At 43.2% G+C, this 144179-nt stretch overlaps 3 protein-coding genes across 3 annotated transcripts in view; all 3 read left to right on the top strand.

Moving 5' to 3' along the window:
* trpm4a (transient receptor potential cation channel, subfamily M, member 4a) overlaps window positions 1-21824 on the top strand; it is a 94749-nt gene extending 72925 nt beyond the window's left edge. Inside the window, 15 exon segments of the mRNA XM_046305487.1 lie at window positions 1-13; window positions 1602-1731; window positions 2079-2224; window positions 4284-4396; window positions 4789-4896; window positions 5140-5413; window positions 5507-5622; window positions 6742-6874; window positions 7366-7540; window positions 8456-8624; window positions 9841-10022; window positions 10222-10354; window positions 12706-12778; window positions 13207-13300; window positions 21450-21824. The exon segment at window positions 1-13 is cut by the window's left edge and continues 116 nt beyond it. Coding sequence (XP_046161443.1) covers window positions 1-13; window positions 1602-1731; window positions 2079-2224; window positions 4284-4396; window positions 4789-4896; window positions 5140-5413; window positions 5507-5622; window positions 6742-6874; window positions 7366-7540; window positions 8456-8624; window positions 9841-10022; window positions 10222-10354; window positions 12706-12778; window positions 13207-13300; window positions 21450-21499 — 1909 coding nt within the window. The 3' untranslated portion in view covers window positions 21500-21824.
* A 5935-nt stretch (window positions 21825-27759) lies between these two features.
* LOC124000766 (transient receptor potential cation channel subfamily M member 4-like) lies at window positions 27760-109704 on the top strand. Its single transcript, XM_046307357.1, has 27 exons — window positions 27760-28337; window positions 37754-37815; window positions 38169-38346; window positions 48957-49131; window positions 57867-58036; window positions 61662-61839; window positions 62668-62732; window positions 62946-63185; window positions 63789-63891; window positions 64615-64733; window positions 64995-65294; window positions 67526-67627; window positions 69540-69668; window positions 76126-76255; window positions 76608-76753; window positions 77091-77203; window positions 86397-86507; window positions 86607-86886; window positions 101329-101444; window positions 102270-102402; window positions 103351-103525; window positions 103949-104117; window positions 104941-105122; window positions 106017-106149; window positions 106395-106467; window positions 106728-106821; window positions 108557-109704. The coding sequence occupies exons 1-27, from the start codon at window positions 28266-28268 to the stop codon at window positions 108583-108585; spliced, it is 3777 nt and encodes a 1258-aa protein (XP_046163313.1). The 5' UTR covers window positions 27760-28265; the 3' UTR covers window positions 108586-109704.
* Window positions 109705-133756: 24052 nt separating this feature from the next.
* LOC124000784 (acidic repeat-containing protein) lies at window positions 133757-140509 on the top strand. Its single transcript, XM_046307388.1, has 6 exons — window positions 133757-134904; window positions 137098-137246; window positions 137458-137526; window positions 137916-137967; window positions 138099-138135; window positions 140111-140509. The coding sequence occupies exons 1-6, from the start codon at window positions 134280-134282 to the stop codon at window positions 140142-140144; spliced, it is 966 nt and encodes a 321-aa protein (XP_046163344.1). The 5' UTR covers window positions 133757-134279; the 3' UTR covers window positions 140145-140509.
* Window positions 140510-144179: the final 3670 nt, after the last annotated feature.

Here is a 144179-nt window from a genome sequence, read left to right as displayed (position 1 = left end):
CTTCTGGGAGATGGTAATTTATTAAATAACTATTTAATTTAACCTCAGTTAAGAACAAATTCTTATTTACAATGACGGCCTACCCCGGCCAAACCCAGACGACGCTGGGCCAATTGTGCACCGCCCTATGGGACTCCCAATCACGGCCGGTTGTGATACAGCCTGGAATCGAACCAGGGTCTGTGGTGACGCCTCTAGCACTGAGATGCAGTGCCTTAGGCCACTCTGGAGTGGTCTGACCAGGTGAGTCAGTTAAGAATATATGGGACCAGGCAGCTGTAATGACAGTGTTAAACAATGTGCGCACTCAACAATCTAATCTTTCATCTCTCATCTCTGGCAGACATATCAGTGTGGATGACGGATCACCACCTCAAGCTGAACTTCGGCAAGACGGAGCTGCTCTTCCTCCCGGGGAAGGACTGCCCGTTCCATGATCTCGCCATCACGGTTGACAACTCCATTGTGTCCTCCTCCCAGAGCGCTAAGAACCTTGGCGTGATCCTGGACAACAAACTGTCGTTCTCAACTAATATCAAGGCGGTGGCCCGTTCCTGTAGGTTCATGCTCTACAACATCCGCAGAGTACGACCCTGCCTCACACAGGAAGCGGCGCAGGTCCTAATCCAGGCACTTGTCATCTCCCGTCTGGATTACTGCAACTCGCTGTTGGCTGGGCTCCCTGCCTGTGCCATTAAACCCCTACAACTCATCCAGAACGCCGCAGCCCGTCTAGTGTTCAACCTTCCCAAGTTCTCTCACGTCACCCCGCTCCTCCGCTCTCTCCACTGGCTTCCAGTTGAAGCTCGCATCCGCTACAAGACCATGGTGCTTGCCTACGGAGCTGTGAGGGGAACGGCACCTCAGTACCTCCAGGCTCTGATCAGGCCCTACACCCAAATAAGGGCACTGCGTTCATCCACCTCTGGCCTGCTCGCCTCCCTACCACTGAGGAAGTACAGTTCCCGCTCAGCTCAGTCAAAACTGTTCGCTGCTCTGGCTCCCCAATGGTGGAACAAACTCCCTCACGACGCCAGGACAGCGGAGTCAATCACCACCTTCCGGAGACACCTGAAACCCCACCTCTTTAAGGAATACCTAGGATAGGATAAAGTAATCCTTCTCACCCCCCCCTTAAAATATTTAGATGCACTATTGTAAAGTGGTTGTTCCACTGGATGTCATAAGGTGAATGCACCAATTTGTAAGTCGCTCTGGATAAGAGCGTCTGCTAAATGACTTAAATGTAATGTAAATAATCTGTAGAAAATGACATGGACTCCAAAGGCTATTCATTAAAGATAGACTCAGTGAAATGACGTTGCCATGAGCAGCACCGCAGATATTCTGATGAGCATAATGCAAAACTCCTCACACAGAGTATCTGTGCATGTGCAGGGGTTCGTTTCATGCTGCTACAACGTGGTAGCTACCAGACCCAAACAGTGGAGTGGTTTAGCCTCGCGCTTCTTAGTTGTTGTGGAAATTGACCCACTTCTGCTATTTACTTTGTGCATCTGCATCATCTTGCTGAGTCTATCTTTAATTTACCAATGTACAACGCTTCTCTTTCTCTCTCTCTCTTCCCCACTCCCCTCCAGGCAGGGGAGTCTGTCCTCAGTGCTCTGGCAGGCTGTAAGATTCTGAGGGAGCTGTCTAAGCTGGAGAGTGAGACGGAGACCAAGCTCTCTATGAAGGAGCTGGCCCAGAAGTTTGAGAACTTGGCCCTTGGTGGGTTAGCCCTATCCTGGCTGTGTGTTTGTACTGTGAGGATGTCAATGTAGTGGTTATCAACTCTGTTATGCATACATGTGAGCAGCTTGTATTTTCTGAGTGAAGGTTACCCCATAATGCTTTGTAGCAGTTCCGCATCGGACTGCAAGGGACCACCTGTTCTGAAAGTCTGCGGCATCCCAGTCTGAGACCATTTGCAATACTTTCACACCTTTAAGATTAGGACTGAAGCAAACATATCCAGACTTCTAATGGGAAACTTAATTTTTAAAACCTGTGACCCATTTCCTCTCTCTCTAGAAGTCTTCAGTGAGTGAGTGTTAACCCTTTAATCATCTCTCTAGATGTGTTCAGTGAGTGCTACCAGAGCAGTGAAAGACGCTCCTTCACCCTCCTTATAAGGAAGTCTCCTGTGTGGGGCGGAGCTACCTGTCTGCAGATGGCCACTGCAGCTGACGCCCGCCTCTTCTTCAGCCATGACGGCGTGCAGGTCCGTACTAAACCCAGGGTTCAGGGGTCAAGGTGTGTGTGTGTGTGTAGCTGAATCCCCTTCCCTTCGCCCCTCCATCTTCCATTTGCGCATTCACACAAGTCTCCTCCGTATGCATACAGCAAATTCTCTAGGTAAAAAAGGCTTGGTTGTTGCATTCATTCATTTTCAGTTCTATGGACTTCACCAAGTGAAATCCTACTCGAATATGTTATCATAAAGTAGGCCTTATTTTGAGGGCCTAGTTTTACACTAATATAGGGGCCTGAAACTCATACACATCGCTTTGAACCAAAACCACACCTATCATTATCACATTTCCCAGCATCCTCTGTGCAGGTTGATTTTTTTAGAATTGTTTGTTTCAATATGTTAAACTACCGTTCAAAAGTTTGGGGTCACTTAGACATTTCCTATTTTTTGAAAGAAAATACAATTTTGGGTCCATTAAAATAACATCAAATTGATCAGAAATACAGTGTCGACATTGTTAATGTTGTAAATGACTATTGTAGCTGGAAACGGCTGATTTAAAAAAAAAAATGAAATATCTACATAGGTGTACCAAGGCCCATTATCAGCAATCATCACTCCTATGTTCCAATGGCATGATGTGTCAGCTAATCCAAGTTTAGAATTTTAAAAGGCTAATTGATCATTAGAAAACCCTTTTGCAATTATGTTAGCACAGTTGAAAACTGTTGTCCTGATTAAAGAAGCAATAAACTGGCCTTCTTTAGACGAGTTGAGTATCTGGAGCATCATCATTTGTGGGTTTGATTACAGGCTCATAATGGCTCCAAACAAAGAACTTCTGAAACTCGTCAGTCTATTCTTGTTCTGAGAAATGAAGGCTATTCCATGCGAGACATTGCCAAGAAACTGAATATATGGTACAAGGCTGTGTACTACTCCCTTCACAGAACAGCGCAAACTGGCTCTAACCAGATTAGAAAGAGGTGTGGAAGGCCCCGGTGCACAACCCAGCAAGTGGACAAGTACATTAGTGTCTAGTTTGAGAAATAAACGCTTCACAAGTCCTCAGCTTCATTAAATTGTACCCGCAAATCACCTCACGTCTCAACGTCAACAGTGAAGAGATGACTCCGGGATGCTGGCCTTCAAGGCAGAGTTGCAAAGAAAAAGCCATATATATGCCATTTAGCAGACGCTTTTCTCAGACTGGCCAATAAAAAGAAAAGATTAAGATGGGCAAAAGAACCCTAGACACTGGACAGAGGAAGTCTGCCTAGAAGGCCAGCATCCTGGAGTCGCCTCTTCAAGGAAATTTCTAAGTGACCCCAAACTTTTGAACGGTAGTGTATGTTTGTGCTTGTACAGTGACTTATTGAGTAAATAATTAATCTTATACTACTGAAATATAAATTACAACATTTTCTAAATTAATCCCATATCTTACTTGGATTTATTGCACCCATTACTGAAATGGTTGCTCCAATATAGATGCTTTAGGCTGTCTCATAGCTTAGTCTTCCTTACCTTTGCAGTCATTCTGAATACAGGTTGCGGGGGATTAAAAATGCCAGATATTGGCTATCCCCACATTGGCTGGATTCCAATAGAAATGTTACATCACCTTGCAAGATAATCTTGTTTCTCATGGTCTGAGAGTCCTTTGGATGCCTTTTGGCAAACTCCAAGTGGGCTGTCATGTGCCTTTTACTGAGGAGTGGTTTCCGTCTGGCCACTCTACCATAGAGGCCTAATTGGTGGAGTGCTGCAGAGATGGTTGCCCTTCTTGAAGGTTCTCCCATCTCCACAGAGGAACTCAGAGTAACTATCGGGTTCTTAATGACAGATTTCTTGATTTTATCTGAGAGGAAGTGTATTTTAGGAAGTGGCAACGCTGTTGCTATGGCGTCTCAAGAGGGACAAACAGTAATATTGCCTATTTATTTTCTAATTTTTCAAGCGAATGTCTTTTATTAAGGGAGTATGTGAAGCACAGACGTTCGCTTCGCCTAGCCAAGTTCTGCTAAGAGGAAACTGAACCTAGTGGGCAGAGCCTTACCTTTTCTTCTACCTCTTCCTCTGACAGTCTCTGCTGTCTCAGATCTGGTGGGGAGACATGGAGAGGAGCACAAAAGTCTGGAAACTGGTCCTCACTTTCTTCTTACCCCCCCTCATCTACACCAACCTCATCACTTTCAGGTTAGTGGCTACCTGTCTGTCTGTCTGACAATTTTCAATCCATTAAGCTTTCCTTATGTTCCCCATGCAGTGCGCACATAGAAATTGGAATAATACAGAAAAGATTGACCGGCGCTGAAGAGAAAAAAGTTGATTCAGGAAAATGTCCAATACGTGATGCGCCACTTTTCTTCTTCTCTCGTACCGAGAGTATCATTCCAAATTTCTCCTTTTTCACTATCAGCCAATCTTCTCTTGTATCAATCCAATTTTCAATATGTGGAATGTTTAGAGAAATTGGAAGGATACAGAGAAGATGGTGATGAAGGAAAGTTTCCTCACTCTGCGCCTGTCTGTCTGTCTGTCAGTCAGTCAGTCAGTCAGTCGGGTCTCTCTCTCTCTCTCTCTTTCAGGGAACAGGAGGAGGAGGGGAAGTCTGAGGAGGTGACTCATGGTCGGGACACAGACAGTCTGGATGGAGGAGATGCCACCGTGTTTTCCCTTGCCGACATCATGCAAACGTAAGCAGACAGACAGACAGAGAGACAGAGAGACAGACAGACAGACAGACAGACAGACAGACAGACAGACAGACAGACAGACAGACAGACAGACAGACAGACAGACAGACAGACAGACAGACAGACAGACAGACAGACAGACAGACAGACAGACAGACAGACAGACAGACAGACAGACAGACAGACAGACAGACAGACAGACAGACAGACAGACAATAATTATTCTCATTATTTTCCTCACAGGGAAGAGGATGCTGAGGAATATGCTGCTTTAAGGGCCAAACTGAAAGGTGCCTCCAATCCCAAGAGGCCCTTCATATTGCAGCGCTGGAGGGAGTTCTGGTTTGCGCCCGTCACCTCGTTCCTGGGCAACGTGCTGATGTACTTCCTGTTCCTCTCCCTGTTTGCTTACATCCTATTGGTGGACTTCAAGCCCCCGCCGCCTCAAGGCCCGTCCACCTTAGAGTTTGTTCTCTACTTCTGGGTCTTCACCATGGTCTGTGAGGAGATTCGACAGGTAGGACGCATCACACGAACACACACACACACACACACACATTTGACAGGTAAGAACATGTAAATTCATATTAATGACCATCCTCTCTCGCAGACGTTCTTCGTGGGCAGCAACACTATATATCAGAGGATGAGTCTCTACATCCAGGACATGTGGAATAAGTGTGACATCTTGGCCATCTCACTCTTTGCCCTGGGCATGTGCTGCAGGTGTGTATATTTCATATTTAGATGTGTATATGTGGCCAGTTTATTAGGTTACACCCATCTAGCATCGGGTCGCACCCCCTTTTGCCTCAGACGGCCTGAATTATTCGGGGCATGGCGTTCAATCATTGCTCAGTTGGTATCAAGGGATGTAACGTGTGCCAGAAAAACAATCGCCACACCAGTACACCGCCGCCACCAGGCAAGATGGGGCCATGAACTAATGCTACTTACTCCAAACCCTGGCTCTGCCATCAGCAAGACGCAACAGGAAACAGGATTTGTCAGATCAGGCAATGTTTTTCCAATCCTCAATTGTCCAGTGTTGGTGATTGTGTGCCCACTCCAGCCGTTTCTTCTTGTTTTTAGCTGATAGGACCGAAACCCGGTGTGGTCGTCTGCTTCAATAGTCCCTCTGTGACAAGTATTGACGAGTTGTGCATTCCGAGATGCCATTCTGCACAACACTGTTGTTCTGCCCCGTTATTTGTCTGTTTGTGGCCTACCTGTTAGCTTGCACGATTCTCCTTCGATCTCTCTCATCAATGAGCTGTTGTCACCCACAAGACTGCCGCTAACTGGATTTTTTTGGTTTGTCTCACCATTCTCAGTAAACAGTGAAAAGCCCAGGAGGCCGCTGTTTCTGAGATACTGGATGATGCACACCTGGCACCGGCAATCATGCCCAGCTCATAGTCGCTTAGGTCACTCGTTTTCCTCATTCTAATGTTCAATCGAACAGTAACTGAATGCCTCAATGCTTGTCTGCCTGCTTTATTTTATTTTTTAAATGATTTTTTACACCTTTATTTAACTAGTTAAGTCAGTGAAGAACAAATTCTTGTTTTCAATGACGGCCTAGGAACAGTGGGTTAACTGCCTGTTCAGGGGCAGAACGACAGATTTGTACCTTGTCAGCTCGGGGGTTTGAACTTGCAGCCTTCCGGTTACTAGTCCAACGCTCTAACCACTAGGCTACCCTGCCTTTATATAGTAAGCCACGGCCACGTGACTTGCTGTCTGTAGGAGTGATCCATTTTTGTGTACCTAATAAACGGGCCACTGACTGTATATGAGTGTGTGACCCTGTGACTATAACCAGGTGTTTGTTGTGTGTTCTAGAATGTTCCCGTGGTCCTATGAGTTTGGCCGTGCTGTGTTTGCTGTGGACTACATGGTGTTTACCCTTCGTCTCATCCACATCTTCGCCATCCACAAACAACTGGGACCCAAGATCATCATCGTCGGCAACATGGTAAGTGATTCTTTTAAGTATTTGTGATGATGATGGTCTTTGTCGACTGAAACATGATCTTGTGATGAAGACTGTGTAAACATTTCAAATGCTGGCCATAATGAGTGTACAAAACATTAAGAATACCTGCCTAATATCGAGTTGCACCCTCAAGGCTCAAAAATCCTTCTTTAACCTGCCTCCTCCCCTTCATCTACACTGATTGAAGTGGATTTAACAGGTGACATCAATGAGGGATCATAGCTTTCACCTGGTCAGTGTATGTCATGGAAAGAGCAGGTGTTCATAATGTTTTGTACACTGTGTGTATAAACACACTCATGTGGTGTGGTAAGGTAAGCTAACCACTGACGATATCTACTCCTGTTGAAGTATTTTAAAAGGAGTCTATATTAAAGTCTGAGTCGACATCATTTAAGTCTGTGCAACGTCCTTTAGTGTTATTTCAATGTTGCCAATACTTTTCCTAATCCTCTGTTCCTGATTGGTAGATGAAAGACATCTTCTTCTTCCTCTTCTTCCTGGCGGTGTGGCTCCTGGCCTACGGCGTAGCCAATCAGGCGCTGCTCTACTCCTATGACCCCCGTCCCAATTGGATCTTTCGCAGAGTGTTCTACAGGCCATACCTCCACATATTTGGACAGATCCCCATACACGAAATGGATGGTGCGTCAATGTTTGTGTATATGAATGTGTTTTTTCATGTGAAGGTGTCTGTGTTGACTTTTCTCTTCACATCCCTCCCTCTGGTTTATCCCATCTGTACTGAACAAAACAATAAACACAACATGTAAAATATTAGTCCTGAGCTGAATTAGAAGATCCCCAAAATGTTTACGTGCCTGTTAGTGAGCATTTCTCCTTTGCCAAGATAATCCATCCACCTAAGCTGATTAATCAGCATGATCATTACACAGGTGCACCTTGTGATGGGGACAATAAAAGGCCACTCTAAAATGTGCAGTTTTGTCACACAACACAATGCCACCGATGTCTCAAGTTTTGAGGGAGTGTGCAATTGGCATGCTGACTGCAGGAATGTCTACCAGAGCTGCCAGAGAATGTAATGTTAATTTGTCTACCATAAGCCGCCTCCAACGTCTTTTTAGAGAATTTGGCATTACATCCAACCGGCCTCACAACCGTAGACCACATGTAACCACACCACCCCAGGAACTCCACATATGGCTTCTTCACCTGCGGAATTGTCTGAGACCAGCCACCCAGACAGCTGGTGAAACCGAGGGGTATTTCTGTCTGTAATAAAGCCATTTTGTGGATCATTCTGATTGGCTAGGCATTGCTCCCTAGTGGATGGGCCAGTCTCCAAAATTGGTGGGCCTATGCTGCCCGAGGCCCACTCATGGCTGCGCCCCTGCCCAGTCATCTGAAATCCATAGATTAGGGCCTAATGAATTCATTTCAATTGCCTGATTTCCTTATATGAACTGTAACTCAGTAAAATCATTGAAATTGTTGCATGTTACCTTTTATATTTTTGTTCAGTATATTTCAAACACTCAATCTCTCCCCCCTTCTCTCCCTCCATCCCCCCTTTTCTCACTGTCTCTCTGTCCTTAGCTGATAAACTAGAGGAGGGGATACAGTGCACCAATAACGCAACCCTGATCGAGGCGGGGGCAGAGCCCTGCATGAGTACCTACGCCAACTGGCTGGTGGTCATCCTACTGGTCATCTACCTGTTGGTCACCAACATCCTCCTGGTCAATCTGCTCATTGCCATGTTCAGGTAACGTACCTTCTCGCTCTGTCCTTCTTTCACCCTCTCTGTCCTTCTTTCACCCTCTCTGTCCTTCTTTCACCCTCTCTGTTTTTCTTTTTCTCTCTGTCTCTCTTTTACTCGCTCTCTGTCCCGGTTTCACTTTCTGTCCCTCTTTCCCATCTAGCACCCCCTCCATATCCCTGTTTCACTCTCTTGTGTTCCCCTCAACAGATCATCACTTATTCAATAGGCCCCTCCAATCAATCCGTGGGCTGATTTCCTCTTATCTAGTTCCTCACTGGGTCTTGGCTAGTGTTGTTTATTCTCTCAGAACCACTGATTTGATCAATTATAGCTAATTCGATTTTATTTTAATTCAATCAACTTGATTGACATTTTAAGTGTCTTATTTGACACTATCATTATGTGTTATCAAAATGCCAAGTGTTTTTCTGACTCTGCATTTATTTCTGCCCAAAACGTCAATAACCAAAAAATATAATAAAACCAATACAGTGCCTTTGGAAAGTATTCAGACCCTTTGACTTTTTCAAAATGTTGTTACGTTACAGCCTTATTCTAAAATGGATTAAATAGATTTTTTTAATGAATCAGCAATCTACACACAATACCCCATAATGACAAAGCGAAAAGAGGTTTTTAGAAATGTTTGCAAATGTATAAAATATAAAACACGTACCTTATTTACACAAGTATTGAGACCCTTTGCTATTAGACTCAAAATTGAACTCCAGCTGCATCCAGTTTCCATTGATCATCCTTGAGATGTTTTGACAACTTGATTGGAGTCCATCGGTAGTAAATTCATTTTTTGTTGTTGTTGTCATTCTTAAATTTTACCCCCCTTTTTCCTCCCCAATTTCGTGGTATCCAATTGTTAGTAGTTACTATTTTGTCTCATCGCTACAACTCCAGTACGGACTCTGTGCCACCAGAGTCTCTGGTGGCACAGCTAGCGCTGCAGTGCCCTAGACCACCCGGGAGGCCCCCCCGATTTTCAGTTTAAAAAAAAAACCCTTCTTCTAAAAACCCGTTTTTACATTGTCATTATGGGTTATTGTGTGTAGATTGAGGACATTTAGAAAATATATATTTTGCATTAAAGCTGTAATGTAACAATGTCAAGGGGTCAGAATGCTTTCCGAATGCAATGTATTCGCTGATATTCTGGCTGGTAACATTTCACTGTGGCTGGCTCTCTCTCTCTCTCTCGTCACTGCAGTCATACGTTCTCAAAAGTGCAGGAGAACAGCGACACCTACTGGAAGTTTCAGCGCTACAAGCTTATCTTGGAGTACCATTCCAGACCCTGCCTGGCACCACCCTTCATCATCATCTCCCACCTCCACCTCTTCATCAAGAGGCGCATCCGCAGGATCCCCTCCGTCAAGATCAAACACTTTGGTGAGAAGAGATGGGGAGGGAGGGAGGGGAGCCATTAGATGTGATGAATTGTGAAATGAAAATGCTCATAGTTGTATATTGCTAAATTACTAGCATTTTAGAAGTCCACTCCCATTGGTCGTCCAAGATTATAGCTGAATATTAAAAAATATATATATATTCTTCCAAATCCCCCTCTTTTCCTCTATCATTCCTTCAGTTCTGGAGATCCATGGTAGGCAGGCCAGTAAACTAAACATGTGGGAGGCCATCCAGAAGGAGAATATACTGTCTGCCCAGAACAAACGAGAGAGAGAGAGCGACTCGGAGAGACTCAAACGCACCTCCGTCAAGTGAGACATCTCTCCCCCCTCAGTCACTTATGTCATATACTGAATACCAGATTCATTTAACAGCTTTAGTTTGTTTTGCTTTGGTGCTATTTTCAAAAGTACGTGGTGAATTTTCAAAACTCTTAGTACAACTCTCCAAACTGGTAACACTTGTAATGCAGCAAGTCTTATATTTAAAACCTTGATTTGTGCATTAATTTTGTTTGGACAGACCTTTCACCACACTACCATTGATCCAAAATATACGTTAACTGTGATATTCCATGAGAATATTGATTTAAACACAAACACTACATAATGATATCTAACCAGTTTATCCAATGTTTCAAAATTGCCTTTTGAATGTAGTATGATTCAGTACTGTAAATTACAGTACATTATACTGTTCTCACATTACACAATACACTTGCACTACCCATCAAAACTGAATTTCCATCATTTCTATCCCATGTGTGGTCAAAGGTGTGATCATCGAAGACCTATTTCACAATCATTGATACAAAAAAAATGTATGTATTGTTCATATATAATTACACTATAGGTGTACGTTAATCATATTAAATGAATGAAAGAAACAACATTTACCAGGCACTAGTTTTCATCAAGCCTGTCTTGAGCATGTGGCCATAGGTTCTTATTGTCCTCGTCGTTCATGCACCCTGACATAGATCTGGATTGATGTCATTGGATGCCTCATCCAATGGCTTCATCATGAGGATGGCAGTCATACACCCTCCTCCACCTGTATTGTAATGATGTATTGTATTTACAATATTGTGTCATACTTATGTATTGTAGTGGTCCTGTATGACTCGGTCAGTAAGAGCATGTGTGGACTTAACTGTTGTCACTTTCAGCCTCACATCATCAAGAGGCCCTGTAATCTTAAAAAAAAAAAAAAAGAATTTATCCGCTTGAGGCCCCCCAACCCCTCCGAAAAACAAACTGCTGTTGTGGGATGCTTAGCTCATCGCTCTCATTCTGTCTTACTTTAGCAGGTTGGTTCAGCAGCAGCGAAATCTGCTGGAAGCTTCAAAGTTGCAAAGGAAATGGGGAGGAAGGTTTTTTTTTCCTGGCCACTTGTACCCAGGTTAATGAGGCCACATTGTTTACAAAAAAAGTACATGAATCCATACAGCCAAATAATTAATAATATATCAATAATTTATTTCCATACATACACTACCATTTCAAAGTTTGAGGTCACTTAGAAATGTCCTTGATTTTTAAAGAAAAGCACATTTTATGTCCATTAAAATAACATCAAATTGATCAGAAATACAGTGTAGACATTGTTAATGTTGTAAATGACTATTGTAGCTAGAAATGGCTGATTTAAAAAAAAAATGAATATCTATGTAGGAATACAGAGGCCCATTATCAGCAACAGTCACTTCTGTGTTCCAGTGGCACGTTGTGTTAGCTAATCCAAGTTTATCATTTTAAAAGACTAATTGATCATTAGAAAACCCTTTTGCAATTATATTAGCACAGCTGAAAACTGTTGTCCTTTATTAAAAAAAGCAATAAAACTGGCCTTGTATCTGGAGCATCAGCATTTGTGGGTTCGATTACAGGCTCAAAATTGCCAGAAACAAAGAACTTTCTTCTGAAACTTGTCTGCCTATTCTTGTTCTGAGAAATGAAGGCTATTCCATGCGAGAAGTTGCCAAGAAACTGAAGATCTCGTACTACGCTGTGCACTACTCCCTTCACAGAACAGTGCAAACTGTCTCTAACCACAAGAGAAAGAGTAGTGGGAGGCCCCGGTGCACAACTGAGCAAGAGGACAAGCACATTAGTGTCTAGTTTGAGAAACCGATGCCTCACAAGTCCTCCACTGGCAGCTTCATTAAATAGTACCCGCAAAACACCAGTCTCAACGTCAACAGTGAAGAGGCGACTCCGGGATGCTGACCTTCTAGTCAGAGTTCCTCTGTCCTGTGTCTGTGTTCTTTTGCCCATCTTAATCTTTTATTTTTATTGGCCAGTCTGAGATATAGCTTTTTCTTTGCAACTCTGCCTAGAAGGCCAGCAATTACTTTATAAGAACTGTATTGCAATGTGTACTTTTAGATGAAACACTGACTAAGTTTGGTGAAAAAGTGACTGATTTTGAGTGTACTTAGTAATTGAAAATGTGCTTAATTTTGAAACCAATGCCTTTTTGATGATCTGTTTTGAGTTTTGTACTAAGTGTTGTGAAAGTGTATGACATTCTTCTGAATTGCACCAAAGAGATTGGTACTCCTGTGTTAGGGATTGGTTCAATTCAGTTATTTTTTCATGAATAGGACTTCAGTTCAATTCTTGAATTGACCCCTAACCTGTCTTGTGGTCCTATGTTGAAGGGTGGACAGTGTCCTAAAGCAGATGGTAAAGATCCAGGACCACAACCGCAGGCTGAGAATGCTAGAGACCGAGGTCAGTGTCAGCCTGGGCTGCTGCCACTGGTCACAGCATACACACACAGCCTTATATGCCCAGTGGTAACAAGTTTCAGTGGTCCTTATAGGGGGGGATGGCTTTGTGTGTGTGGCGGAGCTATTGAGTCCTTACCCCGTGACGCCTGTGCCTCTAGGTCCGCCACCTCGGTCAAATCCCCGGTTACCATCCGTTTTGGTGATCTTTCCTTGTGGGTACCAGAAGTCCTCACAAGGATAGTAAAACAAGGAAAATTCGGACAAGTGTGGAAATTTGCCTGTCCCCACGAGGAGAAATACTATTTTAGGCTTAGGGGTAAGTTTTGGGGTTAGAATTAAGGTTAGGGTTAGGCATAGTTTTAGATTTAGGGGTTAGGGAAAATAACCTCTCTCTCCTTCTCGCCCCCATCCCCTCTCTCTTGTTCCCAGTTGGAGTATTGTTCTAGTGCCCTCTCCTGGATGGTGGATGCTCTCTCTCAGAGTAACTTGATAAAACCCACACGTCCTCCGCCCATTCTCAGAGGTAAGGTTGCATACAGACATACACTGAGTGTACAAAACATTAGGAACAAATTCCTAATATTGAGTTGCACCCCCTTTTGCCCTCAGAACAGCCTCAATTTGTCGGGGCATGGACTCTACAAGGTGTCTAAAGAGTACCACAGGCATGCTGGCCCATGTTGACTCAAATGCTTCCCACAGTTGTGTCAATTTGGCTGGATGTCCTTTAGGTGGTGGACCATTCTTGATAAGCACTGGAAACTATTGAGCTTGAAAAACCCAGCAGCGTTGCAGTTCTTGACACACTCAAACCGGTGCAACTGGCACCTACTACCATACCCCGTTCAAAGGCACTTACATAGTTTGTCTTTCTTCTGAATGGCACACACGCACAATATGTCTCAATTTTCTCAAGAGTTAAAAAATCCTTCTTTAACCTGTCTCTTTCCCTTCGTTCTACACTGACTCAAGTGTAGGTGACATCAATAAGGGATTAACTTGGTCAGCTTTCACCTGTACCGTCTATGTTCCTAATGTTTTGTACCCTCAGTGATTCTTCAATCAAAAGTTGCTTCACGGTATTGTTTGTTATGGTGTGTTACAGTGATTGCCGTTAATGCTTATCCAAACCACCAGTGGGCATGTTTGAGCAAATATACTCTAATTACTAATGAGGGCATTTAAAGCTGAGCAGAGGTCATCATAATTTAAATGTAATTTTATATTATTATTATTAGGCTATCAAATACTATAATCTTCCAATTGTGAATTAAGAACTGGGCAGGAGTAGGCTACATACAGTACAATGACTATACCCGGGAAAGAAAGCGACATACTTCCTACTGTACAAATGTAACTCTTTCAGTCACATGCAGACCAGATGTTATGATTTTGTTGATGTCAAGGTTTGTAATAATATGCAATTTGCCAATCAAATATACTCCATTCTCCAGCTTGTTGGTGCTTGCTTCACTGCACAAATCGTTTGACTTCTGCAGTTTGAGATGATGTAAAGTGGGGCAAAAAAGTATTTAGTCAGCCACCAATTGTGCATGTTCTCCCACTTGAAAAGATGAGAGAGGCTTGTAACTTTCATCATAGGTACACTTTAACTATGACAGACAAAATGAGAAAAAAAATCACATTGTAGGATTTTTAATGAATTTATTTGCAAACTTGCACAATTGGTGGCTGAGTAAATACTTTTTTGCCCCACTGTATTCCCTTTTCTTTATGAAAAGAAGTTGATACTGGCCTTTATTATTTACCATTTTATTTCTAATATTAGCTTGATTAAATTGATTGTAGATGTCACTACAACTTGATTGGAGTCCATCTGTGGCCAATTCAATTGTTTGGACATGATTTATAAAGAAACTTACAGTGCATGTCAGGGCAGAAACTATACCATGAAGTCCAAGGAACTGTCCCTACATCTCCGAGATTTGTGATGAGGCATATAGCGCATTCGGAAAGTATTCAGACCCCTTGACTTTTTCCACATTGTTACATTACAGCCTTATTCTAAAATGGAAAACGATGCATAAAAAATTCCATAAATGTACAATTCTTGTGCAATTTATATCTATAGGCTACACTGAGGTTTTCTTTCATCATGTGTATTTGCCATTTCTGCATAAGCCTGAGCTTTAGGCCCGAACTGATCGCCCTCCAAGTAGGCCTACATGTCAATCGCCAAATGCTTTTGGGAAAAAGTTAGTCGATCCACCACATATAATATTAATTCCTGCAGAATTAAGCATTTCTTACTGTACACCCTCACAGAAAAAGCACGATTTCGTGGTTTTGGAACACTTCACGTGAGATTTTACGTGAAAACAAAAATTTGTCGTTATGATTCTCACAGTGACTTTAGTGCTTTTAGCTTACATTGTGTGTGTTTGTTTTTATACTGGAATTATTGAACTTGTCCTCACCTGGGATTTGAACACTCAAACTCTTTTTTTTCACAGCATTCCGATCTTTCTGCTACGCCACCACAACTGTGTTAATAACTGAATTCATCTGTATTCCTACACCTGTATTCCTATTCTTAAAATAAACAATAAAAAATATGATATTTATCCTAGTTATTCAGGAGTAACATTAAAACAGAATAATATGCCTCATCAACATTAGACAACTACACAGAAAACCCTCAAATGACTGAAATAATTCAATTAAATCAATGACGAGAGAATAGTCAGATAAACTGATAACTAAAACAGCAGCACAGATGGAACTATTTTGCTACGTGCAGAGATGTATTATAGGTCATGAATATGTATAGGAATGTTACAGACTTTGTGGAGCTGCAGAAAGATCAGTGCATCTCAAATCCAAAGGTTATGTGTTCAAATGCCAGGTGGGGTCACACTTTAGCTGAACAGTGTACCACTAACTGTAAAACCACCATTCATTACTTTACTTCAAATGGTGTAAGAACAACTGTGACCATTGTGACGTCCTGACTACTGGTAAAACAAACTCTTACAACATCCAAAACCATGTTTTTACATTTTAAGTGTTCCAAAACCATGTTTTGGGGGAAATTATACACCAATTTGACCTGAGAACAGGAGTGGAGAAATTATTTCTTTCTTTCAGCATCTTGAGAGAATGTGAATGTGTGGTTAGCGACCGAGTGTGAAGGTGCTGATTTGTAAAGCTGATTATACGTGAAAGAAGCAGAAATGACAAGAAACTATACCGATGTCAACCAGATTGAAGCATTCATTCTGTTGAGCAAGTGTTTGTTTGGTCTTCTAAAGCAACACATAAGGACAGAAGAGTAGCTGCATGTGTCTCTAATTTTAGACAAGTTGACAAACAAATAGCCTACCAATATGTGAGTTGTTGTGTGTGTGTGTGTGGGAAAGAGGAATTCAATCGCCCTCTATCCTCTTCCAGTCGTTCTCCTCATCATTTAGTTAACTCAAGTTAAAAGTTGAAGTCACGTTATCTAACAGCCATTCATCCATTGACATTTATTTCAATTACAAAATCAAAACAGCAGTGGGAACACTTTCAGAAACCACCGGCAAAGTTATTAGCTAAATACTCATAGCTTTCAGCTGTTGGGATACCAGAAGGCAAAAATTATGTTTCTATGTTACACTTTTACATAACTTATTTGTTTATATGGAAATGTTGTATATTATAATCTACATCTACACTGAAACCAAAAAATAGCCCTTTCTATATAATTCTTATTCGAGCTTATAAATTTACCATGTTAAATTTGACTGCACTATTTAATTTGTTCCAAGTTAGCTCACTGATTTGAGGGTTTGTTTAGAAGAGAGAGAACAGGGAAAAAATTGGTTGAGATTGAGATGTTTGGACACTGGCCTACGCACAATACCACAATGTCAAAGTCATATTATGTTTTTAGAAATTTGTACAAATTCATTCAAAATAAGAATTCAACCCCTTTGTTATGGCAAAGTCTAAATAAGTTCAGGAGTAAAAATGGACATAACAAATCACATAAGTTCCATAGACTCACTCTTTTTGCAATAAGTGTTTAACATGATTTTTGAATGGCGACCTCATCTCTGTACCCCACACATCTGTAAGGTCCCTCAGTCGAGCAGTGAATTTCAAATACAGATACAACCACAAAGACAAGGGGGGTTTTCCAATTCCTTGCAAAGAAGGGCACTAGTAACGTGTACGCTGGGAGTCGGGAAACAAGTACAGGGAGTGCAAATGTAATAATAAATAGAACAGTACAAAACAAGAAACACGAAAAGCACACAGACACGAAACAAAAACAGAGTCAATAACGCCTGAGGAGAGAACCAAAGGAAGTGACAGATATAGGGGAGGTAATCAGGAAGGTGATGAGTCCAGGTAAGTCTCATGAGGCACAGGTGTGCGTAATAATGAGTAAACTGGCAACAATAGCGCCAGAGTGGAGGACCCCATCCCTGACACGCAGCTCCAGCCGCAGGACGCCGACCAGAGGGATGGTCCTGAGGGACCAGGAGCAGGCCAATCGCTTCTGCTGATGCTCGGGAACCTGTAGAGCCAGCTGAGGCTCGGGAACCTGTAGAGCCAGCTGAGGCTCGGGAACCTGTAGAGCCAGCTGAGGCTCGGGAACCTGTAGAGCCAGCTGAGGCTCGGGAACCTGTAGAGCCAGCTGAGGCTCGGGAACCTGTAGAGCCAGCTGAGGCTCTGAACCTGTAGGCCAGCTGAGGCTCGGGAACCTGTAGAGCCAGCTGAGGCTCGGGAACCTGTAGCGCCAGCTGAGGCTCGGGAACCTGTAGCGCCAGCTGAGGCTCGGGAACCTGTAGCGCCAGCGGAGGCTCGGGAACCTGTAGCGCCAGCGGAGGCTCGGGAACCTGTAGCGCCAGCGGAGGCTCGGGAACCTGAGGCTCGGGAGCGCCAGCTGAGGCTCGGGAACCTGTAGCGCCAGCTGAGGCTCGGGAACCTGTAGCGCCAGCTGAGGCTCGGGAACCTGTAGCGCCAGCTGAGGCTCGGGAACCTGTAGCGCCAGCTGAGGCTCGGGAACCTGTAGCGCCAGCTGAGGCTCGGGAACCTGTAGCGCCAGCTGAGGCTCGGGAACCTGTAGCGCCAGCTGAGGCTCGGGAACCTGTAGCGCCAGCTGAGGCTCGGGAACCTGTAGCGCCAGCTGAGGCTCGGGAACCTGTAGCGCCAGCTGAGGCTCGGGAACCTGTAGCGCCAGCTGAGGCTCGGGAACCTGTCGAGCCAGCTGAGGCTCGGGAACCTGTAGAGGCATGGAAGCCCGTCGAGCCAACCGAGGCATGGAAGCCCGTCGAGCCAACCGAGGCTTGTGAACCTGTCGAGCCAGCTGATGCATGGAAGCCTGACAAGCCAGGTGTGGCATCCCGGTTGCTTCAGGAGCTGCTCTTGGACCCCACGTCACCAGTAAAAGATTCCTGTTGCTTCCCTTTGGTGAGGCGTTATTCTGTAACGTGTACACTGGGGGCAGGAAGCAAGTACAGGGAGTGCAAATATAATAATAAGTAGCTGGCTTATCAGGATCCCATGCCTCAGCCGACACGTCGTTACCTGCACCTGTGCTTCATGAGACTCACCTGGACTCCATCACCTTCCTGATTTCCTCCTCTATATACAGTATGTCACTCCCTTTAGTTCTTTCCCCAGGCATTATTGATTCTGTTTTATGTCTGTACGCTACTTGTTTTTCTTGTTTTCGATCCATGTTTGCTTATTAATTAAATTCACTCCCTGTAATTGCGTCCCAATTTATTAGTGCACATGTTACAGGACCTATTGGTAGATGGGTAAAAAAAGAAGACATGGAATATCTCTTTGAGCATTGTGAAGTTATTAGTTACACTTTGGATGGCGTCTCTTAACTCAGTTGCCGGAGAGGAAGGAAACCGCTCAGCGATTTCACCATGAGGCCAATGGTGACTTTAAAACAGCTACAAAGTTGAATGGCTGTGATGGGAGAAAACTGAGGATGGATCAACAACATTGTAGTTACTCCACAATACTAACCTAATTGACAGAGTAAAAAGAAGGAAGCCTACAGTATACAGAATTTAAAAAATAAAAAACATATTATATTCCTGTTTGCAACAAGGCACTAAAGTCATACTGCAAAAAAATGTATGGCAATACCTGAAAATGGTTGTCTAGCAATGATCAACAACCAATTTGACAGAGCTTGAAGAACTCTCAAAGAATAATAGGCAAATGTAAAACAATTAAAGGGGTGTGATACTTTCTGAAGGCACTGTTACATGCAGTTGAAGTCAGAAGTTTACATACACTTAGGCTGGAGTCATTAAAACTCGTTTTTCAACCACTTCACAAATTTCTTGTTAACAAACTATAGTTTTGGCAAGGCAGTTAAGACATCTACTTTGTGCATGACACAATCAATTTTTCCAACAATTGTTTACAGACAGATTATTTGACTAATAATTTAGTGAATCACAAGGATAGGTTAAGTAATCCCTCTCACCCCACCCCCCCTAAGTTTTAGATGCACTATTGTTAAGTGACTGTCCCACTGGATGTCATAAGGTGAATGCACCAATTTGTAAGTCGCTCTGGATAAGAGCGTCTGCTAAATGACTTAAATGTAATGTAAATGTAAATGTAAGTCCAGTGGGACAGAAGTTTACATACACTAAGTTGACTGTGCCTTTCAACAGCTCGGGAAATTACAGATAATGATGTCTTGACAGCGTCCTGGGTGGCACAGTGGTTAAGGGCTGTGCCACCAGAGACTCTGGGTTCGCACCCAGGCTCTGTCGTAACCGGCCGCGACCGGGAGGTCCGAGGGGCGACGAACATTTGGCATAGCATCGTCCGGGTTAGGGAGGGATTGGCCGGAAGGGATATCCTTGTCTCATCGCGCACCAGCGAGCCCCTGTGGCGGGCCGGGCGCAGTGCACGCTAACCAAGGTTGCCAGGTGCACGGTGTTTCCTCCGACACATTGGTGCAGCTGGCTTCCAGGTTGGATGCGCTGTGTTAAGGAGCAGTGCGGCTTGGTTGGGGTGTGTATCGGAGGAAGCATGGCTTTCAACCTTCGTCTCTCCCGAGCCCGTATGGGAGTTGTAGCGATGAGACAAGATAGTAGCTACTAACAATTGGATACCACTAAATTGGGGAGAACAAAGGGGGTAAAATTACATTTTAAAAAATAAATACAAAATGTAATGACTTTAGAAGCTTCTGATAGGCTAATTGACATCATTTGAATTGGAGGTGTACCTGTGGATGTATTTCAAGGCCTACCTTCAAACTCAGTGCCTCTTTGCTTGACATCATGGGAAAATATAAAGAAATCAGCCAGACCTCAGAAAAATAATTATAGACCTCCGCAAGTGTGGTTCATCCTTGGGAGCAATTTCCAAATGCCTGAAGGTACCACATTCATCTGTACAAACAATAGTACGCAAGTATTAACACCATGGGACCACACAGCCGTCATACCGCTCAGGAAGGAGATGCGTTCTGTCTCCTAAAGATGAACGTACTTTGGTGCAAGAAGTGCAAATCAATCCCAGAACAACAGCAAAGGAAGTTGTGAAAATGCCGGAGGAAACAGGTACAAAAGTATCTATATCCACAGTAAACGTGTCCTATATCGACATAACCTGAAAGTCCGCTCAGCAAGAAAGAAGCCACTGTTACAAAACCGCCATAAAAAAAGTCGTACTACAGTTTGCAACTGCACATGGGGACAAAGATCGTATTTTTTTGAGAAATGTCCTCTGGTCTGATGAAATGAAAATATAACTGTTTGAACATAATGACCATCGTTGTGTTTGGAGGAAAAAGGGGGAGGCTTGCAAGCCAAAGAACACCATCCCAACCGTGAAGCACGGGGCTGGTAGCATCATTGTTGTGGGAGTGCTTTGCTGCAGGAGGGACTGGTGCACATCACAAAATAGATGGCGTCATGAGGTAGGAAAATTATGTGGCTATATTGAAGCAACAGCTCAAGACATCAGTCAGGAAGTTGAAGCTTGGTCGCAAATGGGTCTTACAAATGGACAATGACACCAAGCATACTTCCAAAGTTGTGGCAAAATGGCTTTAGGACAACAAAGTCTAGGTATTGGAGTAGCCATCACAAAGCCCTGACCTCAATCCTATAGACAATTTGTGGGCAGAACTAAAAAAGTGTGCGCGAGCAAGGAGGCCTACAAACCTGACTCAGTTACACCAGCTCTGTCAGGAGGAATGGGCCAAAATTCACCCAAATTATTGTGGGAAGCTTGTAGAATGCTACCAAAATGTTTAGACTCAAGTTAAACAATTTAAAGGCAATGCTACCAAATACTAATTAAGCGTATGTAATCTTCTGACCCACTGTGAATCTGATGAAAGAAATAAAAGCTGAAATAAATAATTCTCTCTACTATTATTCTGACATTTCACATTCTTAAAATAAAGTGGTGATCCTAACTGACCTAAAACAGGGAATTTTTATTAGGATTAAATGCCAGGAATGGGGAAAAACTGAGTTTAAATGTATTTGCCTAAGGTGTATGTAAACTTCCGACTTCAACTATATGTTCTATTTCTATGTAAGGTCCTTCTACATCAGAGACCTTTCCAGTCTTTTAATATAACAATTTTCAAATTAACTTTATTGATCCCAGTAAATGTTATTACTTGGTTTTATGTACTCCAGTTTCCGTTGTGTTTTCTCTTTCAGATCTGACCCCTCTTTCTCCAACTAACTGTCCCATGTCTGATGGAGAATAGTGAAATCTAGACACACGTGAACACACGCCTACAATCACTGTCACTCAGTGTCAAAGAACGTCAAGAAATGCCAAAGACAGACTCGATGCTCATTCATCAATCATTTCAATGTCGTTTTTAAACTTTGATCATTTCAACTGCTGCCATTTTGTATGTGTACCACTGTTACACTTTGTTGTTCCTTTGTTCAATAAATCATTTTCCTGTGGGTTATAGAATGGATGGACAATCTGTTCCTAATGTAATATGTAGAGTCATTGTAAAGGTAAAATCTTATAATTTGACATGACCAAGTACAAACACATTAAACTTTTTTTGTGTGTTGCTTTTTGGTTATTTTCATTGAATGCTCAATTTGGTTGTCAGTAAACACAGCACTAATCTGTATTGCCAAAGAGATCTCATTTTGTTTAATTGCTCCACAGAGCATTTCCCCAAGGATTAAGGCTTGTTTAGGTGGGTTTTTGAGGAGTCCCATCAGGCTTTCTTGTGTCTCCTTCAGCTATATTAACAGAGGGGCTAGTCTGTATGAAGGCGGGCATAGGGTTATCTGCAGTTATTGGTACTCTGTTTGTGGTCAACATTTGCGGACTCTTTGCCAAGGTCCCTGGCCAAACAGGTGAGAGCAGAACAGACTGAGCATAGTTAGACTTCCCCCAAGTCGCTGGACGCAGGGGCCAGGGGGAGAAGCAGTTTTTCCGAATTCTGGTGCATTTCCCCCTTTAGTTTGGTTAGCTTGGACTGGTATGAACACTATCTGAAAACAACGCCCCATGGTTCGCTCAAAAAGGGTAGTCTGATTCAATTTGTACCGTAGTGCGTTTCTCTGCAGGTGAGAATGCAGTCCAGACCAAACACAGGAAAATAACCAGACTATTATTGGTTGTTTGACTGCGAGCATTTGATGAAATTCAAGTAGCATCATAACTTGAGATCTCTGAAACATGTTCTGAGTAGCAGGGCATTTGAGTGCATCTGATGCAGATTAGGGGAGAAGGGGCTATACCGAGGATATAGGCTACTGGATACAGGCGATTCACGTCGCAGTTACTCGGCTTTCGTGCGGTTTCCCCCGCATGTTGTTGGAAGACCAAAGTGAAACTAATATGAAGATTGGGACACAAGTGATGCATGATGATAATCATAAATGGATTTAACTCAGGGGCTGACAAAAAAATATATAAAAATCGGCCCTAGCATTTCACCACATTTCTAGGAGCAGCAGTTCCAGTATCTCAGAAACGGCATACTCCTGGGATTTTCACGCACAACAGTGTCTAGGGTTTACCGAGAAGGGTGCGACAAACAGAAAACTAAGTCAGCGGCAGTCCTGTGGGCCCCAAAAAAAGCTTGTTGGTGAGAGAGGTCGAAGGAGAATGGAAATAATTGTGCAACCTAACAGGAAGACCACAAACAGGCAAATAATGGTGCAGTACAATAGTGTTGTGCAGAATTGCATCTCGGAACACACAACTAGTCGGTCCTTGTCACGGATGGGCTATTGCAGAAGACCACGACCACACAGGGTTCCACTCCTATCAGCTACAAACAAGAAGCGGCTCCAGATGGGTAGCGATCACCAACACTGGACAACTGAGGAGTAGAGAAACATTGCTTGGTCCGATGAATACTTGTGCCTTTTGCATCATGCTGATGGCAGAGTCAGGATTTGGTGTAAACTGCATGAGTCAATGGCCCCATCTTTCCTGGTGTCAACGGTACAGGCTGATGGTGGTGTATAATATCGAGCCAAAATGGCAGTACATGTATCAGTGTGTCCCCTGATGCCCACTACACATGGCATCACTGGGACCAGAAGACCAGGGGACTACACTGCCTGTGCTGGGCCAAGCAACTCCTTTCCCCTTAGGGTAACACTTTATTTTAAGGGTCCTTACTAGGGCTGTGGCGGTTATTACATTTTGTCAGTCGGTGATAGTCAAGCAAATAACTGCCGGTCTCACGGTAATTTAGTGTTAATTAACATAAACACATTTAGCATCTCCTGGCTTCCACAAAAGCCTACAAGCCACTGATGCAGACCTTTAGAACATCTATATTTTAAAAAGTCTTAATAAATCCATTTAATATAGCCTACACCATCATGATAAATCCATTCTTCATTTTAGACCGATCTAAAAAAACATGATATGAAGAAAATGTAGTCTATTAGTCTAGAAGAACAGAATAGCAGTTGTCCTTGTGGCCGTGATCTGGCTATGCAATTATTATTTTTTTATTTGACCTTTATTTAACTACGCAAGTCAGTTAATTAAGAACAAATTCTTATTTTCAATGACGGCCTATGTATGCCAGTTAGGCTCTACACCGGTTGTAAAGCAGATGTATGTGCTTCATTTTAAGAAGTTATTTGGCCACTATAGTTGTGATACAAACCTTATCAAAACATGTGCGCTATACCACGCTAGGCTACATGAGGTGTGCGACTATGATTTGAAAAAGTCGCAAAAAAAGGCATGCACTGTTTCTTGCCTTATTGCATACAAGCGGGCATCAATCACAAATTATAATATATGTGATAGGCTAATATTGTCACCCATCAGACAATTATTGATTTAATCCTGCCTTTACATATACTAATGTATGTGTCAAATTTGTTTTGATTCAGAATGAACCATTATCATGCACCTGTCTCGAGACAGGGGCAGGGGGGGGGGGATACATGTAATCTATGCATTTAAATAGCAAATGGCTTTTCCCGTGGTTCATTTTCATGCCAGCCAGGTAGGCTATACTCCTGTTGTAAAGTGAACCATTGTGCTTAATATTAGGAAAGTTGATAGATAAATAAAGAAATATATATAGTAGGCCTAGCCTATAGAAAGCTTATGGAGCCTCCTCTTTTTAATAGAGGACATCACTATTTTCTCTCACAATTGCATAGCCTATAGAAATGTTGTGCAACTTAAGCTCATTGGCTCTCATTAAGTGTTTGATTCGATTTTTGATTACATTTGCATTGACGTCAAAGTGATTAGAGACAGTTAGCAAGTTTGGTAGGCTACTAATGACTATTAGCAGAATCAGAACTTGGAGAAGCCTAGTTACCATGAGTAAACGGTCACGTGGAATTTGACTGTGGTCATGACTCATTAACGCCGGTGTGAAGGTAATACGTGAAGGTAAATAATTTATTAAGCATCCTTACTAAACCATTTATAAAACATTTATAAGGCATTTACACATGGTTTGTTCACCATTTATTAATCATTACTCCCACATTTGTAAATGTTTGTAAACTAGTTATTCACACATGTCTATACAGTGCATTCAGAAAGCATCCATACCCCTTTACTTTTTCCACATTTTGTTACGTTACTGCCTTGTTCTAAAATGTATGAAAATAATTGTTTTCCTCATCAATCTCCACGCAATACCCCATAATATTTTGCAAATATATGAACAATAAAAAACAAACACCTTATTTACATAAGTATTCAGACCCTTTGCTATGAGACTCGAAATTGAGCTCAGGTGGATCCTGTTTCCATTGATCATCCTTGAGATGTTTCTACAACTTGATTGGAGTCCACCTGTGGTAAATTCAATTGTTTGGACATGATTTTGAAAGACACACACCTGTCTATATAAGGTCCCACAGTTGACAGTGCATGTCAGAGCAGAAACAATGCCATGAGGTCGAAAGAATAGTCCATAGAGCTCCAAAACAGGATTGTGTTGAGGCACAAATCTGAGGAAGGGTGCCAAAAAAATGTCTGCAGCATTGAAGGTCCCCAAGAACATTCTTAAATTGAAGAAGTTTGAAGCCATCCTGCCAATCTGAGCAATTGGAGGAAAGGGCCTTGTTCAGGGACCAAGAACCAGATGGTCACTCTGACGGAGCTCCAGAGTTATTTTGTAGCGATAGGAAAACTTTCCAGAAGGACAACCATCTCTATAGCACTCCACCAATCAAGCCTTTATGGTAGAGTGGCCAGGCGGAAGCCACTCCTCAGTAAAATGTACGACAGCCTGCTTGGAGTTTGCCAAAAGGCACCTAAAGGACTTTCAGACCATGAGAAACAAGATTCTCTGGTCTGATGAAACCAAGACTGAACTCTTTGGCCTGAATGCCAAGTGTCACGTCTGGAGGAAACCTGGCACCATCCCTACGGTGAAGCATGGTGGTGGCAGCATCATGCTGTGGGGATGTTTTTCAGCGGCAGGGACCGGGAGACTAGTGACGATCGAGGGAAAGATGAACGGAGCAAAGTACAGAGGGATCCTTGATGAAAAGCTGCTCCAGAGTGCTCGGGACCTCAGACTGGGGTGAAGGTTCACTTTCCAACAGGACAACAACCCTAAGCACACAGCGAAGACAAAGCCGGAGTGGCTTTGGGACAAGTCTCTGAGTGTCCTCGAGTGGCCCAGCCAGGGCCCAGACTTAAACCCGATCTAACATCTCTGGAGAGACCTGACAATAGCTGTGCAGCAACGCTCCCCATCGAACCTGAGAGAGCTTGAGAGGATCTGCAGAGAAGAATGGGAGGAACTCCCCAAATAAATGTGTGCAAAGCTTGTTGCGTCATACCCAAGAAGACTTGAGGCTGTAAGGTGCTTCAACAAAGTAACAGAGTGAAGGGAATACTTACGTAAATGTGATATTTTCTGTTTTTGTTATACATTTGCAAACATTTCTAAACACATATATTTGCTTTGTAATTATAGGGTATTGTGTGTAGATGAATGAGGGGAAAAAACGATTTAATCAATTTTAGAATAAGGCTGTAAAGTAACAACTCCTGGAAGAAGTCAAGGGGTCTGAATACATTCCGAATGCACTGTATATTTCCTTAAACATCCTATGTTGTGTGCTTGTTCTTTTACCAGGTAGAGCAGGAAAGTCTACCAATGCCATGCCCATCTTTTTGTGAGAAATGACACTGGTCACTCAAAACATTTATTTAGTATTTATACAATATAAATTATAAATAGCTGCAAAAATACTTTACTAATGATTAGTAAATGGTTAATTGATTAGTAAATGGTGACCACACAATTTATAGATGCCTTATAAATGGTTTATTTCGGACCTTTAAAATAAAGTGTTCTCCTGATTTCTTCTATTGAATTACATGTACCTAATATTTAAATACTCTAAAGTGGGCCGGGGGGAACATTTGAAATACACCAATTTGAAATATCTAGTTAGGCTGTTATAACGTATAATATGAGCCAATGGTCATCTATAAGGCATTTATTCAGTGATTTTTCTCATTTGTCTAATATGTGTTTATTCATTCCCAACTACTTTAACACTTTGAGTAACACGTTAAGGGCCCGTAATAAACCTTTTACCGATAAAAAAAAACTAGTTCCTTGATGTTTGGGCTGCCAGACTTCCAGTTCCTCAATGTTTTGGCTGTATCTTTCTCTCTTCATCTCCTTTCTTCTATTTAATTTATTTATTGTGTTTGTCAAAGAAAGATGCCGGAACTAGTTTATGTGGATGCGGATAGATTTCCAGCGTTGTGTGCTTCGCCTATGTGTACATTTCTGTCAAGTTGTGACAGGCCTTTCAACAAATGAAATAAACGGGAGATAGGTGGGACATTCCAGCTTTCAGTGCTTTGACTATGTAATGTAATCCGACACCAGAGTCACTTGCTTCTCCAGCTCACAAACTCACTTGCTGGGCTGAAGAGAAAAATTCAGAAGCGAATAAACTGATTAAACAATTAAAATACACAGACAGTCCACGAATGGATCTTTATTGTAAAACATTTACGTTTAAAAGCACTCTATAAATGTGTAGAAGATGGCCATTGCCTTACTCATGTGCTATAAAAGCCAATCTAACGACTCGTTAGGCTACATTGCAAGTAGACTAGTGTGCAAATGTTCCTCCGAATCCAACTTCCATAATTAGCCTACTATAGTAGGTATGAAATATATTTCATACAATATACAGGAAAAAATATTAGGCCTAACTGGCAGTAGTGGTAGTACATGATCTGTGTCAGTGTGCGTGACTGTCTTCCTGTGTTTTTCCTACCTCGACTACACCAGAGCAAATAATCTGTACATTTCTCCCAGACACAACACTCGGACCAGCAGAACCAGAACATTTATCAAAAAAGGTCTTAATTTCCCACATTTAGCAGTGACGGCCTCAAGAGCTCTTCTTTGTTTTTTTCTAAATTTTTCGGCACCACGCTTTCGTTTTTCTGTTTTGACTTTCAAGAGTCCGAGCGGATCTCACTCTCTTTGATGGTACGGGTTTGCGTTTGAATGAGAACTTGCGCCACGATTGAACAGTAACACCACAAACAATGTTAAACATCCTAGAGCAGAGGTTTCATTCGTTCGCGATTGGTGGTCCAAAGATGAGGAAATACAGATACTGCAATGTAACTGAATGCACTCGAGATGCCCCGGACATTCTTTCCTGCCCTCCCTTCCCAAACATCCCTTTGGAAGCCTCCCATTTCTACACCGTGCCTGCAACATACCTGTCATGGGCTCGGCTATACTATACTACACAGAGCTTCTGTACATCGAGCTCTGTAAACATCTTGAGGTTGCTCAGTGTTGACAGGTTGTGGGCGGAGCGCAGCGCAGCTCGAGTTGACCATTCGGAATAGTTTTACATCGCTGTGTCCACCCCATACAGAACCAGTGTCCGCTTGCGGTGCACTTCCAGCGGTCAACTTCAAACTATTTGTTTTGTGGTTTCGTACCTATTCGAAAATTGTTTTATTTCCTTGCCAGAGAAGAGGCGAGAGGGAGGGGTATAGAGTGCACCATGAAGGATACGGATAAAAGGCATGAAGGAGGCGGAAGGAGAACGGGAACAGAAAACTCAGAGAAAGATCAGGTTTGGTCTACTATTATAAACTGTGCAATTTCGAACATGAAATAACCTTTGGGTATACGCATGGCAAACCCTTGCGTAAATTAAGCTCAAATATGTTATGCACCATGTGATTCTGTTTATTTGTTAAAAATGTTTCGCAGAATGCAACAAGTATAGCGTTAACCGATGTATCATATAATAAATAAAACGTTTATTCCAAAATATACATTTTACTCGGATGTAATTTAGGGATCAAATTGCAGTAGCCTAGCCTACTCCGGGAGTTTGACCCAAATGCGATTATGCAGATATTTGTAAAAAATTGACACCCGTCAATTGTTAAAACAGACATCAAAACATAATAGACTAGCTGGGAGAGTGATAGCCTATCCTATACTGACTGCCCTAGCAAGCAAAACAGCATTAGATGCACTTTTTTGTCAAACATTGGTTATTTACATTTTTATACATTAAATACATGCTTTATAATGTGGACAAATATCCTGCCTCCATTGTGTTGTGTTATGGAGAAAATGGGAGTCATGTTTGCAGTAACTGCAAAAAGTTACAGTGAACCCAATAAAATAGGCAGTAACTGCAAAAAGTTACAGTGAACCCAATAAAATAGGCAGTAACTGCAAAAAGTTACAGTGAACCCAATAAAAAAGGCAGTAACTGCAAAAAGTTACAGTGAACCCAATAAAAAGGCAGTAACTGCAAAAAGTTACAGTGAACCCAATAAAATAGGCAGTAACTGCAAAAAGTTACAGTGAACCCAATAAAAAAGGCAGTAACTGCAAAAAGTTACAGTGAACCCAATAAAATAGGCAGTAACTGCAAAAAGTTACAGTGAACCCAATAAAAAAGGCAGTAACTGCAAAAAGTTACAGTGAACCCAATAAAATAGGCAGTAACTGCAAAAAGTTACAGTGAACCCAATAAAAAAGGCAGTAACTGCAAAAAGTTACAGTGAACCCAATAAAATAGGCAGTAACTGCAAAAAGTTACAGTGAACCCAATAAAAAAGGCAGTAACTGCAAAGTTGGGGTGCAGTGTCTACTGTTTACCTTGGTTTCACTGAGCGTTGGGCTGCAGTGTTTACGGTTTACCTTGGTATTATTTATTGTTCTTTGCTGATACAAGTATCAAACTATATGACACTGACAGCCACATGCAAATAAATATATGAAAACAAGTTTGTGTAAACAAAAAAAAAGGTAATGGAAACGTATTCCAGTGGGTGTACCAAGCAAGAAGGCAGTAACTGCAGTCTAGGATCAAAGGTCACGTCAATGTCAGTTTGAATAAAAAATAATCTCATAGTAAGACAACAGATGACCACATCTCCAATGATATGCCTACAATTTTTAAAAAAATGTTGAGGTCCTTTTTCTCAGTTTCACTCTATGATCAGTTACTGCTCTTTTGCCTTAACTCTCCAACCAGAGGTAAATTGCAGTAAATAGTCTGTGACCACGTCACCTCAACGCGAGTTCAGACTTGTGGTTGTCATTTAAATATAATTCCCTCAATCTCTTTAAGCAATGCCTGAAATTCAGTAGTCTAGAAGTGCTTACAAGCACCACTAAACTTTTTGTAACTTAATCTTGATCTTACAGTTCCACCAAACCTGTTGTAACCTAATCTTGATATAGCCTACATTCGTCTATGCCAGATGCTTTACATTCATTGCCAAAAATCTACAGACTCAGGGCTATAGCGTAAGGCCATTGTGTTTGGCAAATATTTTTCATATATCTGCACAACTGTAAATTGATCATAAATGGCACAGAATTCCTGTGGTGATTTGGATACAAGAATAGCTTCATTTTCAACCCTTGTGACAATTACTTATTGACAATGACTATTCAGCAGGAGTTTGGGGTGCTAAGAAGTATCTCAAATGTCAATAACAGAGCAGTTTGTTATCATTTACACTGAACAAAAATATAAATGCAACATGTAAAGTGTTGGTCACATGTTTCATGAGCTTAAATAAAAGTTCACCGTAATTTTCAGTATGCACAAAAAGCTTATTTCTCTCACATGTTGTGCACAAATGTTTACATCCCTGTTAGTGAGCATTTCTCCTTTGCCAAGATAATCCATCCACCTGACAGGTGTGATATATCAAGAAGCTGATTAAACAGCATGATCATTACACAGTTGCACCTTGTGTTGGGGGCAATAAATGGCCACTCTAAAATGTGCATTTTTGTCAAACAGCACAATGTCACCGATGTCTCAAGTTTTGAGCATGCAATTGGAATGCTGACTGCAGGAATGTCCACCAGAGCTGTTGCCAGATAATTGAATGTTAATTTCTCTACCATAAGCCAATTTGGCAGTACGTCCAACCGGCGTCACAACCGCAGACCATGTGTAACCACACCAGCCCAGAACCTCCACATCTGGCTCCTTCACCGGCAGGATCATCTGAGACCAGCCACTCAGACAGCTGATGAGGGTCTTGACTTGACTGCAGTTTGACGTGGTAACTGACAGGCAAATTCCCACCTTCGAGGGCCACTGGCATGCTGGAGAAGTGTGCTCTTCATTAATGAATACCTGTTTCAACTGTAATGGGCAGATGGCAGTGTGGGCGAGCAGTTTCCTTATGTCAACATTGTGAACAACGTGCCCCATGGTGGGGTTATGGCATGGACAGGCATAAGCTACGGACAACAAACACAATTTTATTTTATCAATGGCAATTGGAATGCATTGAGATCCTGAGGCCCATTGTCGTGCCATTCATCCGCCACCATCACCTCATGTTTCAGTATGATAAGGCAGGCCCCATGTCACAAGGTTTTGTACACAATTCCTGGAAGCTGAACATGTCCCAGTTCTTCCATGGCTTGCACACTCACCAGACATGTCACCCATTGAACATGTTTGGGATGCTCTGGATCGACGTGTACAACAGCGTGTTCCAGTTTCCGCCAATATCCATCAACTTCGCAACAGCCATTGAAGAGGAGTTGGACAACATTCCACAGGCCACAATCAGCACCCTGATGTGAAGGAGAAGTGTTGCATTGCATGAAGCAAATGGTGATCAAAGCAGATACTGATTGGTTTCCTGATCCATGCCCCTACTGAGAATACAGATGCATATCTGGTATTCCCAGTCATGTGAAATCCATAGATTAGGGCCTAATGAATTCATTTCAATTGACTGATTTCCTTATATGAACTTTATTTCAGTAAAATCTGTGAAATTGTTGCATGTTGCACATTTTTGTTCAGTGTAAGTATCCACAAGTTTGCACCTATACTTGCAATAACTGGGGACATGGGCTGGGAACCCTGTGAGGTGAGATGGAAGGTGTGTATGTTGAGACTTTGGAATAGACTGTTGGATATGCCAATTGCCAGAATAGCCAGCTGGGATCTACATAGGGGGAGCATGTGCAACCGAAATGTCTGACCTTTTCCAACAGTTGGACTGTGAACAGTTGTATGAAAATCAAATTAAGAGAGACAATGCTGTTTAAAAAAACAACTAATGATGCCATACGGAAAGAAATGGGTGGATTAATCATAAACCCAAATAGTGAACATTTTGTTTCATTAAGGTTGCGTTTCTGTGTGAGCGATATTATATACAACCACCTAAACCTATATATAACCTTATATACAACCACCCAAGAGATTGCTATGTGCACAGGTAAGATCAGGGATATTGTTCCTGCGTATTGAAACAGGTGACATCAGGGATATTGCTCCTGCATATTGAAACAGGTCGTTGTAATTGTGAAATGGAAGAGGAAAGACTATGTAACTTTTGTGACCTCAAAGAGATAGAGAATGAAATAGATTTTATCATCTTTTGCCCTTTCTACCACGATATACCCTTGTTCTTATTCCTGAAAGCCCACCAGATATACTCTGGCATTGTGTGGTGAGTGATGAGTAGAAACTGAAAAAAATTCTGTCTATTTCCGTTCGCGGAATTTTTAGATAAAGCCTGTAATAAAATAAAAAGTGCAACCTACAATTAAATTATAAAAATAATTAGCTCCTATAAAGCAAATGACAGGTATTTATATAGATTGTAGGCCCGTCTCACACTTAAATCTTCCCTTTGTGTTAGATTGGGTCTAAACGCATTCAATTCATTTTTCTGTATTTATTTATCCGGATTATATATATATATATATATTATTTTTACTGCCCTAGGGTTATAATTATTGCTCGGATAACCTTATTTACAATTATGTATTGATATCTTTTTTACTCTTTATGCGGCGCGCACTGCACAGAAAATTGGAAGAATTATCTCTGTGAATCATTGTCTATGAATCATTGTCTGTGAATCAAAAATAAAATGTCCATTCATTCATTCATTCATTCATTCACTTACAGACCATAAATGTAGGTTATGAGTAACAGTTGGCCCATAAATGTTGTCTGTATGCAGCCTCTCACAAACTAAACTTGTGAAAATAAGACATGATTAGCCCGCATGCTGGTATATAATGGTACTATGCATGAAAGTCATTGAGCCAAGAAAAATAAACAAAGTAGAGGCAAGCAATTGAAGGCTGGACATCTTCAAGAGAGCAAATAAAGAGACACTAACCAGGTTTCCATTCAACCATTTCATCCGGGTGAATCACTGTACCTGACGCATTAAAAAAAGTCACGACCGGGTTGATGACAACAGGAAATGTAGGGACGTTTTCGTAAATTTGTTTGTTCGACCTAGTGGGATCTTTTTTGGTCAAATCGGTCAAATGTATTATGCGCAAAATGGCGGTAGAAAACGCCTTTTATGCGCCAATATTGATTTAGTAACCATCATATTGAAGTTAACTTGGAGTCACGTGATGATATGTTGTGTGGTCCTCCCACTATGCCTTGGGAAAGCATGCAGTTTATTAGGCTACAGATGAAATAAGTTATGAACTTGGCAAAAATGCACGGTGATGAGTTTGATGCGCCATTCCAATAAATATTGAGGATCTTATTCTGGTGACATAATGATTCATGTGTGGCTGTTGTTTGTTATCAAATGTATTTTATTCAGTCATCAGCAATCCCTCGAGGTGGAGGATCATTTTTTTCACAGGTTGTTTTTAAGTGGCTTGCTTGTTGTGGGTCCTGCTGTGGCTGAGCAGGCCAATCCTGGAGCCACAGACCCATCTACAGATGCTGCATGTGAGGTTGGAGGGGAGGGAAGTGTAGTTATTCATTGGCCAGAGTTGTGAGGATGTCCTCATAGTCTATTGTAGCTTGGTGTATAAATTGTTGCCATGTGGCTCTGTTTTGTGTAGAGTTCCCAGTTTGTTGTGTTAATATTGTATTTTTTGAGGTTGGTTTTAAGGATGTCTGTACCTTTTTTATTTTGCCCCCTTGTGTTCACCCCTGCCAGTTGCCAGTACAGCAGTTGTTTGGGCAGTGTCCTGTCCATCGGAGTTGATTTGGGATTCTATGCTTGGGATGTTGGCCTGGGTCAGGACGCAGGTCCGTCGATCCTCTTCCTGATGTTCAGTATTTTCCTCAAGAACTGTTGCTGTCGACGCTCCAGTTTGTGAATGTGCTTTTTGTATGTCACCCACATCTCACAGCCATAGAGAGGGTTGGGATTCTGACAGCCTTTGTACACTATGAGTTTCGTGTTGGTTCTGAGGTTGTGGTTTTTGGACACGTGATTTGTCCGTTCTCCAAAGGCTGTGCTGGCACAGCATTTCCTGATCTGTATTTCTTCCTCAATGGTGACTCGTTGTGAGAGGTAACTGCCAAGGTAAGCAAAGTGTTCCACGTTGTCAAGTGGTTCCCTTTCCAACGTGAGTTACTATCAGATTTGGTGGTTGTCCTTGGGCAGGTTGGTGGAGCACCTTTTTGTTTCCTGTAAGTTCAGGCTCAGTCCCAAGCTCTTTTATGCTTCGGAGATGCTTTTGAGGGCAGTTTGGGGGTCTGCTTTGGAGTGAGCGATAATTGCACAGTTGTCTACATATTGGAGGTCCTTGACTGTGGTAGTTATTTGATTTTGGTGGTCCTCACATATTTTGCTGTCTTAAAATGTAATCTAAAAGGAATGTAATCTAAAAGGAGATTACATTTAAAAACAAATCCTACATCTGTTGTGGAAGAGAAAACGCACATTTCCTGCAATTCTACGCTTTTGCTGTTTTATAGGACTCCATTGGGCACAGACATCAATTCAATGTCTATTCCAAGTTGGTTCAATGTTGAAACAATGAGAAACAAGATTCTCTGGTCTGATGAAGCCAATATTGAACTCTTTGGCCTGAAATTGTGGGGGAAATTCTAAAGAAGAGAGAGACTGTAGATTAGCAAAAATGGAGCAACTAACCATGCACTGCAACAGTGCATAGTTAAGGCCCAACGAACATAGTTGGGTCTCAGCTTTTATAGAAAAAGTACAACCTCTTGTCTACAAGGCAGTTTAGCAGATGTGGGGAAACAGGGACGCACCATAGTGTAAAGGGCAATTGGTTTGTCTGTGCAGATTAAGATAGCAGAGGTTGATAGCACGAGGGCTCAAATGTTTTGTCACAGTTCACACTATAATGTGCTCCTTTCTGCAAGGATTTATACAGCTGACTTCCTACAGTAAACTCATGGGATGTCTCACATGCTGCTGTTGCACCTAAACGGATCTGAGCTATATGCCCAGTCTTAATATAATAATAATAATATATGCCATTTAGCAGACGCTTTTATCCAAAGCGACTTACAGTCATGTGTGCATTCTGACTAAGTCACACAAAGAAAAAGCACTAGTATATAACAAGAGACTATTCTTTAAGCAGTTAAACACGGGATAGCATGACTAATTATATAATTTTCCACGACAATGCCAAGCGTCACGTCTGGAAGAAACCTGCAGCATCATGCGGTGGGGATGTTTTTCGGTGGCAGGGACTGGGAAACTAAGTCGGGATCGAGGTAAAGATGAACGGTGCTAAGTACAGAAAGATCCTTGTTAAAAACCTGCTCCAGAGCACTCAGGACCTCAGACTGGGGTGAAGGTTCACCTTCCAACAGGACAACGACCCGTAAGCACACAGCCAAGGCAATGCATGAGTGGCTTCAGGACAAGTCTCTGAATGTCATTGCGTGGTCCAGCCAGATCCCGGATTTGAACCCGATCGAACATGTCTGGAGAGACCTGAAAATAACTTTGCAGCAACGCTCCCCATTCAACCTGACAGAGCTTGAGAGGATCTGCTGAGAGGAATGGGAGAAGCTCCCTAAATACAGGTGTGCCAAGCTTGTAGCGTGATACCCAAGAAGACTCGAGGCTGTAATTGCTGCCAAAGGTACTGAGTAAATGGTCTGGATACGTGATATCAGTTTTTTATTTTTAATACATTTTCGAATTTTTTTTTTTTTTTGTTGCTTTGTCATAATGGTGTATTATGTGTAGATTAATGAGGGGGGAAAACAATTGTGGAAAAAGGCAAGGGGTCTGAATAATTTCCGAATGGACTGTAATGGCGAATGGAGGACGCTTTTCCCATTGGTTAATTTCGTGCCAGCCAAGTAGGCTATACTCCTGTTGTAAAGATAAGCAATGTACTTAATAGTAAAGATAAGCAATGTGCTTAATATTAAGAAAGTTTAGTAATATATGTAATATGTATAGTGTATAAAGAGCTGATGGGATTCTCCTCTTTTTAATAGAGGCCATCACACTTTTTCCCCATGCAGTTGCATAGCCTATAGAAATGTTGTGCAACATGAGCTCATTGGCTCTCATGAAGTGTTTGATTTTCAAGTTTGGTAGCACACTAATGACCATCAGCAGAATCAGAGCTTGGAGAAGCCTAATTATTTACGGTGACTAAACGCTCACATGGAATTTGACTGCCTTCATGACTTGTGACCGCCGGTGTGGTGATAATACGTTCACTGTAACAGCCCTAGCTGTGATAGGAGAAAACCGAGGAAGGATCAACAATATTGTAGTTACTCCACAATACTAACCTAATTGACAGAGTGAAAAGAAGGAAGCCTGTACATAATACAAATATTACAAAACATCCTGTTTGCAACCAGGAACTAAAGTAATACAGCAAAAAATGTGGCAAAGTAATACACTTTTTGTCCTGAATACAAAGTGTTATGTTTGGGGGAAATCCAATACAACACATTACTGAGTACCACTCTGTCACGTTCTGACCTTAGTTCTGTTATTATATCTTTGTTTTAGTATGGTCAGGGCGTGAGTTGGGTGGGCAGTCTATGTTGGTTTTTGAGTTCGGCCTAGTATGGTTCTCAATCAGAGGCAGCTGTCAATTATTGTACTTGATTGAGAATCATACTTAGGTAGCCTGGGTTTCACTTTTGGGTTGTGGGTGTTTATTTTCAGTGTTAGTGTCTGTGCCACACGGGACTGTTTCGGTTTGATTTACTTCACGTTTATTGTTTTGTTCAGTGTTCGTTATTCATTAAAAAACATGAACACTTACCATGCTGCGTTTTGGTCCTCCGATCCTTCATACTACTCCTCTTCGTTAGAAAACCCTTACACACTCTTCATATTTTCGAGCATAGTGGTGGCTGCATCATGTATGCTTGTAATCGTTAAGGAGAGGGGAGTTTTTCAGGATAAGAAATAAATGGAATGGAGCTAAGCACAGGCAAAATCCTAGAGAAAAACCTGGTTCAGTCTGCTTTCTACCTGACACAGGGAGATGAATTCACCTTGCAGCAGTACAATAACATGAGAAAAAAGGGGAAATGAGAAAAAAGAAGGAACCCGCACACTGCTCTTGATAGTATCACTGTTCTTTAATAAGCTTTTTGTATCGGCCTCAGAGCTCTGACGAAGGCCGATACGTAAAGCTTATTAAAGAGCAGTGATACTATCAAGAGCAGTGTGCGGGTTCCTTCTTTTTCACATTTTCTTAAACTGTTACCATGCACCTGCAAAAAAGATAGCTCAGATATGTGAGTTGAATTTAGCAGGACAATAACCTAAAATACCAGGCCAAATCTACACTGGAGCTGCTTACCAAGAAGATGGTGAATGTTCCTGAGTGGCCGAGTTACACTTTTGACTTAAATTTGCTTGAAAATCTATGGCAACAACCAATTTCACAGAGCTTGAACATTTTTGAAAAGAAGAATGGGCAAATGTTGCACAATCCAGGAGTGGAAACCTCAGGGGCTTGAATACATATCTAAGATATATTTGTTTTATTTTTCCTATTTGTTTTTACAAATGTTAGAATTTCTCTTAAACTTTAACATTACAGAGTATTTTGTTATAGATCATTGACAAAAAAGAATACCCTTTTTTCTGAGAGTCACAATGTGTATGTTGACTTGGCTATTTACTAATTGCTACCAATCACCCTATTTCACTTACACTTCAACATCTGTAGGCTGTAGCCTGTTATATAACGTTAGAGAGTTCAGCAAGAGTATCTAATAGTGACAATCTCTTTCCCTCACAGAGCTGGATCCCCAAGATCATCAAAAAGAGAGTTTGCACCACGTTCGTAGAGGACTCATTAAGGTACAGCCTCTCTCTGGGTCACTGAGTGGTCCATCTGTCTGACACAATACAGTTACAGTATTGTTACAATACAGTTACCCGATGCAAATTGTATCTAGTCCATGCAAAGCAAATGATGTCAGTGTGTGTGTCTATGTGTTATTTGTTGACTGTTATGGCTGGTTGTGTGTGTGTGTGTGTGTGTGTGTGTGTGTGTGTGTGTGTGTGTGTGTGTGTGTGTGTGTGTGTGTGTGTGTGTGTGTGTGTGTGTGTGTGTGTGTGTGTGTGTGTGTGTGTGTGTGTGTGTGTGTGTGTGTGTGTGTGTGTGTGTGTGTGTGTGTGTGTATTCATGTGTATCTCTTTCTCCCTGTCAGCAATGGGGTGTTGTGTCAGTGTGGTGGTGTGCGGGAGACACACTGCTCCATTGCTACAGGAGACTTCTTCGGGGCGGCCATCGTCAGCCAGTGGGACAGCTCTCAGCACTCCTCAGAGTACCCCACTGACGCCTTCGGCGAGTTGGAGTTCGCAGGGGCCGGCAGGAGACACAGCCATGTGGGTAACACACACTCACACACATGTATGCGCATGCACATATCAACACATTTGCATACACACATGCACACACATCTCTGTCAGTATTTTGGCTGAGTGATTCATTCATTAGGTAGCTGGCTTAGTTCCCGGTGTCTTGTAAAAAAGCTCACAGTGTAAAATATTTCACAATCGGTTATTTTTGTGAGCATTTTTACACGTATGATTGACTCTGATTGTGACATCAAAGTGTGAAAAGCTCACAGCTTGAGAACTCTCAGTGGTCAATTGCTTCTGTTTCTGCTTCAATTCTGTTTCCGGGTTACCAGTGTTTCTCAGGTGGATAATGTCAGTGCCTGATTGAAATTGACACTGTAAACGTGAATAAATAAGCAATGATCACTTAAAAAATATATTATTGGCATGACGTGGCCCTTTTTGGGTATAGCTCGTGCCCCCCTCTCTCTCCTACCCCCTTAGGTTCTGTTATCTCAGGTCGTAAATTCCTGGAGGATACTCTCTCCTCCTGGCCATGCAGAAAGAGACACATAGAGAGAACAAAGGATTTCACATGGCGAACTCCTAAATCCCCAAAATAGGGATTTTATACAAAATGTCCACTTGTGAGAAGGTGGGAATGGTCCGTGGACACTTAAGGGATGGGTTTGACGAGTGTGTTTCATTTGGTGACCTCAGGACAGGAAACACACATGACTATATCTCTGAATATGTACATTTCTCAGTTATGGGGTTTGCATCTAATTCTTGTATAAAATGAATGAGTAAAGATTAATCTATTTGTGAAATGATGTAATATGATGTTAAACCTTTAATTAACCTATTCCCTTTAAAGTTTAACCAAGTCATTGGCCCGCCCCCGTGAGCACAGACATGATCTGGCGTCATGGAACAGTCCTTTTCTACTGCTATGAATAAAAACCCCTCCTGAAGAAATCCTCTTCAGACCACGCGTACCTCGATGGACACTGAGGGAGCACAGGTTGAGATTAGACCACAAAAACCTCAGTATAAGCGAAGGTTGCAATGGTTGTTGAATTCCTAACCATACCACATGGAGCATTGGCTACACGGCTGGAAATGATTCAACTCTGAGACTATCGATCCCGAAAGAATAAGAGCAAATCTTAGATACTAATTACTAGTCTGCAGCTAGAAATGATGTCAACCTGCGAAGAACGACAACCTCCGTTCTATTCTATGAGAACATTTCTGAATGGTACTCTGAAGTATCCATTCTAACCATGAAAGACTTCAGGGAAGCAGAGAGAGATCCTCGGATGAACTTTCCAACAGTGATGACACACTGGGCGTAAATATATATTAACTGAAATTATTACCGAATGACTGAGTGTTCATGTGCAAAGGATTAGCATTTCAATTAATATAATTATCAACTGTGTAGTGACTCTCTTTCTGTGATTATTTAGTTAGTTAGTAAATAAATGATTAAGACAATTGATGTATGGATGATTCATAGTAAAGGCTGGGTTCGTGCAGATAACCAACAATCTACGACATTTGGAATGACACTAACGTGAGGTTAGGAATAATTCATTTATTAGAAGACTGATCAGATATGAAAATATCTGAAGTTATATTCTGAAGATTTTCCTTGGTGCCCCAACTTCCTAGTTAATTAAATTTACATGATTCGTTTAATCACGTAATCATAATTACAGAGAATTGATTTGATAAAATAACAGTCTTCACTTTAATGATGCCAAAGACACTACATATTATGACGCCGCTTGCAAGGAATCTAAGATAGAATTGGACTTTGCAGTTGAATTATATATATCAATTGTGCAAACAGACTGTTGTATGCGGATAGAGAAAGATATTGGTTGTGTGTGTTTCCATTTGAACAAGCTAAGAAGAGTGCTTCCAGTCATCTGCCGATAGTTAGGGCAATGAGTTGTAAATTCCAGATTTAGTCCGTTAAGGCCAAACGGTACGATTTCTGTCTAATTTCTAGAGCAAGGGCAGAGCCAGTAAGGTTAGAAATAAGATAGATCTCTTCGGTGACTGAGCCGTCTGCCTACCGCGCTAAGACAGTGTGGTTAGGCCACAAGGGTATCTGTATTTATGTACTGTGTCGCTCCGGTCAACATAATGCTAGCAAAGTATGCCGAATGGGTTAATGTGAGATGTCACTAGTAAACCCCCCTTTCCATGGTGAAGGGGCCCTATTTTGTGCTTGGAAGTGAGATTTATTTTACAAAGTAGGATACATTTGCCAAAGATGCTAAGCTAACAAAGGGAAACAGTATTTTCTTTTTCCTGTGTCCCGTTGAAATTCCTCCGCCTTGTACGGCGGAAGTCCCGCCCTTTTGTACTTCCGTTTGATTTCAGCTTTCTAAAATCACTCGTGGTGAAGAATCGCCAGTACATCACTTGAAAAATAATTAGGTGACACCCAAACGTGGATCACGTTAAGATATCCAGCCAACTGGATATCGATGTCTCATTCAATTTAACCTCTCTGGGATATGTGGGATGCTAGCGTCCCACCTGGCCAAAAGCCAGGGAAAATGCAGAGTGCCAAATTCAAATAAATTACTATAAAAATCCAACTTTCATTTAATCACACATGCAAGATAGAAAATTAAAGCTACACTTGTTGTGAATCCAGCCAACATGTCAGATTTCAAAAAGGCTTTTTGGCACAAGCAAGCGATGCTATTATCTGAGGATAGCACCTCCGTAAACTAACTAAACTAAACTAATATAATTAATGTCTTACCTTTGACGAGCTTCTTTTGTTGGCACTCCAATAGGTCCCATAAACATCACAAATGGTCCTTTTGTTCAATGAATTCCGTCGATATATATCCAAAATGTCAATTTATTTGGCGCGTTTGATCCAGAAAAACACCGGTTCCAACTTATTCACCGTGACTACAAAATATCTCAAAAGTTACCTGTAAACTTTGCCAAAACATTTAAAACTACTTTTGTAATACAACTTTAGGTATTTGTTAACATAAATCATTTAAAAACATGAAGACGGGATTATCTGTGTTCAATATAGGAAGAAAACAAAATTGTAGCATGCTTTCTGGTCATGTGCCTCTATCTAACAGTACACTTCAAATGACCCTTGTTCAAGATCCATTGGAAGCGATAGGAACTGCAAGAAGGTCCCGTAGAAATCTGGATTCCCAATTAAAACTCTATTGAAAGAGAGTGACCTCCAAAAAAAATCTGAATGGTTTGTCCTCGGGGTTTCTCCTGCTAAATAAGTTCTGTTATACTCACAGACATGATTCAAACAGTTTTAGAAACTAGTGTTTTCTATCCAACTCTACTAATAATATGCAGGCAGTTGAATTTGGGCATGCATTTCATCCGGACGTGAAAATACTGCCCCCTGTGCCCAATAAGTTACTAACAAGTGAAATTGCCAGATTTATCTTTCAAGTGGATCTTTTAAATAATATCCAAATTGATTGGTTTTCTACAATGTGACAATTTAAACTTTTCACATTAACCTAGATCAACAAGTTTCAGGTTAATTTAAGGTTTAATTCCCAAATAGCCTATACAGGTTTTATTTATCATTAAAATAGAGAACATTTTGCGAGAACATTTTGCGAAAAGGCTAAAAGATAACAAGGACTAGACGGGGAATTGCCGGACACCAGGTAGTCAGGAATTAACACCCATAGCAAGGACGGTAAAATTCTAATTTCTCCCGCTCTCATTCGAGACCCTATCCAGGGCCCGCTTGATCAAGAAACAAGCCCACGGGCTTTGTCTATAGACTCTGATACAAAGGTTGCAAAGTTAAAGGTCAAACTCTTCATTAAAGCCAAGCCCACTCAAAATCTGAAAAGTTGATCTGCTTCCACCTTGAACAGAAATGGCACATCACGTCGTTGTGAACGACCACTCCACTTTGTGGGGAATATGTCCACTAAACACGAATCTAAACGCCCATACCTGGAAACAGTCCTGGAGGATTGCTTAACTTGTCATGCGCTAATTGATTCGGGCGCGACAATATCGTCCATCTCTCAAACAATGTTCAATGATCTCAAAAGAGCTTTGAACCCAACTAAACATTGGTTAAAAGTGGAACGATGTGACACTACACTTCGAGGGGCCCCTCAGACTACCTCACCTCTCACATTGAGAGTCATGCTGAAACTGCACTTCCAGGACGTATTGCTCGTTCACCCAGTGTATGTTACCAGCCTCGAATCTGTACCCCTGCTACATGGAGCAGACTTGATGGATCGGTTACTCCCATTGATGGATTGGAAAACCAACCAGGTATGGTCAAAGGGCACAGTGCCTTCTCCACTGACCACACTGTTCTCCCCCAACTCTAGCTGCAATGCAGTCATTCACGAGGGGTATATGTCGAAAGCACCCCTTGGGAAAAAGACGTTTAGAAACCTCTTGGTGCAGAATCCGATCCGAGGAGATATTACGACACATTACATCAGCCAACCTAATTGACCATTCTTTTCATGATTTCAGGCCAGCTGTCTCTGTGAATTAGCAACTTCCCTCCTCCTTGCAGTCGTGCAGTACGGTAGTTGAGATGAACTTATCTTGCCATTCGGACACTTCCGCAAGCACTGCGGTCGTCTCAGCAAGAAAAACATTGATGCACAGAGTATACTCTGCTTCCGATGATACACCTTCGGCTTTGTGGGGGACTGTCACCCCTTACAATGACACTAATAATGGCTTCAGTCCAGCAACTGACCACTGGTGAAACACTTTGCAATATCACAGACCGATATCCTCGTCTCAGTTCACAGGTACTGAAGAGGTTGCCACATGCGGACGTGGTGGTGACTGACAGGCCTCCACAGCCACTGACCGTTTTGAAGCACAAACACCTGGAGATTTGGTTGAAAGGTTACAGCCATTCTCATAACAACGTGGCCGTTGACAACTCGTACATAGGGTCCGACCTTTTCATTTGCGCCTCGGATACCAACCCCACCCGCTCACCTTCCAGGTCCACCTTCCAACAGGACAACGACCCTAAGCACACAGCCAAGACAACACAGGAGTGGCTTTGCGACAAGTCTCTAGATGTCCTTGAGTGGCCCAGCCAGAGCCCGGACTTGAAGCCGATCAAACATCTCTGGAGAGACTTGAAAAAAGCTGAGCAGTGACGCTCCCCATCCAACCTGACAGTGCTTGAGAGGATATGCAGAGAAGAATGGGATAAACTCCCAAAATACAGGTGTGCCAAGCTTGTAGCGTCATATGCAAGAAGAATACCCAAGAAGAGTCGAGGCTGTAGTCGCTGCCAAAGATGCTTCAACAAAGTACTGAGTGTCTGAATACTTATGTAAATGTTATATATCTGTCTGTATTTTTATTTTTATAGCAAAAATCTTTTAACACCTGTTTTTGCTTTGTCATAATGGGGTATTGTGTATAGACTGATGAGGGGGAAAACTATTTAATCAATTTTAGAATAGGGCAGTAACGTAACAATGTGGAATAAGTAAAGCGGCCTGAATACTTTCCAAATGTACTGTAAAAGTAAATTGAAGGGATAAGATCAGGGCAACATTGGAAATTATGGAAAATAATATTCCGATTTGGGGAAAAGTCCATTTCAGTAATATATTTACCCTACCATGGGCCCCTGCCAATGGAGGCTGGTGGGAGGAGCTATAGGAGGATGGGTCATTATAATAGCTATAATGGAATAAATGGAATGGTCTCAAACATATGTAAACCACATGTTTGACTCTGTTCCATTAATTCCAATCCAGTAATTACAATGTGCCCATCCTCCTATATCTCCTCCCACCAGCCTCCACTGGCCCCTGCCCATGATGGGCTACCACTTTATCTAAAGATAAGACTGGAACAAAAAGGGCTATTATTATGAACTACAAAAGCCTATGTCAGTGGAAGTCAGCTGTATTGAAAGTACTTAACTTATGACACACCTGATTGAAAAGTGTGGGGGAAATGCAAGTGGCCCTGGTTTCTATACTATTTTCCTAGCTACGGTGGCGCTGCCCAGGAAACAACCCCTCTACAAAAATGATGAGGTGTCTCCAGGTGTGTTTATATTTTAACATTGTGAAGCGCACCAATGCGTATCCATTACATATTGAGGTCCACCCTATGTGTGGCTTTATTTTACATTTTTAAATGTACCCCTTTTTCAGTCTTTCAGTCTTGTCTCATCGCTGCAACTCCCATATGGACTCGGGGCGAGGCGAAGGTCGAGAGCCGTGTGTCCGACGAAACACAACGCAACCAAGCCGCGCTGCTTCTTGACACAATAATGCCCACTTAACCCGGAAGCCAGCCACTCCAATGTGTCAGAGGAAACACCGTACACCTGGTGACCGTGTCAGCGTGCACTGCGCCCGGCCCGCCACAGGAGTCGCTAGTGCGCAATGGGACAAGGACATCCCTGCCGGCCAAACCCTCCCCTATCTCGGACGAAACTGGGCAAATTGTGCACTGCCCCATGGGTCTCCCAGTCGCGGCTGGCTGCAACACCCTATGTGTGGCTTACATTGACTTCCTCCTTGAGGTCATGGGGATCCACATAGGCCTTAGGAAGATCCAGGGAGATGAAGCTAGAAATAGTTATGGAAAAAGATGCATGATTAACCAGTGATAATAACCCATTGTAATGAGTCACATTATGGACCAAGCTGATTGACTGTTTACTAGGAGTGAACAGTGGAACAGTATTTAATTTAATATGTTCCTTGGGACCCCCAGTTATTTTTGTTCAATTCCAACAGAAGTACAACTGAGGTATAGTCAGTGACATCTCAGGTGAAATGTACAGAACATTGCAAGTGTAAATGTAATGAATAGAGTTATTACAATTTCCTATTCTACTTGGCAGATAATTAATTCTATTTGTTCTAGACAAAACATTTATATCCCCCTGGACATCCCTCCTCAAGCAATTGATTAGTTGAATCAGGTGTGACATGACAAAGATATGCAACAGCTAGTGGCCCTGGAGGAACGGAGAGGCGCGGGGGGCTGCCTTAATCGACATCCACGCCATCGGCACCTGGGGAACATTGGGTTAACTGCCTTGCTCAGGGGCAGAACGACAGTTTTTTTTTACCTTGTCAGCTCGGGGGTTCGGTTACTGGCCCAAACCTCCTACCCGCCAGGCTAGGAAAAGGGGGAGGGGGGTGTTGTTAATGTTTTGTCCGCACAGTGTATAATGGCAATACATTTACATTTACATTTACATTTAAGTCATTTAGCAGACGCTCTTATCCAGAGCGACTTACAAATTGGTGCATTCACCTTATGACATCCAGTGGAACAACCACTTTACAATAGTGCATCTAAATATTTTAAGGGGGGTGAGAAGGATTACTTTATCCTATCCTAGGTATTCCTTAAAGAGGTGGGGTTTCAGGTGTCTCCGGAAGGTGGTGATTGACTCCGCTGTCCTGGCGTCGTGAGGGAGTTTGTTCCACCATTGGGGAGCCAGAGCAGCGAACAGTTTTGACTGAGCTGAGCGGGAACTGTACTTCCTCAGTGGTAGGGAGGCGAGCAGGCCAGAGGTGGATGAACGCAGTGCCCTTATTTGGGTGTAGGGCCTGATCAGAGCCTGGAGGTACTGAGGTGCCGTTCCCCTCACAGCTCCGTAGGCAAGCACCATGGTCTTGTAGCGGATGCGAGCTTCAATTGGAAGCCAGTGGAGAGAGCGGAGGAGCGGGGTGACGTGAGAGAACTTGGGAAGGTTGAACACTAGACGGGCTGCGGCGTTCTGGATGAGTTGTAGGGGTTTAATGGCACAGGCAGGGAGCCCAGCCAACAGCAAGTTGCAGTAATCCAGACGGGAGATGACAAGTGCCTGGATTAGGACCTGCGCCGCTTCCTGTGTGAGGCAGGGTCGTACTCTGCGGATGTTGTAGAGCATGAACCTACAGGAACGGGCCACCGCCTTGATGTTAGTTGAGAACGACAGTTTGTTGTCCAGGATCACGCCAAGGTTCTTAGCACTCTGGGAGGAGGACACAATGGAGTTGTCAACCGTGATGGCGAGATCATGGAACGGGCAGTCCTTCCCCGGGAGGAAGAGCAGCTCCGTCTTGCCGAAGTTCAGCTTGAGGTGGTGATCCGTCATCCACACTGATATGTCTGCCAGACATGCAGAGATGCGATTCGCCACCTGGTCATCAGAAGGGGGAAAGGAGAAGATTAATTGTGTGTCGTCTGCATAGCAATGATAGGAGAGACCATGTGAGGTTATGACAGAGCCAAGTGACTTGGTGTATAGCGAGAATAGGAGAGGGCCTAGAACAGAGCAATATGAAGGAATATAAGTTTGGCAGTGCTGATGAAGATTGGAGAGGGTCGATTCCCATTGCTGCCCTGTCGGCAAGCAACAGGGACTTGAATTTGATGCACACTGCTGATGGGAGCTAGTGGAGAGTGGTAGGGGGACACAATGGAGTTGTTAACCATGTCCGAGGTCTTGGAGCAGGCAAGCTTTTCCAGTGAGGAAGAGCAGATTATCTTGCTTGAGGTGGTAGGCTAACATCCAATCTGCTAGACATGCAGAGTTAAGTGTCTTTTCATTTAGAGGGAGAGAACAGAGAGATAACCATTACGCCTCGATCAGACCAACAGCGTCATTGCGTTTTGGTACAACAGAAGAACATTCATTTAGAACGGAATGCTGCGTTTGCCTGCAGCATTGCGTTGCAGAGGCAGTTGCATTGCGTTCTGCATGGTGCATACATTGTATAAATCTGTCCCGTTGGTATAAGGATCGGGAGACAGGTGCAGGAATGCGTAATAGGGGTTATTATTTACCCAAATTACAGCATGCCATGTAAAGGCATGGGGACGAAGACCAAACAAACTCTTATACAAAACACAAGGTTGAGACCCAAACAAAAGAGCCAGGAGTACCTCGAATAAATTCACAATGATTATCACACGGGACGAGATCCGTAATCATCTGCGCAATCCACAATGGCATGAAAGCCAAAACACACAACCAACGGACATTGGAACAATTATCGACAGGACAATGATGAACAAAGGGCACACTTATACAATTACTAATCACTGGGAATAGGGACCAGGTGTGCGTAATGACAGTTCCGGAAGGATCCGTGACAAAATCTAACGTATGCATCAAATTGTATGCGTAGACTTCACATAACATAACAACATATAACATATGCCATTTAGCAGACACTTTTATCCAAAGCGACTTACAGTCATGTGTGCATACATTCTACGTATGGGTGGTCCCAGGGATCGAACCCACTACCCTGGCGTTACAAGCGCCATGCTCTACCAACTGAGCTACAGAAGGACCACATAAATAGTAGGAAAAAGGTGAATCTTTTTTTGCACACGTATCCCATAAACATGTTGGATTACATAATGAAACAGGTTTGAGTGCAGATCGAGGCGTTAGGGAAACTCGGTGTGATTGGGAAAGTCTCCTCAACATTAACGTCCGGTCTCAAATCGCTCCCTACCTCTTCCCTTGGCCCTAGCCATCTGTAAGGTGTGAGATCCATCATTGCACTGCTTATAACCTACCTGCCCAGATCTGCAAACATCGAAGGATTGGGGGCAAGGGGGAGGGAGCGATTTAGGACTAGTGGAGGAAGCAATTTAGTACTGGCATTACAAAGCATTTAGATCTAGCTTTCTTGCCTGGTCTTTGAGAAGTCTTGGGTTTTTATCAAGTGCACTATTACATAATATACATTGCTCTAATATAACCATCAATTACATGTTAGGACTAGAACCACAAAATAGGTTGACATGTATTCATATTTTGAACAGAAACAAAGCGATATGCATCTTTCAAATGATTTGCCATGGATATAAAGCACACCACACGTCATTGTTGTTAACAATTGGAACATGGCAAGGAAACTGCAAGCGACAGCACGAAGTCCTGTATGGCAATACTTTGAGAAGTTCATTCAGAAGGTGGTGAAATGCAAACTTTGAGAGGCGGAATTGAGATACAGTAACGGTAGTAAAATGTGCAATTCTTAACCCTCTGAAAGAGACGCTCCATGAGACCCAAACCGTTGCTGGCAGCAGTGCAGGCCCCCAACAATGGACATAAGACATCAATTGTCACGAATCGGCTCTCCGAAAAATGTGGGTGGATCAGGTTGTGGAGAAAAATCGGTCCTGATGTCAGATATCGGGTTGGGCTCGGAATTGATATTCTGCATTGTGAATTCACGTGGAATTTTATGACTCTTTCTTACCGTTTTAACAAGAAAAAAAGTAGTTTAAATGTTAAGAAAACACTTTTTTTCCATGTGTCACATGATTTAAACAGTGGTGAGATACTGTATGAGGCTGTCACAGCAGAACGTCTGTCTGGCATTTTATGGAACCATAGCAGAGAAGTCAGTGTTCTAGCAGTGCTGCCAGGCCTCACAACATTGGCTCAGTCAGACGGAATGTTCTCACCTGTACCGATATCTCTTCCCCTCTGAATAGCTACACCATAGGCAAAACAAGCAACTAGCTAGGAGCACTTTATGTAGCATAGGTATTCATAAACCACCACAGCCGCTTGATCATCATAACCTTATTGTGTGGCGATACTAATTGTCAATTTCTTCCCCTCTTCTCTTCCTATTGGTCAGTTCCTGCGTTTGTCATGCGACACCCCACCTCATATCACGTACAGCCTGATGACGGCCCATTGGGGGGTGCCCTCCCCCAACCTGGTGGTTTCTGTGGTGGGTGGCCGCGAGAAGGTCAAGCCCTGGGTCAGGGAGGTGCTGAGACAGGGGCTGGTCAGGGCGGCACAGAGCACAGGTGAGACACACACACACACACACACACACACACACACACACACACACACACACACACACACACACACACACACACACACACACACACACACACACACACACACACACACACACACACACACACACACACACACACACACACACACACACTGGTGTCCTGGGTCAGAGGCTGGTCAGGACGGCACAGAGCACAGGTGAGGACAACGCCCACTGTTTAACCTATTTGTTTAAAATATCAATAATTCATATTGAGATGAATGGGTCCAGTCTCTTTAACATACAGGAATAATGCATCATGATGTGGTTATAATGCATTATACACATTGTCATAAGTATCTAAGAACCCCTTTTGATGTCTTGAGTTGTTTAGTAACCATTTGTGATGTGATTAAGGAAGCTGGTGCTAGTTCCTACTTCACAGTAGGGCTGTTATTTTTATTATGTATCCACTTTTTTGGTGACAACATGATTCCATTTGTGTTCTTTTTTTATATATTCACAATTATTCTACAATGTAGAAAATAGTAGATAAAGAAATGTGTGTCTAAACTTTTGACTGGCACTGTAATGATATGAAAAACAAATTACAAGCCTAGTTTAGCTAGGAGAAAGCACTAAGCTATATAGGGGTGCATTTAGTTTGATTAAATGTTTGCTACATTGTGTGAACATTTGTACTACATGACAGATTTCCCCAAAATGTTCTTCAATGTTTTTAAACAGACTTTGAGGTACGTTTGCTGTGTTTGACAGTTGTGGCTTGAAGCAATGAGCGACGTATTCTCAAGCATATTCATAATTTGTAAAGCGTAATTGAGCCATTCTGTAACAAAAGCGGTGAGGGAGGAGCGCCCGTCTCAAAAAGAACAGTAATCTGAGCCGCCCGGTCATGTTGTCAACAACTAATTTGGAAGGCAGAAAAAACCTTTTTTATCAAAAGTAATCACTTTTGCATGTGGAAACAAAGAATCTTACTTATGTGCTTAACCTGTCACTTTTGTTTTCAGCCGACTTCGTCGTCGGTCAAAACGGGGCACTTTGCTCATGCCCAGGAGGAGGCCCAATTCGAAATTGAATGCAATCAACGTTAACTCGCTTCACTCAGTGCATGCCTGGGTCATTGATAGAATCCCCTCACTTTTCAACCCACAACCCAACCCCTCCCCGTTTTACTGGCCGTTTAACTGAATGTTGCACACTGGTTTTTTCCCGTACTGAATGCAGCCAGGGAGAAAGACAGGATCCTTCCTGGCTTGCCCTGATTGGCTGAGCGAATGGAGTGGCTGGACATGCCGTGAGATGTGTCCTGATTGGTCTTTCATGCCACAGACTTCTGTCTATAACAGATTTGAGGCTTCCGGGGTTGCGTTCAGTGCGACAGAATGGTGTGCAAAGTTGAATACAATGGAAACGGTACTGTACTGAAAAACCAGTTGAAAAATGTTTCGATTATAGTGGCCCAGCTTCCATATGGTGTGTTGCACAAGTTTCAGATGCTCAAACTCATATTGGCCAGGCCACACCTAACAAACGGGAGCAAACGTACCTCAAAGGAAACGTGTCGTTCAGTTCAAACCGTCATGTAACGTAGAAAACGTTGAAGCAAACAGAACATACCGCTGGCCAGTATGTAGGTAATCTTTGTTACTGCCGATTTTTGGACAACTGCAAAAGTGTTGCTAGCGCTCCACAACATTGCTGCCCTGAATTTAGCTGCCGCTATCGTCAAAGCTCAGTGGTAGAATGGTTTAACTTTTCATGTTGAAAAACAATATCCCACATACAGTATAAATACAGTAATGTATTAAATAAATCGCTCCGCCCATTACCTGGTAGCTAAAATTCAAATAGTTAGCCTAATTTCAGTTTATGTGACATATAAACTGTCACATAAACTGAAATTAGGCTAACTATTAGAATTTTAGCTGTGAAATATATTTTCCATAACCAAAAATGTTGTATTTTCTGCTCTTTGAAGCTGGTGTACAAAATCTAAAATAAAAGACGCAAAAAAAGAATCTTAAAAATGGTAAGCATAGAAATAGCCAACATAGAATGGATCTACAGCTTCTTAGACTTGCTTTCAATGAGAATGAAATATCTATAACTCACATTTCTATGTGAATTTGGTCAGGTTGCCCATAAAGTTAAATATTGTGGCTTTAAGTGTAAAAACAAATGTTTTCAAGAAAAATAAAGTTTTTTAGACACGTGCAAACTTCATGGAGTAGGCCATTCAAGAAGTTGGTCTGGTGCCCTCTGATGTCGTCAGCTTAAAAAACAAGGAGCAAAAAAAACAAGGAGCAAAAAACAAGCAATAGAGAACAAAAGAGGAAAGACTCAACAAAGACTCAACAATTAAACAGGAGTAGGAACTGGAGGTTAGTTTCTGGAGGACGCCTGTGGCGTACTGTACTAGCATTGAATAGTCGCCGCGATATGCAACTTTTCAGGGATGTTAGGAACCAATACACACAGTCAGTTAGGAAAGCAAAGGCTAGCTTTTTCAAACAGAAATTTGCATCCTGCAGCTCTAACTCCAAAATGTTCTGGGACACTGTAAAGTCCATGGAGAATAAGAGTACCTCCTCCTAGCTGCCCACTGCACTGAGGCTAGGAAACATTGTCACCACCGATAAACCCACGATAATTGAGAATTTCAATAAGCATTTCTCTATGGTTGGCCATGCTTTCCACCTGGACCCAAACTGTTAAAACCTATATCCATCCTGCCCTGCCTTTCCAAAGTCTTTGAAAGCCAAGTTAACAAACAGATCACTGACCATTTCGAATCACACCATACCTTCTCCGCTGTTCAATCCGGGTTCCAAGCTGGTCATGGGTGCACCTCAGTCCCACTCAAGGTACTAAACGATATCATAATCGCCATCGATAAAATACTTTACTGTGCAGCCATCTTCATCGACCTGGCCAAGGCTTTCGACTCTGTCAATCACTGTATTCTTATCGGCAGACTCAACAGCCTTGGTTTCTAAAATGACTGCCTCGCCTGGTTCACCAACTACTTCTCAGATAGAGCTCAGTGTGTCAAATCGGAGGGCCTGTTGTCTGGACCTCTGGCAGTCTCTATGGGGGCACCACAAGGTTCAATTCTCGGGCCGACCCTTTTCACTGTATATATTAATGATGTCGCTCTTGCTGCGGGTGATTCCTTGATCCACCTCTATGCAGACGACCCCATTCTGTATACATCTGGCCCTTCTTTGGACACTGTGTTAACAAACCTCCAAACAAGCTTCAATTCCATTACAACTCTCCTTCCGTGGCCTCCAACTGCTCTTAAATGCTAGTAAAACTAAATGCATGCTCTTCAACCGATCGCTGCCCGTACCCCCCCGCCCGACTAGCATCACTACTCTGGACGGTTCTGACTACAACTACTACAAATACCTAGGTGTCTGGCTAGACTGTAAACTCTCTTTCCAGACTTGTATTAAGCATGTCCAATCCAAAATTAAATCTACAATCGGCTTCCTATTTCGCAAACAAAGCCTCCTTCACTCACGCTGCCAAACATACCCTCGTAAAACTGATTATCCTACCGATCCTCGACTTCGGGCGATGTCATTTACAAAATAGCCTCCCACACTCTACTCAGCAAACTGGATGCAGTCTATCACAGTGCCATCCGCTTTGTCACCAAAGCCCCATATACCACCCACCACTGCGACCTGTATGCTCTCGTCGGCTGGCCCTTGCTACATATTCGTTGCCAGACGAATATGGCTCCTGGTCATCTATAAGTCTTTGCTAGGTAAAGCTCCGCCTTATCTCAGCTAACTGGTCACCATAAAAACACCTACCCGTAGCACGCGCTCCAGCAGGTATAACTCACTGGTTATCCACAAAGCCAACATCTGCTTTGGCCACTTTTCCTTCCAATTCTCTGCTGCCAATGACTGGAACGAATTGCAAAAATCTCTGAAGTTGGAGACTTATATGCCCTCACTAACTTTAAGCGTAAGCCATCTGAGCAGCTCACCGATCACTGCAGCTGTACACAGCCCATCTGTAAATAGCCCATCCAACTACCTACCTCATCCCCATATTGTTTTTATTTACTTTTTTTGCTCTTTTGCACACCAGTGTTTCTATTTGCACATCATCATTTGCACATCTATTACTCCAGTGTTAATTTGCTAAATTAGATTTACTTCTCTACTATGGCCTATTTATTGGCTTACCTCCTTACTCCATTTGCACACACGGTATATAGATTGTTCTATTGTTATTGACTGTACTTTTGTTTATCCCATGTGTAACTCTGTGTTGTTTTTTGTCGCTCTGCTTTGCTTTATCTTGGCCAGGTTGTAGTTGTAAATGAGAACTTGTTCTCAACTGGCCTACCTGGTTAAATAAATTTTAAAAATGCCACGATGACTCACATGCTGACTCTGGGTGGGGTTAAGGTGAGTGGGTGGGGTGAGCTAAAGTGAACAGTGCTGAATAGGTGTAAACAAAGAGGCTTTCAAAGGCTTTTTCCTCTACTTGTCTCCTAGTGGGTTAACAAGCTCATCAACTTTCAAAGCAGCATAACTTTCCCATGTTTCCTACATCTACAGTGTATATACAATTTCAAAGTTCAGACAAAGATGGTGAATAAATTAAGCCGTTTACCATTGGAAGAATATGGTCGATTCTGGACTACTTAACTGGGTGTGTCTCCCATAGACACCAGTTTAATAGCAGCTGAGTCTGGTCTACTTAGTTCATTCATTTTCATTGAACCATAAAAAAACATAAATCCAGCTGGTGGGGTGTCTTGCTTCCTCTTCTTTCTCTGTCTCCGAGTCTCCTCCTTCTTCTCTTCTGGCTCTACTGGTTCGAAGTTCACAAAACACAAGACCATCTAAGCCAGACAGTTGTTTGTTAAAGCAAGGCAGGGAAATAAGCATGTTCAGCCATAAAGCATTATAAAGTTTGCAGACACAGCAGTCGTAAGAGGCAAACCAGTAGGTCAGATGGGAGCTGGTCCAGAGAAGGAATAGAAGTCCGTAGGTGAGCAAACAAATTGAGTATTTGAAAGAAAACAATTCCGGGGCCTGATTCCAATACACGGTGGCAGCTTTCACTGCCATTAAATGGACAAAATGACTTTTGAAGGAAAGAGGGAGGAAAGTCATCTGTAGCACCTGTGGTCCTCTGCTGCTCAGTTGGTAGAGCATAGCGCTTGCAATGCCAAGCTAGTGGGTTTGATTCCTGGGACCACGCCCATAAAATGTATGCATGCATGACTGTAAGTTGCTTTGGATGAAAGTGTCTGCTAAATGGCATATTATATTTACAGTGCCTTGCGAAAGTATTCGGCCCCCTTGAACTTTTCGACCTTTTGCCACATTTCAGGCTTCAAACATAAAGATATAAAACTGTATTTTTTTGTGAAGAATCAACAACAAGTGGGACACAATCATGAAGTGGAACGACATTTATTGGATATTTTAAGCTTTTTTAACAAATCAAAAACTGAAAAATTGGGCGTGCAAAATTATTCAGCCCCCTTAAGTTAATACGTTGTAGCGCCACCTTTTGCTGCGATTACAGCAGTAAGTCGCTTGGGGTATGGTCTCTATCAGTTTTGCACATCGAGAGACTGAAATTTTTTCCCATTCCTCCTTGCAAAACAGCTCGAGCTCAGTGAGGTTGGATGGAGAGCATTTGTGAACAGCAGTTTTCAGTTCTTTCCACAGATTCTCGATTGGATTCAGGTCTGGACTTTGACTTGGCCATTCTAACACCTGGATATGTTTATTTTTGAACCATTCCATTGTAGATTTTGCTTTATGTTTTGGATCATTGTCTTGTTGGAAGACAAATCTCCGTCCCAGTCTCAGGTCTTTTGCAGACTCCATCAGGTTTTCTTCCAGAATGGTCCTGTATTTGGCTCCATCCATCTTCCCATCAATTTTAACCATCTTCCCTGTCCCTGCTGAAGAAAAGCAGGCCCAAACCATGATGCTGCCACCACCATGTTTGACAGTGGGGCTGGTGTGTTTAGGGTGATGGGCTGTGTTGCTTTTACGCCAAACATAACGTTTTGCATTGTTGCCAAAAAGTTCAATTTTGGTTTCATCTGACCAGAGCACCTTCTTCCACATGTTTGGTGTGTCTCCCAGGTGGCTTGTGGCAAACTTTAAATGACACTTTTTATGGATATCTTTAAGAAATGGCTTTCTTCTTGCCACTCTTCCATAAAGGCCAGATTTGTGCAATATACGACTGATTGTTGTCCTATGGACAGAGTCTCCCACCTCAGCTGTAGATCTCTGCAGTTCATCCAGAGTGATCATGGGCCTCTTGGCTGCATCTCTGATCAGTCTTCTCCTTGTATGAGCTGAAAGTTTAGAGGGACGGCCAGGTCTTGGTAGATTTGCAGTGGTCTGATACTCCTTCCATTTCAATATTATCGCTTGCACAGTGCTCCTTGGGATGTTTAAAGCTTGGGAAATATTTTTGTATCCAAATCCAGCTTTAACTTCTTCACAACAGTATTTCGGACCTGCCTGGTGTGTTCCCTGTTCTTCATGATGCTCTCTGCTGCGCTTTTAACGGACCTCTGAGACTATCACAGTGCAGGTGCATTTATACGGAGACTTGATTACACACAGGTGGATTGTATTTATCATCATTAGTCATTTAGGTCAACATTGGATCATTCAGAGATCCTCACTGAACTTCTGGAGAGAGTTTGCTGCACTGAAAGTAAAGGGGCTGAATAATTTTGCACGCCCAATTTTTCAGTTTTTGATATGTTAAAAAAGTTTGAAATATCCAATAAATGTCGTTCCACTTCATGATTGTGTCCCACTTATTGTTGATTCTTCACAAAAAATACAGTTTTATATCTTTATGTTTGAAGCCTGAAATGTGGCAAAAGGTCGCAGATTTCAAGGGGGCCGAATACTTTCACAAGGCACTGTATATACACTGCTCCAAAAAATAAAGGGAACACTTAAACAACACAATGTAACTCCAAGTCAATCACACTTCTGTGAAATCAAACTGTCCACTTAGGACGCAACACTGATTGACAATAAATGTCACATGCTGTTGTGCAAATGGAATAGACAACAGGTGGAAATTATAGGCAATTAGCAAGACACCCCCAATAAAGGAGTGGTTCTGCAGGTAGTGACCACACACCGCTTCTCAGTTCCTGTGCTTCCTGGCTGATGTTTTGGTCACTTTTGAATGCTGGCGGTGCTTTCACTCTTGTGGTAGCATAAGACGAAGTCTACAACCCACGCAAGTGGCTCAGGTAGTGCAGCTCATTCAGCATGGCACATCAATGCGAGCTGTGACAAGAAGGTTTGCTGTGTCTCTCTGCTACCAGGAGACAGGCCAGTACATCAGGAGATGTGGAGGAGGCCGTAGGAGGGCAACAACCCAGCAGCAGGACCGCTACCTCCGCCTTTGTGCAAGGAGGAGCAGGAGGAGGACTGCCAGAGCCCTGCAAAATAACCTCCAGCAGGCCACAAATGTGCATGTGTCTGCTCAAACGGTCAGACTCCATAAGGTGGTATGAGGGCCCGACGTCCACAGGTGGGGGTTGTGCTTACAGCCCAACACCGTGCAGGACGTTTGGCATTTGCCAGAAAACACCAAGATTGGCAAATTCGCCACTGGCGCCCTGTGCTCTTCACAGATGAAAGCAGGTTCACACTGAGCACATGTGACAGACGTGACAGTCTGGAGACGCCGTGGAGAACGTTTTGCTGCCTGCAACATCCTCCAGCATGACCGGTTTGGCAGTGGGTCAGTCATGGTGTGGGGTGGCATTTCTTTGGGGGGCCGCACAGCCCTCCATGTGCTCGCCAGAGGTAGCCTGACTGCCATTAGGTACCGAGATGAGATCCTCAGACCCCTTGTGAGACCATATGCTGGTGCGGTTGGCCCTGGATTCCTCCTAATGCAAGACAATGTTAAATCTCATGTGGCTGGAGTGTGTCAGCAGTTTCTGCTAGAGGAAGGCATTAATGCTATGGACTGACCCGCCCGTTCCCCAGACCTGAATCCAATTGAGCACATCTGGGACATCATGTCTCGCTCCATCCAGACTGTCCAGGAGTCGGCGGATGCTTTAGTCCAGGTCTGGGAGGAGATCCCCCAGGAAACCATCCGCCACCTCATCAGGAGCATGCCCAGGCGTTGTAGGGGAGGTCATACAGGCACGTGGAGGCCACACACACTACTGAGCCTCACTTTGACTTGTTTTAAGGACATTACATCAAAGTTGGATCAGCCTGTAGTGTGGTTCTCCACTTTAATTTTTGTGTGATTTTATTGTCAGCACATTCAACTATGTAAAGAAAAAAGTATTTAATAAGAATATTTCATTCATTCAGATCTAGGATGTGTTATTTTAGTGTTCCCTTTATTTTTTTGAGCAGTGTATTAGGAAAGGAAGGATGTGTAGAGTACGTATTTGCACAGTTCCCTTGACTCATAACCAACAAACTCCTTATCTGTCTATTGTTTACTGTCCATTGTCTATGATCATGTGTTGAGCTGTTGGTAAGAAAGTGTGCTTGCTATTCCAAGGTTTTGGGTTCAATTCCCGCAAGTGTCACATACACATAAAAAAAAATGTATGCACTCACTGTCGCTTTAAATAAAGGCGTCTGCTGGCATATTATTATTGTGTCATAAACATTTCTCGCTCCCCACATTTCTCCCTCCTCTTCTCTTTCTCCCTCCATCCCTCTCCTCTCTTTTCAGGGGCGTGGATAGTGACGGGGGGGCTGAGGGAGGGGGTGGGACGTTGTGTTGGGGAAGCAGTGAGGGATCATGCGGCGGCGGCCTCCTCCCTGTCCCAGAAGAAAGTAATCGCTGTGGGTGTGGCCCCCTGGGGCCTCGTGCACAACAGACAGTGGCTCGTCAACTCTGAGGTACACGCAGACATATGTGCACACGCAGACACACAAACACACACGCACACACACACAAATGGCGTGACGTCACAGGCACACAGACACTGTTCATTGTATATAGAATTAAACATGCACAGACACATACACTCATACAGTAGCTCCCCTCTGCTTCTCACCCTTTCTCACTCAACAATGCAAAGCCACAGGAAATCAAATTTACATTTACATTACATTTAAGTCATTTAGCAGACGCTCTTATCCAGAGCGACTTACAAATTGGTGCATTCACCTTATGACATCCAGTGGGACAGTCACTTAACAATAGTGCATCTAAAACTTAGGGGGGGGGTGGGGTGAGAGGGATTACTTAACCTATCCTAGGTATTCCTTAAAGAGGTGGGGTTTCAGGTGTCTCCGGAAGGTGGTGATTGACTCCGCTGTCCTGGCGTCGTGAGGGAGTTTGTTCCACCATTGGGGGGGCCAGGGCAGCGAACAGTTTTGACTGGGCTGAGCGGGAGCTGTACTTCCTCAGTGGTAGGGAGGCGAGCAGGCCAGAGGTGGATGAACGCAGTGCCCTTGTTTGGGTGTAGGGCCTGATCAGAGCCTGGAGGTACTGAGGTGCCGTTCCCCTCACAGCTCCGTAGGCAAGCACCATGGTCTTGTAGCGGATGCGAGCTTCAACTGGAAGCCAGTGGAGAGAACGGAGGAGCGGGGTGACGTGAGAGAACTTGGGAAGGTTGAACACCAGACGGGCTGCGGCGTTCTGGATGAGTTGAAGGGGTTTAATGGCACAGGCAGGGAGCCCAGCCAACAGCGAGTTGCAGTAATCCAGACGGGAGATGACAAGTGCCTGGATTAGGACCTGCGCCGCTTCCTGTGTGAGGCAGGGTCGTACTCTGCGGATGTTGTAGAGCATGAACCTACAGGAACGGGCCACCGCCTTGATGTTAGTTGAGAACGACAGGGTGTTGTCCAGGATCACGCCAAGGTTCTTGGCGCTCTGGGAGGAGGACACAATGGAGTTGTCAACCGTGATGGCGAGATCATGGAACGGGCAGTCCTTCCCGGGAGGAAGAGCAGCTCCGTCTTGCCGAGGTTCAGCTTGAGGTGGTGATCCGTCATCCACACTGATATGTCTGCCAGACATGCAGAGATGCGATTCGCCACCTGGTCATCAGAAGGGGGAAAGGAGAAGATTAATTGTGTGTCGTCTGCATAGCAATGATAAGAGAGACCATGTGAGGTTATGACAGAGCCAAGTGACTTGGTGTATAGCGAGAATAGGAGAGGGCCAAGAACAGAGCCCTGGGGGACACCAGTGGTGAGAGCGCGTGGTGAGGAGACAGATTCTCGCCACGCCACCTGGTAGGAGCGACCTGTCAGGTAGGACGCAATCCAAGCGTGGGCCGCGCCGGAGATGCCCAACTCGGAGAGGGTGGAGAGGAGGATCTGATGGTTCACAGTATCGAAGGCAGCCGATAGATCTAGAAGGATGAGAGCAGAGGAGAGAGAGTTAGCTTTAGCAGTGCGGAGCGCCTCCGTGATACAGAGGAGAGCAGTCTCAGTTGAATGACTAGTCTTGAAACCTGACTGATTTGGATCAAGAAGGTCATTCAGAGAGAGATAGCGGGAGAGCTGGCCAAGGACGGCACGTTCAAGAGTTTTGGAGAGAAAAGAAAGAAGGGATACTGGTCTGTAATTGTTGACATCGGAGGGATCGAGTGTAGGTTTTTTCAGAAGGGGTGCAACTCTCGCTCTCTTGAAGACGGAAGGGACGTAGCCAACGGTCAGGGATGAGTTGATGAGCGAGGTGAGGTAAGGGAGAAGGTCTCCGGAAATGGTCTGGAGAAGAGAGGAGGGGATAGGGTCAAGCGGGCAGGTTGTTGGGCGGCCGGCCGTCACAAGACGCGAGATTTCATCTGGAGAGAGAGGGAGAAAGAGGTCAGAGCACAGGGTAGGGCAGTGTGAGCAGAACCAGCGGTGTCGTTTGACTTAGCAAACGAGGATCGGATGTCGTCGACCTTCTTTTCAAAATGGTTGACGAAGTCATCTGCAGAGAGGGAGGAGGGGGGGGGGGGAGGATTCAGGAGGGAGGAGAAGGTGGCAAAGAGCTTCCTAGGGTTAGAGGCAGATGCTTGGAATTTAGCGTGGTAGAAAGTGGCTTTAGCAGCAGAGACAGAGGAGGAAAATGTAGAGAGGAGGGAGTGAAAGGATGCCAGGTCCGCAGGGAGGCGAGTTTTCCTCCATTTCCGCTCGGCTGCCCGGAGCCCTGTTCTGTGAGCTCGCAATGAGTCATCGAGCCACGGAGCGGGAGGGGAGGACCGAGCCGGCCTGGAGGATAGGGGACATAGAGAGTCAAGGGATGCAGAGAGGGAGGAGAGGAGGGTTGAGGAGGCAGAATCAGGAGATCGGTGGGAGAAGGTTTGAGCGGAGGGAAGAGATGATAGGATGGAAGAGGAGAGAGTAGCGGGGGAGAGAGAGCGAAGGTTGGGACGGCGCGATACCATCCGAGTAGGGGCAGTGTGGGAGGTGTTGGATGAGAGCGAGAGGGAAAAGGATACAAGGCAGTGGTCGGAGACTTGGAGGGGAGTTGCAATGAGGTTAGTGGAAGAACAGCATCTAGTAAAGATGAGGTCGAGCGTATTGCCTGCCTTGTGAGTAGGGGGAAGGTGAGAGGGTGAGGTCAAAAGAGGAGAGGAGTGGAAAGAAGGAGGCAGAGAGGAAAGAGTCAAAGGTAGACGTGGGGAGGTTAAAGTCGCCCAGAACTGTGAGAGGTGAGCCGTCCTCAGGAAGGGAGCTTATCAAGGCATCAAGCTCATTGATGAACTCTCCGAGGGAACCTGGAGGGCGATAAATGATAAGGATGTTAAGCTTGAAAGGGCTAGTAACTGTGACAGCATGGAATTCAAAGGAGGCGATAGACAGATGGGTAAGGGGAGAAAGAGAGAATGACCACTTGGGAGAGATGAGGATCCCGGTGCCACCACCCCGCTGACCAGACGCTCTCGGGGTGTGCGAGAACACGTGGGCGGACGAAGAGAGAGCAGTAGGAGTAGCAGTGTTGTCTGTGGTGATCCATGTTTCCGTCAGTGCCAAGAAGTCGAGGGACTGGAGGGAGGCATAGGCTGAGATGAACTCTGCCTTGTTGACCGCAGATTGGCAGTTCCAGAGGCTACCGGAGACCTGGAACTCCACGTGGGTCGTGCGCGCTGGGACCACCAGAGTAGGGTGGCTGCGGCCACGCGGTGAGGAGCGTTTGTATGGTCTGTGCAGAGAGGAGAGAACAGGGATAAACAGACACATAGTTGACAGGCTACAGAAGAGGCTACGCTAATGCAAAGGAGATTGGAATGACAAGTGGACTACACGTCTCGAATGTTCAGAAAGTTAAGCTACGTAGCAAGAATCTTATTGACTAAAATGATTAAAATGATACAGTACTGCTGAAGTAGGCCAGCTGGCAGTGGAAGGTAATCACAATGCTCTCTCTCTCTCTCTGTCTCTCTCTCTCTACCCCCCTTTTACTTCCCCGATCTCACTCCCCCTCTGCCTTTATCCTTCTCTCCGCCTCTGATCCCCTTCTCTATCTCTGCTCTCTCGCTCTTTCTCTCTCTCACTCTCTAACCTCCTCTTCCTCTCTCAGGGTAGTTTTCCAGCACGGTATTATGTCCAGAACACGTCCCATGACTCGTGCTGCCTGGATAGTAACTACCAGGCCTTCCTGTTGGTGGATGATGGGAGTGTAGGCCAGCGGGGAGGGGAAACGGCCTTCCGGGCCAAGATGGAGGACTACATCTCCCACCAGCGCACAGGCATCTGGGGTGAGACTCAGTAGTTACATGCACGCACACATGCGCATAGATACACACACCCACACTTATAAGACTAGCCCCCAGGTGTACAGGTGGCGTGCAATATGTTTAAGCCACCCATTTAATGTGTACTTCTGTATGTTCAGATCAACAATATTACTTTTCTTATCAGTGTTTTAAGCTAAGGCTTGAGGCTAAGCCGTAATGAGCATGAAAGGGGACCACTGAATGGTGACTCCTTGTTTGCGGTTGGAAAATGCGACTAGATGTAATTCAATCAGTAGAACCACAGCCATGTTGATAGCTAGATGCGATAAAGCCCATATCCTATTGCAGCGTATTTACAAAACTTGATTTCATTCTCATAACGTTCGAGTACGAGTTTTCACATGTACCAACGTCCTTTGCGATATGATATGATGCCTTTAATACTCTGTGATGCTCGTGTAACTCTTTTGTATTGCTTATATTCGGTGGGTGATTTATACATTTCAGGAAGTAAGACTAAAAGTTCATCCAAAGTTGAACTCATCTAGCGAACAACCCATGGGAGTTGATTTTGTTTCTGTTGACATCATGACCATACAAGGCAATCTCCTCCTCTCTTTTGTGTAGCATCCCATTTTTTTATTTTTTAGGAAATACATTTGACTCACTGATCCAAACCCATGATGCCTATGGAAAAATAATATTCTTATAAATATTCTTATAACTAGTAAGTCATGAAACATTTATGGACATTCACTATGACATCTGATCAATGACTCATGACTAAAAACTTAATTTTTTGGACTTCTCCCATTTGTCCTACACCCCTTCCCTGTACCTGTTTTCCAGGCAGTGGCAGTATAGATGTCCCTGTATTGTGTATGCTCATCTCAGGGGACGCTGCCATGCTGGAGGTAAGCTATGGCAACATCACTATCATCACTATGACTTACTTTACTTTTCATGACATCACTAGGCCTATAGTACATTACTGTGCATGACCAGAACATTCTCGTTAACCCCTCTTTCTCTCTCTCCCTTCCCTTTTGAAATTCCCTTTCCCTCTTATCTCTCCTTCTTTCACTTTCTCTCACTCTCTTTTCTGCTTTTCGCCCTCCCTCCCTCAGAGGGTGGATCTCTCTCTGAAGAAGGCTACTCCCTGGCTGGTGTTGAATGGTTCTGGTCCAGCGGCGGATCTCATCTGTGAGCTGCTGGATGCACTGGCAGCCGGGCCCATGAGCCCCCCCTCTCCCCAGCCAGAGGGTGAGGGGAGCGAGAAGACCAGTGCGGAGCTGCGCGACAGAGCCCGTGAGAGGGTCCGGAGACACTTCCCTGCCAAGGCAGACCTGGAGAAGCTTGTGGACAGGGTGAGTGTGTGTGTGTGTTTTATGTTATTTGTCAGGTGCACTGTTTACAGCAGGTATAAAAGGTACAGTGAAATGCTTGTTCGCTGGCTCCCACAACATTGCAGTACAATAATCAATAAGACGAAGTAACAAAAAAAGTAATAGAAGAGGTAGTATGCATAGTAATGTATGTGTTTGTGTGTGTCTGTATTTAAGCAAAAAGGCCTGGGGGATGTGGTATATGACCAAAATTCCATGGCTAAGGGCTGTTCTTATGCACGACCCAACAGGGAGTGCCTGGACACAGCCCTTAGCTGTGGAATATTGGCCATATATCACAAACCCCCGAGGTGCCTTATTGGTATTATAAACTGGTTACTAACATTATTAGAGGAGTACAAATAAACGTTTTGTCATACCCATGGTATACGGTCTAATATAGCATGGCTTTCAGCCAATCAGCATTCTGGGCTCAAACCACCCAGTTTATAAAAGTGTGTGTACAAGCATCCACACACCTGTCTATGGGTGTTGGTGTGTGAAAGAGAAAGCAAGTTTGAGTGAGTAAGTGCTTAAGTGACTGTCATACTGCTCATCTCTTTCTTTTTCTCTTCCTCCCCCAAGGCTCTGAGTATCTATAAAAACAGAGATCTGATCACAGTGTTCCATGGGGAGCAGGAGAGTTCCGATGATTTTGACACAGTGCTACTGAAGGCTCTCGTCAGAGGTAGGGGTGCGTGTTTGTGTGCGCGCGCGCGTGTGTGTGTGTGTGTGTATGGAGTGTGTGCATTTGCTATCTGTTGAGAGATATGTTGAACATGATCCTGGTCAAACTAATGTGGTGGTTCATTTCTTTACTATCAAATGAGGAGAGAAACTTATCAAGCAAGTCAGAGTTATACTTAAACTAAATCTATATTTACTTATTAATAACGGAGCAGGTCAATACAACACACACATACAAAGTGAATTGATTGAGTGCTCTGCGATAATGATGGGTGGTCGATGAATCACCCTCAGATATTTCGTTGAGAGCCCAGAGAAAAAGAATACAACACCTTTTTATAGCAAAGTAACTACATCCTCCTGAATGTTCATGACAAACAGATGTATGGAATGGGTCACAAGGTTAAGGTTTGTATGAAAGATACTAATAATTCACATCAGACAGTGTCTGCTGTAAAGACTGTTCTCATTGTGTAGAAACCAGGGTCTGGCTCTAAGCCATCTCTCCCTCCCATGAATGGCATGTGGCCTCAGGCATCGTACATCTACTGTCAGCATTAAGCCCCCAGAGGCCCATTCTCAGTAGAACACACACAGATTAAAGTGTTCTAAGAACCCCCTATTCTGTTGCATAAAACAACCATTTGATGCAATAACAGTATTTATAACATCATCTTGTAATTTCTCTCACACTAATCATTCGTTCTTTGTATTGTTCTGTCAGCCAGTAAACGTGTGTCCAGCGATGCCAGTGAGTACACAGAGGAGCTGAAGCTAGCAGTAGCCTGGAACAGGGTGGACATCGCTAAGAGTGAACTCTTCAACGGAGACATCCAATGGAAGGTGAACTGCTAATGCCCCTGTTTAAGGAATGTATTATATTCAAAACAGGCAGGCAGAACAGACAGACAGACAGGCAATCCGCTTCACAAATTGGAAATGTAACAATATAGAGAAAATAGGCTGGTGGAGAAGGAAGTTGGAAATCGATTCAATTCGTGAAGTGTTCCTTAATTTTCTCAATAGTATTGTTTAAACTTTGACAGACAGACAGATTGACAGATAGACATGTTTATAAAAAAACACCATTCTATCCTCCCGCAGTACGAGGACCTGGAGGACTCCATGACGGATGCGCTGATCAACGACAAGCCCCAGTTCATACGTCTCTTCAACGAGAACGGCCTCAACATCCTGGACTACCTAACCTACAGGCATCTGGAGGTCCTGTACCGCTCGCTGCCCGACAGTTCTCTGGCCTTCACTCTGCTCCAGCGGCTTCTCACAGAGAGACAGGGCCTGGCCATATGCTCCCCGAAAGAGGCCTTAGCCCTCAAGAGCCCCCAGAACCCCATGAGCCCCCTATCAGGACCCTCCTCTGTCAAAGAGCTCAGCTTGTATGAGGTGAGGAGGGGTTAAGGCTGTTGCGGTGACTATATTACCCCCACACCGGCTGTCACGAGTCATGAAGGCTTTCCACGTAACCGTTTAGGTTTCTCCTAGCTCTGATGCTGCTGATGGTCATTAGTAGCCTACCAAACTTGCTAACTGCCTGGTACTCAGCACTCTATTGTCCCTCTAATCACTCTGACATAAATGCAAATGTAATCAAACATTGAATTAAACACTTCATGTTGCGCAACATTTATATAGTCTATGCAATTGTGAAAGAAAACAGAGTGGGCCTCTATTAAAAAGAGGAGGATCCAATCAGCTTTCTATAGGCTAGGCTAGACCTACTATATTTATTTCTTAACTTTCCTAATATTAAGCACATTGCTTGTCTTTACAGCAACAGTATAGCCTACCTGGCTGGTATGAAAATGAACCACGGGAAAAGCATCCTCCATTCGCTATTTAAGTGAATAGATGACATGTATTTTTCCCCTGCCCCTGTTCCGAGACAGATGCATGATAATGGTCCATTCTAAATCAAAACTAATTTGACACATATATCATTTAGTATATGTAAAGACGAGATTAAATAGAATAGTCTGATGGGTGTCTGATGGGTGACAATATTAGCCTATCACTTTTTTGCTACTTTTTCGAATCATAGTCGCACATCTCATGTAGCCTAGCCCATAGGCCTATATGTGGCCAAATAACTTCTTAAAATTAAGCACATTAATTAGCTTTACAAATAGTGTAGAGCCTAGTGTAGAGCCTAACTGGCAGACATAAGCAGCGCGTGAGTTTCGAGTTTCAAGTTTGGGGAAGATCATTTTCACCATTAAAATGCACCTTTATAATTAAAGCATTACATGCATAATCGCATTTGCGTTCACTTTTGATAATGGTTGTTTCCACTAATGGAACATTCACGCTTATAGCCTACTGCAGTGTGCGCATTGCTGCACTTATAATGTGAAGAAATAGCCTAATGTTGTATCACATTTTAAGCTAAACGTTCTGATCTGTTGCTTCAGCCTCATTGCATAATTTGTATTTATTTTTATTCTAGTGGTTGTATTCATTTGGTTCTATCGCATCCCACAACTGTCCCAGACTATGTTTGGAATATTTATTTCTCGCACAGAATAGAATAGGTTTTCTGTACTATCGGGGATAGTAGATTGACTTAGGCTAGTGCTTTTGCTGTTTGTTTAGGCTTACTCATGTTGTTGGCTGACGAAAAGGCATGGATATTTTTTAGGGTGCATTACGACCACAAAGGGGATGCCGCCGGGAAATCCGAGGCATTATCAAGTGCTTGTCAAATTGTGAATGAGAGACTGATGATGTGTGTACAGCCTGCGCAATAAACAAAGCAGAGCTCATGCCTTTCAAGCTACTTTTTTTCAAATCATCATTAGAGTCATATCATGCAGCATTACAATATATTCAAAATGTAAATATATAGCCCAACTGAAGTTACATTAATAACTGTAAATGAATCATATAGGAGTACCTATTCCTTTGTTAACCGCTCAACACAGAATAGCAGCAGGTGTGCACTCCCTCAAATCTTTTGGAGAAAATGTCATTTCTATTTTATTCAGCTTTGTTCAATTGTATTTTTCATACTATAAAATAAAATAATGCCACGGAATTCTAACCAAATCTTGTCTGCTAAATGAACTAGTGTAGCCCACAGCCATATGGCATAGCCAGATCAGGACCTAACCTAAGGACAATTCAGAGTAAGCAATTCTGTTCTTCTGAAATAGACGACATTTTCTCAATTTCATGTTTCTTTAGACCTGTCTAAAATAAATGATGGATTTATTATGGAAGTGTGGGCTATATTACATGGATGTATTAAACTTTTTAAAATGTAGATGTTCCAAAGGTCTGCATCAGTGGCTTGTAGGCTGTGTGTGGAAGCCAGGAGATGCTAAATGTGTTATTTAATTAACGGTCAATTAACGTGAGACCGACAGTTATTTGCTTGACTATCACCGGCTGACGAAATTCCATGACCTTTATTTTATGCTATAGAAATTACTAGGTATTTATTGAGAAATTACATGGTCAATTGATAAAATAGGAGGGGTCAAAGGGAAGGTATGGCGTCATTCGTTGTGTGTGGAGTTAAAACGCAGTTGATCGAATTTAGGTGTTTTGTTTTATAATCTGCTTTAACTATTTAGTCATCTCAGTTCTATGTGACTTCCTCTCGCCTCTCCCTCCAGGTGTCACGGCTTTTATGGGACATCCTGGGAGATGTGTGTGAGCCCTTCTACTACAGTCTTCTCGGTTTGGACCAGAGCGCCAGCACCAGGAGAGCACTGAAGGTAGTGTCTGCCCTAGCTGCATTCCAAATGGCACTCTATCCAAGCAGTGGAACTCGAAGCTAGTTCTACTGCTTTTTAAAAATTGTTCCCCTCTAATCAGGGACTGATTTAGACCTGGGACACCAGGTGGGTGCAACAAATTATCAGGTTGAACTATATTCTATTTGTAGAACAGAAAACCAGCTGGCTCCGAACCTTGTAGAGTAAGAGTTGAAAACCCCTGCCCTATACACTTAGATAAAAAGGTGCTAAATAGAACCATATAGGGTTCTTTGGCTTGTCTCCATAAGGTAACACTTTTTGGAGCAAAGGTAGAACCCTCTATGAAGGGTTATTCTTAGAACCTATAAATGGTTCTACCGAGAACCATTTTATCATCTAAATGTTCTCCTTAGAACCCTCAAGGAAGGGTTCTACCGGGAACCCTTTCATTTTTTAAGGGATCTTCCTAGAACCCTCTATGAACTGTTCTACCAAAACCCCTTTAATCTTTGAAGCTTAATTAAATAGTACCCATAAAACACCAGTCTCAACATCAACAGCGAAAAGGCGACTCCAGGATGCTGGCCTTCTAGGCAGAGTTGCAAAGAAAAAGCCATATCTCAGACTGTCTAATTAAAAGAAAAGATTAAGATAGGCCAGCATCCCAGAGTCGCCAGTTGAGGACTTGTGAGGCGTCTGTTTCTCAAACTAGACACTCTGAAGTACTTGTCCTCCTGCTCAGTTGTGCACCGGGGCCTCCCACTACTCTTTCTATTGTGGTTAGAGCCAGTTTGCGCTGTTCTGTGAAGGGAGTAGTACACAGCGTTGTACGAGATCGGCAGTTTCTCGCCTGGAATAGCCTTCATTTCTCAGAACAAGAATAGACTGACGAGTTTCAGAAGAAAGTCCTTTGTTTCTTGCCATTTTGAGCCTATAATCGAACCCACAAATTCTGATGCTCCAGACACTCAACTAGTCTAAAGAAGGCCAGTTTTATTGCTTCTTTAATTAGGACAGTTTACAGCTGTGCTAACATAATTGCAAAATGGTTTTCTAATGATCAATTAGCCTTTTAAAATGATAAACTTGGATTAGCTAACATAATGTGCCATTGGAACACAGGAGTGATGGTTGCTGATAATGGGCCTCTGTACGCCTATGTAGATATTCCATTAAAAATCTGCCGTTTCCAGCTACAATAGTAATTTACAACATTAACAATGTCTACACTGTATTTCTGATCAATTTTATGTTATTTTAATGTACAAAAAAATTGTATTTTCTTTCAAATACAAGGAAATTTCAAAGTGACCCCAAACTTTTGAACGGTAGTGTAAGTACAGTTAAAAAAATATATTTTTAAACGTATCAGATTATTAAAACTCCTGATGTTGAAGATTTAACACTGAGGTAAACACTTGTGCTCAAGAACTATAAAACTATGAAAAATATGTATAAAAAAAGCTAATTTAGATTCAGATGTGTATGTAGAACCCTTCTTGCCTTTTAAATAATCACTCTTCCCATAAAGAATCATCAAAGAACCCTCTCTTCAAAAAACGGTTCTAGGTAGAACCCTTTGCCTTACAAAGAACCCTCTGTTTCCAAAATGGGTTCTAAAGAGGAAAACAGTTCTTGGTAGAACCCAATCCCCTCCACAAATAACTATTTAGAACCCTTTTTTTCTAAGTGCACTAATTTTGACCAGGATCCATGAATTACAAATGCATCTGTTCTCAATGACAAGGTCTACTTATTCATGTTATAGAGTGTTATGTTATAGACTCCACCAATATAGTTGAATTATCAACACTGCTAAAGTTATACCACTGCTTACCTTGACATAGAATGTAACTGTGACTGCTGTGCTGTGCTAACCAAGCTGTATTCATCTCTGTCGATCTCCCACTCTTTATCTCTCCCCACTCAGCAAGTGAATAAGTTGTTGCAGGGGGATTGTTCATACAGGGAGCAGAGTTGTCTCTATCCGTGGGCCTCTCTGTTCATCTGGGCTGTGCTGCAGAACCGCAGCGAGATGGCCGTCTACTTCTGGGAGATGGTAATTTATTTATTCATTATTTTATTTAACCTTTATCTGACCTGGTAAGTCAGTTAATAATGTATGGGAACAGGCAGCTGTAATGACAATGATAACAATGACTCTCTAATGGGTACTACTTTCTATAGCCAGAGGACTCCTGGCTATAGAATATTTCATGTATCATGTTTGTCTTTATCTGTTGCCTAGTACTGTCTACTTTAAGCGCTGCCTTTCTTCCCAGTAGCCTACTTGGTGTGTGAACTGCTGACTGCTATTAACCTGAAGATGATTGTTCAAATCAAATGTTATTGGTCACATATTTAGCAGGTGTTATTGCGGCTGTAGTGAAATGATTGAGTTCCTAGCTCCAACAGTGCAGTAGTATCTAACAATTCACAACAACGCACACACAAATCTAAAACTAAAAGAATGGAATTAAGAAATATATAAATATTAGGATGAGCAATGTCGGAGTGGTATTGACTAAAATATAGTAGAATAGAATACAGTACATACATATGAAATGAGTAAAGCAGTATGTAAACATTATGAAAGTGACTAGTGTTCCATTATTAAAGTGACCAGTGATTCCATGTCTATGTACATGGGGCAGCAGCTTCTAAGGTGCAGGGTTGAGTAACTGTGTGATACCCGGCTAGTGATGGCTATTTAGCAGTCTGATGGCCTTGAGATAGAAGCTGTTTTTCAGTTTCTTGGCCCCAGCTTTGATGCACCTGTACTGACCTCGCCTTCTGTATGGTAGCGGGGTGAACAGGCCGTGGCTCGTGTGGTTGATGTCCTTGATGATCTTTTTGGTCTTCCTGTGACATCGGGTGGTGTAGGTGTCTTGGAGGTTCGGCAGTGTGCTCCCTGTGATGTGTAGGGCAGAACGCACCACCCTCTGGAGAGTGCTGAGGTTGCGGGCGGTACAGTTGCCGTACCAGGCGGTGATACAGCCCGACAGGATGCTCTCAATTGTGCATCTGTAAAAGTTTGTGAGGGTCTTAGGGGCCAAGTCAAATTTCCTCAGCCTCCTGAGGTTGAAGAGGCGCTGTTACGCCTTCTTCACCACATTGTCTGTGTGGGTGGACCATTTCAGATTGTCAGTGATGTGTACGTAGAGGAACTTGAATCTTTACACCTTCTCCACTGCGGTCCCATCGATGTGGATAGGGGCGTGCTCCCTCTGCTGTTTCCTGAAGTCCATGATCAGCTCCTTTGTTTTGTTGACATTGAGGGAGAGGTTATTTTTTCCTGGCACCACTCTGCCAAGGCCCTCACCTCCTCCCTGTAGGCTGTCTCGTCATTGTTGGTAATCAGGCCTTCTACTGTGTTATCTACTGTGTCATATGCAACTTGACACGCCGTCATGGGTGAACAGGGAGTACATGAAGGGGCTGAGCACGTACCCCGTTTGTGTTTGGCCTTTCCCTCCTGCTCCGTGGCTAAGTGCCTCATTGAGAGCTTACAGAACAGAGCTGCGGGCAGCTGAGCAAAAATGGAGTCGCTCCCGTTCTCAAGAAACCAACACCTCGACTCCTCTTTGTCGTCAAATACTACAGACCAGTATCCGTCCTTTCTTTTCTTTCCGAAACACTTGACCAACTCTCTCAATATCTCTCTCAGAACTATCTTCTTGACCCTAACCAGTCAGGCTTCAAAACGGGTCACTCAACCGAGACTGCTCTTCTCTGTGTCACGGAGGCTCTCCGCACTGCCGAAGCAGACTCTCCTGTGTTCTCATTGTCCTAGATCTAGTCACAGCTTTCGATATGGTGAACCATCAGATCCTCCTCTCCACCTTCTCAGGGCTAGGCGTCTCTGCACACTCTTGGATTGCATCCTACCTGGTAGGCCCCTCCGACCAGGAGAGATGATGTGGAGAGGATGTACTCTCACTACTGGTGTCCCCCAGTGCTCGGTTCTAGGCCCTCTCTTCTTCTCTCTATACAGCAAGTCACTTGGCTCTGTCATATCCTCACATGGTCTCTCCTATCATTAATATGCAGCTGGCACTCAACTACCTTTCTCCTTCCCCTCGTCTGACACTCAGGTGTCGACACGCATCTCTGTGTGCCTGGCAGATATCTCAGCTTAGATGTTGGCCCACCACCTCAAGCTCAATCTCGACAAGACTGAGCTGCTTTTCCTCCCGGGGAAGGCCTGCCTGCTCCAAGACCTCTCCATCACCTACTTCCGGGGCCGACAGAGATGGCCGCCTCGCTTCGCGCTCCTAGGAAACTATGCAGTTTTTTTTTTAGGTGTTATTTCTTACATTAGTACACCAGGTCATCTTAGGTTTCATTACATACAGTCGAGAAGAACTACTGAATATAAGATCAGCGTCAACTCACCATCAGTACGACCAAGAATATGATTTTCGCGACGCGGATCCTGTGTTCTGCCTTTCAAACAGGACAATGGAATGGATCCCATGCGGCGACCCAAAAAACGACTCCGAAAAAGAGGGAAACGAGGCGGTCTTCTGGTCAGACTCCGGAGACAGGCACATCGTGCACCACTCCCTAGCATTCTTCTCGCCAATGTCCAGTCTCTTGACAACATGGTTGATGAAATCCGAGCAAGGGTAGCATTCCAGAGGGACATCAGAGACTGTAACGTTCTTTGCTTCACGGAAACATGGCTCACTGGAGAGACGCTATCGGAGGCGGTGCAGCCAGCGGGTTTCTCCACGCATCGCGCCGACAGAAACAAACATCTTTCTGGTAAGAAGAGGGGCGGGGGCGTATGCCTTATGGCTAACGAGACATGGTGTGATGAAAGAAACATACAGGAACTCAAATCTTTCTGTTCACCGGATTTAGAATTCCTCACAATCAAATGTCGACCGCATTATCTACCAAGAGAATTCTCTTCGATTATAATCACAGCCGTATATATTCCCCCCGAAGCAGACACATCGATGGCTCTGAACAAACTTTATTTGACTCTTTGCAAACTGGAATCCATTTATCCGGAGGCTGCATTCATTGTAGCTGGGGATTTTAACAAGGCAAATCTGAAAACAAGAGTCCCTAAATTTTATCAGCATATCGATTGCGCAACCAGGGGTGGAAAAACCTTGGATCATTGTTACTCTAACTTCCGCAACGCATATAAGGCCCTGCCCCGCCCTCCATTCGGAAAAGCTGACCACGACTCCATTTTGTTGATCCCTGCCTACAGACAGAAACTAAAAAAAGAAGCTCCCACGCTGAGGTCTGTCCAACGCTGGTCCGACCAAGCTGACTCCACACTCCAAGACTGCTTCCATCACGTGGACTGGGATATGTTTCGTATTGCGTCAGATAACAACATTGACGAATACGCTGATTCTGTGTGCGAGTTCATTAGAACGTGCGTTGAAGATGTCGTTCCCATAGCAACGATTAAAACATTCCCTAACCAGAAACCGTGGATTGATGGCAGCATTCGCGTGAAACTGAAAGCGCGAACCACTGCTTTTAATCAGGGCAAGGTGACTGGTAACATGACCGAATACAAACAGTGCAGCTATTCCCTCCGCAAGGCTATCAAACAAGCTAAGCGTCAGTACAGAGACAAAGTAGAATCTCAATTCAACGGCTCAGACACAAGAGGCATGTGGCAGGGTCTACTGTCAATCACGGACTACAAGAAGAAAACCAGCCCAGTCACGGACCAGGATGTCTTGCTCCCAGGCAGACTAAATAACTTTTTTGCCCGCTTTGAAGACAGTGCCACTGACACGGCCTGCAACGAAAACATGCGGACTCTCCTTCACTGCAGCCGAGGTGAGTAAGACATTTAAACGTGTTAACCCTCGCAAGGCTGCAGGCCCAGACGGCATCCCCAGCCGCACCCTCAGAGCATGCGAAGACCAGCTGGCCGGTGTGTTTACGGACATATTCAATCAATCCCTATACCAGTCTGCTGTTCCCACATGCTTCAAGAGGGCCACCATTGTTCCTGTTCCCAAGAAAGTTAAGGTAACTGAGCTAAACGACTACCGCCCCGTAGCACTCACTTCCGTCATCATGAAGTGCTTTGAGAGACTAGTCAAGGACCATAATCACCTCCACCCTACCTGACACCCTAGACCCACTCCAATTTGCTTACCGCCCAAATAGGTCCACAGACGATGCAATCTCAACCACACTGCACACTGCCCTAACCCATCTGGACAAGAGGACCTATGTGAGAATGCTGTTCATCGACTACAAGCTCGGCATTCAACACCATAGTGCCCTCCAAGCTCGTCATCAAGCTCGAGACCCTGGGTCTCGATCCCGCCCTGGGCAACTGGGTACTGGACTTCCTGACGGGCCGCCCCCAGGTGGTGAGGGTAGGCAACAACATCTCCACCCCGCTGATCCTCAACACTGGCGCCCCACAAGGGTGCGTTCTGAGCCCTCTCATGTACTCTCCGTGCTCACCCACGACTGCGTGGCCACGCACGCCTCCAACTCAATCATCAAGTTTGCGGACGACACAACAGTGGTAGGCTTGATTACCAACAACGACGCGACGGCCTACAGGGAGGAGGTGAGGGCCCTCGGAGTATGGTGTCAGGAAAATAACCTCACACTCAACGTCAACAAAACTAAGGAGATGATTGTGGACTTCAGGAAACAGCAGAGGGAACACCCCCCTATCCACATCGATGGAACAGTAGTGGAGAGGGTAGCAAGTTAAGTTCTTCGGCATACACATCACAGACAAACTGAATTGGTCCACTCACACAGACAGCATCGTGAAGAAGGCGCAGCAGCGCCTCTTCAACCTCAGGAGGCTGAAGAAATTCGGCTTGTCACCAAAAGCACTCACAAACTTCTACAGATGCACAATCGAGAGCATCCCGGCAGGCTGTATCACCGCCTGGTACGGCAACTGCTCCGCCCACAACCGTAAGGCTCTCCAGAGGGTAGTGAGGTCTGCACAACGCATCACCGGGAGCAAACTACCTGCCCTCCAGGAAAACTACACCACCCGATGTTACAGGAAGGCCATAAAGATCATCATGGACAACAACCACCCGAGCCACTGCCTGTTCACCCCGCTATCATCCAGAAGGCGAGGTCAGTACAGGTGCATCAAAGCTGGGACCGAGAAACTGAAAAACAGCTTCTATCTCAAGGCCATCAGACTGTTAAACAGCCACCACTAACACCGAGTGGCTGCTGCCAACACACTGACACTGACTCAACTCCAGCCACTTTAATAATGGGAATTGATGGGAAATGTAAAATATATCACTAGCCACTTTAAACAATGCTACCTAATATAATGTTACATACCCTACATTATTCATCTCATATGCATACGTATATACTGTACTCTTTATCATCTACTGCATCCTTATGTAATACATGTATCACTAGCCACTTTAACTATGCCACTTTGTTTACATACTCATCTCATATGTATATACTGTACTCGATACCACCTACTGTATCTTGCCTATGCTGCTCTGTACCATCACTCATTCATATATCTTTATGTACATATTCTTCATCCCCTTACACTGTGAGTAAGACAGTAGTTTTGGAATTGTTAGTTAGATTACTTGTTGGTTATTACTGCATTGTCGGAACTAGAAGCACAAGCATTTCGCTACACTCGCATTAACATCTGCCAACCATGTGTATGTGACAAATAAAATTTGATTTGATTTGATCACAGTTGGCAACTCCACTGTGTCCCACTCACAGAGTGCAAAGAACCTTGGCTTGACCCTGGACAACACCCTGTCGTTCTCTCCAAACATCAAAACTGCTTTGATGTTTGTAGAGAACGACAGGGTGTTGACTCACTCTTGCAGGTTAATGATCGACAACATCCCCGCTTGTGCCATCAAACCCCTGCAACTTATGTGAACACCAGCCCGCCTGGTGTTCAACCTTCCCAAGTTCTCCCATTTCACTTTACTCCTCCGCACACTTCACTGGCTTCCAGTTGAAGCCCGCAACCACTACAATACCATGGTACTTGCCTATTTAGCAGCAAGAGGAACTGCCCTTCCCTACCTTCAGGCTATGCTCAAACCCAACACCCCAAACCTGAGCACTTCGTTCTGCCACATCTGGTCACTTGGCCCTCTCATCCCTATGGGAGGGCAGCTCCCGCTCAGCCCATTCCATGCTCTTGTCTGTCGTGGCACCCCAATTGTGGAACCCTATCCATCTTTCCGAAAACATCTGTAACCCGACCCCTTCAAAGTGTATCTTAAATACACTTTGTCCCATCTATCTATGTTAAGATGAATGCACTAACTGTAAATCCCTCTGGATCAGTGTATGCTAAATGACTAAAATGTCAATGTAAATACTTGGAAGTTAAACTAATCTGTAGAAAAATGTATTAATTTACAAATGCACACTTTTCATTTACGAATGCACAGACAAATTTTAGCATTGATCTCTCCCCTTTTTATATCCACTTCCCTCTCTCTCCCTCATGCTCTCTCTTCACTCTCTCTGCCTCTCTCCCCTCCCAGGCAGGGGAGTCTGTCCACAGTGCTCTGGCAGGCTGTAAGATTCTGAGGGAGCTGTCTAAGCTGGAGAGTGAGACGGAGACCAAGCTCTCTATGAAGGAGCTGGCCCAGAAGTTTGAGAACTTGGCCCTTGGTGGGTTAGCCCTATCCTGGCTGTGTGTTTGTACTGTGAGGATGTCAGTGTAGTGGTTATCAACTCTGTTATGCATACCTGTGAGCAGCTTGTATTTTTTGAGTGACGGTTACCCCATAGTAGCGAGTCTGCATCAGACCGCAAGGGACCTCCTGTTCTGAAAGTCTGCTGGACGGCATCCAAGTCTGGGACCATTCACATTGCTTTCACACTCAATGTCTTTAAGATGAGGACTGAAGCAAACATATCCAGACTTCTAATGGGAAACTTAATTTTAAAAACCTGTGACCCATTTCCTCTCTCTCTAGAAGTCTTCAGTGAGTGAGTGTTAACCCTTTAATCCTCTCTCTAGACGTGTTCAGTGAGTGCTACCAGAGCAGTGAGAGCCGCTCTTTCACCCTCCTTATAAGGCAGTCTCCGGTGTGGGGCAAAGCTACGTGTCTACAGATGGCCACCTCAGCCGACGCCCGCCTCTTCTTCAGTCACGATGGCGTGCAGGTCTGTACTAAACTCAGGGGTCAGAGGTCAAGGTGTGTGTGTTTGTGTGTGTGTGCATGCATACGTGTGTGTGAATCTTGAATCATATCAAATTTATCACATACTTCGTAAACAACCGGTGGAGACTAACAGTGAAATGCTTACTTACGGGTCCTTTTCCAACAAGATGAAGAGTTAAAGATTAAACATGTAATAATCTGTGTGTGATCTGTGTTCACATTCATCTTTATAAAACTAACCAGCCCCTTAGATTTCCAAAGTGTGTGTGTTAGAACATGGAGGGGTGTTAATTGAAGTTTCTCAGTACCAACTCTGCTACTACCTCTTCCTCTGGCAGGCTCTGCTGTCTCAGATCTGGTGGGGAGACATGAAGAGGAGCACGAAGGTCTGGAAACTGGTCCTCTCCTTCTTCTTACCCCCCCTCATCTACACCAACCTCATCAGCTTTAGGTTAGTGTCTGTCTGTCTGAAAATGTCCAATCCATTAAATGTGAAATATGCAGAAGTCACACCACCATTTTCTGGTTGCAGGAATTCTAATACTTAGCATAATTTCCGTTTATGTGACAAACCAAGCAATGTTTAGTGTAGAGAATCATTGTACCATCTAAACTGCTGTGAAATATATTTGAATTAACCAAAAATATAGTATTTTCAGCTGTTTGAAGCTGGAGTACAAAACGTAAAGTAAAATACGTAAAAACAAAACGGAAGAACGGGAAGCATAGAAATAGCGTACATAGATGAGATCTATCGCTTCTTAGACTTGCTTTCAACTTGCTTTCAATGAGAATGAAATATCTATAACTCACATTTCTATGTGGATTTGGTCAGGTCGCCCAAAAAGTTACATATTTATGCATAATAAACATTAAGATACAGAGAAGAGATTATTTACTATAGAATTCGGCAGTATACTTTAATATATTGTAGAATACTATATACAGTACTACACACTGTAGTATCCCTTGATCATGTGTAGTACTTAACTATATCATTTTGTTGTATAATGTAGACTACTATAGTAAATACTACAGTAATGTCCTCAAACAACAAAAGCACAGTCTGCAAAAACAAAGATAATAAAATATAAACACTACAGTATAATACAGTCTGCAAAAACACTACAGTAATTACTATAGTATAAACAAAATCATTTTACTACAGTATTTATACTATAGTAAACTGCGAATGGGGTGGCAGGTAGCCTAGTGGTTACAGCATTGGACCAGTAACCGAAAGGTTGCTAGATCGAATCCCCGAGCTGACAAGGTAAAAATCTGTCGTTCTGCCCCTGAACAAGGCAGTTAACCCACTGTTCCTAGGCTGTCATTGTAAATAAGAATTTGTTCTTAACTGACTTGCCTAGTTAAATATAGGTGAATAAAAATTACAAATATATTTAAAAAGTACTATCGCATACTACAGTTATATCTGTAAAAGCGCTATAGTCAAGGCCGAGACCGAAAAAAAATGTGAGTTCAAGACCATGATTGTAATTGTGTCAAATGACACCATAATATCAGTTCAAAATGTCCAGTATTTATGTGTTCATACACAATATATACAAAATTATGTGGACACCCCTTCAAATTAGTGGATTTGGCTAGTTCAGCCACAATCGTTCCTGACAGGTTTATAAAATCAAGCACAGCCATGCAATCTCCATAGAGCAGTAGAATGGCCTTACTGAAGAGCTCAGTGACTTTCAACGTGGCACTGTCATAGGATGCCACCTTTCCAACAAGTCAGTTTGTCAGATTTATGCCCTGCTAGAACTGCCCCGGTCAACTGTAAGAGTTGTTATTGTGAAGAGCAAATGTCTAAGAGCAACAATGGCTCAGCCACGAAGTGGTAGACCACACAAGCCCACAGAACGGGACCGCCGAGTGCTGAAGCAGAGGAGAAATAATGGCCTGGGGCTTTTTTTCCCTGTTTGAGCTAGGCCACTTAGTTCCAGTGGAGGAAAATCTTAATGCTACAGCATATAATGACATTCTAGACTATTCTGTGCTTACAACTTTGTGACAACAATGTGGGGAAGGGACTTTCCTCTTTCAGCATGACAATGTCATGCAGGTGAAAGAGGACCCAAAAGCGACTTAACAGAAACAGAGTTTATTTAAATCCAAACAGGGAATAACAAAAATCCTCTAGTCTGTAGAGGGGAATAACTAGAGAAGCGGCCACAGACTGCAGGTCGCTTCGGGTAGGCGCAGGCCGTAGTTGATAGAGCCACCTGCTCACACTCAGCATCTGATGAAGGCAAAAAACACGACAGGACAGGGCGAAACACAATCACAGCATGGTGAATACAAAACAAGGAACCGACGGGACAGGAACGGATCACAAAGGAATAAATAGGGACTCTAATCAGGGGAAAGGATCGGGAACAGGTGTGGGAAGACTAAATGATGATTAGGGGAATAGGAACAGCTGGGAGCAGGAACGGAACGATAGAGAGAAGAGAGAGCGAGAGAGTGAGAGAGGGAGGGGGAGAGAGAGGGATAGAAGGAGGGAAAGAACCAAATAAGACCAGCAGAGGGAAACGAATAGCATGGGGAGCACAGGGACAAGACATGATAATAAATGACAAACATGACAGTACCCCCCACTCACCGAGCGCCTCCTGGCGCACTCGAGGAGGAATCCTGGCGGCAACGGAGGAAATCATCGATGAGTGAACGGTCCAGCACGTCCCGAGACGGAACCCAACTCCTCTCCTCAGGACCGTAACCCTCCCAATCCACTAGGTATTGGTGACCCCGTCCCGAGAACGCATGTCCATGATCTTATGTACCTTGTAAATAGGTGCGCTCTCGACAAGGACGGGAGGGGGGAGGGAAGACGAACGGGGGTGCGAAGAAAGGGCTTAACACAGGAGACATGGAAGACAGGATGGACGCGACGAAGATGTCGCGGAAGAAGCAGTCGCACAGCGACAGGATTGACGACCTGGGAGACACGGAACGGACCAATGAACCGCGGAGTCAACTTACGAGAAGCTGTCGTAAGAGGAAGGTTGCGAGTGGAAAGCCACACTCTCTGGCCGCAACAATACCTTGGACTCTTAATCCTGCGTTTATTGGCGGCTCTCACCGTCTGTGCCCTGTAACGGCAAAGTGCAGACCTCACCCTCCTCCAGGTGCGCTCACAACGTTGGACAAACGCTTGAGCGGAGGGAACGCTGGACTCGGCAAGCTGGGATGAGAACAGAGGAGGCTGGTAACCCAGACTACTCTGAAACGGAGATAACCCGGTAGCAGACGAAGGAAGCGAATTGTGAGCGTATTCTGCCCAGGGAAGCTGTTCTGCCCAAGACGCAGGGTTTCTGAAAGAAAGGCTGCGTAGTATGCGACCAATCGTCTGATTGGCCCTCTCTGCTTGACCGTTAGACTGGGGATGAAACCCGGAAGAGAGACTGACGGACGCACCAATCAAACGACAGAACTCCCTCCAAAACTGTGACGTGAATTGCGGGCCTCTGTCTGAAACGGCGTCTAACGGGAGGCCATGAATTCTGAATACATTCTCAATAATGATTTGTGCCGTCTCCTTAGCGGAAGGAAGTTTAGCGAGGGGAATGAAATGTGCCGCCTTAGAGAACCTATCGACAACCGTCAGAATCACAGTCTTCCCCGCAGACAAAGGCAGACCGGTAATGAAGTCTAAGGCAATGTGAGACCATGGTCGAGAAGGAATGGGGAGCGGTCTGAGACGACCGGCAGGAGGAGAGTTACCCGACTTAGTCTGCGCGCAGTCCGAACAAGCAGCCACGAAACGGCGCGTGTCACGCTCCTGAGTCGGCCACCAAAAGCGCTGGCGAATAGACGCAAGAGTGCCTCGAACACCGGGATGACCAGCTAACTTGGCAGAGTGAGCCCACTGAAGAACAGCCAGCCGAGTGGAAACAGGAACGAAAAGGAGGTTACTAGGACAAGCGCGCGCGACGCAGTGTGCGTGAGTGCTTGCTTAACCTGTCTTTCAATTCCCCAGACTGTTAACCCGACAACACGCCCATAAGGAAGAATCCCCTCGGGATCAGTAGAAGCCACAGAAGAACTAAACAGACGGGATAAGGCATCAGGCTTGGTGTTCTTGCTACCCGGACGGTAAGAAATCACAAACTCGAAACGAGCGAAAAACAACGCCCAACGAGCTTGACGGGCATTAAGTCGTTTGGCAGAACGGATGTACTCAAGGTTCTTATGGTCTGTCCAAACGACAAAAGGAACGGTCGCCCCCTCCAACCACTGTCGCCATTCGCCTAGGGCTAAGCGGATGGCGAGCAGTTCACGGTTACCCACATCATAGTTGCGCTCAGATGGCGACAGGCGATGAGAAAAATAAGCGCAAGGATGAACCTTATCGTCAGACTGGAAGCGCTGGGATAGAATGGCTCCCACGCCTACCTCTGAAGCGTCAACCTCGACAATGAATTGTCTAGTGACGTCAGGAGTAACGAGGATAGGAGCGGACGTAAAACGTTCTTTTAGAAGATCAAAAGCTCCCTGGGCGGAACCGGACCACTTAAAACACGTCTTGACAGAAGTAAGAGCTGTGAGAGGGGCAGCAACTTGACCGAAATTACGAATGAAACGCCGATAGAAATTAGCGAAACCTAAAAAGCGCTGCAACTCGACACGTGACCTTGGAACGGGCCAATCACTGACAGCTTGGACCTTAGCGGAATCCATCTGAATGCCTTCAGCGGAAATAACGGAACCGAGAAAAGTAACGGAGGAGACATGAAAAGAGCACTTCTCAGCCTTTACGTAGAGACAATTCTCTAAAAGGCGCTGTAGAACACGTCGAACGTGCTGAACATGAATCTCGAGTGACGGAGAAAAAATCAGGATATCGTCAAGATAGACAAAAACAAAAATGTTCAGCATGTCTCTCAGAACATCATTAACTAATGCCTGAAAAACAGCTGGCGCATTGGCGAGACCGAACGGCAGAACCCGGTACTCAAAATGCCCTAACGGAGTGTTAAACGCCGTTTTCCACTCGTCCCCCTCTCTGATGCGCACGAGATGGTAAGCGTTACGAAGGTCCAACTTAGTAAAGCACCTGGCTCCCTGCAGAATCTCGAAGGCTGATGACATAAGGGGAAGCGGATAACGATTCTTAACCGTTATGTCATTCAGCCCTCGATAATCCACGCAGGGGCGCAGAGTACCGTCCTTCTTCTTAACAAAAAGAACCCCGCCCCGGCCGGAGAAGAAGAAGGCACTATGGTACCGGCGTCAAGAGACACAGACAAATAATCCTCGAGAGCCTTACGTTCGGGAGCCGACAGAGAGTATAGTCTACCTCGAGGAGGAGTGGTCCCCGGAAGGAGATCAATACTACAATCATACGACCGGTGAGGAGGAAGGGAGTTGGCTCGGGACCGACTGAAGACCGTGCGCAGATCATGATATTCCTCCGGCACTCCTGTCAAATCGCCAGGTTCCTCCTGAGAAGTAGGGACAGAAGAAACGGGAGGGATGGCAGACATTAAACACTTCACATGACAAGAAACGTTCCAGGATAGGATAGAATTACTAGACCAATTAATAGAAGGATTATGACATACTAGCCAGGGATGACCCAAAACAACAGGTGTAAACGGTGAACGGAAAATCAAAAAAGAAATAGTCTCACTGTGGTTACCAGATACTGTGAGGGTTAAAGGTAGTGTCTCAAATCTGATACTGGGAAGATGACTACCATCTAAGGCGAACATGGGCGTAGGCTTATCTAACTCTCTGAAAGGAATGTCATGTTTCCGAACCCATGCTTCGTCCATGAAACAACCCTCAGCCCCAGAGTCTATCAAGGCACTACATGTAGCACCCGAACCGGTCCAGCGTAGGTGGACCGACAAAGTAGTACAGGACCTTGATGGAGAGACTTGAGTAGTTGCGCTCACCTGTAGCCCTCCGCTTACAGATGAGCTCTGGCTTTTACTGGACATGAATTAACAAAATGTCCAGCAACTCCGCAATAGAGGCACAGGCGGTTGGTGATCCTCCGTTCCCTCTCCTTATTCGAGATGCGAATCCCTCCCAGCTGCATGGGCTCAGTCTCAAAGCCAGAGGAGGGAGATGGTTGCGATGCGGAGCAGGGAAACACCGTTGATGCGAGCTCTCTTCCACGAGCCCGGTGACGAAGATCTACCCGTCGTTCTATGCGGATGGCGAGAGCAATCAAAGAGTCCACATCTGAAGGAACCTCCCGGGAGAGAATCTCATCCTTAACCACTGCGTGGAGTCCCTCCAGAAAACGAGCGAGCAGCGCCGGCTCGTTCCACTCACTAGAGGCAGCAAGAGTGCGAAACTCAATGGAATAATCCGTTATGGACCGTTCACCTTGGCATAAGGAAGCCAGGGCCCTAGAAGCCTCCCCACCAAAAACTGAACGGTCAAAAACCCGAATCATCTCCTCTTTAAAGTTCTGGAATTTGTTAGAGCAATCAGCCCTTGCCTCCCAGATAGCTGTGCCCCATTCTCGAGCCCGGCCAGTAAGGAGTGAAATGACGTAAGCAACCCGAGCTCTCTCTAGAGTATGTGTTGGGTTGGAGAGAGAACACAATCTCACACTGCGTGAGAAAGGAGCGGCACTCAGTGGGCTGCCCGGAGTAGCAAGGTGGGTTATTAACCCTAGGTTCTGGAGGCTCGGCAGGCCAGGAAGTAACAGGTGGCACGAGACGTAGACTCTGGAACTGTCCAGAGAGGTCGGAAACCTGAGCGGCCAGGTTCTCCACGGCATGGCGAGCAGCAGACAATTCCTGCTCGTGTCTGCCGAGCATGGCTCCTGGATCTCGACGGCAGTGTAACGAGCGTCTGAAGTCGCTGGGTCCATTCCTTGGTCGGTTCCTTCTGTCATGCAGGTGAAAGAGGACCCAAAAGCGACTTAACAGAAACAGAGTTTATTTAAATCCAAACAGGGAATAACAAAAATCCTCTAGTCTGTAGAGGGGAATAACTAGAGAAGCGGCCACAGACTGCAGGTCGCTTTTCGGGTAGGCGCAGGCCGTAGTTGATAGAGCCACCTACTCACACTCAGCATCTGATGAAGGCAAAAAACACGACAGGACAGGGCGAAACACAATCACAGCATGGTGAATACAAAACAAGGAACCGACGGGACAGGAACGGATCACAAAGGAATAAATAGGGACTCTAATCAGGGGAAAGGATCGGGAACAGGTGTGGGAAGACTAAATGATGATTAGGGGAATAGGAACAGCTGGGAGCAGGAACGGAACGATAGAGAGAAGAGAGAGCGAGAGAGTGAGAGAGGGAGGGGGAGAGAGAGAGGGATAGAAGGAGGGAAAGAACCAAATAAGACCAGCAGAGGGAAACGAATAGCATGGGGAGCACAGGGACAAGACATGATAATAAATGACAAACATGACAGACAATGCCCCCGTGCACAAAGCGAGGTCCATACAGAAATGGTTTGTCGAGATCGGTGTGGAAGAACTTGATTGGCTTGCACAGAGCCATGACCTCAACCCCATTGAACATCTTTGGGATGAATTGGAATGCAGACTGCGAGCTAGGCCTAATCGCCTAACATCAGTGGCCAAGGTCACTAATTCTCTTGTGGCTGAATGGAAGCAAGTCCCCCGCAACATTGTTACATCTAGCCTTCCCAGAAGAGTGGAGGCTGTTATAGCAGCAAAGGGGAGACCAACGCCATGTTAATGCCTTTAATTTTGTTATGAGATGCTCGACAAGCAGGTGTCCACATACTTCTGGTCACATGTAGTGTATTTGACCGAGAACCTCGATCCGGTCTTATATTGCAAAATTAGAAATTGTGTTTGTTTTTTTACATTGGAAAAAAGTATAGACTCATAGCTATAAAATGGTATATCATACACTGCAGTTGAGGAACAATGGGAAAGTAATTCTGCTTTGAAAGTTGATAAACTTGTAAACTCACTTTTGAGAAAATGGCCCTTGAATGTTTGGTACACCTACTGGAGGAGAGCTCTTTGTCTAAACCTATTCAGCATCTTTCACACCTTCTTAAGCCTTAGCCCCACCCATCTCATTAAGGATTCACATGTGAGGCCATGTAATAAACAGCGTGAGTAAGGTGGTGTAGCAAACAACCAAAATTTCCAAGACTAAAAGTGATGAAAGTAGTAGACTACAATAAGGAAAAAAATGTACTTTATCTAGTCCTTGGCCTATATCCTAATCTGACTTTGGTGCAGGTCATTTTGTTCTTCATATTACCATCTCTGTTTTTTTGTCACATGCACAGGATACAGAAGATGTAAATGGTCAAGTGAAATGGTTACTTGCATATTTGCATAGTAGTAATATCAAAAATAGAAAGTGTCCAGATAATTAACAAACAAAAAAAATATTAGACAATGCTTACCCAGACACACTTATCTAAATTATAACCACCCCTCAGCTACATCTAGCTAAGTGGAGGGGTCACTTTTGTCTAGATCTAGACGTGTACACATGTTATTGTCTAGAAATGTACACATGTTCATGAAATACAATAGATGGCCGTAGTCACCCCCAGACACACCTGGCTAACTTGATGAGTCATGTAATCATCTGGCGAAGTAGAGTCTTTTGTTTAGATTTTTAGCTAGCTAGCTAGCTAGCTAAACAACAAATCACAATCCCAACCCTAGCTAGCTAGCTAAAAATCTAAACAAAAGACTCTACTTCGCCAGATGATTACATGACTCATCAAGTTAGCCAGGTGTGTCTGGGGGTGACTACGGCCATCTATTGTATTTCATGAACATGTGTACATTTCTAGACAATAACATGTGTACACGTCTAGATCTATGATAGCTAGCCACCATGCATGAAATGCTGTAGTATGAATCTGCAGGTAGCTAAAGCTAACCAACTAGGTTTCATGTTAGCTAGCTAACATTAGGCTATAACTAGCAATCCAAATGGATTTCTGAGATACTAATAATATTACTACACAGATCATACACGTACTGTAACGTTAGCAAGCAAGCTAGCAAGCTAATGTTTGCTAGCTAGTTAACAGTATGCGTTAACTTACAATGAAAATTACTTAATTAGCTTGCGAGACAGGTTCCTGTCTTTTTCTGTGGTTAAACCAATTAGGCTCATAATTTAACAATTGTATTCGTATTTACAGATGGCATACAAGTTTTTTATTAAGGCACTTGAAAGTTCACCTGTTCCAGAAGGCATTTTGATCAACAACCAAACAAATAATACTACGTTCAAATGCCTCTGCTGTGAAGTAGATGCAAGACAAATGCCTAGCATCCTGAAACGGGTCACATATGTATATTTTGTGTATAATGCGAATATTTGTGTTGTATTATGCAGGGCACATTTGAAAAAGAGACCTAGGTCTCAATATGTCTTCCCTGGTAAAATAAAGGTACATAAATAAATACAATTTTCCTTCACCACCTATCTTACAATATCATTCAAATCTTCAATTTGCAATGCTGGGCTATTTCCATCTTTGCTTCCCTTTCACTACAGGCTATCTTCTCTCTATCATTCACAGTTTTTATACGTGGAGCGTTCCTTATTTTCCATGGGGTGAATGTGAGAAATTGGAAGCTGGCGGTGAAACTGTCTGTCAGTCTATAATTTATTTCTCTCTCTCTCTCTTTCTCTCTCAGGGAACATGAGGAAGAGGTGAGGTCGGAGGAGGAGGTACCTCTTGGTCGAGACACAGAGAGTCTGGACGGAGGAGATGCCACTATGCTCTCCCTCTCCGACATCATGCAAACGTAAACACACGCATGCACGCACACACACACACACACACACACATACATACTCATCCATGTACACACACTAAGTAATTATTCCCATTCTTATCCTCTCAGGGAAGAGGATGTCGAGGAATATGCTGCTCTAAGGGACAATCTGAAAAGTGCCCCCTCCTCCAATCCCAAGAGGCCCTTCGTATTGCTGCGCTGGAGGGAGTTCTGGTTTGCGCCCGTCACCTCGTTCCTAGGCAACGTGCTGATGTACTTCCTGTTCCTCATCCTGTTTGCTTATATCCTATTGTTGGACTTCAAGCCCCCGCCACCTCACGGCCCGTCCACCTTAGAGTTTGTTCTATACTTCTGGGTCTTCACCATGGTCTGTGAGGAGATTCGACAGGTAGGATGCATCACATGTAAACAAAACACACACTCAAATACACAGACAAGCACAGAACATGTACAGGCAAGAACCTATACAGTCACCTCTAAATGTATTGCCATTTAAAATGACACAAAATGTGTTTCCATTTCCATTATATTTTAGTCATTCTTATCCAGAGTGACTTACAGAGGCAATTAGGGTTGCTCAAGGGCACCTCGGCAGGTTTTCACCTAGTTGGCTTGGGGATTCGAACCAGCCCAACGCTCTTAACCACTAGGGTACTTGCTGCTCTAGCAATAGGTAGTAATTGATATTAATAGATAGTAATAAAGTAGTATTAGATCGTAATTCTACTTTTTTTAATTAATCTAATTTTAAGGAAATGTATTGTGGCCTTTTCATGACTTTCTGTTTCACTAGGCTATAAAAATGAGGTAATACGCATGTAAAATAATTTTGTCATTCATCACCATGGCATAGAACTCACAAATGAAATGAGACACGGTTGTTGACTTTCTTAAATTAGGCAATGGGTACAAGAAACTACTGAAAACCAAAATATACTACTACTATATCACTATTAGGGCAACAATTAAGAAGTTTAAAACAACTGGAACAGTGGTTAACTTGTCTGGTAGAGGACCCAAGTGTATCTTTTCCCCACACACAGTGAGGAAGATGTTCAGCAGGTAAAGAAAAGTCCAAGGGCCACAGTTGGAGGATTACAGAACTTGGTAAAAAGCCTTTATTAAGAGCAACCAACAAATGTAAACACATTGAGAAGGGAAAGGGGATACGTAGTCACTGAATTGCATTCAACCAAAAAAAATTGTAACCACCGAAAGCCACCAGATTATCTACAGCTGATTTCTTGTTAAACCATCAATATTGGCTAAAATCACCTCAAAGCTGATCTCAATTGCAACCATCAATTAGTCCCCTTTTAGTCCTCACCTGGCTACCTCTACCCCGGTCAACAGCCCTGCGCTCCCCACAGCAACTCGCCCAAACCTCCCCCACTTCTCCTTCACCCAAATCCAGAAAGCTAATGTTCAGAAAGAGCTGCAAAATCTGGACCCCTACAAATCAGCCGGGCTAGACAATCTGGACCCTCTCTTTCTAAAATTATCTGCAGAAATTGTTGCAACCCCTATTACTAGCCTATTCAACCTCTCTTTCGTATCGTCTGAGATTCCCATAGATTAGAAAGCTGCCGCGGTCATCCCCCTCTTCAAAGGGGGAGACACTCTAGACCCAAACTGCTACAGACCTATATCTATTCTACCCTGCCTTTCTAAGGTCTCAACAAACAGATTACCGATCATTTCGAATCTCACCGTACCTTCTCCACTATGCAATCTGGTTTCAGAGCTGGTCATGGGTGCACCTCAGCCATGCTCAAGGTCCTAAACGATATCATAATCGCCATTGATAATAGACATTACTGTGCAGCCGTATTCATCGTCCTGGCTAAGGTTTTCGACTCTGTCAATCAGACTCAACAGCCTTGGTTTCTCAAATGATTGCCTCGCTTGGTTCACCAACTACTTCTCCGATAGAGTTCAGTATGTCAAATCTGAGGGCCTGTTGTCTGGACCTCTGGCAGTCTCTATGGGGATGCCACAGGGTTCAATTCTTGGGCCGACTCTCTTCTCTGTATACATCGTTGATGTCACTCTTGCTGCTGGTGATTCTTTGATCCACCTCTACGCAGATAACACCATTTTGTGTACCTCTGGCCCTGTTAACTAACCTCCAAATGAGCTTCAATGCCATTACAACTCTCCTGCCGTGCCTCCAACTGCTCTTAAATGCAAGTAAAACTAAATGCATGCTCTTCAACCGATCGCTGCCCGCAGCTGCCCGCCCATCCAGCATCACTACTCTGGACGGTTCTGACATATAATACGTGGACAACTACAAATACCTAGGTGTCTGGTTAGACTGTAAACTCTCCTTCCAGACTCATCTCCAATCCAAAATTACATTTAGAATCGGCTTCCTATTTTGCAACAAAGCATCCTTCACTCATGCTTCCAAACATACCCTCGTAAAACTGACCATCCTACCGATCCTCAACTTCGGCGATGTCATTTGCAAAATAGCCTCCAACACTCTACTCAACAAATTGGATGCAGTCTATCACAGTGCCATCCTTTTTGTCACCAAAGCCTCATATACTACCCACCACTGCGACCTGTATGCCCTCGTTGGCTGGCCCTCGCTTCATACTCGTCGCCAAATCCACTGGCTCCAGGTCATCTACAAGTCTCTGCTAGGTAAAGCCCCGCCTTATCTCAGCTCACTGGTCACCATAGCAGTACCCACCCGTAGCACGCACTCCAGCAGGTATATCTCACTGGTCACCCCCAAAGCCAATTCTTCCTTTGGCCGCCTCTCCTTCCAGTTCTCTGCTGCCAATGACTGGAACTAACTGCAAAAATCTCTGAAGCTGGAGACTCTTACCTCCCTCACTAGCTTTAAGCACCAGCTGTCAGAGCAGCTCACAGATCACTGCACTTGTACATAGCTCATCTGTAAATAGCCCATCCAATCTACCTCATCCCCATACTGTATTTATTTATTTATATATCTTGTTCCTTTGCACCCCAGTATCTCTACTTGCACATGCATCATATGCACATCCTACCATTTCAGTGTTTAGTTGCTATATTGTAATTACTACGCCACCATGGCCTATTTAAATAAAGGTGAAATAAACAATTGCAACCAACATTTTAAGACAATTTCCACCTCTGGTGGGTATTATCATCGGAACAATTTTGATCCTGCAATTATATCTGACGAAAGGTCATTTATCTATTTGACTGTCATTCCATACAACTGAAATAAAGTATATCCTTGCTTACCATGGCAAATCTACTGTGGCAAAAGTGATACAGCCTGGATATATATAACAAGACTGTTAAAGGAGCATAGCGCTGTGCACCAGAACGCTTATTGATGCATGTTTATTCTTGCATATTGAAATGGGGAGGATTGGGAAGCGTAGATATTATTGTGATGGCCTATGAAATATGGCTGAAGTGAATTCTACCACTGCAGCATTAGAGGCTGGTGGGGGAAGCTATAGTAGGATTGGCTCATTGTAATAGCTGGAATGGAATTAATGGAACGATATGGAAACCACATGTTTGACTCTGTTTCATTTATTCCATTCCAGCCATTACAATGAGCCAGTCCTCCTATGAACTGAAGTTAGCATTGTCAATGTGGGTGACATGGAGCTATTGGACTGGACTTAGCAGGAAAGGCCATGAAGGAGAAAGTTTCCCAAACTGCAGCATATTAAGACATGTCTTTGTACTGTGTCCAAATGGATTTCAGATGCATCCCCAGACCCAGAGAAACCTGATGAATGCACTGATGAGAAGGATGATGTTAAACTTACTGACAGTGTGTCCCAAACGTCCAGCCGCAAGTCTAACAGGAGTTCACGGTCAGTTTTATCCTCCACATCCTCAGCCTGAATTCAAGCTGAAAGAGTAGCAGTAGTAACAAAGGCTGCTGCTCTCAAGTTAAAATACCATCTAGAGCAGGGATGGGCAACTGGCAGCCCTTTTGTAGGCCCATGGATCAATGTCCCCCAGCAAAAATAAGTTAGGGTCTCAACTTACTGTTGAGTAGTAGAGTACGAAATTTGATTGTGCATTAGCAGTTTTTCTCTTCGGTCAGTCTCTGATTGTCACTCAATTAGCCCATGTCAACAAACATTTTTTAGAAGGTAAATTAATCTCCTTGGCCAGCTATCTAAACTTGTAGTAACAATGGTCAAATTACCGACCGGGGGCCCGCGATCATCAGATAAAAACTCCACCATATGGCTAAATGTGTAGAATTGCAGGAAATTAGCTGTAAAACGGCACATTTTTCAATCTGCCCCCATGGCAAAATTTGTAGAATTTAGGGTTGTGACGGTAGGCCTACACATATTCATACTGAACAGTTCGGTACGGGGACCTTGGTTCGGTCCACACTATGAACCCAAATAAATACATAAAAAAATGAAAACACTAGGACTATAGGCTATGCCTACGATGTGTTGTAGGCCTCTTGAGTAAACCTGAGCTGAAAAAAACAACATTTCAGGCTATTCTGTTAAAACCACAGCCTATGCACACATTATAATCAACATTCAAATCTTAATTGGCGCATTTGTGAGGCACAACCGGGAATTAGTTCTGTAAAATGCCGAGTGGTGGGGTCTGTAAACCAGGAGGATTCTCCATTGTTGTGCTTTGTTGATTAACTTTTACAAAACAAAATAACCAAGCGGGATGCAGGAGTACCATTTCAATTCGTTTACGGCCGGTTTAGGCCATCATTGTAATTTATAATTTGTTCTTAACTGACTTGCCTAGTTAAATAAAGGTTACAATTAAAATATATATTTACATGATACATCCGGTGTCCAGTGTCAGTTCGTCCCGGCATTGATAGTACTGAGCTTCTGTTGTGCATTCTGGACATTTTGTGTTGCTGAGTACAGCTGGGACAAAGTAGCGCTTTAGTCCCACCCATCTCTTTAAGGATTCACGTGATGCCATGTGCTAAACAGAGTGAGAAGTTTAGTAAACAACCAAAGATTTCAAGACTAAAAGTGGTAAAAGTAATAGTCTACAATAAGGAAAAACTACAGGTAAAAATACACTTTATCTAATCCTTAACCTATATCCGAATCTGACTTTGATGCAGGTCATGTTGTTCTTCACATTACCGTCTCTGGTAAACACACACTATATCAAATCAAATCTAATTTGGGTCATATGAACTAATTTGGGTCATGTGAACTAATTTGGGTCATGTGAACTAATTTGGGTCATGTGAACTAATTTGGGTCATGTGAACTAATTTGGGTCATGTGAAGGAAGTGCTATAACCACTCCCCAGCCACATCTCGCTAAGTGGATGGGTCACTATTGTCTAGACATGTGCACATATTCAGGACATACAATAGATGACCATAATTGCCCCAGGATACACCTGGCTAACTTGATGGGTCACGTAATCATCTGATGAAGTGGAGTCTTTTGTTTAGACATCTAAGCCAGCTATCTGAACAATGAACCTGCAAAATCCCAACTCATACCACAACCAATACAAATATTGTCGCAGCTGTAGTATGAATCTGCAGGTAGCTAAAGCTAACAACTCGGTTCAATGTTAGCTAGCTAACACTAGGCTATAACTAGCAATGCAACTGGATTTCTGAATCTAATAATATTACTACACAGATCATACACGTACTGTAACGTTAGCAAGCAAGCCAGCAAGCTAATGTTTGCTAGCTAGTTAACAGTATGCGTTAACTTACAATGAAAATTACTTTCTGACAACATTTTAAACGTATAATATCTGAAATGTAGCTAGACTCTTACCCGTATACATTACACGGATGAACGCGTCATGGCAGACTGGAACCATTTAACTTAATTTTGTTTGTAGCTACATCTTGGTTGGCCAGCGATGTGTCAAGTCACTCCGGTTCATACTGACCGTGGCGTGTGCAGGAAAGTTGTATTGGTCACATACACATGTTTAGCAGATGTTATTGCGGGTGTCGCAAAATGCTTGTGTTTCTAGCTCCAACAATGCAGTAATATCTAACAAGTAATATCTAACAAATTCACAACAATACAAACAATACACACATCTAAAGTAAAGGAATGGATTTAAGAATATATCAATATTTGGACGAGCAATGTCGGAGCAGCATAGACTAAAATACAGTAGAATAGAATACAGTATATACAGTCGTGGCCAAAAAGTTTTGAGAATGACACAAATATTAATTTTCACAAAGTTTGCTGCTTCAGTGTCTTTAGATATTTGTGTCAGATGTTACTATGGAATAATGAAGTATAATTACAAGCATTTCATAAGTGTCAAATGCTTTTATTGACAATTACATGAAGTTGATGCAGAGTCAATATTTGCAGTGTTGACCCTTCTTTTTCAAGACCTCTGCAATCTGCCCTGGCATGTTGTTAATTAACTTCTTGGCCACATCCTGACTGATGGCAGCCCATTCTTGCATAATCAATGCTTGGAGTTTGTCAGAATTTGTAGGTTTTTGTTTGTCCACCCGCCTCTTGAGGATTGACCACAAGTTCTCAATGAGATAAAGGTCTGGGGAGTTTCCTGGCCATGGACCCAAAATATCAATGTTTTGTTCCCCAGCCCACTTAGTTATCACTTTTGCCTTATGGCAAGGTGCTCCATCATGCTGGAAACGGTATTGTTCATCACCAAACTGTTCCTGGATGGTTGGGAGAAGTTGCTCTCGGAGGATGTGTTGATAACATTCTTTACTCATGGCTGTGTTCTCAGGCAAAATTGTGAGTGAGCCCACTCCCTTGGCTGAGAAGCAACCCCACACATGAATGGTCTCAGGATGCTTTACTGTTGGCATGACACAGGACTGATGGTAGCGCTCACCTTGTCTTCTCCAGACAATCAGAAAGGGGATTCATCAGAGAAAATGACTTTACCCCAGTCCTCAGCAGTCCAATCCTTGTACCTTGTAGAATATCAGTCTGTCCCTGATGTTTTTCCTGGAGAGAAATGGCTTCTTTGCTGCCCTTATTGACACCAGGCCATCCTCCAAAAGTCTTCGCCTCACTCTGCGTGCAGATGCACTCACACCTGCCTGCTGCCATTCCTGAGCAAGCTCTGTACTGGTGGTGCCCCGATCCCGCAGCTGAATCAACTTTAGGAGACGGTCCTGGCGCTTGCTGGACCTTCTTGGGCGCCCTGAAGCCTTCTTCACAACAATTGAACCGGTCTCCTTGAAGTTCTTGATGATCCGATAAATTGTTGATTTAGGTGCAATCTTACTGGCAGCAATATCCTTGCCTGTGAAGCCCTTTTTTGTGCAAAGCAATGATGCAGTGTGTTTCCTTGCAGTTAACCATAGTTCACAGAGGAAGAACAATGATTCCAAGCACCACCCTCCTTTTGAAGCTTCCAGTCTGTTATTCGAACTCAATCTGCATGACAGAGTGATCTCCAGCCTTGTCATCGTCAACACTCATACCTGTCTTAGCGATAGAATCACTGACATGATGTCAGCTGGTCCCTTTGTGGCCGGGCTGAAATGCAGTGGAAATGTTTTGGGGGAATTCAGTTCATTTGCATGGCAAAGAGGGACTTTGCAATTAATTGCAATTCATCTTATCACTCTTCATAACATTCTGGAGTATATGCAAATTGCCATCATACAAACAGAGGCAGCAGACTTTGTGAAAATTAATATTTGTGTCATTCTCAAAACTTTTGGCCACGACTGTACATATGAGATGAGTAATGCAAAATATGTAAACATTATTAGTGACTAGTGTTCCATTATTAAAGTGGCCTGTGATTTCAAGTCTATGTATATAGGGCAGCAGCCTCTAACGTGCTAGTGATGGCTATTTAACAGTCTGATGGCTGTTTTTCAGTCTCTCAGTCCCATCTTTGATGCACCTGTACTGACCTCACCTTCTGGAAAATATAGGGGTGAACAGGCAGTGGCTCAGGTGGTTGTTGTCCTTGATGATCTTTTTGGCCTTCCTGTAACATCGGGTGCTGTAGGTGTATTGGATGGAAGATAGTTTGCCCCCGGTGATGCATTGGGCAGACCGCACCACCCTCTGGAGAGCCTTGTGGTTGCAGGTGGTGCAGTTGCAGTACCAGGCGGCAATACAGCCCAACAGGATGCTCTCAATTGTGCATCTGTAGAAGTTTGTGAGGGTTTTAGGTGCTAAGCTAAATGTCTTCAGCCTCCTGAGTTTGAAGAGGAGCTGTTGCGCCTTCTTCAACACACTGTCTGCGTGGGTGGAGCATTTCAGTTTGGCCGTGATGTGTACACTGAGGCACTTGAAGCTTTCCACTTTCTCCACTGCGGTCCTGTTGATGTGGATAGGGGGGTGCTCCATCTTCTGTTTCCTGAAGTCCACGATCAGCCTCTTTGTTTTGTTGATGTTGAGTGAGAGGTTATTTTCCTGGCACCACACTCCCAGGGCCCTCACCTCCTCCATGTAGGCTGTTTCGTCATTGTTGGTAATCAGGCCTACTGCTGTTGTGTTGTCTGCAAACTTGATGATTGAGTTGGAGGTGTGCGTGGCCACGTAGTCATTGGTGAACAGGGAGTACAGGAGGTGGCTGAGCACGCACCCTTGTGGGGCCCCTGTGTTGTGGATCAGCGAAGTGGGGGTGTTGTTTTCTACCTTTACCACCTTGGGGCAGCCTGTCAGGAAGTCCAGAACCCAGTTGCACAGGGCGGGGTTCAGACCCAGGGCCCCGAGCTTAATGATGAGCTTGGAGTGTACTATGGTGTTGAATGCTGAGCTATAGTCAATGACCAACATTCTTACATAGGTATTCCTCTTGTCCAGATCGGATACGGCAGTATGCAATGCGATGGCGATTGCATTGTCTGTGGATCTATTGGGGGCCGGTAAGCAAATTGAAGTGGGTCTAGGGTGTCATGTAAGGTAGAGGTGATATGATCCTTGACTAGTTTCTCAAAGCACTTCATGATGATAGAAGTGAGTGCTATTGGGCAATAGTCATTTAGTTCAGTTACCTTTGCTTTCTTGGGTACAGGAACAATGGCGGACATCTTGAGCCATGAGGGGACAGCAGACTGCAATAGCGAGAGATTGAATATGTCCATAAACACTCCATCCAGCTAGTCTGCGCATGCTCTGAGGACTCCGCTGGGGATGCCTCTGTGCCGGAAGCCCTGCTAGGGTTAACACGCTTAAATGTCTTACTCACGTCAGCCACGGAGATGGAGAGCCCACAGTCCTTGGTAGCTGGCCGCGTCGGTGGCACTGTGTTATCCTCAAAGCGGGGCGAAGAAGGTGTTTAGCTTGTCTGGAAGCAAGACCTTGGTGTCCGCGACGTGACTGGTTTTCCCTTTGTAGTCCGTGATTATCTGTAGACCCTGCCACATATGTCTCATGTCTGAGCCATTGAATTGCGACTCCACTATGTCTCTGTTCTGATACTTTGCCTGTTTGATTGCCTTGTGGAGGGAACAACTACACTGTTTGTATTCGGCCATATTCCCAGTCACCTTGCTATGGTTAAATGTGGTGATTCTCGCTCAGTTTTGCGCACATGCTGCCGTCTATCTACGGTTTCTGGTTTTGGTAGGTTTTAATATTCACAGTGGGTACAACATCTCTTATACATGTCCTGATAAACTTAGTCACAGTATCCGTGTATTCGTCGATATTATTCTGAGGCTACCCAGAACATATCCCAGTCCACGTGATCAAAACAATCTAGAAGCATGGATTCCGATTGGTCAGACCAGCGTTGAATAGTCTGTAGCACGGGTACTTCCTGTTTGAGTTTTTGTCTATATGAAGGGAGGAGCAAAATAGAGTCGTGATCAGATTTCCTGAAGGGAGGGTGGGGGTGTGCCTTGTAGGCATTTTGAAAAGTTGAGGATCAGTGGTCCAATGTTTTCTCAGAGCGAGTGCTACAGTCAATGTGTTGGTAGAACTTCGGTAGCGTTATCCTCAGATTAGCTATGTTAAAATCCCCGGCTACAATAAATACGGTCTCAGGATATGTGATTTCCAGTTTGCATAGAGTCCAGTGTAGTTCTTTGAGGGCCGTTGTGGTATCGGCTTGAGGGTGAATATACATGGCTGTGACTATGATCAAAGACAATTCTCTTGGGAGGTATTACGGTTGGCATTTGATTGTGAGGTATTCTAGAATGGGTGAACAAAAGGACTTAAGTTTCAATATGTTATCACAATCTCACCATGAGTAGTTAATCATGAAACATATACCCCCACCCTTCTTCTTCCCGGAGAGATCTTTATTCCTGTCTACGCAATGAACTGAGAATAATAATAATAATAATATATGCCATTTAGCAGACGCTTTTATCCAAAGCGACTTACAGTCATGTGTGCAGAACACAACTGGCTGTACGGACTCAGTATATCACGAGAGAGCCATGTTTCCATGAAACAGACTATGTTACAATCCCTTATTTCTTTCTGGAAGGAGAACCTCGACCTGAGCTTGTCAACTTTATTATCCAGAGACTGAATATTAGCGAGTAATATACTCGGAAACGGTGTGTGGTGTGTGGGCCTCCTGAGTCGGACTAGGAGTCCACTCCGAATTCCTCTTGGATCAGCCTCTGGAATCAGTTCTTTCCCGGTTGTATGTAATAACACCAAAACATTTCTGGGCTAGTAATGTAATAAATCCATTTTTTTTAAATACTGCAGTGGCTTAGGAGCTAGAAGCATGGCTGCCCTAACTGTCGGTACCATCTCAACACCATCTTAACTGAGTCACACGTGACAAATCACTTGCGGTACATTTTTGGAAAAATAAAACATTAATTGCAGTGCCTTAAGAAAGTATTCATACACGTTGACTTATTCCACATTTTGTTGTGTTACAGCAAAGGATTCAAAATTGCTTAAATTAATCTACACAAAACTCCATAATGACAAAGTGAAAACATGTATTTTGACATTTTTGCTAATTGTTTGAAAATCAAATAAAGAAAATATCTAATTTACATACAGCATCAGTCAAACGTTTGGACACACCTACTCATTCAAGGGTTTTTCTTTATTTTTACTATTTTCTACATTGTAGAATAATACGGTAGACATCAAAACTATGAAATAACACATATGGAATCATGTAGTAACCAAAAAAGTGTGAAACAAATTATATTTAATATTTTAGATTCTTCAAAGTAGCCACCCTTTACCTTGATGACAGCTTTGAACACTCTTGGCAGACCCTTTGCTATGAGACTCGAAATTGAGCTCAGGTTCATCCTGTTTCCATTGATCATCTTTGACATGTTTCTACAACTTGATTGGAGTCTCTACCTGTGTTAAATTCAATTGATTGGAAATTATTTGTAAAGGCACACACCTGTCTATATAAGGTCCCACAGTTGACAGTGCATGTCAGAGCAAAAAACAAAGGTTGAAGGAATCGTCTGTAGAGGTCCGAGACAGGATTTACGTTCCAACAGGACAATGACCCCAAGCACACAGCCAAAGCAATGCTCTTCAGAAGAAGAATGTGAAAGTCCGTAAGTTGCCCAGCCGGAGCCCAGACTTGGATCCGCCGCCAAAGGAGCTTCTACAAAGTATTGACCTGGGTGTAAATACTTACAGTTGAAGTCGAAGGTTTACATACACTTAGGTTGGAGTCATTAAAACTAGTTTTTCAACCACTCCACAAATGTCTTGTTAACAAACTATATTTTTTTGGCAAGCCGGTTAGGACATCTACTTTGTAATTTCTCCAACAATTGTTTACAGACAGATTATTTCACTAATAATTCACTGTATCATAATTCCAGTGGGTCAGAAGTTTACATACACTAAGTTGACTGTGCCTTTAAATAGCTTGGAAAATTCCAGAAAATGATGTCATGGCTTTAGAAGCTTCTGATAGGCTAATTGACCTCATTTGAGTCAATTGGAGGTGTACCTGTGGATGTATTTCAAGGCCTACCTTCTTTCTTCTTCTTTGCTTGACATCATGGGTAAATAAATAAAAATCTGCCAAGACCTCGGAAAGAAATTGTAGACCTCCACAAGTCTGGTTCATACTTGGGAGCAATTTCCAAATGCCTGAAGGTACCACATTCACAGCCATCATACCGCTCAGGAAGGAGACGCATTCTGTCCCCTAAAGATGAACAAACTTTGTTGCGAAAGGTGCAAATCAGTCTCAGAACAACAGCAAAGGACCTTGTGAAGATGCTGAAGGACACAGGTACAAAAGGATCTATATCCACAGTAAACGAGTCCTATATCGACTTAACCTATATCAACAAAGATCGTACTATTTGGAGAAATGTCCTCTGCTCTGATGAAACAAAAATAGAACTGTTTGGCCATGATAACCATTGTTATGTTTGGAGGAAAAAGGGGGAGGCTTGCAAGCCGAAGAACACCATCCCAACCGTGAAGCACGGGGGTGGCCGCATCATGTTGTGTGGGTGCTTTGCTGCAGGAGGGACTGGTGCACTTCACAAAATAGATGGCGTCATGAGGTAGGAAAATGTGGATATATTGAAGCAATTGAGTGTATGTAAACTTCTAACCCACTGGGAATGTGATGAATGAAATAAAATAATAAATAAATCAGTCTCTCTATTATTCTGACATTTCGCATTCTTAAAATAAAGTGGTGATCCTAACTGACCTAAGACAGGGAATTTTTCTTATATTTCTGTATTTTATTTTCAATAAATTTGCAAACAATTCTAAAAACATGTTTTTGACTTTGTCATTCTGGGGTATTGTGTGTAGATGGGTGAGGGATAAAAAGATGTTTAATCAATTTTGAATTCAGGCTGTAACAACAAAATGTGGAATAAGTCAAGGGGTATGAATTTGTTCTGAAGGTACTGTATGTGTGCGATTGCCACTAATCTTCTGTGAAGTGTGTGTACCCCCCTACTGGCTGAAGGGGAACACAGTTCAAAGGCCTACAGCAGGTGTTGGCAACGGGACAGGGTACAAAAGACTGTAAAATCACCAGAAAGTCACCCCAACATTTTTTGAAGTATTCCCACAAAGTAATAACAAATACATAGATATTATTTTTCTACTTAAATCGAACTCTGGTCATTGGATTTGTATGTGTCAAGACTAATCATTTACCACTCTCCATTGTGGCTAACGGATTAGGATGAAAATTGTATTGGTACTGTTCTATTTGACAATTTAGCCATTACAGCCATTATCCTCGCTAGGGTAGCGTTCTCAAAGTATTGAAAACAGGGACCCGTGCAAATCATTTCACGCCTATCGTTTTGTTGTATTTCTTGTTTAACACAATTGCTCTGAGGAAGAGATTTTATCCCTAGTCAAAAAATCCTGTAGGATTCCCCCCAAACATTCTATAGAAAATCCTATCAGATTTTGAAACTTTGTATTGGTCATACTCCAAATGAACATGCAGCCTTGAATCACTCCCGTATTGTGATCGTGTGTTGAAGAGGTTGAGAACCTCAGGGAATTATCACGGGTGTAGTTGAAGATTGTGCTCTGGAGACATCGGAGGGAGGCTGTTTCTCAGTTTAATCTTGATTGCAGTTTAATGTATGTGTTCAGGTTTCTGTCCCATATTTAGCGCTGAGATGTCCAATTAAGCTGTGTTTATCCAGTTGTTGTACATACAATGTGGTCCGAAATAACAATTAATAGAATTATATCCATACTATGGCTTGACAGGTTATAAGTATGCAGATCAAACAAACGGGCTGCTGCACAGTTGCTAATGGAAGGTCTTTCTAGAGTGCCTGGTTAAATTGTGCAAAAGATAATTGTTTTACTCTGTAAATGGTTAAACTAGTGATATGTGTAATGCTATCAGCCTAAATGAAAATATTGATTTATTTTTGACATGTTCTATTATTTTAAATTGCGCTAACTTCCTGTACGTGGAAAGTATGTGTTAATACAGTACATTACACAACGTCACGTTTTGACCACATTGAATTGATGGTACTTGCACATCCTTTTTTACCTCAGATTAGTGATGTTATTATAAATGTTTATACTAATGACAATGACAATATCGATGGCTTAAAAACAGATCAATATATCATTGGTTTTGTACTGTTTTTGTCAAATGTGCTGGCAGGTCTTAGGACTTAGAATTCTACTATAATTTTCAAACTGAAATGGCAGGGGAAAATTGCTGTCTTTACACCTACTGTATACATGGATTTGAGAGACAAACTATCGCTCAAATAACAGCCAACCGTTGTCACTGTTGATATCCTGTGCCTGGTTGTGAGTTGTTGAAAATAAATAACAAAGCAACTGATTTGTTTCCTTCCCTGTTTCGGCAGCCTCCCAAAACTTCCATGCTATGTTCTAGAATTTAGATATGTCTTATGTCGTATGTCTTCAGCAAATTCTCTTCTAACCAGTGATATTAAAATGATTCTCTAATTCGGCGTGGCCTTTGAACAGTGTTTGTTTTAAACAGTGCATTTACATCCCACACGTTTGCATCACTCCGACATGAAGCTGGTTGTCTTCAGCAGGTTGTCCTCTAAAGAGTGTCCAGTGGGATTCCAATAGGATTCTGATAGAGGTGACACAACTTCCTATAGGATTGTGAGAATCCTGTACGATTCTATTGGACTAGAAAAGTCATCTGATTGGATCCTTTAGGATTTTGTCACCCAAATCAGAATCCTATTATACTAATGCCTTTTGATTAGGGATTACTATACTACAATAACATTCTTATTATATTTTTTGCATACAATATAGCTCAGTGTTTGTATTATTTGTTTTATACAGTCTTTTTTGCTCATCATTATCAAGGGAACCAATCACTTTGTAGGTGACTGTAGATATATATTAATGACCATCTACTCTCTCTCTCACACACACTTTCCCCCTCTCTCTCTCTCTTCATCAGACATTCTTCAGGGGCAACACCACTTTATATCAGAGAATGAAGCTCTACATCGAGGACATGTGGAATAAGTGTGACATCACAGCCATCTCACTCTTTGCACTGGGAATGTGCTGCAGGTGTGTGCATTTACAGTAGCTACAAGAAGATACTGAGTATATACGAAACATTAAGAACATGAAGCTCTTTCCATGACACTGATCAGGTGAATGAATCCAGGTGAACGCTATGATCCCTTATTAATGTCACTTGTTAAATCCACTTCAATCAGTATAGATGAAGGGGAAGAGGACAGGTTAAAGAAGTATTTTTAAGTCTTAAAACAATTGAGACATGATTGTGTATCATTCAGATGGTGAATGGGCAAGGCACAAAATGTAAGTGCCTTTGAACGGGGTAGGGTGTTAGGTGCCAGGCGCACTTGTTTGTGTCAAGAACTGCAACGCTACTGGATTGTGTATCAAGAATGATTCACCACCCAAAGGACATCCAGCCAACTTGACACAACTGTGGGAAGCATTGGAGTCAATATGGGTCAGCAAACCTGTGGTATGCTTTCGACACGTTGTAGAGTCCATACCCCTACGAAATTGAGGCTGTTCTGGGAGCAAAGGGGGGGAGGTGCAACTCAATATTAGGAAGGTGTTCTCAGTGTAATGTGTTTATGTTTCTGTGTTTCGATGTAAACAAAGCTGCATCAGCAACAGCTAATGTGTATCCTAATAAATAAACGGATAAATATATGGTGTGTGTGTGTGTGTGTGTGTGTGTGTGTGTGTGTGTGTGTGTGTGTGTGTGTGTGTGTGTGTGTGTGTGTGTGTGTGTGTGTGTGTGTGTGTGTGTGTGTGTGTGTGTGTGTGTGTGTGTGTGTGTGTGTGTGTGTGTGTGTGTGTGTGTGTGTGTGTGTCTGGGACTGTAACCAAGAAGTTAGTTGTGTGTTCTAGAATGTTCCCGTGGTCCTATGAGTTTGGCCGTGCTGTGTTGGCTGTGGACTACATGGTGTTTACCCTCCGTCTCATCCACATCTTCGCCATCCACAAACAACTGGGACCCAAGATCATCATTGTTGAAAAAATGGTGAGTGCTTTCTAAAAAGAAAGAGAAAACCCTGTGCACTGCAGTGTCTAAATAGTAGACTTAGACATTGCGTCGTTGTATCTGTCTCATTCTGAGGACATGGGAGCATGGACAGTGCCATTGTGGCCATCTCCATTTTAAAGTAGTCAATTTTATTCTACTACTTCCATGAGTTGGCAGACAAACTGAAAGGTTGCCAAAGATGGTGGATAAATTACGATGAATGACTCCACGACTTCACCATTTCATTTTTTTTTCAAGGTTCCTGTCTATGTAAGTGGGCGTTCCCTCTCTCGTGTGAGAATGCTTTCATGAGCGCACGTTTCCTCTGTAATCGCTGGGATGCTCACATAAGAGAGGAAACAGCTGGATTTGGTCTACATATTGTCCCCTCCCCGCTCGGCTCGCCCCACCCGCCCTGCTCCAACATATCACTGGCACATTTTTTGGGCAGTGAGATGTCCCTTTTCTCTACTGTCTCTGGGGCACACCCTCCGCGGGCGTGGGCAGTAAGTAGACCAAAGCAGCCCCGCCTCAATCAGAAAAAATAAGGGAGTGGGATGCTTCATCTACTGTCTCTGAAGGTGCATAATGCCACATAGAGTGTATTGTTATAACAGGTATGAAGCCAATGTTTGTGATGTATTGCCACCTGCAGTTATGGAATGTTTGCTCACAATTATAATTGGCTGATCCCTCCTGATGACCCGCATTGTGATCCTTCCTTAGCCCATAGGAAGTCCCACCCAGTTGACTACTTAAAGATTGTGGAAGTTCATAATGGCGCTGGCCATGCTAAAATGGGCTTTTGGGCACTAGAGTCCTCTATCTGTCTCAATGGTCCAGCTCCAGGTGCTGGTTTTGGCAGTAGCAACTAGTATCAAAACTGAACACTAGATGGTGATGCCATTTTCCCCAATGAATATCTGTTCCCCTTCTGATTGGCAGATGAAAGACATCTTCTTCTTCCTGTTCTTCCTGGCGGTGTGGCTCCTGGCCTACGGCGTAGCCAATCAGGCGCTGCTCTACTCCTACGACCCCCGTCCCGGTTGGATCTTTCGCAGAGTGTTCTACAGGCCATACCTCCACATATTTGGACAGATCCCCATACACGAAATGGATGGTGCGTTGATGTTTGTGTATGAATGTGGTTTGCATGTGTATGTAACATAGTATAATCTCACCTAGATATTTTAAAATGAATGCACTAACTTTTAATCGCTCTGGAATAGAGAGTCTGCTAAATAAAAACAAATATATATATATATATATATATATATATATATATATATATATATATATATATATATATATATATATATTACTGGTTTCTCTCACTCTTTTTCTCTCTCTTTCTCTATTCTTTCACTCCTCTCTCTCTGCATCCCCTATCAATCCCTTACTTCAACCCCTACCCAATCTACCCTCTTTGCCCTACCATTTTAAATATTTATTTTCACACCCCTCCTTCTGCTTCTTCCCATCCTTTCAAACTCTCCCCCTCTCACTGCCTCCTGCCCTCGTCTCCCTGTCTCTCTGTCGGTAGCTGATAAACTGGAGGAGGGGATAGAGTGCACCAATAACGCCACTCTGGTCGAGGCGGGGGCAGAGCCCTGCATGAGTACCGACCACAATTGGCTGGTGGTCATCCTACTGGTCATCTTCCTGCTGGTCACCAACATCCTGCTGGTCAACCTGCTCATCGCCATGTTCAGGTAATGGACCCTCTGTCTGTCCCTCTTTTACTTTCTCTCCCTCTTCCACTCTCTGTCTACCCTTCACTCTCTCTAGCTCTTCACATTGACGAGTGTTGGTGAAGTTATCAAGAGATAACTTAGAGATGTATTCATTCTCGAGACATTACTGTAATAGTAATCAAACGTAGCCCTACCTCCAAATCACGTTTGTTGCCATGCTTCCCTTGGAGATCTGCAGAATGCTGTATAGCCAAAACAGTTTGAATCGTCCTCTGATTTTTATTAGAGGGCTCCCGAGTGGCGCATTGGTCTAAGGCACTGCATCTCAGTGCTAGAGGCGTCACTACAGACACCCTGGTTTGAATCCAGGCTGTATCACAACCAGCTGTGATTGGGAGTCCCATAGGGCATTGTACAATTGGCCCAGCGACATTTCGTCCCGATACCTCTACTGCAACTCTCTTCAATGAGAATAAGCTCTCTGTCCTTCTTTCCCATCTAGCGCCCCCCTCCATATCCCTATTTCACTCTCCTTGTGTTCCCCTTGACAGATTCAATAGGCCCCTCTAATCCGTGGGTTGAATTTCTCTTATTTCATCTAGTTCCTCAGGGTGTCTCAGGGAATAGTGTTGTTGGATTTAATTTAATCAACTTTTTTTATTTGAGTGTTGTCCTAATGGCATGTTTTTCTGGCTCTGCTTTATCTGTGTGTCATTGGGGCTCAAAATGTCATGAACTAAAAAATATAATATAACCAACCTTTTTTTTATATGAGCGAGAGTCACCTAATTTCCTGATATTCAGCCTTTTCACTGTCTCCCTCTCTCTGCCTTTCCTCCAGTCACACGTTCTCCAAAGTGCAGGAGCACAGCGACAACTACTGGAAGTTCCAGCGCTACAATCTGATCGTGGAGTATCACTCCAGACCCTGCCTGGCACCACCCTTCATCCTCATCTCCCACCTCCACCTCATCATCAAGAGACACATCCGCAAGATCCCCTCCACGAAGATCAAACACTTTGGTGAGAGAGGGAGGGAGATAGAGAGAGAGGGAGGGAGAGCGTGAGGAGGGGAGGGAGGGAGAGGGAGGGAGATAGAGAGGGAGGGAGGGAATGGGAGGGAGAGCGTGAGGAGGGGAGTGAGGGAGAGGGAGGGAGGGAATGGGAGGGAGAGCGTGAGGAGGGGAGTGAGGGAGAGGAAGGGAGATAGAGAGAGAGGGAGGGAATGGGAGGGAGAGCGTGAGGAGGGGAGGGAGGGAGAGGGAGGAAGACAGTGCCGGTGCCAGAACGAATCAGTTGGAAAGGCATTTGATTTCTATAGTGTGGCACTTTTTTTTATGGGACCTCCTATGTATAAAAAAAAGGCATGTCATTTAACTGTAAAAAGGTATTACCTTTTAATGTGCCATCAACACAACCAGTTATGTTTTCATTTGGTTGTCAAACAAATCACTTCAAAAAGTAGGATATCTTCGCACATTAGTCCCAAAATGATTCCAGAATCTTAACAGTACACTGTGCACCCACCAACTTTCCTTCGATTCGCAACTGGCTGGAACTATCTCCCCGGAGAATGCATCAGAGCGAGCGCCCCTCAGTCCTTACTATATACAGCTCATACATCTGATGCTGTCTCGCCAAAAAGAGTATGAGTATGACATGTCATACTATTTTTGTCCAGACAACATCAGATACATGGACTTTACATGCACCTTTCTGTCTGCGCCCATCTCAGTCAAATAAATGATCATAACGCCGGTCCTGTAGGAAGACCAGTGATCAGATCATTCACTTCAAGTATTGAACTTCAGGTATTTTAGAAGTCCACTTCCATTTTCCTTCAAGAGTATTTTTTTTCTCATTTTCTCTTCTTCCCAATTTCTTTGTTCTTCCCCTCCTCCTCTATCCCTCATTCAGTTCTGGAGATCCATGGTAGGGAGGCCAGTAGACTGAACACGTGGGAGGCCATCCAGAAGGAGAATATACTCTTTGCCCAGAACAAACGAGAGAGAGAGAAAGACTCAGAGAGACTCAAACGCACCTCCGTCAAGTGAGACATCTCACCTAGACTAAATGCCAGATTCATTTCACAGCTTCAGTTAACAGCTCAGCTTCTATCTGGCCTATGCATAGAATGGTTGAGATGCTGTAGCTGATGGATCCTCCTGTGTTAGGAATCGGGTCAATAACATTTTAAAATCATGAATCGGAACTTCAATTCACTTCCTGAATGGACTGTGAAGTGAATTGACCCCTAACCTTTGTTGTGGTCCTGTGTTGTGGTCATGTTTGAAGGGTGGACAGTGTATTAAAGCAGATGGCAGAGATTCGGGACCACGACCGCAGGCTGAGAATGTTGGAGACCGAGGTTAGTGTCACCCTGCTTTATCTGCCCAGTGGCAACCAGACACACATCCCAGAAGTTTGAGTGCTCCTTAATGGGCGGGATGGTTTAGTGGGTGTGTGTGTGTGTCTGTGCACACACGTGTGTTCGTTAGTGTGTAATCGTAAGTATGTGTGTGTCTGCATTTGGACTGCAGCTGTTGCATCTGCCTGCTCAGCACTGAACAGACCACATCCGTCATGGTTCTCTCTCTCTTTCTCTCTCCGTCCCTCTCACATTCCCAGTTGGAGTACTGTTCTAGTGCCCTCTCCTGGATGACGGAGGCTCTCTCTCAAAGTAACTTGGTAAAGACCACACGTCCTCCGCCCGCTCTCAGAGGTAAGGTTACATACAGTTTACCTTATGATATAGGTTACATGTATGATCTATTTCTATGGAAGGTTGCCTCCTACCTCTCCAGTCATGGAATATAACATGTAAATTGTTAGAATGTATTGATCCCCAGTACATTTTATTACTTGGACTTACAGTTGAAGTCGGAAGTTTACATACACCTTAGCCAAACACATTTAAACTCAGTTTTTCACAATTCCTGACATTTAATCCTAGTAAAAATTCCCTGTCTTAGGCCAGTTAGGATCACTACTTTATTTTAAGAATGTGAAATGTCAGAATAATAGTAGAGAGAATGTTTTATTTCAATCATCACATTCCCAGTGTGTCAGAAGTTTACATACACTCAATTAGTATTTGGTCGCATTGCCTTTAAATTGTTTAACTTGGGTCAAACGTTTCGGGTAGCCTTCCACAAGCTTCCCACAATAAGTTGGGTGAATTTTTGCCCATTCCTCCTGACAGAGCTGGTGTAACTGAGTCAGGTTTGTAGGCCTTGCTTGCACATGCTTTTTCAGTTCTGTACACATTCCCTATGGGATTGAGGTCAGGGCTTTGTGATGGCCACTCCAATACCTTGACGTTGTTGTCTTTAGGCCATTTTGCCACAACTTTGGAAGTAAGCTTCAACTTGAACTGATGTCTTGAGATTTTGCTTCAATATATCCACATAATTTTCCTACCTCATGACGCCATCTATTTTGTGAAGTGCACCAGACCCTCCTGCAGCAAAGCACCCCCACAACATGATGCTGCCACCCCCGTGCTTCACAGTTGGGATGGTGTTCTTCGGCTTGCAAACCTCCCCCTTTTTCCTCCAAACATAACGATGGTCATTATGGCCAAACAGTTCTATTTTTGTTTCATCAGACAGAGGATATTTCTCCAAAAAAGGCGATCTTTGTGCAGTTGCAAACCGTAGTCTGGCTTTTTTTATGGCGGTTGTGGAGCAGTGGCTTCTTCCTTGGTGAGCGAACCTTTCAGGTTATGTCGATATAGGACTTGTTTAACTGTGGATATAGATACTTTTGTACCCGTTTCCTCCAGCATCTTCACAAGGTCCTTTGCTGTTGTTCTGGGATTGATTTGCACTTTTCGCACCAAAGTGCTTTCTTCTCTAGGAGATAGAATGTGTCTCCTTCCTGAGCGGTATGATGGCTGCGTGGTTCCATAGTGTTTATACTTGCGTACTATTGTTTGTACAGATGAACGTGGTACCTTCATGTGTTTGGAAATTGCTCCCAAGGATGAACCAGACTTGTGGAGGTCTACAATTGTTTTCGGAGGTCTTGGCTGATTTCTTTTGATTTTCCAATGATGTCGAGCAAAGAGGCATTGAGTTTGAAGGTAGTCCTTGAAATACATCCACAGGTACACCTCCAATTGACTCAAATGATGTCAATTAGCTTACCAGAAGCTTCTAAAGCCATGATATCATTTTCTGGAATTTTCCAAGTTGTTTAAAGGCACAGTCAACTTAGTGTATGTAAACTTCTGACCCATTGGAATTGTGATACCTGTTGTAAACAATTGTTGGAAAAATTGATTATGTCATGCACAAAGTAGATGTCCTAACTGACATGCTAAAACTATAGTTTGTTAACAAGAAATGTGTAGAGTGGTTGAAAAACCAGTGTTATTGACTCCAACCTAAGTGTATGTAAACTCTGATTTCAACTGTATGTAATAATTGCAGTTTCTGTTACTTTTTTACTTTCAGATCTGACCTCTCTCTCTCCAACTAGCTGACAAATGTCTGATGGAGAATAGTGAAATCTGGACTCGCACACATGACCTCTTAGCTGTCCCTCAAAGTCGATGATGACAAATGTTCCTCTTGTGGATTGGGGATATCGCTTTAAACACACACACACTCAAACACACACACACCTAGAATCACTGTCACTCAGGGCCAGTGGTGTGAAGTACTTAAGTAAAAATACTTGAAAGTACTGCATAAGTCGTTTTTTGGGGGTATCTGTACTTTACTTTACTATTTATATTTTTGGAAACTTTTACTCTTCACTGCATTCCTAAAGAAAATGATATACCTTTTACTCAATTACCCTGACACCCAAACATACTTGTTACATGTTGAGTGCTTAGCAGGACAAGAAAATTGTCAAATTCACACACTTATCAAGAGAACATCCCTTGTCATCCCTACTGCCTCTATTCTGACGGACTCACTAAACACGTGCTTTGTTTGTAAATTATGTCTTGAGTGTGGGAGCGTAAAATAAACAGAAAAATAAACAGGAAAATAATGCCATCTGGGGTGCTTAATATAAGGAATTTGAAATGATTTATACTTTTACTTTTATAGTATATTTTAGCAATTACATTTACTTTTGATACTTAAGTATATTTCAAACCAAATACTTTTAGACTTTTACTCAAGTAGTATTTTACTGGGGGACTTTCACTTTTACTTGAATCATTTTGTGTTAAGGTATCTTTACTTTCACTCAAGTATGTCAATTGGGTACTTTTCCCACCACTGCTCAGGGCCAAGGAATGTCAAGCAATGCCAAACGCGGACTCGATGCTCTTTCATCCATCCTTTCAATGTCGTTTTTAAGCCTTGATCATTTGAACTACTGTCATTTAATATGTGGACCATTGTTGCTCTTCTATGTTCTACTTTGTTGTTCCTATGTTCTATGAATCTTGTTCCTGTGGGTTATAGAATGTGAGGAGAACAGGACAATCTGTTCTTAATGTATAGACATTTTTAAAAGGTGTATTCAACCTGACACAATCACAAACATTTTACTTTTTGGTTTGCAGTCAATGACCAAAAGCGCCCTCTTTGGGCGCATTAATGTATTTCATCATTTCAGAATTAATAAAGATTAAAAAATACAACAAAAATCTGGTGTTTTTATTTGTTGTTATATTTCAGTCTTCTGTGATGTATATAAAGTGCAATATTGGAATGCTAACTCAACATTCTATACATTTCAACTCTATATGTGACATGGTACAGGTGTCTTGTTTCTTTAAGCATCGAGTAATTGTCTCTGGCCCCCTCCCAGTTAGGGGGAGTGATGAGCTCTACAGCAGAGTCTCACAGCTCAACCACTGGTTGAAAACTGTTTTCTGCCCCTCCCAAAATATATAATTTGTAGATAATTGGCCCTCTTTCTGGGACTCACCCACAAACAGGACCAAGCCTGGCCTGCTGAGGAGTGACGGACTCCATCCTAGCTGGAGGTGTCATGTTTGTCATTTATTATCATGTCTTGTCCCTGTGCTCCCCATTCTATTCGTTTCCCTCTGCTGGTCTTATTAGGTTCTTTCCCTCTTTCTATCCCTCTCTCTCCCCCTCCCTCTCTCACTCTCTCGCTCTCTCTTCTCTCTATCGTTCCGTTCCTGCTCCCAGCTGTTCCTATTCCCCTAATCAATCATTTAGTCTTCCCACACCTGTTCCCGATCCTTTCCCCTGATTAGAGTCCCTATTTCTTCCTTTGTGTTCCGTTCCTGTCCTGTCGGTTCCTTGTTTAGAATTCACCGTGCTGTGATTGTGTATCGCCCTGTCCTGTCGTGTTTTTGCCTTTATCAGATGCTGCGTGTGAGCAGGTGTCTCTGTCAGCTACGGCCTGCGCCTACCCGGCGACCTGCAGTCTGTGGCCGCTTCTCCTGTTATTCCCCTCTACAGACTAGAGGATTTCTGTTATTCCCTGTTTGGACATTTCCTGTTAAGGATTCAGGATTTGTCGTTTTCTGTTTGGACTTGAATAAACTCTGTTTCTGTTAAGTCGCTTTTGGGTCCTCTTTCACCTGCATGACAGAAGGAACCGACCAAGGAATGGACCCAGCGACTTCAGACGCTCGTTACACTGCCGTCGAGATCCAAGGAGCCATGCTCGGCAGACACGAGCAGGAATTGTCTGCTGCTCGCCATGCCGTGGAGAACCTGGCCGCTCAGGTTTCCGACCTCTCTGGACAGTTCCAGAGTCTACGTCTCGTGCCACCTGTTACTTCCTGGCCTGCCGAGCCTCCAGAACCTAGGGTTAATAACCCACCTTGCTACTCCGGGCAGCCCACTGAGTGCCGCTCCTTTCTCACGCAGTGTGAGATTGTGTTCTCTCTCCAACCCAACACATACTCTAGAGAGAGAGCTCGGGTTGCTTACGTCATTTCACTCCTTACTGGCCGGGCTCGAGAATGGGGCACAGCTATCTGGGAGGCAAGGGCTGATTGCTCTAACAAGTTCCAGAACTTTAAAGAGGAGATGATTCGGGTTTTTGACCGTTCAGTTTTTGGTAGGGAGGCTTCTAGGGCCCTGGCTTCCTTATGCCAAGGTGAACGGTCCATAACGGATTATTCTATTGAGTTTCGCACTCTTGCTGCCTCTAGTGAGTGGAACGAGCCGGCGCTGCTCGCTCGTTTTCTGGAGGGACTCCACGCAGTGGTTAAGGATGAGATTCTCTCCCGGGAGGTTCCTTCAGATGTGGACTCTTTGATTGCTCTCGCCATCCGCATAGAACGACGGGTAGATCTTCGTCACCGGGCTCGTGGAAGAGAGCTCGCATCAACGGTGTTTCCCTGCTCCGCATCGCAACCATCTCCCTCCTCTGGCTTTGAGACTGAGCCCATGCAGCTGGGAGGGATTCGCATCTCGACTAAGGAGAGGGAACGGAGGATCACCAACCGCCTGTGCCTCTATTGCGGAGTTGCTGGACATTTTGTTAATTCATGTCCAGTAAAAGCCAGAGCTCATCTGTAAGCGGAGGGCTACAGGTGAGCGCAACTACTCAAGTCTCTCCATCAAAATCCTGTACTACTTTGTCGGTCCATCTACGCTGGACCGGTTCGGGTGCTACATGTAGTGCCTTGATAGACTCTGGGGCTGAGGGTTGTTTCATGGACGAAGCATGGGTTCGGAAACATGACATTCCTTTCAGAGAGTTAGAGAAGCCTACGCCCATGTTCGCCTTAGATGGTAGTCATCTTCCCAGTATCAGATTTGAGACACTACCTTTAACCCTCACAGTATCTGGTAACCACAGTGAGACTATTTCTTTTTTGATTTTCCGTTCACCGTTTACACCTGTTGTTTTGGGTCATCCCTGGCTAGTATGTCATAATCCTTCTATTAATTGGTCTAGTAATTCTATCCTATCCTGGAACGTTTCTTGTCATGTGAAGTGTTTAATGTCTGCCATCCCTCCCGTTTCTTCTGTCCCTACTTCTCAGGAGGAACCTGGCGATTTGACAGGAGTGCCGGAGGAATATCATGATCTGCGCACGGTCTTCAGTCGGTCCCGAGCCAACTCCCTTCCTCCTCACCGGTCGTATGATTGTAGTATTGATCTCCTTCCGGGGACCACTCCTCCTCGAGGTAGACTATACTCTCTGTCGGCTCCCGAACGTAAGGCTCTCGAGGATTATTTGTCTGTGTCTCTTGACGCCGGTACCATAGTGCCTTCTTCCTCTCCGGCCGGGGCGGGGTTCTTTTTGTTAAGAAGAAGGACGGTACTCTGCGCCCCTGCGTGGATTATCGAGGGCTGAATGACATAACGGTTAAGAATCGTTATCCGCTTCCCCTTATGTCATCAGCCTTCGAGATTCTGCAGGGAGCCAGGTGCTTTACTAAGTTGGACCTTCGTAACGCTTACCATCTCGTGCGCATCAGAGAGGGGGACGAGTGGAAAACGGCGTTTAACACTCCGTTAGGGCATTTTGAGTACCGGGTTCTGCCGTTCGGTCTCGCCAATGCGCCAGCTGTTTTTCAGGCATTAGTTAATGATGTTCTGAGAGACATGCTGAACATCTTTGTTTTTGTCTATCTTGACGATATCCTGATTTTTTTCTCTCCGTCACTCGAGATTCATGTTCAGCACGTTCGACGTGTTCTACAGCGCCTTTTAGAGAATTGTCTCTACGTAAAGGCTGAGAAGTGCTCTTTTCATGTCTCCTCCGTTACTTTTCTCGGTTCCGTTATTTCCGCTGAAGGCATTCAGATGGATTCCGCTAAGGTCCAAGCTGTCAGTGATTGGCCCGTTCCAAGGTCACGTGTCGAGTTGCAGCGCTTTTTAGGTTTCGCTAATTTCTATCGGCGTTTCATTCGTAATTTCGGTCAAGTTGCTGCCCCTCTCACAGCTCTTACTTCTGTCAAGACGTGTTTTAAGTGGTCCGGTTCCGCCCAGGGAGCTTTTGATCTTCTAAAAGAACGTTTTACGTCCGCTCCTATCCTCGTTACTCCTGACGTCACTAGACAATTCATTGTCGAGGTTGACGCTTCAGAGGTAGGCGTGGGAGCCATTCTATCCCAGCGCTTCCAGTCTGACGATAAGGTTCATCCTTGCGCTTATTTTTCTCATCGCCTGTCGCCATCTGAGCGCAACTATGATGTGGGTAACCGTGAACTGCTCGCCATCCGCTTAGCCCTAGGCGAATGGCGACAGTGGTTGGAGGGGGCGACCGTTCCTTTTGTCGTTTGGACAGACCATAAGAACCTTGAGTACATCCGTTCTGCCAAACGACTTAATGCCCGTCAAGCTCGTTGGGCGTTGTTTTTCGCTCGTTTCGAGTTTGTGATTTCTTACCGTCCGGGTAGCAAGAACACCAAGCCTGATGCCTTATCCCGTCTGTTTAGTTCTTCTGTGGCTTCTACTGATCCCGAGGGATTCTTCCTTATGGGCGTGTTGTCGGGTTAACAGTCTGGGGAATTGAAAGACAGGTTAAGCAAGCACTCACGCACACTGCGTCGCCGCGCGCTTGTCCTAGTAACCTCCTTTTCGTTCCTGTTTCCACTCGTCTGGCTGTTCTTCAGTGGGCTCACTCTGCCAAGTTAGCTGGTCATCCCGGTGTTCGAGGCACTCTTGCGTCTATTCGCCAGCGCTTTTGGTGGCCGACTCAGGAGCGTGACACGCGCCGTTTCGTGGCTGCTTGTTCGGACTGCGCGCAGACTAAGTCGGGTAACTCTCCTCCTGCCGGTTGTCTCAGACCGCTCCCCATTCCTTCTCGACCATGGTCTCACATCGCCTTAGACTTCATTACCGGTCTGCCTTTGTCTGCGGGGAAGACTGTGATTCTTACGGTTGTCGATAGGTTCTCTAAGGCGGCACATTTCATTCCCCTCGCTAAACTTCCTTCCGCTAAGGAGACGGCACAAATCATTATTGAGAATGTATTCAGAATTCATGGCCTCCCGTTAGACGCCGTTTCAGACAGAGGCCCGCAATTCACGTCACAGTTTTGGAGGGAGTTCTGTCGTTTGATTGGTGCGTCCGTCAGTCTCTCTTCCGGGTTTCATCCCCAGTCTAACGGTCAAGCAGAGAGGGCCAATCAGACGATTGGTCGCATACTACGCAGCCTTTCTTTCAGAAACCCTGCGTCTTGGGCAGAACAGCTTCCCTGGGCAGAATACGCTCACAATTCGCTTCCTTCGTCTGCTACCGGGTTATCTCCGTTTCAGAGTAGTCTGGGTTACCAGCCTCCTCTGTTCTCATCCCAGCTTGCCGAGTCCAGCGTTCCCTCCGCTCAAGCGTTTGTCCAACGTTGTGAGCGCACCTGGAGGAGGGTGAGGTCTGCACTTTGCCGTTACAGGGCACAGACGGTGAGAGCCGCCAATAAACGCAGGATTAAGAGTCCAAGGTATTGTTGCGGCCAGAGAGTGTGGCTTTCCACTCGCAACCTTCCTCTTACGACAGCTTCTCGTAAGTTGACTCCGCGGTTCATTGGTCCGTTCCGTGTCTCCCAGGTCGTCAATCCTGTCGCTGTGCGACTGCTTCTTCCGCGACATCTTCGTCGCGTCCATCCTGTCTTCCATGTCTCCTGTGTTAAGCCCTTTCTTCGCACCCCGTTCGTCTTCCCTCCCCCCCTCCCGTCCTTGTCGAGAGCGCACCTATTTACAAGGTACATAAGATCATGGACATGCGTTCTCGGGGACGGGGTCACCAATACTTAGTGGATTGGGAGGGTTACGGTCCTGAGGAGAGGAGTTGGGTTCCGTCTCGGGACGTGCTGGACCGTTCACTCATCGATGATTTCCTCCGTTGCCGCCAGGATTCCTCCTCGAGTGCGCCAGGAGGCGCTCGGTGAGTGGGGGGTACTGTCATGTTTGTCATTTATTATCATGTCTTGTCCCTGTGCTCCCCATTCTATTCGTTTCTCTGCTGGTCTTATTAGGTTCTTTCCCTCTTTCTATCCCTCTCTCTCCCCCTCCCTCTCTCACTCTCTCGCTCTCTCTTCTCTCTATCGTTCCGTTCCTGCTCCCAGCTGTTCCTATTCCCCTAATCAATCATTTAGTCTTCCCACACCTGTTCCCGATCCTTTCCCCTGATTAGAGTCCCTATTTCTTCCTTTGTGTTCCGTTCCTGTCCTGTCGGTTCCTTGTTTAGAATTCACCGTGCTGTGATTGTGTATCGCCCTGTCCTGTCGTGTTTTTGCCTTTATCAGATGCTGCGTGTGAGCAGGTGTCTCTGTCAGCTACGGCCTGCGCCTACCCGAAGCGACCTGCAGTCTGTGGCCGCTTCTCCTGTTATTCCCCTCTACAGACTAGAGGATTTCTGTTATTCCCTGTTTGGACATTTCCTGTTAAGGATTCAGGATTTGTCGTTTTCTGTTTGGACTTGAATAAACTCTGTTTCTGTTAAGTCGCTTTTGGGTCCTCTTTCACCTGCATGACAGGAGGGGTGCTCTCATCTAATCTACGAACATAGACAGGGCTCTAACTGCCTTAGCTCCACAATGAGATAGGGTGCAGATCAGGCTGTTAGCCAGCCTGCCAGCTTAGTGGTCAATGTAGGAGAAAATGCATGACTATGGGTGATTTTCCAGTATCTAGACTGTTCTCCCAGAAGTTGTGAGCAGAATCAACATAGAGTTCATTCAGAATAAAGACTGAGGCCAGGTGAATGAACAGAGCTGGATCAACATGGAGTTAATCACTAGACATGTAAAAACAGAATGTAAGCAGAAAATGTGCTGTTATAGGCCTGAGGGAAGTTATTGCCTGGTCCTGTGACTAGCTTTAATGCATGTGATTGTATTGTATATGTATGTCTGTGCCATTACAGGCTTGGGGAGAGCCATTGTGTAGTCCTATGAGTATCATTGGACAGACACCTGCATTATGTGTGTGTCTTGTTTTTTTGTATCGTTGCTATGGATAGGCCACCAATATAATCTGTAAACAAGCAAGAATTGAGACAGAAAGATAATGGTGGCAAGAGGTGAAGGGGTGTTAATCATCTACATAGAGAGGAATGACCATGTGTGTTATCTGAAAGTGGGAACCTAAAACGCCTGAGGTCTGTAACAACAGAAGGCAGTTATTCCATGGAATTGCTCGGCTTTTTGACTTTTTGTAATAAAGTCTATTTGAATTCACAAGCTCCGGTATCTGAGAAATATTTCCAAGACATCTGCCACAAGCACAGTCAGTGTAGTCAGCTCAGCTATCCCCATTGAGACCATGTCTGTGCCTCGATCTAGGTAGGGCAGTGTTCACTTTAGCAATCTCACTGGGGGAAAAAATCCTCCATTCCTGTCATTATTGAAAGAGATTGTGATACCTCACATCTCAAAATAGGGCTACTTAATGTTAGATCCCTCACTTCCAACGCAGTTATAGTCAATGAACTAATCACTGATCATAATCTTGATGTGATTGGCCTGCCTGAAACATGGCTTAAGCCTGATGAATTTACTGTGTTAAATGAGGCCTCACTTCCTGGTTACACTAGTGACCATATCCCCTGCGCATCCCGCAAAGGCGGGGGTCTTGCTAACATTTACAATAGCAAATTACAATTTACAAAAAAATCAACAACTGCCTTTTCGTCTTTTGAGGTTCTAGTCATGAAATCTATGCAGCCTACTCAATCACTTTTTATAGCTACTGTTTACAGGCCTCCTGGGCCATATACAGCATTCCTCACTGATTTCCGTTAATTCCTATCGGACCTTGTAGTCATAGCAGATAACATTTTAAATTTGGTGATTTTAATATTCACATGGAAAAGTCCACAGACCCACTCAAAAAGACTTTTGGAGCCATCATCGACTCAGTGGGTTTTGTCCAACATGTATGCGGACCTACTCACTGCCACAGTCATACTCTGGACCTAGATTTGTCCCGTGGAATAAATGTTGTGGATCTTAATGTTTTTCTGATGACTCCTTGCTTTCCCCAGTCCACCTGGTCGTGCTGTTTCTCCAGTTTCAACTGTTCTGCCTGCGACTATGGAACCCTGACCTGTACACCGGACGTGGTACCTGTCCCAGACCTGCTGTTTTCAACTCTCTAGAGACAGCAGGAGCGGTAGAAATATTCTGAATGATCGGCTATGTAAATCCAACTGACATTTACTCCTGAGTTGCTGACCTGTTGCACCCTCTACAACCACTGTGATTATTATTATTTGACCCTGCTGGTCATCTATGAATATTTGAACATCTTGGCCATGTTCTGTTATAATCTCCACCCGGCACAGCCAGAAGAGGTCTGGCCATCCGTCATAGCCTGGTTCCTCTCTAGGTTTCTTCCTAGGTTCTGGCCTTTCTGTGGAGTTTTTCCTAGCCACTGTGCTTCTACACCTGCATTGCTTGCTGTTTGGGGTTATAAACTGGGTTTCTGTACAGCACTTTGTGACATCAGCTGATGTAAGAAGGGCTTTATAAATACATTTGATTGATTTGAGTTAAGGTAGGAGCAGGTTTACCGCTTGTGGTAGTTCCCATAGGGGTAAATATGACAACGCAAATGGACTTACTATTCTTAGTGGAGATGCCACATAACCCTGACCCCATGATGTTCTCCGCATTACACAACTGCACAGGCCCACCATCGTTTGCTAGACCAGATAATACTTTGTTCCCAAGTATTTCAGAAGCAGGAGTTTTGACAGCCCCTTGGTGTATTAGAGGAGAAGGAGGTAATCATTTGGGTGAACTAGAAAGTCATTGTACAATGAATTGTACAGTACCTGTAAGTTAACTGTTAACAATGCCGACACTGGGTAACCTGCTAATGTTACGTATGGTATTTCGGTCTATAATGTTGTTATCCCTTTCAGAGGTGCTCTGAATGGAATCTATTGGTTGTTTGGAAAAATGGCTTACTACAGCTTTCCCTCGAACTGGGGAGGTACATGTACTGTAGGGTTTGTGGTGACAGCTTTGATAACTTATCAGAATAATGAAAGTGCTGAGTAAAGGGTCTGAATACTTATGCAAATGTGATATATATATATATATATATTTTTTTTTTCTTTTCTATTTTTATACATTTTCAAACATTTCTAAAAAACGTTTTTTGCTTTGTCATTATGGGGTATTGTGCGTAGATTAATTGTTACAGCCTTGTTTTAAGACATTTTTTAATAAAGCTGTAACGTAACAAAATGTGGAAAAAGTCAAGGGGTTTGAATACTGTTTCTGTAATACATTTTGAACACGTTTGCTAAAATGTCTAAAAACATATTTGCACTGTCATTATGGTGTATTGTGTGTTGATGGGTGATATGTAATCCATGTTGAATTCAGGCTGTAACACAACAAAATGTGGAATAAATCAAGAGTTAGGAATACTTTCTGAAGGTGACTATTGGAGACTATTTGACATGAGCCTGTTTTAGTTATATAATGAGCCTGTTTATAATTGCATAATCCACTTCTTAGTAGTAATAACTTATTGTTTAGGATGTTGTCGATGGAGAGTGTCATTACAGCGGCAAAGGGAAGCACAGAAAGTGTCTGTATGTCCAGATATGTTTTTGCTGTATATTAAAACCTCTTAGATGTAAAGACCCTGTTTAGGGGACCTGCGTGGTTCTGGTACTGGTTCCAGACAACATTTTTGCTTAGAAATCGATCTGTGGTCACCGCAAGCCATTGGAAACATTTTTTGCACCTGTTTGACATAGGATCTGAAATTTGAAACCACTTGAAGCTGGGATGTCCCTCCTACCATTAATCTAAAATATCTAATAGATTTGAAACAAAAAAAAACATTGTGTTTGTCATAGGAGGACAATATATAATATGAGATGAACGGTGAGTTCCTAACAAGTTCAGGAAGGCAAGCTAGAGCTCTGTGTGATGTTCACAGAGGAGGGGGCAGATGTTTTGATCAAGATAAATCTTTAGAAAATATATACATTTTCTCCAACACTTAAGCATACAAACATGTATTTTACAGTTATAAGGAAGGTCAAATGTTATAGTTAGTAATTTTATAATTTGATTATACTATATTTAGAAAGTATATTAGTGTTCTCAAGCCTTATTCATACAGTTTTGTTGAACGTCATATAAGATTTTATGTTTTCATCATATTTGTACTGTGTACTTGAACTTTGTCCTCAAAAGTGACTACACATCAGAAATGTATAACTATTTTTACCAGAAAGGTGAGATTTGAACCTTTCTTGGTATATGCAGCATTACCCGTTATTGTTTATGATCCTCTCGTGATAAATAATTACTGTAGTGGATTACGTAAATTACATTTTAGATGACATGTAGTTACATTTAAGATCATCTATTAGCATTTCTAAGTATGTGAATAGGCACAGTCAAGTCTCAGTTTATGGTAAAGTCAGGCTAGTTTCTGTGGAATTAGGGCAGGGAGAGATGTTCAACATTGAAGTGAGGACAACAGCTGAAGAAAGAAGAAACCCCTGGGAGGGAGGCTAGAGGGGCGCATCCCAACACTACTCCAACTGCAGTCTCATTTCTCTCTCACACACACACACACACACACACACATACACACACACACACACACACACACACACACACACACACACACACACACACACACACACACACACACACACACACACACACACACACACACACACACGCACGCACGGAGGAACAGACTCACTTCTTGCCCAGAAACAGAGACTGATTGTTTATACTAGAAATACAAGGAGGTGACTCCGCCTAATCGGAAGGTATATATGGTTGTGTGAATTGTATGTGTGCTAAGCAGCTGTAGCATCCAGTTTGGGTATAATAAATCTAAATCTAAATCTTTTTTTGTCCAACTGGATTTATACCAGAATTTAGAACCTAATATTTGGCGTTGTCGGCAGAATTCAGCACAATCTGCAGTCAAACTAAAGAGTCCGAATCAGTGTAACAGGATCCGGCACAAAACAAGGACAGCAAAGTTCCTACACCTGTTACCACTCATTCTGACATCTTGGGGAGACAAGCTTGGATTTATTCCGTAGTCCCATGTACCGGCCAGTAGGAGTGTGGGAGTCCTGGGTGACATTTTGTGTAGTTATCATTGTCATTTGTGAGGTCTGTCCTAGATGACTATTGCAAATTATGTCTAAAAGGGTTTAGCCTCCTTATTAGGTTAGACTAGGCATTAGTGTGTGCCTAGGAAGGTTTAGCAACATATAATATGTTAGACTAAGCACTGTGGGTACTATATGCTTAGGAGGGTTTAGCCCCCTAATATATTAGACTAGGAGTTGGAGTCCCCTAGGAGGATTGAGGGGAGTGGCCATCCCTTAGACATGTCTGTTTAATTGTCTGTATTGTCTGTGTGGTATATAGAGAAGTTCACACATAAGTATATTAGTACAATTGGTTGTAGAAAAGTAGTCCATGTTGAAAGTCTCTGATGTATTAATAGCCGGAATGGGGTGTAGGTGTTTTCCGGCAGTAGTGTCAATGATGAGACATTGTCAGTAGGTGGTAATGTGTACAGTGATAGAAAGTTGCCTGTAAGTTCTGGAGAAGATCCACATCCACGGTTGGAAAAGAACAGCAGTCTTAAGAAGTTATTTGAAAGTGAACAGTGTGTATTGACTGTGGGGATAAATACTGAGGATGGTTTGTGCCCTGTTGGGGCAGGTAATAGAGACCAATTGTGTAGCAGTAAAGTAATGTTGGTTGTCAATACTGGTAACGTGTTGTCGGCAACAGTGGTACTTGAAGCGTGACAGTGGTAATAGGACATTAGGTCTCCCGTATTCTTCATCTCAAGAATTTTGATTTGTGGGGACTGCTTGGGCTCAGTGCCTTCCTTGGCTATCTACCTGATGAGCTTAGTAAAAAGAGATGCAGTATGAGTCAAGGCAACATAAATAACATAAGAACCAATGTAATAACAACCAACGCAAAGCAACACAAAACAATTAGACCTAGCTAGCTAACTGGTTTCTAAGCTAGATTCACTTTCAATATGTCTTAATAAGGACCTGATTTTCCACTCTGTTGTACTGCACAAACAGTGTCTGTAATAAAAAAGGAAAGATTATTAGCCATAGTTAGAGACAACCTAGTACTCTTTCATTTACAAATCCCATGGAGTGGCTATGATACATGGCTATGACATATACTGCAGTTAATTATCTAGGGGGATTTTTATTTAGCTGAGCTTGCTAACTAGCTAGCTAAGTTTCGTATTGGTATAGCTAGCTAGGTACCTTATGCTGCTAACGTTAGCTAGCTAGCATGTCACGCCCTGACCTTAGATATCTCTGTTTTCTTTATATTTTGGTTAGGTCAGGGTGTGACATGGGTGGGTACGCCAATTTTTGTATTGTCTAGGGTTTTTTGTATGTCTAAAGTTTTTGTAGGTCTAGGTGATTTGTATGTCTATGGTGGCCTAATATGGTTCCCAATCAGAGGCAGCTGTTTATCGTTGTCTCTGATTGGGGATCATATTTAGGTAGCCATTTTCCCTTTGGTGTTTGTGGGATCTTGTCTATGTGTAGTTGCCTGTCAGCACTCGTTTGTATAGCTTCACGTTTCATTTTGCTATTTTGTTAGTTTGTTCAGTGTTCATTCTTTTAATAAATAAGAATGTACGCGTACCACGCTGCACCTTGGTCCGATCCTTATAGCGAACGTGACATAGCAGTTGCTGTGAAGTCACCTAAATTATTTGAAATAACGATTGAGGTAGCTACATAATCAAGAAAAACAATTAACATTTAAATGACTATAAATAATGGTTAACTTACCTGTGTTTCACTGTCCACTGGCACCACAAGTGGACATTTGATTTGTGAACTATCTCACGTGCGCTACAGAAACACTGCTAACTAGTGATGGGTCATTTGCAAATAAATGGCTATTTTTGAACACATCTTTTTCACATCGGTGAAAGAGACGTTCATTTGGCTCCCTGATTTGCATACTGCTGCTACTACTGCTTTTTGAGTGCAAATTTTTTTTGATTATATGACGTATTTCCTATTCAACAAAACTGTATGAATATGGCTTGAGATTACTAATATGCTTTCTAAATATAGTATAACTTGTTATGGCTGCAATCCCGCTAACGGGATCGATATGACAACTACCAGTGAAAGTAGAGGGCGCCAAATTCAAACCACAGAAATCTCATAATTACAATTCCTAAAACATACATGTGTCTCATACCATTTTAAAGCTATTCCCGTCGTTAATCCCACCAAAGTGTCCAATTTCAAATATGCTTTTCAGCAAAAGCACTACAAACGATTATGTTAGGTCTCCACCAAACCACAATAAGCACAGCCATTTTCCAGGGAAATATAGCATTCACAAAAAGCAGAAATAAAGATAAAATTAATCACTAACCTTGAATTATCTTCATCAGATGACACTCATAGGACTTCATGTTACACAATACATGCATGTTTTGTTTGATAAAGTTCATATTTATATTTAAAAAATCTGAGTTTACATTGGCGTATTAGATTCACTAGTTCCAAAAACATCAAGTGATTTTGCATAGCCACATCGTTTCAACAGAAATACTCATCATAAATGTAGATGATAATACAAGTTATACACATGGAATTATAGATATACCTCCCCTTAATGCAACCGCTGTGTCAGATTTCAAAGAAAGTTTACGGAAAAAGAAACACATGCAATAATCTGAGACGGAGCTCAGAACAGTAGCCAAATTAGCCGCCATATATTAGTCAACAGAAACCAGAAAATACATGATAAATGTTTCCTTACCTTTGATTCACTTCATCAGAAGGCAGTCCTAGGAATCCCAGGTCCACAATAAATGCTTGATTTGTTCGAAAATGTCCGTTATTTATGTCCAATTAGCTACTTTGGTTAGCACGTTTGGTAAACAATTCCAAAGTCACAAAGCGCGTCCACTATAACGTGACGAAATCTCCAAAAGTTCCGTAACAGTCAGTAGAAACATGTCAAACGATGTACTGAATCAATCTTTAGACTGTTGTTTACATACAGTATATCTTGAATAACGTTCCAACCGCAGAATTAGAATGACTTCAGATGACCGGTGGAACACAGGTCCTTCCCCTGTGAACGCGCATAGTGAATGCATGGTCAACTCGTGGCAGTGGTGACTATTTCCTGTCTCATTCGACCCCCCGTCACATTAGAGTCATCAGACAAAGTTCTATTGACTGTTGACATCTAGTGGAAGGCGTAGGAAGTGAAAACTCATCCATATCTCGCTGTAATTTCAATGAGAGCTTGGTTGAAAATCTGCCACCCCCCCCACAAAAAAACAGGAAATGGAATTTCTCAGGTTTTTGCCTGCTATATGAGTTATTTTATACTCACAGAGATAATTCTGTCTCCAAGATGGCATAGCAGTCAGACGTCTTTTGTCCTCGTCTTGTCATGTCCCGTATATATATATATATATATATTTACAACTTTCTTCGCATACCTTTTTATATATATTTTTTTATTTTCCATAAACTCATCTTCAAAACACTCTCCTGCAATCCGCTTCACCAATTTATATTTTTAAAAAGAAGTATTATTTACCTCAAATCTGTAATCCTCCATAGAAGCTAACCAGAAGTTAGCCAGAAGCTAACCAGAAGCTAGCCCCAGGCGCTCTCTTTTGATTACTTCTGTAACCGTAATAGCCTTGGTTTCATGCATGTTAACATTAGAAGCCTCCTCCCTAAGACTAAGTTTGTTTTATTCACTGCTTTAGCACACTCTGACAACCCGGATGTTCTAGCTTTGTCTGAATTCTGGTTTAGGAAGACCACCAAAAATTCTGACATTTTCATCCCAAACTACGACATTTTCAGACAAGATAGTACTGCCAAAGGGGGTGGTGTTGCAATCTACTGCAAAGATAGCCTGCAATTTGAACTTCTGCTTTCAAAAATCCACCTCTCTAAAAACAAGTCTCTCACCGTTGCCGCCTGCTATAGACCACCCTCTGCCCCCAGGTTGTGCTCTGAACACCATATGTGAACTGATTGCCCCACATCTATCTTCAGAGCTCGTGCTGCTAGGCGACCTAAACTGGAACATGCCTAACACCCCAGCCATCCAACAACCTAAGCTTGATGCCCTCAATCTCACACAAATTCTCAATTAACCTACCAGGTACCACCCCAAAGCCGTAAACACGGGCACCCTCATATATATCATCCTAACCAACGTGCCCTCTAAATACACCTCTGCTGTCTTCAACCAAGATCTCAGCAATCACTGCCTCATTGCCTGCATCCGTAATGGGTCAGCGGTCAAACGACCTTCACTCATCACTGTCAAACGCTCCCTGAAACACTTCAGCGAGCAGGCCTTTCTAATCGACCTGGCCGGGGTATCCTGGAAGGATATTGACCTCATCCCGTCAGTAGAGGATGCCTGGTTTTTTTTTAATGCCTTCCTAACCATCTTAAATAAGCATGCCCCATTCAAGAAATGTAGAACCAGGAACAGATATAGCCCTTGGTTCTCCCCAGACCTGACTGCCCTTAACCAACACAAAAACATCCTATGGCGTTCTGCATTACCATCGAACAGCCCCCGTGATATGCAGCTTTTCAGGGAAGCTAGAAACCATTATACACAGGCAGTTAGAAAAGCCAAGACAAGCTTTTTCAAGCAGAAATTTGCTTTCTGCAACACTAACTCAAAAAAGTTCTGGGACACTGTAAAGTCCATGGAGAATAAGAACACCTCCTCCCAGCTGCCCACTGCACTGAAGATAGGAAACTGTCACCACTGATAAATCCACTATAATTGAGAATTTCAATAATAATTTTTCTACGGCTGGCCATGCTTTCCACCTGGCTACTCCTACCCCGGTCAATAGCACTGCACCCCCCACAGCAACTCGCCCAAGCCTTCCCCATTTCTCATTCTCCCAAATCCAGTCAGCTGATGTTCTGAAAGAGCTGCAAAATCTGGACCCCTACAAATCAGCCGGGCTAGACAATCTGGACCCTTTCTTTCTAAAATTATCTGCCGGAATTGTTGCCACCCCTATTACTAGCCTGTTCAACCTCTCTTTCGTGTCATCTGAGATTCCCAAAGATTGGAAAGCAGCTGCGGTCATCCCCCTCTTCAAAGGGGGGGACACTCTTGACCCAAACTACTACAGACCTATATCTATCCTACCCTGCCTTACGAAGGTTTTCGAAAACCAAGTCAACATACAGATTACCGACCATTTCGAATCTCACCATACCCTTTCTGCTATGCAATCTGGTTTCAGAGCTGGTCATGGGTGCACCTCAGCCACGCTCAAGGTCCTAAACGATATCTTAACCACCATCGATAAGAAACATTACTGTGCAGCCGTATTCATTGATCTGGCCAAGGCTTTTGACCCTGTCAATCACCACATCCTCATCGGCAGACTCGACAGCCTTTGTTTTCTCAAATGATTGCCTCGCCTGGTTCACCAACTACTTCTCTGATAGAGTTCAGTGTGTCAAATCGGAGCGTCTGCTGTCCGGACCTCTGGCAGTCTCTATGGGGGTGCCACAGGGTTCAATTCTAGGACCGACTCTCTTCTCTGTATACATCAATGATGTCGCTCTTGCTGCTGGTGATTCTCTGGTCCACCTCTACATAGACAACACCATTCTGTATACTTCTGGCCCTTCTTTGGACACTGTGTTAACAACCCTCCAGGCAAGCTTCAATGCCATCCAACTCTCCTTCCGTGGCCTCCAATTGATCTTAAATACAAGTAAAACTAAATGCATGCTCTTCAACCGATCGCTGCCTGCACCTGCCCGCCTGTCCAACATCAATACTCTGGACGGCTCTGACTTAGAATGCGTGGACAACTACAAATACCTAGGTGTCTGGTTAGACTGTAAACTCTCCTTCCAGACCCACATCAAACATCTCCAATCCAAAGTTAAATCTAGAATTGGCTTCCTATTTCGCAACAAAGCATCCTTCACTCATGCAGCCAAAAATACCCTTGTAAAACTGACCATACTACCAATCCTCGATTTCGGCAATGTCATTTACAAAATAGCCTCCAATACCCTACTCAACAAATGGGATGCAGTCTATCACAGTGCCATCCGTTTTGTCACCAAAGCCCCATATACTACCAACCATTGCGACCTGTACGCTCTCGTTGGCTGGCCCTCGCTTCATACTCGTTGCCAAACCCACTGGCTCCATGTCATCTATAAGACCCTGCTAGGTAAACTCCCCCATTATCTCAGCTCGCTGGTCACCATAGCATCACCCACCTGTAGCACGCGCTCCAGCTGGTATATCTCTCTGGTCACCCCCAAAAACAATTCTTTCTTTGGCCGCTTCTCCTTCCAGTTCTCTGCTGCCAATGACTGGAATGAAGTACAAAAATCTCTGAAACTGGAAACACTTATCTCTCTCACTAGCTTTAAGCACCAGCTGTCAGAGCAGCTCACAGATTACTGCACCTGTACATAGCCCACCTATAATTTAGACCAAACAACTACCTCTTTCCCTACTGTATTTATTTTATTTTATTTATTTATTTATTCATTTTGCTCCTTTGCACCCCATTATTTTTATTTATACTTTGCACATTCTTCCACTGCAAATCTACCATTCCAGTGTTTTACTTGCTATATTGTATTTACTTTGCCACCATGGCCTTTTTTGCCTTTACCTCCCTTTATCTCACCTCATTTGCTCACATCGTATATAGACTTGTTTCTACTGTATTATTGACTGTATGTTTGTTTTACTCCATGTGTAACTCTGTGTCATTGTATGTGTCGAACTGCTTTGCTTTATCTTGGCCAGGTCGCAATTGTAAATGAGAACTTGTTCTCAACTTGCCGTAAATGGTTAAATAAAGGTGAAATAAAAATAAATAAATAAATTCAAACTGTTTTAGAAACTTCAGAGTGTTTTCTATCCAATACGAATAATAATATGCAAATATGAGCAACTATGACTGAGGAGCATGCCATTGAATATGGGCACCTCTGTGCACCTTTCATCCAAGCTACTCAATACTGCCCCTGCAGCCATAAGAAGATAATAAAATGACTAACTATAAGATTTCACCTTCTTTAAAACTGTAAAATACCTGTTTGTATGTTTAGTGTTAGAGAAAATCTGCATATTTTCTCTCTTGATCAAAACATCTGCCCCCAACTCTGTGAACATCACACAGAGCTCTAGCTTGCCTTCCTGAACTCACCTTTTGTCCCATATTATATGTTGTCCTCCTATGACAAACATAACGTTTTTTTGTTGTTTTAAATCTATTAGATATTTTAGATTCATGGTAGGAGGGGCATCCCAGCTTCAAGTGGTTTCAAATTTCAGATCCTATGTCAAACAGGTGCAAAAAATGTGTGCAATGGCTTGCGGCTTGCGTTTTCTAAGCAAAAATGTTGTCTGGAACCAGTACCAGAACCACGCAGGTCCCCTAAACAGGGTCTTTACATCTAAGAGGTTTTAATATACAGCAAAAACATATCTGGACATACAGATACTTTCTGTGCTTCCCTTTGCCTCTGTAATGACACTCTCCATCGACAACATCCTAAACAATAAGTTATTACTACTAAGAAGTGGATTATGCAATTATAAACAGGCTCATTATATAACTAAAACAGGCTCATGTCAAATAGTCTCCAACAAGTGCCTTCAGAAAGTATTCATACCTCTTTACTTATTCCACAAGAGCTGTTATTGTGAAGTGGTAAAATCTAGGAGCAACAAGGGCTCATCCGCAAAGTGGTAGGCCACACAAGCTCACAGAACGGAACCGCCAAGTGTTGAAGCACGCAGCGTGTACAAATCATCTGTCCTACGTTGTAACACTCACTACCGAGTTCCAAACTGCCTCTGGAAGCAACGTGAGCAAAATAACTGTTTGTCGGGAGCCTCATGAAATGGGTTTCCATGGCCGAGCAGCCGCACACAAGCATAAGATCACAATGCACAATACCACGCTGGAGTGGTGTTAAAGCTAGCCGCCATTGGACTCTGGAGCAGTGGAAACGCGTTCTCTGGAGTGATGATTCACTCTCCATCATCTGGCAGTCCGACAAATCTGGTTTTGGAGGATGCCAGGAGAATGCTACCTGCCCCAATTCAGAGTGCAAACTGTAAAGTTTGGTGGAGGAGGACTAATGATCTGGGGCTGTTTTTCATAGTTTTGGGCTTGGCCCCTTAATTCCAGTGAAGGGAAATCTTTACGCAACAGCATACAATGACATTCTAGCTTCCAACTTTCTGACAACAGTTTTGGGGAAGGCCCTTTCCTGTTTGAGCATGACAATGCCCCCATGCACAAAGCAAGGTCCATACAGAAATGGTTTGTTGAGATCGGTGTGGAAGAACTTGACTGGACTGCACAGAGCTCTGATCTCAACCCCATCGAACACCTTTGGGATGAATTGGAACCAATGGTCTGTTCCTTATCTTCAATCAAATTTAACATGTACAACTGTGACATTAAAATATTTAATGGTATTTTTCATCAGTTGTTTTATATGAAATGTATTTTCCACCACACTCTGCCATTACCACAACACTCATTACCATTACAGTACATATTTTTGAGGCAAAGGTGCATTAAATTACAATTGATTGATGATTTTCTCCCCCATATGTAAACCATATACGCTTGCTCTTAAGATATTTTCGAATGGAATGTAAAATATTAAGATTTTGATGTTGTAAATAAATTTTTCTGATTATCATCAAGGCATATATGGACATTTAGACATGACAACGATGAATACATATAATTAAGAACATGTCCAAATAGTAAATAAATAACAACAAAAAATACAATGAATGTGAAATGTTATATAAAATACCATTTGCACAATTTTTGTAATTTCATCTTCAACAAAAATAGCTAATTTTATGACGTGGCGGAAATGATATTCCCCCTCGGGTTTTTGGGGAACTGATAAAAATCGTTATATTCTAAATAATATGGTCTCAGCCAGTATTAGATATTATTTCCAGACAGAGTGAAGAAAACATTTTTTGATAGATAAAAAGCCGTTACAAAAGGTTTCCTTTTCCAAAACATTTAACATCCAAAAGTTCCCATATTTGCAAAATGAACCATATATTCAACCATGAGGATGTACTAATGCAAAATATAATAAAATAAAAAAATCATAATAGAGGATGACTGAAATTATATTATTTCAGTGTAGATAAGGGAAGGGCAGGTTAAATTAAAAACATGACAGCCAGACAATCCAGTGTATGAATCAAATGGATTCGCATAGGAATGGAGTGGAAATTAACTTCGTGATCTGTAAGGTAAGTAACTTTAATGTGTCAAACAGATAACACATTTACTTTGCCATTTCTGAAGCGTAGCAACGTTTAAGACATGGATATCATGTTATAATATTAACAAGGCACCCAAAAGTAGTTTTCATTTTATTAGCTAAATAAAACTTGTTTAAACCGTAACATTGTCGCGGAAATCAGCCTTGTTTCCATAGCGATGATGAAAATAACGTAATTTAGGCTGTAATGATCTCCAAAATTCGAATCATTAGGTCACCACACCTTTGATATAGCAATGGACGCTAATAGTTTCTCGAACCCCTTTCTGACGCAGACGGAGACACTATTTCCCCTGGTTTCTTCTTTGCATTTAGACTGCTCCTGTTGTATGTGCCTGCTCAGCACTGTACAGAGCCCATCCGTCATGGTCACCCCTCTCCCCACCCTCCCCCTCCTCTCTCGCCCCCGTTCTCTCTCACCCCCCTCTCTCTCGCTCCCCCTCTCACTCACTCACTCTCTTTCCCTCCTCTCTCCCCTCTCTCTCTCACTCCCAGTTGGAGTGCTGTTCTAGTGCCCTCTCCTAGATGACAGAGAATTTTCCAGTCAAAATGTAAATTAACTCCCCAGTCAATTGTATTACTTGGTTTTACGTACTAATTAAAGTTTCTGTTTTGTTTTCTCTTTCAGATCTGACCCCTCTCTCTCCAACTAGCTGACCTGTGTCTGATGGGGAACAGTGAAATTTAGACACACACGCGCACACACACACACCTCTTAGCTTTCCATCGATGTCGATGATGACGAATGTTCCTCTTGTGGATCGGGGGTAAGGGTGTGCTAGCACTTTAAATAGACACACACACACACACACACACACAACTTTGATCATTTGAACTACTGCCATTTTGTATGTGGACTATTGTTGCACTTCTATGTCACACTTTGTTGTTCCTATGTTGGTCTAGAAATCTTGTCCCTGTGGGTTATAGAATGGATGGCCAGTCTGTTCTTAATGTAATATGTACACACATTTCTAAAAGGTGCAATTCAAAATTCTCTACCCCCATAATGACATGACCAAGTACAAACACATTCCACCTGACACAATCACAAAAACATAGATTGTTTCTATGTTGCTTTTTGTTTTAACACTCAAAAAAAAAAAAACGCTCCACTAAGGGATAGATTCAATCAGTTCTGCCTTAACCCGTAATAATCGACAACATTGTTTTTATTAAGGCGATGTCGGAGGTGTGACTGAGTTGGAGCTGTAAAATCAGAAAACGCCTCCCGGCATTTACGGACCCTGCCATTGGATGTGCAGAGACACAGTAGTAGTAACCGCATGCAGCCTTGTTACGAGCTGTCACATCGGTGAGCAGCTGCTCTTGTGATCATTGTCAAAAAGCCACACCTGCCCAACTCTCATTATAAGTTCAGAACCAGGAAGTGTAGGCTATATAGAAATAATTACTCTCAATTGGAAAAATCAATAAGCTAAATAATGAGGATTTCTATCATCCTAATCGAGGTGTAGATTACAACTCACATTCCAGTGTTCAGAATAGTGAACGAGGCTGCATGGCATTTCTCTCAATGCTCCACTCCATGCAGCGAATGGCAATGTCTGCTTTAGGTACAATTTGATATTGAGATGAAGATGGCTGTATTGGACCTTTAAATGTGGTCCTTCTGTAGCTCATTTGGTAGAGCATGGCGCTTGTAACGCCAGGGTAGTGGGTTCGATCCCCGGGACCACCCATACGTAGAATGTATGCACACATGACTGTAAGTCGCTTTGGATAAAAGCGTCTGCTAAATGGCATATATTATTATTATATTATTAAATGGCATATATTATTATTATTATTATATTATTATAAATGTAGCTATTTGGAGTCTTTGGACCCTTTCCCTCACTTTGAATAGCATAATATTTGTTTGCTAAATAAACTTTTAAGTACCTCCTGTAAATTCTTGGATTTTTCAATAGTGAATTGCTGTATACAGTTTAAGCACAGGAATTTCACCAGTATCTGTGGTGATAAAACACATGAAAGTTCAGACTGTTGCAACTGCTGCAACCGTTAATGCACTATCTTGGAAAATGGAAGTCATTTTCCTCTAGTACTTAAGTATATTTCAAAACAAATACTTTTAGACTTTTACTCAAGTAGTATTTTACTGTGTGACTTTCACTTTTACTTGAGTCATTTTCTATTAAGGTATCTTTACTTTTACTCAAGTATGTCAATTGGGTACTTTTTCCACCACTATTTTCCACTTCAGCCGATCCTTACAGGGAAAGAGCTTGGGTTATGTTGTTGGAGGTGAATGGATGGAGTTCTTTTACATATGTCCTGTTGCAGGTTAACTTTCTTGCAATTCAGGAAATGTAAAACCCGTTGTGTATTTGAGGTTTAAAAATGGTTTCTGAGATTTGTTATCTCCACTTAGAAATTTCAGACTTGATTTTCCCAAAAAATATATCAACCCCTACAAAAATGTCTGTTAATTATAATCCACATAATAATTCACATTTAATGTTACTGCAGGATTATTTCCCTGCTGTAGCAAACTGGCTCAAATTAAGATCCTACATCTGTAGCGTCAGATCTAACTAACTGACCGAAGCCTAAATGTGTACTTTAGGACTGGGTTTCACCGACACTTACTGCCTTTTCACTCCATAACACCCATACTTCTACAACAGATATTAATAACCAGCTAATTTGAAATATCAGTTCGGAGTTATTCGCACCTATTGTCAGAGTAGACGTGCTGTTAACTGAGTTGAGGGAGGAAGGCTGCGGAGAGCTAGTGTCCACATTTGCCCTCAGCTGTGGTCTTTTCCCAGGGAGCACCTGGTAACCTGAAGGAAGGTTAGGAAAACAGAGTTGGAGAGCTTACATTTTCAGGGAACGTTGTACATTGAAGATGTTATTAAAGATGCCAAGTGTTAAATATTTGCGTCAAGCGTTTCTAACCCAGCTTGAGAAAGGTCATGTATACTGCAGCTCATCCAAATGGAGAGAGAAATATGTCTTAGACACGTCTGCATACATCTCCACTTTCAGCTACATTGCAGTCTTCGACATGCAGTCTTCTGTGTTGCATATCTCTCCTCTTGTTCATCTGTATCTCATATCGCTCTCTTTCTCTCCTTTTGGGGGTCTCAATCGTAACTGTTTCACACAGTTAGTTATACATACGTTTGGGCTGGTAGAAGTGAGAAATGGAGTGGGGACCATAGGGCCAGATTCACTAATCATTGCAGAAAGTGTACACCTTTTATTTTGTTGAACGAAAGATGAAATAAAGGGAGGTGCAACAAGTGCAACAACTTTGGGTAAATTTGGCCCTGATTGGTTGGGTTTGGCTTCATTTTGGAGGCCTTGCAGATATCATTTGCAGAGGCTCCTCTTGCGGATTTATCTCATGGGGAGCAGCTGGAGATGTAGAAGAGATGATTATAGAGAAAGAGAGAGAGAGTGAGAAATAGGGAGAGAGGGGTAGAAAGAGGGTGGTATAGAGTGTCAAACGGGAGGGGAAGAAAGAGGGGGTAGATACAGGAGAGAGAGAGAGAGAGAGAGAGAGAGAGAGAGAGAGAGAGAGAGAGAGAGAGAGAGAGAGAGAGAGAGAGAGAGAGAGAGAGAGAGAGAGAGAGAGAAAGAGACGGTGGTAGCTTCAGAGTGTCCGTCAACTGCCAGGGAAGTGCCAGGGAAGGTCACATTACACTGACTCTGGGAGTGCAGGGTTTTAAATAGAGTGGCTATTTTGGGGGCTACATGTCCAGGCGGGGCTGAGGGGTACCGGGGGGTGTACTCAGAGGGAACGTAGTGAAAAGGCTATATGGGTTGAGTGTGAAGACCAAGCCATTCACTTATTGATCATTGTGCCTGCAATGCTTGGTAATGTGTGTGAGTAGCCAAGGGCTGGCTCATTGCTTGTTCCTCCAGTGATAGAATTGTGAGATTGGTGGGTTGGTGGGTATATGAAAAAAGGGTGGGTAAAAAACTGAGTGGAACATTAAGTACAAAACTAATTGGCATGGGCATTGACAATGGTAAATAGTTCCCAATTGATAGCTGATATTCCTTCTCTCAACACATGCATACCTGCCTGTTTGCTGGTCTCACCAACGTTCTCTTTTCTCCCTCACTCCTTCCACTGATATAGTTCGGATATCACCCTTCTCCCTCTCTCCTTTGCTATTTCAACTCTTCCTCCTTACACCTCTCTTCTTTCACGATATATGGTCATCCTGGCCTGAGCCTCCTTCTCCCACCGTCCTCTCTAAAGTTAAATTTGAACATTTGATGACGGCAAAAAAGCAAGCAATATCTGCCCCTCTCTCTCTCCCTCCCTCTCGCTATCTGCCTCTCTTCCCTGTTCATTCCATTTTAGATGGTGCATGGTCAACGGTGCTGCATTTGCCCCTGTCACTCAGCCTAATTGCCCCCCCTCCTTCTCATCTTACCCCCCGGGTTGGTCTCTCTCTTCTGCTGCCCGTCCCACATTAGTGCCGTCTGTGTCGGGTCTGCGACGGGGTCTCTTCGAACTGTGCCATTTTTACAGCATTCTTAAACTTTAAAGGGTGGGGTAGACAAACACTATTTAAGGAGGACAAGAGGGTAACTTTTTTTTCCAAAGGAGAAGGACACCTACCTTTTCCAGGAGTGATTTGATTCATCATTGTTTTGTGAGTTGAGAACAAGTGTCTGGATTTCTACTTGGAAATCATTCAACTGGGCATTACACAGGCCTATTGTGTGCACTTATTTATAACTGGGGCCCGTTCTTCCTAGGGTCTGTGTGTGTGTGTGTGTGTGTGTGTTTGTGTGTGTGTTGGACAGAAAGGCAACGAACTCTGGGGGTGTCCGTGTGCACGTGCTAAACCATTGCACTGCAAAGGGAGTGATCCCTCGTTTATCTGGTATCATCCCTCACTCTCCTTGTTTATCTATCGTCCCTCACTCTCCCAACCTTTTGCTCTGAGATTAATCATGGCCTCCTTTAAGACGTGGCTCTTGGGACTGTTCCTAGCCCTGCTCTGCACCTTCCAGACCCCTCTTGCCCCTGGCGTCAAGGCTCAAGACCTGCCGCTGGCCCCCCAACAGGATGTAGTAGCTGATGACGAGGGGGAGCATGCAGCGGAGGTAGGGGGAGATGACGATGATGACGATGACGATGACGATGATGATGATGGGGACAGTAAAGAGGACGATGATGATGATGATGACGACGATGATGATGACAATGATGACGATGACGATGATGACGACGACGATGATGACGTCGATGATGATGACAATGATAACGACAATGGTGATGATGACGACGATGATGATGATGATGACAACGATGACGACGATGATGACGACGATGACGACGATAACGACGATGATGATGATGATGATGATGATGATGATGATGATGATGATGACGATAACGATGATGATGATGATGATGACGACGATGACAAAGATGATGATGACGATGATGATGATGATGATGATGATGATGATGATGATGATGATGATGATGATGATGATGACGATGACGACGATGACGACGACGACGACGACGACGACGACGACGACGACGACGACGACGATGATGACCACACAGGTAAGTTCACTTAAATGATGCTGCATTCTTTATCCACCTTCCCTCGCCATCATCTTTGTGTGACCCTAACCCCACTCTTCTCTGCCTGTCTGAAACCATGTCCGTTGAAAAAGGGAGAGGGGAGGGGCTTAGCCACACCTTGGCCACTCCCCTCTCCTTACCTCTCCCTGCCCTGCAGAACCTCTCCTTGTCAGTTAGTTCTCAGCTCAGCCTGTCACTCAGTTCAGCTGTCCAATCAGAGTAGATATAGGAAAAGATACTCGTACACAAGTCCCTCCTTCACACCTTTACAGCTGTCCATTACATTTGCTGTGTCTGTCTGACTCTCTCTGTGTTCTCTTCCCTGCTTAAATAGAGTTATGAACACTCTGGGGAAATTGAACTGGCCCGCCTGGAGTCCCAACTGTGTGTCATCCTACAGTAGATATGAACCTGGGGACTACAGAAGCATTGTAATGATGAGGAAAAAGGAAAAAATATATATATTTAAAAGTAACACAGAGACTTGATAGAGTCAGATCATAATAAAATTCAGATCTTTTGATTTGTGTCTTGTTTGAAATAATGGTTTCTTCTTTTTCACTCCGTCCTTCCTTTCTCACGGTTATGGATTGGATTGACCTGTATTTGTGTCTCCTCCATGCTAACCTACAGAGAAAGAAAGAGAGACAGTGGTGTAGAAAGAGGAGGCTTGATAGAGATAGACAGACAGACAGACAGGAGGTGGAAGGGGTGAGGAGAGGCACACGAGGGCTAAAGAATGAATGAATTTAGTAGATAAGAGTAGTCAGGAGTGGTAATAGCAAAAGCGTCGATAGAGTTTCTCTCTTTCTCCACATCTCTCAATCTCTCTCTTTCACTGTAGAGCTTCCTTCTTTGTCACTGTATGTTGAATAGTTCCAATGAAATGAATGTACTGTATATGCAACCTTGGTCTATGTTTTTACATCATCTGTGAATGCATATTAATAACACATCTGTGAATGCATATTAATAACACATCTGTGAATGTATCCATTCATATTTTGTAATACTCACTCAAGCGGTTCTCAGACAATTATATTTGTACGAAGATAGTCAATTCATGCTGAGAACAGAGTCTTCCGTTATTTTCTTTAAAAAATCATTTTCAATATTTATATGGCCATTAGTCATTTTTCACTTTCGAGAGGATAATTGGAATATAAATGATTCTGAAAATACATTCGTTTGTATAATTGGGTATGATACCACTTTAGTTAGATTGTATGTCAGATATCAGAGATTTTTTGGGTGACGTTCGCTACACCAGATCAAGCCATGTTTGTTTTGCCTCTAGCCTGGTACTCGACGTAGATGTTGAGGTTTTTCATATTTTGGAGAAGAAAAAAAATGCATTGGGAAAAAGAGAGAAATATATCTGTTTTAGGTAGTCAACTGACAAGAGATGACGGTTATCCAGGAGTTTGCTCTTATTTTGATGTGGATTTTCTTTCTTTCTTTTTCGTTGACTGTGAAACAACCCCTTTCTGTGAAAACTGTGACAAAATATCCCCTCTGATCATGTCTCTCTAACCCTACTTTCAATCATAGAATAAATCAATTGATCATGATGAGTTGCATGGATGTACTTCTGTTGTTGCCTGGAGTCATGGGTTTGGTGACTGACTACATGCATGGAGTATGTTTGTGTGGTATGAAAAAGGTGGGAGATTGTACTGAAACAAAGACTGTTTGAGACAACTGAACAGGAAAAGTTCAAACAGTCATCTTAGTGTGGAATGGTTTATTGTATGGTCACGCTGAGTGTGAACCTATATATATATATATATCTTTAAAATGATTGGACTTTTCTTTATGGGTGTTTGTGATTATAATCTACCTATGTGTATTTGTATGTACAAAGCTTCTGTGAGGTAGTCTGTACATTGTACTGGTTTGGGTATGCGGTTAGAATTTGTGTCTGTCTACAGTATATGAGCGTGTAGAACTAGTGTGTGCATGCGGGACTGTATGTAGGAAATTAGTTTTGTACAGTATGAATGAACTCTACACTGCCATTCTGTTACACTTGCTACACAAACAAAAATGCATGAATTAACACTATCACAGAAAATGTACAGATACACACATACGTGTTAGGATGGGAATGAACAACTTATTTTACAGAGGCTGACGGTAATAACGACAATGATGATGATGTGCCGGCTGCAGCTGATGATAATGACGATAATGACGCCGATGATGATGACGACGACGACGATGACGACGACGACGATGATGAGGATGATGATGAAGAGGAGGAAGATGACGGTCAACTGTATCACAAAGGATCCCTCTGTTCATACTGTGAATACTGTGAGGTAGGTCTCACCATCGAGATAGAAACAACAAGTTTGGTGTTTGTGGATGTGGTTACATTTATTGGTAAAAACAATTTGCACCCTTTTAATACATTTTCCCCATCCTTGTTAAAAATGGCAAAAATGAACTCCCTCACTCTTCTTTTCCCTCACCTTTTCCCTCTCTCTTTCTCTCTCTCTCTCCCTCCCCATCTTTTTATCTCTCTCTCAGCACTGTGACACCTGTGACAAGTGCCCATGTGCAGAGGGAGATGAGTCTAAGCACTGTGACACCTGCCAGGTAAAATGACCTTCCCATTCAACCACTAGTAACCTACACTCTCAGAAAAAAGGGTTCCAAAAAAGGAATCCCTGTACCTGTCGGAGAACCCGTTCTTGGTTCCAGGGAGAACCCTTTTTTGGTTCAAAGGAGTACTGTTTGGGGTTCCAACTGTAGAACCCTTCCACAGAGGGTTCTACATGGAATCCAAAATGGTTCTACCTGGAACCAAAAAGGGCTCTCCCTGGAACCAAAGAAATGGCTTCTGACATCAAGAGGGCTGGTTATGATGCAACGACAAAGTCAGATCAGAGAAGCTACTCCCTCCAGTTACGTTCTATGATGTTATATGCTCTTTTATTTATTATCCTTCTCTAATGGCTTACCCCGTTTTCGGCTTATTTCTTTAGATCTGCAACTTCTGCTACGTGTGTCCCGTTTGCAGCACTCTTTGCCAACCAGGTAAGACAGGGGTGTGGGACTGTTTGATAAAGAATGATCGTTTGAACTGCTTGCCGCTATTCGAGGCATGTTTGAGCTTGAAAGCCAGGCAGCAGAAACACCAGGCTCACTGTATGTTTTTAATCCCCAAGGTGGTTTTCTGGACGAGCTGACTGGATCGATCTATAAGTAAGATACAGTTACACGTTCACAGTGACATAACACCTTTTTGAATTCCTCAGTGTGAGCTGTCAACATTCAATTTGACACAGAATTACGTGTGTTCTCCAAATGGCAAATAATATCTATCTGCGGAATGCAGTTACCCCAAGGAGCACCCCACATGAAACACCCATTAGCATCGCTTCACTACATGCCGTGTCCACTGCCGATGAGGCTGCTTGTAATAGTACGGCCCGTATCGTATGGATGGAGAAACAATTATCCACACAATGTGGAAAGATGTCTTCGGCTACACACATATCAAAACAGACATTAAATGGCAGCCACGAGTTAAAAATAGTTATGTTTATTTCACAGTGACATGCCAATTAGCTAACATTACTGCCTTCGGGAAGCTCAACGACAAGCAAATGACACCGGTGTTGAATCGAGGTGCCTGCCGACGCGGTGTCTTGCGCCACCGCCTGGCGAGCACTGTTTTCTTTGCAGTTCTGTTAACGTTACGGCGAGGGAAGTAGCTTGCTACGGAGCTTTCAGAAAGTATTCATACCCCTGTGTTAGAGCCTGAATTCAAAATTGATTATATTGATTGTTTTTCTCACCCATCTACACAACATACCCCGTAATGATAAACCTAAATATTTGCAATTGTATTACCATGAAGTCCAAGGAACTGTCCATAGATCTCTCAGATAGAATTTTGATGAGGCATATATCTAGGGAAGGGTATAAAACTATTTCTAGAGTGTTGAAAGTTTCCAAGAGCCCAGTGGTCTCCATCATAGGGAAATTGAAAAAATATGGAACTGCCTAGAGGTGGCCGTCTGACCAAACTGAGCAACTGGGCAAGAACGACCTTGGTCAAGGAGGTAACCAAGAACCCAATGACCACTCTGACAGAACTACAGAGTTCCTTGGCTGAGATGGGAGAACCTGCCAGAAGGACAAGAGTCTCTACAGCACTACACCAATCTGGGCTTTATAGGAGAGTGGCCAGACAGAAGCCACTCCTGAGAAAAAGGCACATGACAGCATGCCTGTAGTTTGCAAAAAGGATCGTGAAAGACTGAGATCACAAGGCAAAATATTCTGTGGTCTGATGAGACAAAAATGTAACTCTTTGGTCTGAATGCCAAGCGCTGTCTGGAGAAAACCAGGCACAGCTCATCACCTGTCTAACACCATACCTACCGTGAAGCATGGTGGTGGCGGCATCATGCTATGGGGATGCTTTTCAGCAGCAGGGACTAGGAGACTGGTACGAATAAAGAGGAACAATGAATTGAGCCAAATCCTTGTTGAGAACCTGCTTCTTCAGAGTGCAAACAACCTTAGACTGGGGTGAAGATTCACATTGCAACAGGAGCGTTAACTTAACAAAGTTTGAGAAAAGCTGCAAGGAAGAATGGTAGAAAATTCCCAAAACCAGATGTGCAAAGCTAATACAGACATACTCAAGACGACTGAAATCTGTTATCGCCACCAAAGGTGCTTCTACAAAATATTGACTCAGGTGTGTGAATACTTAGCTAAATTAGATATTTTTGTATTTCTTTTTCAATAGATTTGCAAAAATGTCTAAAAACATGTTTTCACTTTGTCATTGTGGGGTATTATGTGTAGATTGGTGAGAAAAAATATATAGTTAGCAAATCCAAATGGCAAGCTTTATCACACCCAAATTCACATGCACCTCACCCTGTGCACTCACATGCACCTCACCCCGTGCACTCACATGCACCTCACCCTGTGCATTCACATGCACCTCACCCCGTGCACTCACATGCACCTCACCCTGTGCACTCACATGCACCTCACCCTGTGCACTCACATGCACCTCACCCTGTGCACTCACATGCACCTCACCTTGTGCACTCACATGGGCCTATACCCGTGTGAGTAGAAATGTGAAGACTGACGTGCAGTAAAATCAAAGATTGATGGAACGTAAACCAACCACTTGTCTCCCTTTATCCGTTAGGACTGTAGCCGACGTCTTCGAAGCTGACAAATAAGCCCCCTGTCGCCACCATGTGGCCAAGGAAGATACTGCAACAAAGGGATTGTAATTCACTGTCATTATTTTCACTTGTAATAAGTTATAAGTTATTTTTCTGTCTTTTTTGTTGTTGACTGAGAACATCACAAACATGCACACTGGATGTAGAGATATTGGATATATTGGATACACATGGGATATAATGGATAGCCTATGGAAGTTGTGATGAGAATAACTTTAATTGAGCTGTTTGTGTATAATTGTTAGATGACAGGTTCATGGTATTCTTCTCAGGAACATGCATTCATATTTTAAAGTCATATCTGTGTTTCTTAAACACAGTGGGGTTGTATGAAATAAACTAAAAGGGGACGTTTTAAACATTTGTGCTGTAATGTTTTTATGTGCACTGTCAAATTAAATGGAAAATGCAGCTAGAATTAGGCTATAACAGAACAAAATATATTGGCAGATATGAGCAAACATGGGGTATTTTATCATTTCAGCTTCAATTGGAAGATTCATATTGTGTAATGGGGAATATAAGCATAGAGTGTAAATTGACTGTCATTGGGTAGAATTTACAATATATACTGAACAAAATATAAATGCAACATGTTGGTGCCATATTTCATGAGCTAAAATAAATTATCCCAGAAATCTTACATACACACAAAAAGCTTATTTCTCTCAAATTTGGTGCACAAATTTGTTTACGTCCATGTTGGTGAGCATTTCTCCTTTGCCAAGATAATCCATCCACCTGACAGGTGTGGCATATCAAAAAGCTGATTAAACAGCATGATCATTACACCGTGTGCTGGGGATAATAAAAGGCCACTCTAAAATGTGCAGTTTTGTCACGCAACATAATGACATAGATGTCTCAAGTTTTGAGGGAGCGTGCAATTGGCATGCTGACTGCAGGAATGTCCACCAGAGCTGTTGCCAGATAATTGAATGTTCATTTCTCTACCATAAGTCGCCTCCAAAGTAGTTTTAGAGACTTTTGCCGTACGTCCAACCGGCCTCACAATCGCAGACCATGTGTATGGCGTCGTGTGAGCGAGCGGTTGGCTGATGTCAACCTTGTGAACAGAGTGCCCCGTGGTGGCGGTGGGGTTATGGTATGGTCAGGCATAAACTACAGACAACGAACACAATTGCATTATATAGATGCCAATTTGAATGCACAAAATGTATCAAAAGGAATTTTAAAGGTATCTGTGACCAACAAATGCATATCTGTATTCCCAATCATGTGAAATCCATAGATTAGGGCCTAATTCATTTTTATTCAATAGACTGATTTCCTCATATGAACTGTAACTCAGTATAATCTTTGAAATTGTTGCATGTTGCGCTTATATTTATTTTCAGTATATTTCTTTGTTCTTCACAGGTCAACATAGTTGGAGTCGAATACTGCATAACATTTGAACATAACTCTAATATACACTACCATTCAAAAGTTTGGTGTCACTTCCTTGTTTTTGAAAGAAAAGCACATTTTTGTCCATTAAAATAACATCAAATTGATCAGAAATACAATGTGGACATTGTTAATGTTGTAAATGACCATTGTAGCTTGAAATGGCAGATTTGTTTAGGGAATATTTACGTAGATGTACAGAGGCCCATTATCGGCAACCATCACTCCTGAGTTCCAATGGCACATTGTGTTAGCTAATCCAAGTTTGTTGTTTTAAAAGGCTAATTGATCATTAGAAAACCCTTTTGCAATTATGGTAACACAACTGCAAACTGTTGTTCTGATTAAAGAAGCAATAAAACTGGCCTTCTTTAGACGAGTTGAGTATCTGGAGAATCAGCATTTGTGGGTTTGATTAAAGGCTCAAAATGGCCAGAAGAATATGACTTTCTTCTGAAACTCGTCAGTCTATTCTTGTTCTGAGAAATGAAGGCTATTCCATGCGAGAAACTGCCAAGAAACTGAAGATCTTGTACAATGCTGTGTACTACTCCCGTCACAGAACAGCGCAAACTGAGTCTAACCAGAATAGAAAGAGGAGTGGGAGGCCCCGATGCACAACTGAGCAAGTGGACAAGTACATTAGAGTGTCTAGTTTGAGAAACAGACGCATCCCAAGTCCTCAACTGGCAGCTTCATTAAATAGTACCCACAAAACACCAGTCTCAAAGTCAACAGTGAAGAGGTGACTCCGGGATGCTGGCCGCCTCCAACATCGTTTTAGAGAATTTGGCAGTACTCACCAGTCTCAACGTCAATGTCAACTCTAAACAATGAAGAGTTTAATTCCAAAACGCTATAGATTTTCTGATTAATAAAGAGATTGTTGTGTTTTTTCAATATCTAATCATGGCATGACATGTATTTGTTTAAAATCTATCACTTGATGGTTTCATTTCAGAGAGACAAATACATTTTTAATAAAGAACTGTACAAATGATACATTTGTGACAAACATTTTTTAAATGTAAAAAAAATGAAACAATTCAGTACAATAATATGAGATCTGTATGTAAAACATTTACATTTGGCATTTTAGTAATTTAGCAGATGCTCTTATCCAGAGTGACTTACAGTAAGTGTTCTCATTTGAGACAACTACAGCTAATTGAGACAACCGCATAACCCTAACATTACATGTACAGTGCCTTGGGAAAGTATTCAGACCCCTTTACTTTTCCCACATTTTGTTACATTACAGCCTTAATATAATATTGATTCAATATTTTTCCCCTCATCAATCTACACACAATACCCCACAACGAGAGCATAAACAACTTTTTAGACATTTTTGCAAATGTATAAACATTTTAAAACAGATACCTTATTTACATAAGTATTCAGACCCTTTGCTACGAGACTCGAAATTGAGATCAGGTGCATCCTGTATCCGTTGATAATCCTTGCCATGTTTCTACAACTTGATTTGAGTCCACCTGTGGTAAATTCAGTTGATTGGGCATGATTAGAAAAGGCACATACCTGTCTATATAAGGTCCCACAGTACATGTCAGAGCATAAACCAAGCTATGAGGTCTGCATACACAGCGGAGCTGATGGCATTGCAGTGGGTTGAGGAAGTCAAGTCAGACAGAGTACCCAGCTAGCACATAACATTCTGAGAACCATATGTTTCTTAAGGCTTGGTGAGAGTGTGTTTGTCCTATGGTTATTTTGCATACAACCTTCCCACAACATTCTGGTAATGGTGCAGGATAGTTGCTTGGCATTGGAACATTCTCAGCGCATATAAGGAACTTCACATAGTCATGTTCTCAGAACATTATGAAAACCTTCCATAAAAAAAAAGAAAACATTAGTAACATTCAAAGAAAGATCTAAGAATGTTATTTAAAAACATATACATTCTGTTCTCAGCATCAACAAAACTCTCTATCCACTCTTGTTAACTGTGTTCAGCTTTGTTGGCTGTGCCCACTAATTGGCCACACCTGATCTTAATAAGTATTTGTATTCTTTGAAATGGGGCACATTTGACTAGAATAAAATGAACAGCTTTGTATGAGTTCAAACAAATGTGGTATGGTTGCTCCATCCTGGTGTTGCAGTAGACTAATTCCATGGATAAAGAACAGAAGACACTGTTTTGAATTTCACTCATGCTGTGTCACAATAAGAAAGAAATGTGTTTGCGTGATTAATACCTAATCAAAAACATTTCCATGTATCCTATCTGTTCAAAACAGAAACTAAGATAGTGGTGATTTAAAAAAAACCTCAAAATAACCTTTACATATTGTTCAAAACATTCACAACATTTAGAGAATGTTCCTAGAATGTTTACCTTCAAATAACTTCAGATTTGCATTCTCAGAACGTTATTAAAACTGATGTACTGGCTAAACACCCTTAGCAGTGACGTGGTGGACATTGAAGTTTCAATGAGCAAGGCAGAGGCAAAAGGCCTGATGTGGTGGTGCAGTGATGGTAGGAGCAGTGTAACAGAGACCCTAAGGGCAGGCATCTATTCCAAGTACAGTGGAATGTCATGGAGGGGCGGACGGCAGGAAGAGACAAAAGAGAGGAGGCCATCTTTAC

The sequence above is a fragment of the Oncorhynchus gorbuscha genome, linkage group LG16 (assembly GCF_021184085.1).
Source record: "Oncorhynchus gorbuscha isolate QuinsamMale2020 ecotype Even-year linkage group LG16, OgorEven_v1.0, whole genome shotgun sequence".
Lineage (NCBI taxonomy): Eukaryota > Metazoa > Chordata > Actinopteri > Salmoniformes > Salmonidae > Oncorhynchus > Oncorhynchus gorbuscha.
This window is presented reverse-complemented; position numbering and strand designations above follow the sequence as displayed.

Coding starts and splice junctions, on each gene's coding strand:
- LOC124000784 (XM_046307388.1), top strand. CDS start 134,280: ATGGCCTCCTTTAAGACGTGGCTCTTGGGACTGTTCCTAGCCCTGCTC. Junction 137,527..137,915: donor AGCACTGTGACACCTGCCAG/GTAAAATGACCT, acceptor TTATTTCTTTAG/ATCTGCAACTTCTGCTACGT. Junction 137,968..138,098: donor CAGCACTCTTTGCCAACCAG/GTAAGACAGGGG, acceptor TTAATCCCCAAG/GTGGTTTTCTGGACGAGCTG.
- LOC124000766 (XM_046307357.1), top strand. CDS start 28,266: ATGAAGGATACGGATAAAAGGCATGAAGGAGGCGGAAGGAGAACGGGA. Junction 64,734..64,994: donor ACGGAGACATCCAATGGAAG/GTGAACTGCTAA, acceptor ATCCTCCCGCAG/TACGAGGACCTGGAGGACTC. Junction 67,628..69,539: donor GCACCAGGAGAGCACTGAAG/GTAGTGTCTGCC, acceptor CTCCCCACTCAG/CAAGTGAATAAGTTGTTGCA.